This window comes from Hibiscus syriacus, unplaced genomic scaffold (genome assembly GCF_006381635.1).
Source record: "Hibiscus syriacus cultivar Baekdansim isolate YM2019G1 unplaced genomic scaffold, ASM638163v2 tig00004205_pilon, whole genome shotgun sequence".
Taxonomy (NCBI): domain Eukaryota; kingdom Viridiplantae; phylum Streptophyta; class Magnoliopsida; order Malvales; family Malvaceae; genus Hibiscus; species Hibiscus syriacus.
In genome coordinates, this window is record NW_024062006.1 from 151,904 (window position 1) to 296,082 (window position 144,179).

Sequence of the window (144,179 nt, forward strand, 5' to 3'; positions counted from 1 at the left end):
GAGACAGCACAAGCTCAACTTCACAGCAAATGGCCGACTGGCTGTCAACAAACAATTGGATATCGGAGGATATTGGACTCGGAACAATACAACTTACTTGGCTTTTAACTTCACGACGAATGATATCCAATTCCAAGGCACAACTTCACAACGAATGGGTCATCCACGGTTTCAACTTCACGACGAAGGGAATCATGCTCACCATTGTCTCTCTTGAGACAGTTTCCAAGTTTCCCTTGAAACAAAATATTTAAATTTGTTTTCATTGAAACTAATTTCGTCTCCTTTGAGACATTTTCTTTTGGAACTAAATTTTGTCTCCCTTGAGACAGTTTCTCTTAAAACATAAACATTTAAACATTTCCCTTGAAATGAATTTTGTCTCTCTTGAGATAGTTTCTCTTGAAACAAAATCTTTGAATATGTTTCCCTTGAAACAAATTTCGTCTCCCTTGAGACATTTTCTTTTGGAACTAAGTTTTGTCTCTCTTGAGATAGTTTCTCTTGAAACATAAACATTGATAGCATTTCCCTTGAAATGAATTTTGTCTCTCTTGAGATAGTTTCTCTTGAAACAAAATCTTTGAATCTGTTTCCCTTGAAACAAATTTCGTCTCCCTTGAGACATTTTCTTTTGGAACTAAGTTTTGTCTCTCTTGATATAGTTTCTCTTGAAACATAAACATTGAAAACATTTCTCTTGAGTTGAATTTTGTCTCTCTTGAGATAGGTTCCATTGAAACAAAATTTTGTCTCCATTGAGACAGTTTCTCTTGAAACATAAACATTGAAAACATTTCCATTGAAATGAATTTTGTCACTCATGAGATAGTTTCCCTTGAAACAAATTTTGTCTCCCTTGAGACAGTTTCTCTTAAAGCATAAACTTTGAAAACAGTTTTCTTTGAAACAAAATCTTTGAATATGTTTTACGTGTAACAAATATCGTCTCCCTTGAGACAGTTTCTTTTGGAAGTTTTTGTCTCTCTTGAGATAGTTTCTCTTGAAACAAATTTTGTCTCTCTTGAGACAGTTTCCCTTGAAACTTCAATCTTTGAAATTGTTTCTCTTGAAACACAAAAAACCTTTGAAAATGTTTCTCTTCAAACACCAAACCCTCGAGTTCGATTACACTCAGCTTCGAGGGCACATCATTTACAACATAACTCAAGGCTAGAAGGGTTATCTGTCACCAAAAGACCTTCGAGTTCGACTATGTTCAGCTCTAAGGCACATTATTTACAGTTTAGCTCAAGGCAAGAAGGGCTATCTATCAATAAAATTATCGAGTTCGATTCCATTCAGCTCGATGACACCTCAATCACATTATTGTTCGGCTGTAATCGAGGTTTTTCAAGCCGAGAAGAAGGTCTGGGTTAGTCGTGCCTTAGTAGCAAGAAGCCTTTTTTCTTCAGCATAACTTAAGTCGAGTAAAGCTATCTGTTAGCAAAGACTTTTCGAGTTCGGTTTCATTCAGCTCAAGGGCATATCAACCACATTGTGGAGTCAAGAGATTACTTTCCAGTCAAATTTTTAGCCAAGGTCTTTAAACCGAGAAGAAGACCAAAGTGGACTACAACGAGAAGCCACATTTTGATTCAAATCATTTCAAGATGGACTCGACTTCGCGACGGAGGAGCCATCCGCAATTCAATTCGACAAGGAGTTATTCTTCAACTCCACTGAACGAAAATTTGTGTCTTTTTATCTTTGTCCTATTTTTTGTACCACGAAAAAGGAAAAAGAGGGGCAGCTGTAGACACCCATTTTCTTAAAAGATAGAACTATCAAGAGTTTCTCTCCTATGAGGACTCTTCCACCACCATATCTTTTAGAGAAAATAACCTTAGTGACCGAAAATGCCTTATAATATACGATTTTGACCAACTTTTTTTCGATTTGCCAAAATGACCAACAAAATCGCAATACGATCTCTAAATCGCAACGCGATCTCCAGTATCGCAAATCAGTTTCTAGATTCGCAACGCGATTTTGACTATCGCAATGCGAATATGTAAATAGCAACGCGATTCTGACTATCGCAATGCGATTTTATAATATCGCAATGTGAATATGTAAATCGCAATGCGATAATATAAAATCGCAATGCGATAATACAAATCGCAATACGATTTTCCAAATTCGTTGCGATAGTCCAAGTTCACGTTGCATTTGTTTCTTAACGACTGGTGGTATTGCATTTGTTTCTTAAGAATTTTCTCTAAAAAGATAGTATCCGCGCGGACGTGTCGAAGACACGTATTACCACGACCACGACCCGACCCGAGACGGGACGGGACGGCGGCGGTGCGCGAGAGTCCCCCTTGTTCTCTTCCACTCAACAAGGAAGTGGGAAATCCAAGCCTTAAATACCCATTCCCAATAGTGTTTCCAATACTATGTGGGATTGAGCATTACAAACACTTGGGAATCTTTTACACTATCGCAACACATTCTTTATTGTTTCAAACTAAGATCTTACAAATGGCTTGGGAATCTTTTACACTATCGCAACACATTCTTTATTGTTTCAAACTCTACGTGAATTTGGAATAGTTAAAATGTAAACTTATTTTGGATTTTTCACTATCGCAACACTTTTTCACTATCGCAACAATACGTTTTTCAAACTCTTGCAACACATTTTAACTATCGCAACACATTTTTCAAAATCGCGTTGCGAATCTGGATATTCGCGTTGCGAATATGGAAACTGAGTTGAAAAATTAGAGTTCGCGTTGCGATTTTGTTGGTCATTTTGGCAAATCCAAAAAAAGTTGGTTAAAATCGTATATTTATAAGGCATTTTCGGTCACTGAGGTTATTTTCTCTATCTTTTAAAGCAACAACCACACCAACAAACGTGCAACAACTGAGCAAGGAGTCTAGTTGCATTACGATTCTATTGTTAATAGAATTCTAAAAAATAGTTAGTTTTTTTCACTATAAATACATGTAATCCTCTCCATTTGTAAGACACGATTTACATACAAAATACAGAGGAAATCACGGAAAATACAAAAACAAAGCTATTGTAAACGATTCGAAAAGGAAATAAAAGGTATCATCTTTTTTACTTTTGATTCGGTCTCTTACATTTACGTTTTAATTATTATTATTTTATTTATTTAACTTTATTTATACGCACATTTCCCTTGTTACTCATTTTATTTATTTATTTTCTTTTTTTTCATGTAATATTTTTTACATTTTATGCATTTTCTTTTTTACTTTAGTATATATTTTTATTTTTTTAGATTATATATATATATATATATATATATTATTTTTTATTATCAGTTTTATTAATTTATATATATATATTTACTATTTTTTATTTTATTTATTTATTATATATATATATTATTTTTACTTTTTTATTATTATTATTATTATTTGTTTTATTTATATATTTTCTTTCTTTCTTTTTTTATTTTTTTATATTTATTTTACTTACTATTTTATCTTTGTTTTCTTTATCTTATCTTTTATTTAATTTATTTTTTTCTTCATTTTAATTTAATTTATTTATTTATTTCTTACCTTTTTATCTAACATGATTTTTTTACTTTCTTAAGACCACACCTTTAAAACTATCTAAGGTAAGTAATTGTGATCGTATTTTTACCTTTGAATTTTAAATTACAATTTTCTTAATTTAAGACAACCAGCAAATTAATTGGTACCGAAAGGGCGGTTTAAGGGTGCTAATCCTTCCTTGACCGTAACCGACTCCCGAACCCGACACATTTCTGGTAAAAACGCAGATCATGTAAGATGGTGTCCGACCCACCTAAATTCGTTTTAAAGTGGTCGGTGGCGACTCTCAACCCAATTATTTCAAGTCGAAGCCCAATTCAGGGTCCAACCGAAAGACGGTTACGACATATATCTTGACAAATATATTAAATTGATGCAATGTTGATGGAATGGACAATAGAGTTTCTGTGACTTCCAGGGCAAGAAAAACGATAAGATAATGAAGGTGATTCATGTATGGGACCGGCAACGATATATCCCAATAGCAAAAATGGTTATTATGGTTGCTTTAACTTTGAAAGATATAGCTCACCAGAAAGTTGCTTAAACTAAGCTTTTGTATTGTTTTATTGGATTGATGCTCAAGAAAGAAAAAACAAAAACATAAACGGCCTCATTTCACCAAACCTAGAATAGATGTAATGATGGTGCTACTGCGATTAGGAATGGAAGTATCTAGTTAATGATTAATAATACCCACCAAATACAAAATCTTAGTATCCCTAAAATTATAATGATTACCACGAATCCAAAAATGTGACTCAAGGGTGATGAGATGATGATATTTATTTAGCGGACCTTTGGTGTTGGGCCGATTGCATTGAAATCATGTGGCGAATGACGTGGATCGGGACCATTTGAAGCCCATCATGCCTATAAAACCTGAGCTGAAATTATGGAATATCAAGATTGAATTCAAAGATAAGTTTGTGTAATGAGAATCCGGTAATCACTAAAATAGATTCTTTTAACAATTCTACCATTAGCTGAAATTTTGCCAATGATAAGCGTCAGTAATGGTGATTAATTTTACCGAATGAAAGGAATATACAAGACTGAGTGCTAAAAGGACAATTTATATGAAACTTCTCAATGGATAAACCTTATTTAAAAACCAAGTTTTGATTGCTGAAATCAAGGCTTCCTTGATTCTAGCAGAGAACAGCTAAAATCACTTGCTTCAACTTACACAGATTCCCAATTAATTCCCCCATAAAATCTATAATAAGTTTCTTTTCTGGCTCAATTTTTGTAAACAAAATTCAATGGATCTCCCACTCTTCAAGAGTTGGTTATCCGATGGAAGAGGATTGGGAAATGCCTCCCATTCGTTAACCAGTTCCTATACTTATGGTCAGTCATAAATCACAAGAATATAGATATATCATTGACTGCAAAATGTAAATTCTCTTGGAGGAACGATGCTGATCATATTTATCTTACCGATAACATGGCACTGTGATTATAATTGAGTTATAATCACTGAAAACAACTTGTCCATTCCAATCACGACTTTATCAAACCAGAATGGTAAAGATGAGCCCCCCAAATCAAATACTCCCGAATCTGGAATTGCCCTTTCTCTCTATGTACATAAAGATACTAACAAAAGCTAAAAACAAACCATATCTTCAACGAAACATTTGAAGAAATAGCTTGTAAAGAATCCTACCCATGTACAAAGATCCCACGACCAGATCCACTAATCAACCCCATTTCAATTTACACTGTTACTATTACAAGCTATATTTACAAACTTTCCGTGTCAATCGAATAGTGCCACTGAAATAGCAACAAGTTTCTTCCTGTTGATTGACCTGTGAGACCTCATTTGCCTTGGTGCATTTGGAGCTTCAATGTCGTCTAATTCACATGGTTCCTCCAATTCTATGGACGTTCTTGAAGCTTTCACCTTTGTTGGTGTGCTATAAGCAAAATATAACTGCTTTGCAATTACAGTCTGGGAATTGTAACAAAACAAAAAAAGGAAGGGCTTAATCAGAGTCAAAATCAGATTAATTAGTGTTAATCTATAAATGGAACAATTTACAACCCAAATTGGACTGCTTTACTAAACTCACAGCTTCTCTGATTGATTTAGAAACATTAAAAAGTTGCTTCAAATCTTCATGGTCGACACCACAAATAATCCTAATCTGCAAAAGAAAAATCTTTCTCATCGATCACAACTCCAAATCCAAAAATAGGAAGCAATAAAAAGACAAAACTTTGGACTTTTATACTAACTACTTACAAGAACATCTCGAGGAAGTGATTCGAGAGCAGATTTTTCCTGGTAATCATCAGCCGTCAGCATCACCACCATCCTCTCGCTGCATTGCCTTTTCAACAATGGAACTTTGGTTGCAGAATCAAGAGGCGTTAAATCCTCCATCTCATATGATATCCCGACTCTTTTCCTCCCCAATCCAAACGTGCATCTCACGAACCCTAACCGTGACTCTTCCTCCCCATTTGCTCCGTGTTTCAAGTTCAGTGAAGACGAACGGTATACTCTGCCCAAACCCATTTGCCCCCCCCAAAAAAAACCTATAATGTTTTGATAATTTATCAAACCCCCACTCGAAAAGAGTCTTCAAAGGCTAGATTTTTAAAAGATTTTGTTTTAGATAAAGAGATGTGATAAACCCTAAGAATTGAGAGAAGATGACTGCATGTTTTGCTGCTAAACAAAGGAAAGGAAACAAATTAACTGCCTTGTGTAAACAGGTTTGCTTTTAAGGGGGTGTTTGGTTCAAGGACATGGGAATCCCACATTCCCATGTTTGGTTGATCGGGAATCTCATTTCCGGTAATGTTTTATTACCAATAGTAGATTTTTTGGGGTATATTACCGGGAATGTCATTACCTCCCTTCCCTTAGGTATTGTAACATTACCGGCATTTTGGATTAAAATGCCCTTAAATTATTATTTTTTTTCAAAAATATCATTCTTCTGTCATTGAATAATAAAAATTCTACGAATGTTAAATTACAAATTTATCCTTAAATTATTTTAGATTTACAAAAAAAAATCTATAATTAAAATTTTATATAAAGTTTAGGGGTTAAAAAAATTTTACATTTTCATTAAAACTTTTTTATATTTTTAATTTTGTAAAAATATTATATAAATATTATGAATTTAATTTTTTAAAGAAAATATATAAATATTTTACAATTTGTAATATTATACAAATATATAATAAGGACAATTTGGTCAAATATACATTCCAATAATCTTTTATTCCTTTAACCAAACACGGTACCAACCAAACACAAAATACAACATTCCCAGTAATCCTATTCCTTGGTAATCTTTTATTCCCACTGGTAATATTACATTCCGTGAACCAAACGCACCCTAAGGATGTGAAGTTCGGATAAAAAAGCAGTTTATATTTTAAAATAGGAGAATATCTAACTTTTTTTTAAAAAAATCTGGAAACCACTCGATAACTACAAAATGTAAAATAATTTCCCTCCCGATCTTTTTCGCTCTCTCGTGCGTGTATACTACCATGGCGGTTAATCCAAAAACTAGCCGTTGGAAAGGAACACGTGTTAAAAGATTAGCTTATGGGTGACGCAACTTGAGTGCTGCTGGAGAGACATGGTCGGCCAAGTCGGTTAGCTTCTTTCCTTTTTAACACCTTCGGTGTATGTTCGAATGCGGGTGGAGGTACACGTGTAAGTTGGATATGAGCTTGATGATATTTTTCATGGATGATAGCAGCAGCTATTAGGGATGGTAGAATGACCCGAATCCGACGAGAAAACTCGAAATTCGGTCAAGTTTAGATCGGGTCGAATTTGAATGATGTCGGGTCGGATATTAGAAATTTGTTCAGGGATTTTTTTGGGTCGGGGACGGGGCAAGGTATCTCCGCCCCGATTATATATATATATATAATATTTTATATTTTTTATATTAATTATATATATATATATTTTCAGATTCGAATTTGAGTATAATATTTCGGGTCAAGTTCGAGGAAGGGATAAAAAATCTCAAACAAAACACCTCGATAAAAAATTCGATAGAGATCAAGTCGGGGTTAAAAAAGAGAATTCATTTCGATTTCAGGGACGGGATGAGCAAAACCCGCCCTGAATCTATTCGTTGCCATTCCTAGCAGCTATTGCTTTGTCTGACCTTTGAGACTCGATGCTGACGGCTTTTCCAGAATTTTATTCATTTAACACACGTCAACACCCAATTTCTTTAGTATATATTAATTAATGTTAACAGTAAGAGAAATTATTTCATAATTTCGATTCATTAAGTTAGTCATGATTCAATAAATTACATCTATAAATTTTAAAATAACTTTTAAATAATCATTTATTTTTATCTACATTTAAGAAAAAGATGAAAATTCACTTTAAAAACACATGAGATGAAAAAATGTTATTGATTAAGATCATAATTAACATTAGAAGATCAATTTTCAATTTAAATAATAAATGACACAATTGACTGGCAACTTGACCTATGTTCTTCCCCTATTGATCGCCCTTGTGCTTCGAGTACAATGGAAGATCAACCAAGTTACCATTGCACTCACTATAGCCTTTACAGTATTGTTGGAATATGGGTTCCAACCAATACTCGTGACCATTTTATAAACACCTCTCGTAGTAATCCAGTCCAATCAAAAAATAACCCTGTATGGATGTTCTGAAAGGGGACTCAAATGACCTTTGGTTGACGAACTGGCTGGAAAAAAACAATGAAATAAGAAAAAAACATGATATGAAGCAAAACAGATGAAATAAGGATTGAAATATGATCAAATTTCAAACACTCTTGATGTTACATCAAAGCAAAATAGCTCAAACATTCAGAAGCCAAACAAATTTAAAAATTAATACAAGCTTAAAAAACAATGGCAGTTCATCATATGCCTGTAGCGATTCCAAGTACTTTTGAGCCACGATCAAATCCCTCAATGACAGTACCACCAATGTACCAAGGTTCTGCTGGAAAAGTTCCCTCTATCCATGAAATCATAGCATCATATTCTTATGAATATTGTTTAGTAAGTCAAGGTTACTAACCATGGTTTAAGAAGAAGATGGAGGTGTCAAGAGCTTTACAATGTTGAAATGGAGGTAGGCTCCATTTTTCAGGTTGCAAATCAAGCAGTGAGTTTATCACTTCAATGGCAGGGTGTAAAGATGAACTTGCTCTGGAAAAGATAACACAACAACCACTTCCATTCCGACGGCCTTACCAGCAGTAACACCCTCTCTGACATTGCCAATTACCAGTATTAGAGGGGGAAAATCTATTTTATATTCTTATTAGTAATTGAGTAATGGTTTGAAAAATCTAATCAATAAAAACATAAATATATCTAAACAGTGCAAGACCACATGTCGGAATAAATAAAGCATGCAGGCAATGCTGAAGACTAGCTCAAATGTCCCATATTGCCAAATTTACTAGACTTGAGACAGCTAGAGTTCATTTTTTTCTATTCTTTTTTATTTCCTTAAGTCCTTCATATAAACGAATCACGTGTATAATTTCTCTTACGTAAAGAAAAAATAAGCAAAAATTGTGAATATTTCGATACTTGTGCACGAAATCACATGGAATATTTCAAGGAACAATTAAAACATAAAAGGTTGAGGAATTGTTGCACGGAACAAAATAATATCTTCAGAGCATATTCTAAGTAAAAAAATAAACTTAGTTATTCCGAAAGAGATAGACTTGAATAAGGTTTAAAAAAAATAAGAATTTTATATTCATATTAGATAAAATACACATCTAACAGAATAGCAGACCTTATACTGATGCAACTGACTTAGCTTCCCCGTTGTCACTTCACCACCGTCAACAAATTGACAGAGAAACAGTCTTTCTAACCTGCAAAGGAAAGGATGAGTCAACAGGTCTAATAAGAGATTTGGGAGTCAGACAAGTTCGTACGAAGAAAACATTGGTACGATATCTAGTGTATGGTATCACCATATCTAGTGTATCCTCTAAAACCCTCATACCTTAGGTGGTACATGATAGCACACATTGTGAATATTACGGTGATGTTCCGGATATTCCATCGAAAATTGTCTCACCTTTAAGAAGATCATTCAAAGGTTGCAAAATAAAAATCTCATTCAGTTCAACGATTCAAAAGACTTCAATGTGATGCAAAGTTCTAATCATGGGGAAGTAAGAGTTAACGCCATAACAAAGGATGATTGATAGGTACGGAATTCGTTTATTACCATGGAGTTATGCTGCTAGAGAATAATGTCTTGATTGAATTTTCTAATGGATTTGGCTTAAGTCAGTTGCTTGGAAATTAAGCTCTAAGGATAAAATTTCCTGACTTTCAACGACACTCAGACAATGGAAACATGTGTTGGTCTCCACACTTCCGAGACAACTAGCTGAAAAGGAGAATCATACTTAGTTGTAGGCAATGGAAACAGAAGTTTGTGTCTTCCCTTGTAAACACGATGAGCAAACGAATGACAGTTTATTATCACTGACATTTATATTACAAGAATGTAAAACAGTCTTAAGAAAATTCAATAATGGATGCCCAAGACGTTGATTCCACAAAAACAAAGAATTGTGAGACTTAGATGCATTATAAGCCCTAGCTTACAAAGTGTTTTCACATGCGATTACAACTTGTACAAACCTTCGGGCGTGAGGTTCCCCTCTAGCTGAGTACTCTTGTTCTGAGAGTCCTTAACAAAACATTTGTAAGGGTGAAATTTTAAAAAAAAACACATCGTTATCACGGGCTAACTGAGAGACAAATAATAAATTCTTTTTAATATCGGGAACATGTAACAAATTCTGCAACTTTAGAGACTTAGTAGATGTCAATAAGGATCTTTGCCCAACACGAGCAATACTAATTTTGTCACCATGACCCATTAGTAAGGAATTATTACTTGTGTATGTCTTGTCGACGTGAAGATTAGAGAACTCTTTTGTGATGTGATGAGTGGCACCAGAATTGGGATACCATGCTACTTTTTTTTGCACTAGGAGTACACAGTCTCAGAATTAGGTGGCGATGCAGCAGCTACAAAAGGATTATTTTGAGCAATGAAGGAACAATTCCATTTGGAGAATACAAACCAGACATTGGTGGCATTATAGGACCAAAATAACCAACCATAGACCCATGATGTGGAATTCCAGGATAAGAGACCACTGAAGAATTAAACACCATATTATTTGATCTAACAATATGCATGTAAGCTTGAAAATGAGCTTCCACCTTCTGAGTATGACCAGAAAAATTATTTCGATTCAAACCACCATCGCTATAAGACTCATTTGAGGTAGTTATATTCCCTTGATAGCTATGATCAAACATATAGTAGCATTTTTGAACTAGATGTCCAATCCGACCCACTAGATTGGCATGAATTTGAAGAGTCTCGGATAGAAACTTTTTTTGTCTGGTCTCACAAAAACTAATATTTCTTTAAGATTCTCAAGGGATAAGGCTTCTCGTGAGGCAACAACAATCACAAATTCGAACTCGACAGATAAATCAACAAGGACCACGCTGACTTGTTCTTGTTCAGTGACCACACTCCTTGAGGAATTGAGTGTATTACAAATTAATTTTATTTTTCGAGATACTAACAGACAAACCTTGCTTCTTTTATGAATGAAGACTACGACGTAGGGATGAAATTTTTGAAGTAAACCTTGCAGCAAACAGACGAGACAACATATTCCAAATAGCACAAGTAGTGTCAAGGCCTATGAGGTGTAGAGGGACCTCAGGATTGACAGCAGACAAAAGTCATGAAGCTAGAAGTTTATCTTGTTGTCAATGCGGCTAGAATGCAGGATTTTCAACAGATTGACCTGTATCATCTACAACAATCTGGCTTGGGACAGGAGAGGCATCCAAAATATAAATGATTAGACTAGAACCATCACTTATCAACATTACTTGATGTTTCCAAATAACGTAAGTGTTTTTGGACAACTTGACAGTATCAATTTTGGGAAGATGGTGAATAGAATATGGGCTCGAAATAATAATAGTTAAACTCCCACTAGGAATGGAAGCCATTTGTCATCCTTGAAGCAAATACACTCTTCCAAACAAAAAAGCTAACAGTTTACGGACAGAACCACAAGCCAACAAAGATCACTTACTAATTCAACCATTAGAAACCAATAATCACACTGAAATCATAACTAACAGAGAGCAATCCAGAAGAAACAGAAAAAAAACAAAGTGCAATCCAGAAGAACTGCTATAGAGTCTCAAGGACACAAAAATCAACGAGACACAGTCTTCGATCAAAGAAGGATACCTAACAATCGCTAATCCGTTCCTCAAACAATGAATCACCACGAGTCATATGGCCACATGATTCAACGGATAATGCTTGAAACAAAGCTATAGACTGAAAGACTGATGCACATACCAAAGCAGAGATGAGTATAAAGAATCTTAACGAAACTGATCGAATTCATCTATTTACTCCTTAGCTAATTCAATATAGGAGATAAAATTCTTTCGATTAAAAACAAATCAGTTCAAGACCGATTTTTGAGTCACCTACTTGATTGCACCTATAGCGTTCTTCCTCAATGATCACAGCAGCACCATAGTAAACAACCATATCACAAAAGAATTTGGACGAGCATCTTGAACTTTCGTCAACAACAAAAGAATTAAAACGTAGCAGTTACACTCCAAGATTAATGGCGATTGATACCGTTTTAAAATGGAGAAAGAGAGGTTATTGAAAAGATCTGTACTCTCTTTAAGAGAGGACCAGCTTATTTATACAAATTGCTATAGTAGAGTTTGTTGAGGAAACCAGTAATCTAACAAACTCTCTAACCGTTTCCTACCAAATTCTAACGACACCACACTTTACTAGAGACTTCACTTACAATGCGAGTTTGGTAAAAAGAAATTGACTCATCGCCCTCCGACGATTGTGATTGATGGTAACCAGAATAACAGCTAATACGGTAGTCGGATTTTAAATTGGTTTAGATAAAGAGAGAAGAGAGAATAAATGAAAAAAATATAAGTTCTCGTAAGAATTCAAAATAACGTCATTTTGAATTAAATATAATTTTATGTATGAATCCAAAACAACATCGTTTTAGTCTATATTTTCATATCATAGTGTCGTTAGAAAATTAACGGAGAGTGACTAAAAAGTTTTAATTTATAAAGGTTAATGAGTAAATTAAAATTTTTGAATGTACATTGAATGAAATGGAAAAAAATAAAATTCAATGCATAAATTTATAATTTATCCTATTTTTATTTCGTAGTGCCCATTTCAATTTTAAGTAAAATTACGATTGTAAATTAACTTTTATGAAAATTTATTATACATTTAGAATGTAGTACTATGATGAAGCATGAGCTTAATCCAAATTTATTTCATATAAACATATTCATCTTGATTAAAATTGTTGATATATTCAAAAAATATATTGAGCGGTTTTAGTGGCTAAAAGGAGTTTTATTTTGCACGAATCAAACTATCAGGTGTAGATACCCTAAATCGTCATAGGGGCAAGTGTATACCATTATTTTATAAAAAAGAATTTTTTTTTGCATACCCATTATTCTTTTTTTGAGGTCTTAGGTTCCAAAAGTTACGTCGTTATCGATGGTTAAGAAAGATCATAAATATATACTACTTATCACCCCAAATTACTATAAAAAAATTGTTAAGAAAAAGAATAACTTCTTTCTTCTTTCTTGGTATAAAGGGGATATGGTCTAACTAATTATAGGTGAAGAGATTACAGATACTGAAATTTAAATTCCAAACCTGCTAAGCGTCACCTATCAAGAGATAAACTGTGAAAAGTCCCGGATTCAAAGAAAATTATTGAGAAAACTGTAATGGGATAGTGCATTTAAGGAATGCCACTCGAGAGGATCAAAATAATCTGGTTTCTCTTATCACTTTCCAATTCCATATTCTTGTTTGATCCAGAAATTTTCCAGGATTTACGAAGAGCGCCACTCTGTTCATGGATAGCTACCTTCTTGGGCACTTTTTTCCTTGCTGAGCAGAAATTTCATAAACTTTATCAAATTCATAAGATTCGAAAAAACTCTGATCAAACTCAAAATGCAAGTAGACAAAAGTACACATCAGGTCTTAACAATTAGAGAATTTCAAGCTATACGTCTATTAATTTGTTTGGTTGTAAACCCGCTTTACGTGGGTTTTTTCTATTTCTTTTGTATCTCATAAGTTGGCCCAACTATACTAATCTTGGGGCCTATTTATTCACACTTAATACTCCTTGGAACTTGAAAAGAAATAAAGTAATATGCATGCCAAAGGAAATATGCGTGCATTTGTATATGTATATAAGCCAGAAAACAGAAACGAGAAAACTATAGAAAGACATCAGCAATAATTGTAAGGAAACAGGACAGAGAACATAGCATGATATGAGTGTGTTCTTTCTAAATTAGAAAGTTGCAAATTTAGTTTAACTGGAACGAAAGTATCTGATTTCTTTCGAAACACAAAATCTAAAGGGAAAAAAACCTACCGTCGATTCTTGGGTTTGTCTTAAATCTTGCATTGAACGTAATATATGGAATCTGCACTTGAAATGATGTAAGCCTCATTTTAGTTTTGCTAGGGTGAGTGGTGTTAATTTGCAATATTGCTCGACTTGTATGTATACTAGTTTGTCTCCTCCAGTCCCAACAGTAATCGCTAGTCAAATCTAAAAAACACCAATCTTATCACACAGAAATCACTATTCAATATCTATTGATTTCCCATAGTTCAAGCTGCATCATTTTTCGTATATTCAAAGAAAGAGGAGCAATGGTCTTACCTTAGAGTTGTCTCAGTAATACAAATTAATTACTAGTTTCTTCAGATAAGGTGAACGTCAAAGCAGACTCACGATCCCTGCAATATCCCATTCACATATCTCAGTATCCGGCACCAAACAGTGGCGTTTGGACAATGGAGAGGATATGCCCTTTATTTCCTATATTGATAAAACCTTTTACAAGAAGACTAGAAAAAACCAGTGTTGAATATTATATAGCAAGTTAAGAACAACATGAGTCTTTGTACCTCCTCTCACCCGGATGACCCGGGTTCGATCCCAGTCTTTGAAGTATAGTGGTTCTAAGTTATTCATTCGGTTGGATCATAATATATTTGGTCTATGTTACTGGATAAAGAGGCTGGTTTTGAATTGCATATTAAAGTGAATGATTTCCACCTTCTCCCACTTTTATGACCAGCTTGAACAAGTTGACATCTATGCTTTTTAAGGTATTTCCCAATGATAATGTTGACGTCCATACAGCTTGTTGACAAAAGCATGTTACTAGTGGTATACTTGGAGCTTTTCCAATGCTTGCAAGGTTAAAAGGGAAAGAGAGGACCCCTTTATTCTCTTCTACCTTCTGATTATAAGAATAATTCCCTTTCTTTCGGCTAAAGAAATAAAAAGAAAAGTAAAAGTGCAGAAGAATTTGATGCCATTGTAGGGACAGAGCGCCATGCATACGTCTGTTTCATGGAGGGTTTTTCAAATAATATTAGCCTATCATCAGCCATCAATTTATACTTAGAAATATGTTATTTTATTTCTTTACTATTTATATTTGTCGGTATTGAGATATAGGAGTTTGTATTAGAGTAATAATTATCCAACAAAATCTGCCCACCTTCTAGGTGGATCTCTAACATCACATCTATTTCATCTGTTCATGTGGGGTTTAAGTCCACTGACACCACTCCAATCGGGTGCGTCATTCTCCATCTCTTGATGAACAATTTGTATGCTTCTTTCCGTATAACAAAGACATCAATTCATACTATTGTTTTCTATGAATTACCCCTTCAACTGGTATAATCGTATCCACAATTTTCAATTGCTAAATTTGGCAGATTCTACCCGGGTTAGGGCTCGAAGTCAGAAGAAAACAAGAGAGCGACGATCGAGATGTGCAGAAAATGAAAAGACACATGAAAGGGATGAGTTGGGGACCAGATCCCCGTGCGCTACTTGTTCTGAACTGTAATTGGATTTTACACTTTTTAATGTCACCTCCAACAACGTAAAAAAGCATTTTACAACCAATCCTTTAGTAGCAGTCCATGCACTCACCCCTCGAAAAGAAATACCTCCTCGTGGAAAATGTCTTTAAGCACCAGAAAACTGAAAAGAAAGACATAATTATTGCCACTATTGAGACGATGAATCCTTCTTTCTTTTTATTTTTCCTTTTTATGAACCGTCATTGTAACGCAGGAAGAAAGGTGTAGGGTAAATATACATATAATTCAATTATGCAACACTGAGATTTTGCTCAGGCCATCTAATCACTACCGCTAATAAACATGCCCTTTTTTATTTCAGAATACAATACAGAGTATAGATGCTAGTACTATACATCTTATTGCATCTTCTACTTTGACTCACAGCAGAGACGATCCACCGTTATAACATTTCGAGCCTATGAAGTATGAACTAAAAACATACTAATTCTAAAAGCTTACCGTACAGACGAGAAATGTACAAGCAGAAAGTCTTTACGGATCATCCAACTCAACAAGGTGTGCTCTCCTTTCAGCGGCTTTTTTCCTAATGAAGATTCCCCATCTCAGAGCAGCCTTAAGCTTGAGCCACCCCACTACAGCTTTGCCTGATGAGCGAGAAGCTTCATTATCGAAACCGTAAGTCAGGGATGGAGTGGGCATATATGGTGCAGAATACGGATTACCGTCTTCAATAGCATTAAAGGGAGCAGTGGTATGGCAATGGCTTCCCATGTTAAAGATACGAAGCAAATGTTGCATATCTTCATTATCAAGCATTTCACTACTTCTCATTCTAATCTCCTCCTCCGATAAGAAATCATCTATTGCCTTATAAGTTGGAATACTTGATGTCCCACCATCATGAAAACCTGGAATGGATGACCGAGATGGACCAAGAGCTATCTCGTTATCATCTCCTGGAACCTGAACATGGTGTGTAGAACCAACCATGGGGCTATGTAGATTAAATGAAGCAGCATTGTATTGAGTCTGAGCATGAAGATGCACATTTTGTGATTGCAACGACAACCTCGCAGCCATATTATCGTCATAATCTAGAGAGACAGAGAACACCGTCAAAATAAAATATACAAATAACAGTAGGGCAAGCTGAAATGCAGACAGCATGAATATGTTGTCTTGAAAAATGAAAAATTCATATGAATTGACATTCAGGCTCAGTGAAGAATTTACTACCTCCAACATTTAGACTAGAATCCATAGGAGGATGCTCAGAAGGAACTGGAACAGTCAGGGTAGGTAAAGTCTCTTGCTGGTTGATGGAAATTGGATAGCCTTGAAGATCCATTTGAGCACTGGCTTGTGAAGGACCTGCACTGCTTCTTCCTTAGGGTCTAGCGGAGATTTATCATCATACTCTATAACGTGCATCCAATTTTTGTATGCTTTCTTCACTAAAGCATCCACGTAAACCTGCATGAACAAAACAATTAAATCATACTGAAAATTAGGGTAAATGGGTTTGAAGTAAATGCAAGTTTATTTTTACCTTCTGATTGTCTGCGAGAGAATCAGCTGCATAAAATTGCCCATTGGCAATTAAGCCACTCAGCTCGTAGATGTTGTTGAAGACTATGCCAACACTCCTCATATCATCAGGGTAATAAACATAAAGTTTCCCGCTTAGATCACAAGTTCTTGCATGTTCCACCAGAACATCCCACATCTTATTAGACATTCCACTTCCAAGAATCTACAAGAAATGGGTCAAAATTTAGTTACAGAAAAAGGAACAATAAAATATGATTCAGAGAGGAGAAGACAAAGAAGCCTTACATTTCTCAGCCTTTGCGAGTCCCTAATCACAAGTCGTAGAAAGTCTTCAACAGTAAAAATTCCAGCTTTATTCAGCCTCTTGTGAAATGATCCATCTTTGCCAATCTTCTCCAATCTCCAGACTTCATCGTTTAATGCAGGCGGATAGTGTTTCTTGTATACTATTAAGGGAAAAGAAAAAAAGGCAATGATTTACTGTCAGCTTTCAAATAATCAAAGTTTGTTTCACTTCACAAATACGGAATTACGGATGCTATCTTTTATGACCAAAGTTAAGGTACTCACACTCTCCCCGGTGATCCTTAACAGTGAAGGCATCGGTTTTCGCTTCACGAATACGGATGCCTTCACAGCAGCCAGGAGAAACCTTTAGCCCAAGCCTGAACTTCCTGCTCCTAATCCAGCTCGAGTTGTCTGTAAATGTTAACTCCCCTAGTGTTCCTACACCATCCTTCAATATATCTGCAGTTCTCCGGTTAGAAGTGGCCTTTTCCCTTCACGCTCCTTGACAATACGACTGTCAAATTCTTCTTCGGTCCAGTTGTCATCATCTTCATTGTCGAAATCACCCTCAATCACAACGACATCGAGTTTTGCCACAGATTCTGGACCGCATGTAACAACATGACCTGTGTTTGTGTCAACCAAGACAACATGGATAGCAGCACCTTGCTCTCCTTCGACCTTCCCTCCGGTAAACAGAGGAAGGGACAACCTGGATTTAAAGTGCAACTGTAAATTTCTTCCATCAGATCCTTCTATCCACTTAGGAGAAGACCTGCATTGGCAACTGGAACAATGCAGGGTAAAGTGCATCAATAACGGGTTAACAACATATCATTACAAGATTTAGAGAAAAAAAGAAAAGGGATTTCATACTTTGCAGCAAGCTTGGCTGAGCCCAGCTTTGCTAAAGCACGTTCCACTTCTTCACTAACCTGTTCATATTGCCAAGAGCGTATGAATTGTAAGATTATAGAACATAATCCTCCAAATGAGAATATAATCGAGTAAGAACATTAAAACAGGTATAAAATCCAGAATCTTACAACTCTTCGAAGAATAGGCTCCAGTGATGAGCAAAGCTTCTGCAGACTATCCACCTTCAGCGCTTCAACAATCACACTGCATCGACGTCAAAGCTTTATGTTAATAAAACAACCTTTTTAAGCATTTTCCCACCCAAAGAAAAACTAGCAGAAGTTCGACACAAAGATGAACCAAATACCAGTTAGAACTATACATCTGATATAGATTCCTTAATAGGCAATATTGGTAAAGTTGTTTCTTTTCATATATTAAAAACAAGTTAATAGTCAAGAAATCCAAGTTTCATTTCTTTTTAAGTTTTCAGTTGTGTCAGCAACGGCATCAACACCCATGCTCCATTTTTCATTTGGCGCAAACAATGCACCCCAATAAAACATAGCAACTATGGCCTCCGTGCTTCTTTTCGTATATAACCTCCTCCTCCTACTTGTCTAATGTTTTTATTCAATATTTAAACCGGAATAATAAAAAAATAAAAAAAAATCTCCACATATTTTGGCCATTCCCACAACTTCTTACGGCATTTAATGCAGAGCTTTTTTTATCAGATTCAGTTTACTCAGAATTCAATTAAACTTGTTTCCTGCCATCAAAACAAATAAGACAAAATCAACAAAACGTTTGATTTGAGAGTTGTAAGAAAGGGGAAACAGAGACCTGGCAAGACCAGGTCGTTTCCTATCAGGCCCTTCATCGGCAGAACTCGAATCTAGACTTCTTTTTTCTCTCGCCATTACGTCATTTGCATTTTTCAAATCCCGCCTGTTTGGTTCCCGAGAAACTAACACAACAAACTTCTCTTCTCTCTTCCCTGAATGTGACTCGATTTTATCCACCAAAAAAGGAATCAAATTTCTGTCTTCCTTTTTCTTTTTAATTTCAAGGTAAAAGGTGAGAAAAAGAGAGCGAATTGGATTTTAGGATGAAAAAAAGTTTGGAGGAAAGGTGGGCGAACTTTCGTTAATGTTAGTGTGTTGTCGACATAGTCCCTCACAGTGACGGCTTAGGCACTATGACTAATCTGTTTCGGTTCGGGAGTCGCATCATAATCTCGAACGGTCGCCTCTGCTCCGCTCTTCGTTTTACCAGAGCCGTTGGATTAGGGAATCTCGCTATCGTAGTACTTATCTTGTATTTATTTGCACAAATTTCAACTTCAGTAAAACGGGTAATCATTGCTGATTCCGGTACGTACGTGATGGGCTGTCGATTTCGCATGATGCCCGTGATACTGATATCATCCATAAATAATCATAATCGAAATATTTCTCTGTGGGTCTGTTTATCAAAGCAGGATCTCTTAGGTTTCAGTCAGTCTGTCTGTTTAAGCTAACTTCCATTGCTGATTTGCTGTGCTTTAACCAAATTTTCTACAAACAGAAACAGGCGAAAACTAATCATCGTTCATCAAAGAAAACGGCAAAGCAGCAACTTTCGATCCTTTCTTCTTAATCAGACAAAACAAACGGGATTACTTATCCAACCACATTATAGGACGATAGACAGAAGAGTTTTTCTTTTCAACAATGAAATTCTGTCCTCTACCGTCTTGTGGACTTTACGCTAAAATATGAAGAAAAAAAATAGTTTTCTTATTTGGATCACTGTTTGTTTAAATTCAAACATACTAAATCATTCTTATGTATAATTTTAACTATAATTTTATTATAACACTTTTTGAAGTCTGGTGATGATAAATTTAAATAATTTAGGATATATATAAAAATCACGAGTCATTAAAACCGAATATTTAAACATAGATTTGATGGAAAAGTCAAAAATCCGAACTCAAAAGGATTTTAAAACGTCTTCCATATTTGAATTCAAAAGAGAAATGGGAATAAATTATAAATTGCTGAAATAAACTTCAAACTAAGCAATAGAAGAAAAAACAAGATGCGGATAACCTAAGGGTTACTTGCAGATTGCCAATTCCTTAAGGTTGTTAAACTTGAATTACCCTTCTCCATGTGAAATAGCATCTGGTATCCATGACTAGCAACTTTTTTGTTCGAGGTAGTCATCAATGCCTGTTCCTGTTCCGTTTCTTCCCCTCTCTTTTACTCGGTGGCTTAAATCTGTGTTTTGCAACTTTCTTGAAGGGTTTACTTTTACTCACAGGCAAGGATTGTTTTCTATCAACTTTATCTCCAACTGATCTCAGTGTCTGAGTACTTTTACTGTTAAAGTCTTCTTCTTCCTTGTGCGAGATCTTGCTCGTAATCACAGTGACAGCATGTTTTCACCATCATACTTTGTTGTCCCTTCCACCAATAAACAGAAGCCAATCACATGATAAGATGAACAGGTTTATGTTTTGCATCATCAAAATGTCACAGTGCAATATGAGCAATTGAAAGAATGAAAATTATTGTTCTCAATAGTCAATAAACATTTTAGTAGCTTGTGAATCCATCAGCTAGTAGGATTAGAAAAATACCAGAAACTGATGCAGTTGGATCTCTTTCTTCATCCTCATTGTTCTCATCAACTCCATCAGGTTCTGAACCTGTGCTGGGAAGTGCTCCTCCATATAGGGCAAATTCTTTTTCTAACTTTCTCTGTTGAATTCACCAACCAAAGTTAAGATTATTTTCAAGTTAGATGAGAAAGCAAAATACCAACATAAAACTAAGTAGAAAGTGCAACAAACAAAAACACTGAAAACTAGAATCTACTAGAATTATCAGCATATATATGAACTCCCATAGATATCTCTCAATTCCTTGCATATCCTACTATGTTACTTGGACAAAAGGGAGAGCGCCAGATACCAGTATGAGTTTTACATGGAGTGCTCAATGTTTTCTATGTTTTTCTATGTATTTGGAGAATCATGCCTCACACACATGCCCAAATATTTGGGCAATAAGGGCGTCAGACATTGGTACTTTAGGGAACATAAAGAATCGGGGCAACGTAAGTATAATCTCCTTGAACTTTAAACAGGTGTAAACTGAGGTCAGAATGAATCACAAGCACAATGTTTGCGTCAATTGATTCGCATGTTAATTAAAATCTCATCGGCAGATTACTGGTGTCAATCCTTTCAGAGTGGATTCTAGAGAAATCACCAATTTAATAGTAAGTTCATCAAGTTCAAATTGTGATGCCTAAGATAATTAGTTTCTACCTGTATAGGGCAATGGATTCAATGAACCTATTTCCTTTATCTGTTAGAAGCAATGCTACAGCAACCATAATAATTCAACCATTAAGGCAAAAATAGTAAAATTAACAATATTAGCTGCAGTTTTAAGACATCTGAATCAAAATAAAACAGCTTATTCTAGAACATTTTAATTTAAAGAAATCGGAGAAGAAAGGGAAAACCTTTTTGCGCTGTTCAATACGCTTGCGTCGTTCAGCCTGCTCTTGCTTCTTCTGGGCTTCTTTTCTTCGCTTCTTCTTCCTCTTGTGAAACCCAGTTACCCTTGTCAATTCTCCGATTATCAATAAAAAGAAAAGTAAAATAATGTAGCTTTTATATCCATAGACTATGGTGGAAATAAAGAATGTGTTGTGCGTGTGGTATGGTACCTGAGATCCTTCTTGTTGAAAGAAACGGAGAGTGCTTTGTTTTTAAGAGATCTTTTCTTTTATGTGGCGACCTCGGGGATTCGACGGTGCCGCCGTCGCTTCCTCTTCGTATTCTTCTTCCATTGCAGCTGTCTGTCTCCAGAGTCGCCTTTCTACCCGGATTTCAAAGCGAGGTTTAAGGAGCCGGGGTTTTGAATTTGGGCTTCAGCTATGGGTTCAATGTGGGTTCTTTAGGCCTATACGGCAGTCGAAAAATATAATTGAGAAAATAGGATTGCTAGATTTTTTAATTTGAAATATACGTATTTGTTATATTGTTTAAAGAATTCGTCACGTCAAGGTAATGAGTTTATCTAAATAATATTGTTTTATTTAAATTCGTCACCTTGAAGTGGCGAGTTCTAATAAAATATTTTTTATTAATTTTTATCACATTAGGGTAATAATTTTTAAAAAAATATTTTTATTGAAATTCATCATCCTGATGAGTTCCAAGCACCGTAAAAAATACCTTATATCCCAAATTAAAAGTTTGCCCTATTTCTCTAATTATATTTTTTGGGCTGTCGTATTAGACAAAAAAAACTGTTCAATATGTCTTGTTTTTATTTAAATTTTCTAATTGTAAAATTATAAAGACTTAAAAGTATTTTTATTTTAAATTAGAAGCATGAAGTAACCAAACAATATCGGTAATAAAAGAATTGTTATTATCCCTTAAAATCATGGGTTCGAGCATAAAAAATAAGAATAGCTACGAGCTTATGAGTGTTCTTTGAACATATATTGTAATATACTTACCCGAATTAATAAAAAAAAAATATATATTGTAATATACTTACTCGAATTAATAAAAAATTAGAAAAAAGTAATTTGTTTAAAATTAGAAAATAATAGAGAACTAAATAACATTAAAATTATAAAAATAAAAGAACTAAGATTTAATTATCTAACTTTAAATTTAACGTGTATCTAATTAATATTTGTTACAACTATTTCAATTAATCTTAAAATTGAAAAAAATCTTAAATATAATTGAACGAACAAATTTAGGGACAATGCTTAATTTAATTAATTTTGGAACTGAAAATGACTAAATATGTAATGGAATAATTTCTTTTTTGGATAGGAGACCCTCTACACTGAACATAGTTCCATCTATATAGGGGCTAAATAACATTTTGTATAATTTAGACGTCATAAAACTGTAATCGTCAATAAATTAGCAAACGATTTAATGATTATATTATAATAAATAAATAATGTGAATAATTGAAAGTTGAAACTTAACAATTGAAAGTTCAATGATCGAAATAAAATGTAACACAAAAAAAGACCCTGGATGTAGTTTACCCAAAAGTAAAAAAAAAACAAAGACTCTTAAATAGGAAAAATAGGATGCGTGCGACATGGAAGGCAGTGCAGTAGGTACAACGTCAACACAAGAACCCAAGCGGGAACAAAATGCGATGCTATTTTCTACAAATTTAGTTCAGACTTGAGACCAGACTACCCTATGCGTCTTGTTTCATAATGTCAACAAAAAAATAGAACATGAAAAGGAGGCCCCACCCCTTACTCTCCATGTGTTTATCTTCGGTGGTTCACTTGGAACGGGCTCTCCCCATTCCTATGGTTTGGATGATGATTTGACAAGGCCGATCACGCCATTGCCACCTACTGAATCTTAATGCAGAAAGTCGAAACCAACATCATAATCTCAGCAACTTCGAGAAGTGGGATTTGTTGACGTCATCTTTGGAATGGGTTGCCATGCATGCGGTCACTTTCTAATATCTGCCGCTCTCGATTTCACCAGCTACGGTATCCTTACTTCTCACTATGAATTGGAGTTAAACACCATTTGACTTTATCAGTGCCAAAGATTCACAGACATTATAAGAAAGAGTCAATTCAATTTTATTGAATAAATCTTAAAATTAAAAATTAAGTATAGACAAAAGCCAAGAGAGAATAACCTCAGGACGAAGCATTAATTGTGATTATCAATTTTTGCTTATTAGATCATGGTCGCTGCAAAATTATATATATATATATATATATATAGTTATCTTCAACCTTAATTTAAGCATATCTGCACGCTTGCAGAAAAAGATACAAAACACAAAACTACCAAATCCCGGTCTCAATATCCTCGTTAACTACTATAAAACATGTGGGGATCAGTCCAAGCTAACAGTGTCGACTACTTAAAATTTGAAGTTTAAATAGTGAACTGCACTTAGGAATATGTGGTGTCATTCGTTCACTCCTCCATTTGTGGTTTCTCCTAGGAAAGAAACCACAAGAGAGATTAGCAACATTGTTAGATGTGGTCGAGACCCAGTGTTCTTTGTCATTTAAGCATAGTTATGTTTGGACTCAAAAATAAGTATCAAATATAAATAAACATATATTTAAAATTCAGTATATTTGATTCTTTGGATTTTTATAATCAAATTATATTCTTTTATCATATTTAAATAAATAAATAAATATTTAAATATTAATATAATCAATAATCAGATGTTAAGTAGGACGAGGCACGTTTAAGAATGAAGTAAATTGGATTAGACTAACTAGTCACGAGTCAAATTATATTAAATCAATCGTACTCCGTATCTAAAATATTAATTTTTATGAATGAACTAATCGATCTCCATGGTTAAGAGACTTGTTTTTCTTTGAGATTTTGGATTTGAACACCATGAATGTAAGGGGTACGAGCGTTTATTGTTAAATGTTTGATAGCCTTTAAACAAAGACTACAATCATTGATACTTTTATTTAAATAAATACTATAGTTTTCCTTCCCCTCCCCTTTAGTTAGAATTAAGATTAAATTTAAAATTAATCAGAATTTTTTTTATTTAAATTTAGTTATACAATCATTGACATTAATATAACAGAATTTTTTTGATATCATGTTAAATATTTTCTGAACTGGCTTATTGTCTTTGACCCTATCCCTATTTCCCATGCATCATATGGTAATGAATAACGATTGTAAATTTGCAGGTACTAAAATGTACAAATGTCAATATTTTGGACCAATTTTACAAAAAGAATAAAGTAATAAAATCGAAACATGAGTTAAAAAGGAAATGCCCGGGGAAGCGCGTGTTAGTTTAGAGAAAGTGAAGCAAGTGTTACGTGAAACATGCAAGGATGTGGCGGCGGGCCATGCATGATTTCCTCCATTGCCATATAAAGACCATTGCAGTGACAAAAAAAACCCTCCTCGCCCCATTCAAACTGGTCTTTGATTTACTTTACAATACTTTTTTTTAATACTTTTAACTGTACATGAAAAGATAATTAACTAAATTAATTAATCTTAAAAATTATTAAAAAAGTTAATCAAGTTATAAGGATACGAGAATATCTAATATATGTGATATTTTTTTAAATATCAAACTCCGCAAATTTACCAAATATTTAAATTAATTTATGATCTAAAGTCACATTCAATTTCCAAATAAAAATATAGGTTAAGATATTTATAGTCAATAATCATTTTTAACAATATAAAATATAAAATAAAGCAAATTTTAAATATTATTTCATATATATATAATATGAATTAAGTAATCTTAAATACAATTTAAATTGAAACCAAGATGAATTTAATGTGTAGTAAAAAAATAAAATAAAATAAAATAGGTTAATAATAATCTAATACTGTCCATTCCTATTGGATAGTCTGCAATTCAAAGGGGTAATTTTGTAAACAAACTACAAGTCCAGGACAAGTCAAAGGCCCCGAAAACTAAATATGAAAAAAGGGTAAATTTATCCCAAAAAAAATTGACAACAATTAAGCAAAACCATTAAAGAAAAACACGACGACGCCCAAGATATAAAAGGCCACGGTCTCGACGTGTCTTTTAAGAATAAGCCTCAATATTTATAGAATTATAGTAATTAAAAAATAAATAAAAAAGTGTACGTAAATGAAAAATATGAGTAAAAAATTGTATTGAAAACACAATTTATTCTAAGGGGATAATTTTTTAATTGAATATATATGTTTAATTTTAAAATTTTAAAGTCTTTAATCAAATTTCGATTAGATTAATGAAGAATAAATTGTTTATGTAACAAAAAAAAACTGTCTGTTTGTTTATTCATTTATTATTATTATTATATACAATATAAAAATGCATTTTATAATCTTCAGGTTCTTTAATTTTTATCTCTCACTTAAATTTCACTCTTCCTCTCTCTAAAATCGCCTTCTTCAACCCCTTTCCTTTCTCTTTTGTTCCTCGTGAATCATGATTGTGCAGATCAGCCTCTAACCATTTTTTAACCTTTTTTGGTGTTTTTTCCCATGATAAGAAGCTTTAGAATCTTAGTTTGCGGGTTTTTGAAATTTTGAAAGGAAAAATAGAAGAAAAGGTAATAGTAAGATGACATCAACTCCGGGAGCAGCTTGGTCTTCTAAGATTTGCTTCAATTCGGACTGTAAGGACTTGAAACCGGAAATACCAAGGAAAGCTTGGCGGTTGCGAACGGGAGAGTTTGCTGAGCTTTGTGATCGATGCGCGTGAGTTTCACTTTTTCTTGAGACTCTTTTGACTTAGATTTTTAGCCGTTTTCTCTTTTTCTATATTTCAAGTTATTTGCTTTATTTTTTGTGTGAAAGTAAGTTTAATTGCATATTTATTTTCCTTTTATGGCTATCACGTTGATTAATTTAGGGAATTTGTTCACTCGATTTAGATGTTCAATATGAATTAATCAAGATTTTTTTTTCTTAAACGTGAAGCCTTAAAAGTGGATTAAAATTGCTTAATTTACTTTCCATGTTATAATCTGAATTAAGTTCATTGTGGTTTTAGTTCTGCTTTCGAGGAGGGAAGATTTTGTGATACTTTTCACTTGAATGCTTCTGGTTGGAGGAGCTGTGTGTCATGTGGGAAGGTTAGTTGGACACAATTATAAACGTTATTTGCTATATTTTGGTGTACGTTTCCAAATGCGTTCTTTGGTCTTCCCTAGTTTTAGTTTTAGATTCATTTGGTGACTTAACCTTTGTTTACATTCCTTGTATCTCTGCAGCGGGTTCATTGCGGATGCATTGTTTCAGTTCATGCATTTACTTTGTTGGATGCTGGAGGAATAGAGTGCATAGCGTGTGCAAGAAAAAATGTTGTTTTGGTGAGCTTGGATAATTCTTCTGTGCTATTCTGATGTCTCTTCCAGAATATATTTTTTTATTTAAGAATGGAGTTTGTACTTTTTAAAATAGAGCCGTAATTTATCATTTCTAGTTGCTTTGTGGTCATATATGAACAAAAGACATTTTTTCCAGCAAATGTTCTCTTACTTTAAGTTGGCGGCTTTGAACTGTATCTCCTGGTCAATAGCATTTCTTGGCTGTGTAATATGCTATAAACCTTGTTATTTGACATTCTATCTCAGGGATCAAGTTCTTCCTTGTCACAATCTTTGCTTTTCCATTCATCTGTGCCTGAGAAATATAAAGAATATTCTGCAAAAGGTTGGACTCAGTTAGCTGGTTCAGGTCCTGTACCTTGGCGGCAGGCGCCCAGTTTGTTCAATTCTTCTGTTGCTCAGCCTGAGTTGCATTCTAGAGTGCCCTATGAAGTTGACTTTCCACGGGGCATTGATAGACTAAAAGTCTGCGACAGATTATCTACTCCTTCCCTGGAAAAGAAGAATGTTGAGGACTTCTCTGAAAGGTTAATGAATGGAAACTTGAAGCCTGGAACACTTGATATACAGGAGAAGGGAAATTCAGGTTTTTAAAACTTTTCCTTGTATCAACCATAGGGAACATATAACAAGAACATCAATCCTTACATTACCATTTTCATGTGAATGCTGCCTCCCAGGCTAGGACGAGCATTTTGTTCAGCAAAAATTGTTTGTAAAATCAGCTTATTGGTGGGTGCTGAACCTTGTATGAACCATTTCTTGTCCAGGAATCAATTTTGAGGAGCAGCGTAATTCATGTTTGACTAAATTTCAGCAGTCTTCTCTGAAGGAGGAGTCATCTAATCCATCATTTGGGTTAGCTGTATCTTATACATCTCAAGATGAAGCAAATGGTCAAATTGGGGTTTCTGGAACTCAATTGCGACCAAACCCTCAACCTCCACCTGCCAAGCAATTTCATAGTGCTCTTCAAAATGGGATTGACTCATCAAGTGAAACTCAGATTCGAAATGGGAGGCCTCTACCAGATGTCCGTGGAAAAACTAATTTATTTCCTCGTTATTGGCCTAGGTTTACTGACCAAGACCTGCAGCAAATAACAGGAGAGTATCCTTTAGTTCTATAAGGCATTATTGAAAATTGCTCTTATGTGAAAGACATACTTACAATTTTTGTAAAATATCTCCAGTAATGTCAAATCACAAAGTTGGATTATTGTCTAAATGTGTTTGTTGTGTACATAATGATAAATACCTATGTGCAAATCATCTCCATTCTTTAATTGCGTCGTTCTTCAGTTAGACTTAACGATATCTAAGCTCAAATTCTACAATCACTCCTTTGTTTGAGAAAATGTTGAGTGCTAGTGATGCTGGGCGAATTGGACGTCTAGTGCTGCCCAAAAAATGTGCAGAGGTGAGTGAGTCATTGCTCTTAGTCTAACCTGCTTAAAAGTTTTTAATTTGATTAGCATTTACTTTTTTAACAGCTTTCTAGTAAAAAGCTTGGCAGTAAACTCTGTTTTTATATCAATTATCTAGGTTGCTATTGTCACAAGGTAGCAGGTTTTGACTTTATGCATTTTTGCTAACTTTTATACTGGAAACACTTTCATCTAGTTTGTACTGTTATTAATTCTGCTGAAGTTAAATTTATTCGAGTCTTGTATTTGGTGTAGTAAATCTTAGATTCTCATAAACTGTTTCCTATAGTATTGTAACATACTAAAATACACTTGCTATGAGGCAGGCCCATTTCCCCCCGATATCTCAGCCAGAAGGTTTACCTCTTAAAGTACAGGATTCAAAAGGAAAGGAATGGATATTTCAGTTCCGCTTCTGGCCCAACAATAATAGCAGAATGTATGTTTTAGAGGGGGTTACTCCTTGCATACAGAACATGCAAGTGCAAGCGGGTGACATAGGTAACAAATTGATATCAGTGGAATACATTGATTTAGATATTTCAATTTTTTATGTTGAGACCCAAACTATGCTATGTTTAATTCATCGCCATATACTTTGCCTTTCCTCTGTTATTTTTATTCACCAGAACCTTCCTGTTTTCATTTAGTTGCTCCTTGGATTACCAGTTCATATACATAATGACCGGGTCTAGCCTATTGCTCTAGTGATTTTAATTGTGTGTTTCATACTCTCGTGCTTTTGCTTTATCTTTCTTACCAGCTGTGTCTATTTTCTATGATCATGCATTATCATTTGATACTTGCATCTATTTTGAAACAAATAGTTATGCTGTTTCCTCAGTAACATTTAGTCGGTTAGAGCCTGGAGGGAAGTTGGTCATGGGTTTCAGAAAGGCTTCAACTGCTTCAACATCTGATCAGGTTGTGCATCTATTCTGATTTTGCATCTATATGCTTCAGGGCTAAGATAAAATGCAATAGAACTGGTTCATGAGTGCTTTTGTTCCCCTTCAGTTATGGTAAAACTTATGGTTGGTCTTTGTGACGGCTTTTAATTGTTTTTTAACTTAACTTTTGAGTGGCCCCTTATGGATCAACATATTCAAATTGCAATTTACATTCATTCATGCGTGTTTTTATTGGCAGGACAATGAAGCCAAAAATAGCAATGGAGTTTCTATGCATGGAGATGTCAGTGCCTCAAAACATAAAACTGGCGATATCCTTAACTATATATTATTTGAAAATAGCTCAGCTTCACCTAGCATTTTATTCGTGAACCAGGCTGAAATGGCAGACCCTACCTCATGGTCAAAAGTTGATAAGTCAGGATACATAGCAAAGGAAGCATTAGGAGCCAAAGTGGCAGTTTTCAGAAAGAGGAAGAATAGCAGCATGCTGGGTTCAAAAAGCAAGCGTCTTAGATTTGATAATGAAGATCTTCTAGAGCTGAAATTAACATGGGAAGAAGCTCAAGGGCTGCTTCGCCCCCCTCCTAATCATGTGGCGAGTGTTGTAGTCATTGAAGGTTTTGAGTTTGAAGAATATGAGGTATGGTATATCCTTATTAATCTGTTTCTTTTCTGACCACATTTAACATCTGTTGTGATTCAAATCACTCTTGGTTGAAACTGGCAGCAATAGAAGCCATATTTTGTCTTTTGTAATGTTTGTTACTCATTTTTTTGGCAAATTGAACTCCTCTTACATGCATATCTTAGAATTTGTATGGTTGATGCACCCTTGATGAAAACTTAAAGGTTGCTCTGGAACAATTTGTATACTGTTATCTGTTTATGGACGCCTTCACAGAGCCAGAATAATTAGATGCGAGAATATTTCATTCTTTCTCATTCTGGCCTTTTTCAAGTTTTTTTTGTTCAAATATGTAATCCATTTCATCACCGTCTGTTCATTTTACTTTTTCTAGGATGTGATTATTAATTTATCAGTTCACTATTTTTAGGTTGCCTATTAGTAGTATTTTGATATTTATATGTTCTACAAATTCTATCCTTTCTGTGGGATTCTCTTTCCTTCTATTTTCTGTAATCGTTCTGTATTTTCTTGATTTTATTGTGTTTGTTAATAACAGGATGCACCGATTCTTGGGAAGCCAACAATATTTGCTATCGATAATATGGGGTAACTCACCTTCTTTTGGATGCTCATGTATATACTAGATAATTATTTACTTTGTATTCCCGTATAACGTTGAAACATTGGTGGGCTGATTCAAATATTCTATGCTCATTATGAAAACAAAATCCAATCATTATTTACTTCGTTACCTTATCTTATAGGAAGCAACAGCTGTCCTAAACCAAGCAAATATCAATTTTCTTTTGTGCCAGGGAAAAGATTCAGTGGGCTCAATGCGAAGATTGTTTTAAGTGGCGTAGATTGCCTTCTAATGTTCTTCTTCCTTCCAAGTGGACCTGTTCCTGCAACTCATGGGATCCAGAAAGGTAAGCACACATTTGATTTAGCTCTGCAATCAATCAAGTCAAAAGATAATTTAGGGGAAAGAACACTTGAGGGATGGGGGTGAAAAACTAAAAAAATTGTTTTGTGTGGACATTTCACCAATTCTTTCTTTATCTACCATGCTGCAGATCTTCTTGTTCAGCCACTCAAGAATTGACTGCTGAACAGCTAGAAAATCTGCTGTCACAATGTAATCCAGGTATTTGTTGACTGAAAGAAAACAACACTTTATGTTTTGTGCGACTCACTCGGAGTAAATTATACATGAATTTGATTCCTTGATGAGTTTTGAATATAAAACTGATTCTTGTAGTTTATTACCATTGTGAAATTAGAAAATTGTCTGTGATTGTGATTGACAGCTGCTTCTAAGAAAATGAAGGCCGCTAAACAGGAACCAGAAAGCGTAGATGCTTTAGAGGGGCTCGACACCCTTGCCAACCTCGCTATCTTGGGAGAGGGTGATTCTCTCCCTGCTTCCTCTCAGGCCACCACGAAGCACCCACGGCATAGACCTGGCTGCACATGTATCGTATGCATTCAACCCCCAAGTGGGAAAGGCCCCAAACACAAGCAGACGTGTACTTGTAATGTTTGCGAAACAGTGAAGAGACGATTCCGCACCCTCATGCAGCGGCGTGAGAAGAAGCAGTCACAAAAGGAAGCTGAATCTACTGGCATGAAGCAGCAAACATTATTGCCTGATAAAGTAGTGGGTGGTGACCCGCCCTCTTGCACTAATGATGCAGAAAATAGCATACCAAAGCCAAAAAAGGTTGCCACTGAGGGTTCAGAAGATGATCCTAACAGAGTAAAATCCTCAAGTTCACCTTTTAAAGGCCAAATTGACTTGAATATCCAACCAGAGCGGGAAGAAGAGCTTTCACCTGGTTCTGATTCTGGTAGCATGATGAAATTGCTTCAAGATGCCACCGACATAAACCTTAGACAGCAAAGCATGTTGACCTCTGCTGGTAATAGTAATTTAGAAGTTATTCAGACACAACCTGGTTGGAGGCCAGGAGTAGAAAAAATTAGCAGCAGTCTCAATCTAGATGTTGACGGGGAACCTTCAGCAGTTCTCTCTATTAAAACATCTGCACCCACATCAGCCACCGGTTAGATCAATGCATTATGTTATATTGACCATTAGCAAGGAATGAACTACTATGTCTATGGCGGTACAGTCCACACATCTGCATTGTTAGAGGCTTGTATATAAAAGAAGAGGGGTGTAAGAAACTAATATCCTCTCTAGAGTGAGGTCGATGTTAAGTTGTTAAATTTCAGGAGCTCGCCAGCAGATCAAGAAGAATTGAGTTTGTAAATCAAGTGCCTGCAGAATAATTGCATACACGATGATTTTATATTGTTTTGTGGTTTGTCAGGCCTACCCTGTTTCATGCTTGGGAGGGGGAATCTTTGTAACCTTAAATGATTTGGGGGCGAACGATTTCTTTTAGCTGGTGAACTGAATCATGTAAGTTCGACCTTTGAAACAATCAAGAACTCTGCAAAGGCTAATCCATGACAATATCTATCAATTACATTACCTGTAAGTACACCATCTTATATTAAAACAAGATGAACTACATCGACTTCGATTGAGGAATTTTCAGCCATCATAACAAAACAAAATCAAAACACAATTTCATTCTCATAAGATCATAAAATTTTCTCCATAATCAGCAGAAAAATAGCATCTTGAACTTGACAATCTGATCATCGCCGAGATGTATAAGCTGTTATCAGCTTAATAATCCATTAAGATATCACTGGGAATTATCAGTTAGCACAGCACTAAACCCAAAAAAAAAAAAAAAACTGTATGTCGCTTCCAAGTACCAGGAATGGGCAAAGCTAACATGGATGAATTATAAGGTTTCAACTCATGGAGCTGGCAAGCTCATCTGTTGCCTCCATGTTCGACAACCTTGAAACCCATTCGGCGTCATCATTGTCTTCCCTTTGAAATCAGGTGGCACTACTGCAGCAGAGGTAAAAGCAGGTGAAGCTGCAGAAGCTCGAGACTCAACAATGGCGAGCACCCCATAGGTGACCAGATGATTTATGGCATAAAGGCAGCCCATTTTAGATGTATATGCAAAGCAATGAGTGCCAGGCATAGTGCCTTTGAGCGTAGAAGCCGAAGTTTCAAAATGGGTGAGCTTAAGACACTCAGTTGCGTATCCAGATGATGAGAAAATAGCATCCCTCACATAAGCTTTCTCAAGCTCCACTGTTGGTTCAAGAGTGGCATACAGCTCCATGAAAAATACATACATTTCCCTCTCGCGCTTGTCACCACAGCTTAACGTCCATTTAGGTAAAGACTTGGTACATTATTGAATAAATGGTTCAACTTGGAATCAAATATAATGGGGGGTTTGAGCATGGAGGATTGGAGAAGTAAACAGGACACGCGCAAAGAGAACCTAACTTTATTCACTGCGAAACAATTGAATCAACAAAAAAAGGAAAGAGAGAGAATACTCAGATTACTATCCATTCATCATTAATTAAAAAATTGCATACTTTGCGGTATAACTCCTGCCAATTTTCAGATCAGTAAAGAAAACGAAAGATGCCCAGCAAGCAAGAAAAAAAAAGAACTTCATCTATACGAATTCTTCATCATCAAATAAGGGAAACATCAAACTTTTTACAGTGTTCTTTACTTCTAACTGATTCCGTAGGCAATCAAACCGGAAGCCAACAAAGAAAATAACGCTAAAGAACATAACAAAGTGATGATCAAAGACAAACACGAAAACTGAAAATCACCCAAGAAAACTTATTACCTTATTTCATCCCAAATGAGTAAAGCCTTCAACGCCAACAATGCAAAATTTAAGTAGAACAAAAAGTCAGCTTATTTATTTATATGATAAAGATAAGAAATATAAAAGAATACGATAATGGCGTGGGGGTGTAAGTGGAAACGACTCACAAAGAAAGAAGGCGAAACGCGGCTTTGAATGTCGTGCAACGGTGTTTGTATTGTCTGCAGTTGCAGCAGAGAGAGAGAGAGAGAGAGAGAGAGAGAGCGGAGGAGGGGTTGCGTGTGGGATGAAATATATTATTAGGTGCTTACGGTATCTACGTTTAGCAGTTGGATGACCTGAAAAGTTAAAAACGCTGCCTCGCTCCCATCCAAATCCAATCCTTTGCATTGTATTATTATTGTATAGGTCTCAACGCTCCACCCACGCTCATACCATAGCCTTTCCCCTTTCTCTTTTCTCTTCCATAACTCATTCATTAATGATTTTCTACCCGATATATCATATAGGATGGTTGCATATATCTATATATATATATACGCAGAAATAATTTTAAAATAGGGTAAAGTACAATAATGGTCACTGAACTTTTCTAAAGCTTTCATTTAGATCCTCAACTTTTAAAACTTGATACAGTTTCCAAACATTTAATCCGTTTATCATATGATCCCCGACTATTACAATGCCGTTAGTACGTTTGCAATATGATCACTGAACTTTTTAGACACTTGCATTTAGGTCTCCCAACTTTTAAAACTTACAACATATTCCTCAATTTCATTCTAAACCCCAAATTCCTTTTCAATCTCGAATTTCCTTTTTTGTTTATCTTTTCTCATTTCCAGCGTAACTTTTCAGTCGGGGATGCATGAGAAATTCTAATATAACTTTGAATTATGTGGAGGTGTTGACTTGAATAAAGGTCCATTGAGGGAAGACCCGACCAAGGGACTATCGGGACCATCAACGATTCAAGGTGTAATGTTAGATACAGATCATCTCAGGTGAAACATAGATGTTCGATGAAATGCTTGTGAGAAAAAAATGGGGTTAGAAATGCAGAGTTGACAAATACTACTAAGATGAACTAAGTATCATTGTTGAAAGTCATCAATAAAGCTAAAATTATTTTGTATAAATGGTATATAATAATTTCTTCGTTTAATCCTTGTGGTTAAAGATTTTCTAACATATGATCAAATATAATGAAATCCCAAACAACGCATTCACTTCTCAGTCTCTTTCGCTCACATGCACTCTCGTTTGGTTTTTGTTTTTCAATTTTCCGCCATGTAAAATTATAAACCCAAGCAGTTATATGTTTTCAGCTTTTTATTTACAAAAAAATGGAGGAAGAATTGCTGGAATGCAACATTGATTGCGTTTATTTCTTAGCCTCTCCCCTCACTTGCAAGAAGGTATTTATTTTCTCTTTTGGGCTATCCGGAAGTAAGCTTTTCCTCTTTCACACTTTCCTATTTTCAGCTCGCATTGTGTTTTTTGTTGAAATTTTTATGTTTCTGGAACTGCATGCCAATGATCTGGATATTCAGTGTTAGTTTTGACCCAAAACCATCTAATTTTCTTTCTTTCTTCTTAATCAAAACTTTTAGTACTCCTTATGAAAGATATTCATTCCATCAGAATAGAAGTGAAATAGGGTCTTAGGCCATTTTTTTAATCTTCTTGTTTGGGTTTTCTTTAAATCAGGGAATTGATTGTGAGTATCGACATAGTAAAATCGCCAGGCTCAATCTGAGAGACTGCTGGTACTAGTTTACTGGGAATTGTATTGATCCGACCTGTGGTTTTCAGCTTCCTGTGAGCTCGTATTCTTTTTAATAAGTTCATGTTGATTATGGGACTGATATATCGTGAACGAATTGGATTTGTTTACATGTTTTGAAAATTTCATAGATTGTATTAGATTATAGCTTTATAAGACAATTCTGCATGCACGCAACTCGAAAGACATCATGACATGGTAGTATATTTAGAGCATCTACTTGACCCTGTCATGATGCCTTTCGAGTTGCGAAAGAGATTGAGAGGTGAATGCGTTGTTTGGAATTTCATTATATTTGATCATCTATTGGAAAATATTTAACCACAATGATTAAACGAAAAAATTATTATATGTCATTTATACAAAATAATTCCAGCTTTGTTAGTGGCTTTCAACAATGATACTTAGTTAATCTTAGTAGTATTTGTCAACTCTTCATTTCTAACCCCATTTTTTTCTCACAAGCATTTCATCGAACATCTATGTAACACCTGAGATGACATGTATCTAACATTATACATTGAATCGTTGATGGTCCCGATAGTCCTTTGGTTGGGTCTTCTCTCAATGGACCCTTATTCAAGTCAACACCTCCACATAATTCAAAGTTATATTAAAATTTCTCATTTATCCCCGACTGAAAAGTTACGCTAGAAATGAGAAGAGAGAAGCAAAAAAGGAAATGAGAAGAGAGAAGCGAAAAAGGAAATGAGAAGAGAGAAGCGAAAAAGGAAATGAGAAGAGAGAAAAGGAATTTGGAGTTTAGAATAAAATTAAGGACTGTGTTGCAAGTTTTAAAAGTTGGGGGGACCTAAATGCAAGTGCCTGATAAGTTCAGTGACCATATTGCAAACGTACTAACTATAATGTAATGGTCGGGGACCATATTGCAAATGGACTAAATATTGGGTGATTGTATTGCAAGTTTTAAAAGTTGGAGGACCTAAATGAAAACTTTAGAAAAATTCAATGACCATTACTATACTTTACCCTTTAAAATATATATACATATATAAAACTATTTTGAAATTTTCAATGTGCAATTGCACATTACACGCAGTATAATAATTTTGGTTTTACACAGGTAAATTGAGGGAGAAGCAAACATGAGCCCTTATTATTCTCTAAAACTTTGAAATTATTATATAATATAAACATTTTTTATCTATTTTAATCTTTTTTTAATTTTGTAAATTTATATTATAGTATAAAATTTTACGTTTATCTCTAATTTTACGTTATTATATTGAAGAAATTGATTTTGGTTTAAAGTTTAATATTGTTTTCACTAATGTACTATATTAAATTTTTGAATTTTCCCCATCAATGTATCTTTTATTAGAAGATAACGTATGAATCCAATTCAGGTATTGCAAAGGTGAGGGTGACCCCTGACATTGTTTAGGGACCTAGTACCTCATCCCACTAGACCAGATGACCCTTACAAGAAGAAAGTGTTAAGGAAGCTCTTGTGGAAGTATCTAATTGCTAGATCGGACTACCCTTTCAAGAATAGATTTAGAATATACAAGCGAGCTTTGAAAGCTTTGCCTGGTAGTTACAAGCTTTGGCACGCTTATTTACGCGAACATCTCGAAATCGTTCTGAATTTACCTGTTACTCACCCTCAATATGAAACCTAATACTATTGAGGAAGCGATTGTTACAATGCATAAGATTCCTAGGATTTGGATAATGTACTTGTTGACGCTAACTGAACAGAAGTTGATTAGTAGGACATTCGACAGAGCGCTTTGTGTGTTGCCTGTGACTCAACATGATAGGATTTGGAACCTTATCTGGTTTTTGTGAGTCAAAAGGGGTATACCCATTGAGACATCTGTCATAAATCATTCTTTTTTTTTTGTAAAATAATTATTTATTATTTAAAAAAAACGGTTATGATTTTTATTTGAAAAAATTGAAGATTTTAGATTAATTTGAATTAAACTGAATATGAGTCGCAATCGACCTTTGAGTTAGGTAGGTCGAATATCTAAAAACGTCTTTTAAAACAATTTTTTTAAAAAAAAAATCATTTTATAAGACAAAATTTGATCTGCGTCACCAAAGATTCAATTAAAAAAGGATTCAGGAGTCGATTACGTGTAGGGAAGGGAAAGCATCCCCACAACGCCCAAAATTAGTATTGTGTCGCTTACACATCGTCATAAATAGTGAAAAGTATAAATCGAATATAAAGTTAAAATGTGATCCATTTATCGAACATTGATTAATTTGCTTCGAATTAACAATTTAAAGAAAATCCTTTAACTTGATAAAAAATCTTGAAATTTACAATCCTCCGTAAGGAAAGCTATTTCAACCATTTTTCATTGTTAAAGAATATTCAAACATCAAATATGTAAGAGATGCATATCGAATATAAATTACAAATTGACAGTTATAATAAAAATAAAATAAAATACATAACTTGTATTGTTCAGTGGAAAATAAAATGAATTAACAATTAACGAACTAAAAATTGATTTGTTTAATTCCATTTAGTTCAAACATCGTATTAGATTATACCACTTCGATCAAGTGATACTTTCTACGCCCGTTCTACAAATACGTTCTTGAAATGTTCGGATAAAAATAAATTCATAATAACTCATAAAATAACTTCAAGACGAACAAGATATATACACGAGTATAAAAGTATCAAATATATGGCATAAATGAATATATATATATACATGCATATGTTGATACATAATAAAATCATATATAAAAGTAAGCGATGATAACACGAACATGCAATATAGTAAATAAATACATTTAATATATTTAGAATCATAATGTATAATATCATTCACATGTATATACAAACATGTATTAATAAAATAAAAACCAAACTGTAAACATGGAATCATTTAAAAATATAATATAAATAAGGGAAGTTAAGCTTACTCAAAAGGACTAAGTAAAACTAATATTAAATTATAGGACTAAACAGATCAAATAGTAATTATTAGAATATTCACCGAAAAATTAAACAATGAAAACACTACAATACCACTACCATCAATATCACTTGGGATTAAAATAAAAATTAATACAACTAAATATCAAAATTCAAAGTATCCTAAAACATGAAACATATGAGCAGAATGTAATAAAGAAAAAACACATGTCCAGAACAGAAACAAATTCATTCCATGACCAAAGTGAGTGTTACACAAATTATAAGGATCAGAGTGGAGAAAACAGAAACTTAAAGGGGCTAAAACAATAACAACCGAAATTTAAAGGACTAAAATGGCAAAACAGAAATTTAAGAGACTAGACAGTAAATAAAGAAAAAAACAGAGCCAAAATCAAAATATAAACATTCACAGGCACTAAAATAAAAATAACCCATAAATAACACATAGGACTAAAACAAAATAAACCAGAATCCTAAAGGGTAAACAATAATTAAACCAACTAATAAACAGTGACCAAAATACAAGATTTACAAATATTAGTTCCAAATTCGAACATTTGTAAAATTTACAACACATGCTACCAGTGACTAAAATGAAATTAATATAAATATTGTATCCAAATTCAAACACTAATAAAAATATCATAACCAACCAGATAATGACTAAAATGCAAACAGATAAAAGTAGATGCTCAAAATAAAATTCCATAAAGTTTCATTAATAATTAAAATGTAAGGGTTACAAATGAACAGGGACCTACAATACGATTTACCCTAAAAATATGAGAAACACGGGTGAGTTTCTCAACCTGCAGGGACTAAACATGCCATTAGCCCCTTAAAACTCAGAAAACACGGGAATGGGGTGCCCAAAACGGCTGCGTTTTGACTTGGGTACTTATACCCAAATCCAAGGCTTATTTTCATCAGCCTTCTCATTTGCTTCCTATCTCCAAAACGGCGACGTACGGATGCCGGAGGGACCAAATCTACCCGAAAATAACGCTCTTGTCACCCTCAACCCAAATACAACCTCCCCGTAGCCTAAAACTCAACCCAACACCCCAGATATGATTCTTTACCTTTCGAAGGTTCTCGAAATCGGCAACCGTTGGCCTCCTGGTGAAACCCAAAACGAGATAAGCACTCTTTTCCTCTAATTTCTCTATGGTTTTTTCTTTCTATTTGGTTCTCTCTACTTTTTCTTTTTTCTTTTTTTGATTTGGGTCAAATATTTTTTTCTTTTTCAACTCGTCCCGAATGGTTTCCCCGAATCCCCCTCTCTATCTTCACTGGTTTTTTTTTTATTTCCCTCTTGCATGTGATTGATGATGATTTGAGTTGATAGAGTTGTTGCTGCCCGAGGAAATAGGGCTTGAGTGCCTTAAATGTATAGACTCGATTTTCCTTTGGATCTCTTGTCCTTGTTATATTTTTTTTATTTCTTTTGTCTTGCCATTTACACTGTTGATGTCTCATTTTGATTGATGAGAGTGATTTCTGTCACTGCAGATGAGGTGACGACATCAGAAATAGTCGGAGATGGGATCATCAACGTTCGGCGGCGACAACAGCTAGGTTTAGGGTTTTAGACCCTAAATGGCTCTTGATTTGGACTGTTGATTTGGGTCCAGATCCATGGGTTGATATGATGCGGCACTGGCAACTGAAGAAAAGAAACCCTAGCGGGTTTGGGTCGGTTGCTGGGTCTGGATCTCGGGTTGGGCTCTAATGATCTTGTACTGGGTTACTGGGTTATGCTCTGGGTATTGGGCCTCGGATTAGCTTGTTTGGGCTCCATTTGGCCTGCACAAAATGTAACTTGTAATTAATAATAATAATAATAATAATAATAAGATTAAAATTAAATAGAAAAAACCCGGATAAAAATGGGTGTCTACAACATCACTTAGGGTTTATAGGGGATATTTGAAGTACGATCCCTAGTCATATTGAGGACTTTGTTGAATTTTTGGTGAATTCAAGTCTATGGCAAGAAGCAGCAGAGAGGTTAGAGTCTGTTTTAAATGATAATCAGTTCTATTCAAACGCATGCAACAGAGCTTTCAGGGCTCAATGTGGATGCAATAATCAGAAGTGGAATTAGAAAGTTTACAGATGAAGTTGGTAGACTTTGGACTTCACTTGCTCTGATTATTACATCAGACGAGGGATATTTTTGAGAAGGGAATGACAACTGTGGTTACGGTGAGGGATTTCGGCGTCATATTTTATGCTTATTCACAATTTGAAGAGAGTATGGTGGCTCTTAAAATGGAGAACAAGGATTTGAGTGACGAGGAGGAAGAAGATGTTGAAGAGGACATCTGTTTGGACATTGCTCTATGCAAATCAAAATTGAAGTTTGAGAAGAAGACATTTAAGGGGTTTTGGTTACATGATTGATGATAATGATGTTGATTTGAGGTTGGCTCGGTTAGAGCATTTAATGAATAGAAGGCCTGAATTGGCTAGTAGTCTCCTTATACACCAGAATCCACATAATGTGGAACAATGGCATCGTAGGGTCAAGCTATTTGAGGGAAACCCCAACAAGCAAATATTGAAATACACAGAGGCAGTTAGGACGATTGACCCAATGGAAGCTGTTGGAAAGCCCCATACATTGTGGGTGGCTTTTGCGAAGCTATACGAGACTTATAAAGTTCTGGAAAATGCTCGTTTCATTTTTGATAAAGCTGTCCAAGTAAACTACAAGACTGTTGATCATCTGGCAAGTATATGGGCTGAGTGGGCAGAGATGGAACTGAGGCATAAAAATTTCAAAGTAGCTGATGGGACGAGCCACAGCTGATCCTTCTGTTGAGGTCAAACGAAGAGGATCTGTATTCAATTCATTCTTATCATTTATCAGTATACATTATCATGCATCATGACAACAAAAGAAATTAAGTGATAATTTGTTACCAAAAGCGTTTCAACAGGACATAATCGACTTATCATAAAAACAATTGACCAGACTGCAAGAAACCTCCGGCAGAAAGGCAGCATCTGACAATCAAACTCGTGATGGAATTGGCAGAACTTGTGTTGCTGGAACAGCAACTTTCTCGGCATACCCTCCTCCACTTAGAATAACACAGGCCTTTACCAAAATAACAGAAAATTAAAACAAAAACCATTGAAGACAGTTGACTTTGTGTTTCTTGCAGATCAAGTTCAGAATTTGCCTTATACTTTCCATCTAGAAACATTTTCTCCGACAGATTCGATGACGCCTGAGCATTCAAGACCTGGATAAGTACTGACACCTACAGATGGAGTGTAAAAACCTTGTTTTTGATAGATGTCACCACGGTTCAGGCCACTGCCTCAATACTCCTGGATCACCTGGATTTTTTGTCACTTCAGCTTTCATAGCTGAGTTTCGAGTCTTTCAACAGTTATCGCTTTCCTGTGTGTTGCAACTTATTGGTTGTGGATATTGGAAGTCTTAATTTTATATATTTGTGTACTTATGATTGCCTGAGATGATTCTCCTACCATGTGCTTTCAAAAGAATAGCTGAACATTACAGCTCAGTATAATATTTTATTTGTACAACTTCCGGTGGGTCTGATCTCGTAATTCATTAACTTGTTTGATTCAGTTATATAGGCCATTCAAACAAAATATCAAATGCCACTGGCAAGTACTTGTTATCTTTTCATCCAATACTGGCATTGGCAAGTATCAGAGATCTTTGACAACATATCAGTTCTGCACAATTTTCACTTGGTACAAAGATTAAATTAGGTCACAAGGTACATCACAAAGTAAATTGTTTATGAACTGTCGCGAGTGGCTCCTTTGTATAGTCAAAGGACACCTTGTTGTAATGGAAGATAAAAAACCATTAGAAGCATCATGGAACAAGCAGTATCTTCCCAATATGCTCATTACTTTCCATCAGCTTATGACCCTCCCCAGCCTCGGATAAGGGAAAAGATTTGTAGATGATAGGCTTCAATTTGACTGCCACAACTTCTGGCCAAACATTCTTCTCCACTTCATTAACAACCATTGCTTTGTTTTCTGGGGTTCTTGCTCGCATCCCAGCCCCTAAATAAATAAATAAATATATCAAATTACTACTATATACTGATTTATGATTTCCCACTAGCCCACTACAGAAGTTTAAAACGTTTTGAAGCAGATGCAAGATATGGGAATGTTCCAATTTAAGGAAATCCAAAGCTTGTTGAAAGGTGGGTGCATAGGCTTGACAGTTTTTCTAAACAATGTGGTGCTATATTCTATGTTATTTATGTTCTGTATTACCTTGCACTGTGAGGCGCCTTGGAAGTAAGGTATTGAGTTTAATTTCGGCTACCGTTCCACTCTGCAAGCCAATAATACAAAGCCTTCCATCAAAATTTAAGCTGTCCAGGTTTCGCTGAAGGTAGGCTGCTCCAATACAATCCAGAATTACATCAACACCTGCCATTAAACATTTAAGAATTTAGATTGGTCGGTGGCTTGCTGAAAAAAGGTGGGCACCCAATACGAGAGAAAATATCCCTAGCATGTGAACCAAAGATGCAACAATTAAAACTAGAGAGCATACCCTTCCCTCCGGTTTCTTCCTTAACACGTGCAACAAAGTCTTCTGTCTTGTAATTGATGCACACATCCGCTCCAAGTTTCTTGCAGACAGCTAACTTTTCTTCATTCCCTGGATATCAACACTAGTTACACTACCACATCTAATATAAGAGGAAATGAAAAAAATACAAATTCTACAATGCAATCACTGTTGCAGGTAGACTTGCTGTAACACACTTGCACCTATACTATGGTCTGCAATTGTTGTTTGCAAATTAGAACACTAAGATATCTAATGGTGATTATCTACTTTGGCACAACAATTAGCTTTAGGCTCTTCAGTTAAAGGGTGTTTGAGGCTTATGGTTTACCTGTGTATTTATAAACATGAAAACTACCGCGACGTATTACAGCTTTGTCATTGTGGTTAGTGGCTTTACTTCCTATTAATGCCTTTTCTTGTCGTTTACCAAAGATTCCATCTAATTCTATGTCCTTGGAACTGCAGAGGCTTCTGTAGCTTTCTTCCATCAATAGTATCTCTTAATACATACCAATGAAATTGGGATTAATTCATCTGCTTACGTAATCTTGGAATTATTTCTTAAATGTTCTTCTAAATGGAATGAACTTTCTTAAATTAGTGTGATTGTAAACGTCATACGATTCCTTTTCTTAAAAAAAAAAATAGACCTGCTGTAACAAACCCGTTGCTCCTTTGACCTTGGCTATCTGAATTGCAAAAGTGCCAATTCCACTTGAACCACCATGAATCTGAAATTTTAATAGCAGCCATATTCGTTTCAAGCAATGAATCAGATATTCCGAGTAATGCTCTCTGCTGACGAATATCAGGACAAATAACTCCTATAGTAACTTGAAAGATAACTGATTAAACAATGAAGAGGCCATACATATGCTATATCCACTAAGATAGACACGTAATCCCAATAATAACATGAACATATAATAAAAATTAAAGTACTTGAATATAAACATGGCACTTAAAATGTACTGCAAGTCTAGGATGGAACTTCATATATGTAAAATCAGCCAACAGAGTAGATATTAGAGGAGAAAATTGGCACAAAAAGCTCCATCGACAATGTCCAAAGATAATCAAGAAATTTCACACAAAATCTAAACCATTTAATCATTTTTGTTAAATTGAGCTTATACCCTAGAAACCCAAAGATTATGCAGAATCAAACTAGGTCAAAATTGGATTATACATGGAAAACATAGTGGAAATAGAGGTTACCAAGAACGTCTCTCCCAACAGATAATCGACTCATCATGAAACAGTGGACCAAACGGTACAAGCCACTTCAGGTAAACCAGCAGCGTCTTTAAGCGAAACCCCAAGTGGGAAGAACTTGACCGGCTGGAACTGCCACTTTCTCAGCATATCCACCTCCACTAAGAAGAGCACACACCTGCATATAACAAATAACAAGGCACAAGCTACTCATTGGAGGAGGGTGGGCACCTTTCCTTTGTAGAGTATCGGCCCGGTTAAGAGCGGTAGCTTCTACTTTGATGAGAACCTCGTCCTCTTTGAGCTCTGGGTCTTCCACCTGTTATAATCGCAACAGCTCCGGGCCTCCTGCAGTTGTTATAACTATTGCCTTCATTCTTTATGTATTTTGGCTTTAAGTCTGCAGTCTGATTGACAAAGAATAATTGGGCTATACCCCTTTGACCGGGATAGAGATATACCTTCATCAATCTTCACATTCTACCTTCTTGAAAAACCTCAAAAAAAGTGCCAAAATTTGCCACGACATAGTTCGTTTGTTGATCCTCCAACTAAAAAAAAAAGCAGTTTAATCTTTTAGAATTTTTTTCCCGTTGTCTCTAATGTCAAACTTTTATTTTATTTCCAACTAAACCAAATGACAAAATGAAGAGCTTAAAATATTGGAGTAAACTGAGCAAACCAATGGTTTTATGTTCATGTCCTTTGAGTGTCTTGAATAATTCAGTATTTTTATTCAACCGGAACTACTGACAAAGCACTCTGGTTTCATGTAATTCGGAATTTCTCGAGCCCCTCCCCCCTTCCCTCTCTTTTTAGCTGTTTTGGGTGCAATTGCCAAAGCGTGATACTTATTGTTTTGTGTTTTTCTATAGATGTTTGGTCCAACGATATCATCATGGGGAATGGTGTACATAATCAAACTGCTTGTCCTAATCTGCAAGTTTTTATTGCACTTGCTTTTCAACTCTATTTGATGTAAATTGTCAAAGCACGTTAAAAGTTAAAAGAACAGTTATTTCCATGCTTTACTTTATTGCCCATGTCTAATCACAAATTATATATTCACTTCTATAAATGTGATCCATGCGTGTCTAAGAGAGATGTCTCTCTTGTTACTTGTTAGGCAAGCTTGAGCTATAGAAGTGCGAGTGGAAATCTGTAGATATGCATGCCCCAAACATGCAAACACATTTTTCTTGTTACAAGGAACTGCCATCATTAGACTTAATAAATTGTCTCTGTATCACAGAAATCTAAGTTGACCATTTGATGAAAATACATCAGTTCCTAGTTCAAGCTTTCCAAATGGTCTGTATTCTGTTTCTGAATGTTCAACATAATTAAAATCTTAATGGAAACCTGTTTCAAGTCATGCCTGCAAAGGATTGTTAAAGAGTACTCAAAGGCAAGAAATAAGCATTCGCAAATGTTCACTGCCTAATTCCATGGGCTTATCTTCTTTGAAGCCTGAGTAAAACCAAAACAACAGGGTAAAACCACAAATCCAAGCATTAAACAGCACAATTGATTGCCCAATATGACACAATATTTTTGCTTTGCCACCGCATCAATGAGATGAATCAACATGGCGAGGCTAGTCGAAACGAAAAGAATTTGGGTGAAAATGAATTATTATTTCTGAGGGGAGTTGAACTTAAATTTGTCCATTGATCTTAATTTCTGTTTTAAACTTGAAAATAGCGTTCTTCAATCAAGAATCAAAACTAGGGGGGAAATGGTAGGTTATCAATCAGAGGATAAGAAACAGAATGAAAATCCATTCATCAACTCTGGAAGCCATTAAAACAAGCTCTGTACAAAACGGTATGAACAGAAACAAAAAGCACATCTTTCCTAGGACAGGCAACATGCCCTCCATTTGGGAGAAATTAAACAAACTAGGACAAGGAGCAGCTTCCTGACTACATGGAGAAAAAATAGAAGCAAAAGAAGGGCAATCCCCAGTAATATAACAACTTTTACTTGACCCTCCTTGGGATCGGACGTCCAGAAATCTTGGGCGAAGAGTTTCCACCGTTGATCATTTTCCTCCTTGCACCTGCCATTTTTTCTTAGCTTTCTTGCAAAGATCTTAAGGTTTAAATGAACAAGAAATAAAGAGTGTTCTTTTGTTGAAGAACTTGAATTTGAGCTTTGCTGCTTTGGTACTGGGTTTAGTTATGCGATTCACAGTCGCAAGTTGTCCCTTGGTATATATAAAGGACAAAAACAAATTGATTGCCCTTTGTTTTTGCCTTATATTACAGTCGTGACCTCAGATTTTGACTATGACTTGACGATTTTGACCTTCATCTTTATATAACATTCACGTTCTGGAGTTATTTATTCACTTCTTTGAGGAACGCCAAGTCTGCAATCTATTCAGCCAATGTGCATGGTTGAAAATTTCAATGATAAGAAGTTGAAATATTAATAAACAGTCTATTATGTCAAAATTTAAACCTGATTCTTAGTGAATTATGATAATTCAATTTTTTTTAATAATTTTATAGAATATTTTAATTTTTTTTATTAATTATAAAGTAATTTTTTTTAAATACTCAATCATTTTTATTGTAATTGTTGATGCTCGAACTCAAAATCTCTAAAAATAACAATTATTCTTATAACCATGAAGATAATTTAATTCGTGTAATATTCTAAATACTAAATATGACCGCAAGAGAGATGCTAACCCTTGAAAACAAAGATGAAAGTATGGAATATACATTTATTTATTGATGTGCATTGAAATCACGTGCTCCATTATGTATCTGTATTGATGGATTCACTTAACTTGAATTAACGAGAAAAAGAGCATAGCAGCAGTAATACATGCATCCAAGTCCAAAGTCCCAACGGCGGCTTTTGCGCCCCCCCCCCCCTTTTTGTGGCCCTGTCACTCAACCCATTTCCAAAAACTGTATATATAATATAATTAGAGACTTTAAATAGGGGCCCTCCCTTGACGTTTCATCTCCCTTGACCTTATCATCTTCATCCAAAGGAAAGGAGATCGGCAACTCAAGTTGTGTTTAGTTACACAGCACCACAATCAAACAACCTTTTAAACTATGGATTTGTTTATTAGTGTCTTCAGATCGGATCTTTTCCTAGCTGTCTACGTAGACCTTTTACCTCTAAAGATTCTTTTCCTCACTGTCTAATTATTGGCTTCTCAAACAAAGTTGCAGTTTAAAACAGGATAAAGCCCACATGGGTATGGTTTTCTTTCCACATTCCTAAATTTAGAGGGCTATTTTGGGAATAATAAGTTGGTATAGTAGGATGAGGCACTATATCCTTTAAGTAATATTAGGGGTTTGAATTATGACGTTTACGAATGGAGCAAACTAAGTTGGGAGGGTCGCCCTTGTCTCTGTAGTATCCGATCTAGATTTATTGATCAATGGATCAAATACCAATGATTAATTCAAAAAATTTAAATTTTGATAAATTACCTAAACATTATTTGACCGATCAAATTTCAATAATTAAATATTTGATCAAATCAATTCAATTTTAACCAAACAATAAATACTCTTAATTACCTTAAGGGGGTGTTTGGATGGGAGAATGTGAGATTTCTATAGGAATAAAATTTACATTCCCCCGTTTGGTTGGTCGAGAATGTCATTCTCGGTAATCTTACATTATCAATAGTAGATTTTTTAGGTATATTACCGGGAATGTCATTATCTCCATTTCCTTAGGTATTGTTGAATTACCGGCGTTTTGGACTAAAATGCCCTTAAAATTTTTTTCCTTTCAAAAATATCATTATTCTGTCATTGAATAATAAAAATTCTACGAAGGTTAAATTACAAATTATCCTTAAACTATTTTAGATTTACAAAAAAATCTATAATTAAAATTTATATGAAATTAAGTGGTAAAATAAATTTCCCTTTCATTAAACTTTTATATTTTTAATTTTATAAAAAAATTATATAAAATTATGAATTAATTTTTAAAAAAATATATAAATATTTTTCAACTGTTAAAAAATACAATATATATAATAAAGACAATTTGATCAAATACATATTATAATATTATTCTTTTAACCAAACACTTAATCTTACACTAAATCAACCAAATACAAAATATATCATTTCTAGTAATTTTATTCCCTGATAATATTTTATTTTCGCTGATAATTTTACATTTCGTAAACCAAACGCAACATAACATCCACTTAAATTCTCAGTTTAGAGGTTCTTTTTTAAAAAGTCGAAATGGTTTGATTTGAAATTTGACACACTGAACACCGGCGGCTAACCAGAATGTGACGCCTTGCTTACAGCGTAGCTGACAAAACGTGTGACGCTGATAATTTTACATTTCGTAAACCAAACGCAACATAACATCCACTTAAATTCTCAGTTTAGAGGTTCTTTTTTAAAAAGTCGAAATGGTTTGATTTGAAATTTGACACACTGAACACCGGCGGCTAACCAGAATGTGACGCCTTTGCTTACAGCGTAGCTGACAAAACGTGTGAGCAAAAGATATGAACAGACGAGGTACATTGAACCAAGACTTGTATTGCGTTGTATTACGGCGTTGAGAATTGAACCAAGACTGTGTTTACATCATGTATTAAATAACATCTCAACATTTTAGCATGTCTATAGCCCAACCATGGCAGGTTGCAATAAAAGCTGCTTGGAGAAAATGATATGAAAGTACATTGATGCCAAACAAGTGTTTACACTACACAGAAACAGAATTGGGTTTGTAAATAAATCCAAGTTAGGATCTATTTGTTTCTCGGTAATATTTTTAAAAATATTTTTCTCATTATTTAGTATTAATTGGCAAAAATCATTTACGAACTTTTAAATTTAAAGAATAAATATTCAAAATATTATTATTTATATATTTAGTATTAATATATTAATTGAATATCATTTTAATTAAAATATTAATTATAAATTATATTTATTGATAATTTTAAAAATATAATATTAAATTATTATTACTATAACTATATTATTATAATATATGATTTTTAATTTTATTTTAATAATATAAGAATTATTATTAAAATTAATTTTATTTATTAATAACATAAAATATATTATTGAATATTTCAAATATATTCTTTAAAATATAATATTTATTTTAATATTATAATTTTTTGAACATTTTTAATGTTATAATTTTAATATTATCATTTTGATAAGTAATTAATATAATTAATAATATATTATTATTATTATTTTAATAAATAAATAGTATAATTTATAATAATTTTATTTTAATAAATAATAATAATCTTAATATTTTTTATTTATAAAATTATGGTATAATATTTTTAATAATATTGAAATAAATAACATTAAAAAATTATTCTAATATTTTAAAAAATAATAATAATATTTTTTAATAAATAATATTATTTATTGTATTCATTGTTTATAATAAAGAATTTTTTTTAAAATATTGTCACTTAATAGAAAATAAATTACACAACTTCATCCAAACACCGTAAAATAATTTTGAAAAAATATTTTTCAATAAATATAATTTATTTTTCAGAATTTATTTTGTGAAACAAACTCGTCTAATGCTGGCCATCAATCCAAAGGAGCCAAGGATATACAGTGGGTCATTTGTTTACACAAACACAAACTTTGTGATGGAAAATTGGAAACACTTAAAAGAGGTAAACATATTTAATCTTGCTATTTTGTTTACACAAACACAAACTTTGTGATGGAAAATTGGAAACACTTAAAAGAGGTAAACATATTTAATCTTGCTTATAAAAATGTTCCAACTAAAAAGGCTTCTTTTATGTTGCGATTTTCGTCATTGATTCAATGTATAAATACATAAAATATCAATTTTTTTCGTTTAAAAAAACTCGAAATGGGTTGAACACTGAAATTTGACGTTGTGAACCGGCGGCTGACCAAAAAGTGACACCTTTGTTTACAACATAGCTGACAAAATGCGGTGAGGGACAGAAGAGAGAACAAACGAGATGAAAAGAGAAGGTACATTGAACCCAAGATTATGTTGTTGTTTTGTATTATATCGTCGAGGGTAGGTTTGGGTCGTTGTTGATTAAGATTATTGATGATCATCCAACTCAGTTGATAGAGCACAAGGTTTTTAATCTTGAGGTCGTGTGATCAAATCTCATTGAAGACATTTCATAATTCGGAGGTCTCATACGGAAGATGCTCACAACCTAGTGTTGGAGGCAGCCTATTATCTTACCTCCCCCTTACCCCCATTACATATGGGAACAAGGGACAACTATTTTTTTATTAATATATTTATGTCCGGTGAAGCACTTTGATGATAAAGTTTGGGAGATAAATTTAAAACATTAAAAAATTTAGAGGTTTAAATGAAAACTTTTAAAAATTTTGAACGATTTAGTTTACATTTTTTTTAAAAAGTTGGGGTCTAATTAAAACTTTTAAAAATTTAAAAGACTTAATGAGAATTTTTAAAAGTTACAGGAGAGATTTAATTAAAAAATTAAAAGGTTAACCTAAATTTTTAAAAATTGTGGGGGCTAAATTATATATTAGTTTAAACTAAAGGATAAAATTATAATTTTTAAATTTTTTGGGGGGCGTGATCCCTATCTTTTTTATTAGATTTTATTATATCAAAATAATAAAAAAATTTTTTTTATGAAGACTCATTATTTTGATTTGATGAATTTTAAATCACTATAATAAATATAATATATTTTTAAATAATTTATTTTATGTTGTATTAAATTAAATAATTAACTTGCTTATATATTCGGATGCCAACAAAAATCCATCGATAATGAGCCCAGAATATCATAGATTCATTTCATGGAAGGTTGGGTCCAGTTTGCAATCAAGCTCGGCCCTTAACCTAGCTGCCCACTTCTTTTTTTTTTTTACTAAGTATTGAACTTAAATTACAAATACAATTAAATTATGAGTAAAGTATATAAATAGTCCTCAAAGTTTTAGGACGTTTGTATTTTGGTCAGTTAGCTTTTGAAACTTACAATACAATCATCAAATGTTATCAATTTAGTTTGTTTTCTAACTTGATATCTAACTTTTTCTTCTTTTTCTTCTTCTTCTCACCTGACATTCTGACTTTAAACAATTATCAAACTTTTAGGGCACTTTCATTTTTGTTATCTAACTTTTAAAACTTGCAATACAGCCTTCAAACTTTTAGTTTGTTTTCAGTTCTATCCTTGACGTTATCTCCCGTTAGTTTTTGCTGACATGACACATAACTCCTCCACTCCTGTTAACCCACCTCCTCCTCCTCATTCTTCTTTTTCTTCTTCTTCTCACCTGACATTCTGACTTTAAACAATTATCAAACTTTTAGGGCACTTTCATTTTTTATCTAACTTTTAAAAACTTGCAATACAGCCTTCAAACTTTTAGTTTGTTTTCAGTTCTATCCTTGACGTTATCTCCCGTTAGTTTTTGCTGACATGACACATAACTCCTCCTCCTCCTCCTCCCTCTCCCTCCTCCTCCTCCTCCTTCTCCTCCTCCTCCTCCTCCTCCGAAAATCCACACACAAACATTTTTGGAGGATATTTAAACATCAGCAATAGATTAAAAAAGTACACAAGCTTGTTTAACTAGTTGTCACTCTCCATTTAACAGTAAATAAGAAAGTAAACATGAATTCGTTAAAATAACATATATTATTAAATGAAAATGTGAAATCAATTAAACCCGTTTGTAGAGCATATAAACCCTCAATATATGTATATTATGTTAGCTTGTACGGTATAATCTTAAACCTGTAAAACTCTAAGCAGTACATAATATAAAGTATAACCTGCTTGTAGTGTTCTAAAGCCCCACAGTCTTGTGTTTTAACAAAGGGGAAAATCAAGTAAAAATTTTTAACGAAATGTTCCCTAACTTGCATATTTGTTCAATTTAAATTCATCTTCATACATTCCCATTAACAAAGGGGAAAATCAAGTAAAAATTTTTAACTGAAAATGTTCCCTAACTTGGCATATTTGTTCAATTTAATTCATCTTCATACATTCCAGCTGCCAATGTATATATCCATGTACTAAAATAAACTAACACTCAAATCTCCATAAGTGCTTTCCAACCAATCAAACACTCTTAGACTACACAACTCAAAGCTTTTCACTTTTCAGTACTTCAAGAAAAAAACGAAGAAAGCAAAGAAGTTCAAATCTCAGAAAGCATCGTTGTCATCTCAAATACACTACAAACGAGCTCGTACAAACTATATTTCATGAGCGTGATGGAGATTTCAGTTAAGCTCTTGGACATTGTTCCTGCAAGTTCCGTGTTCTAGGGCAGTGGACGCCCGAGAGTGTGTGAGATTATACAAGCGGGACCAACCTTGTTCTTCCCTAGTATGACTATGCAAGGTTGTATGGGGTGTCTCTTAACTCTTTCTTGAAGTACACAACTGTTCAATCCCTGCAGTGTTGTGCATGCAGCTGGTGTAATTTTTCATTATGTTGAACTGTAAATACTGATGAACCATAAATACGTTTGCAACCTGATGAAAAACCAAAACTGATTCTTATGTGATTTTGATTTTCTTGACTGGTAAATGCTTTTTGTCCTAAGAGGTTCAAGAAGAAGAAGAAGAAGAGTTAACCGAAGTTAAGTGTCACCAGTAAAAACTAATGGGAGGTAATGATAAGGACAAAAATGAAAATGAATTAAAAGTTCGACGACTGTATTACAAGTTTTAAAAGTTAGGTGACCCAAATGCAAGTACCCTAAAAATTTGGAAATTATTTATACTTTACCCTTAAATTATTTGATAAATAATTTTGAGAAACTAATATAACGATTATATTTAGCTCATCTCAATTCGAAATAATAATATTTATTGATAATTTTTTTTCATTAACTGAAAAGTAAATATTTTATTATTTAGATTTGATAAAATCTCATTCTGAATTATCAGAAACATTTTAAAATTAAAATAACTGAAATATTTTTTTTAATTAGTTGAGTTTTTCAACAAATTTATTTTTGGAGGTTTTATATTTATATTCTCAAGACAATTTATGCGTTTGTTCATTGAGCACGGAGATAATTTATAAATCGGTGGGTAGGTGTAATAGTGGCGGCCAGGTTTATGTTGTGTGGCAAATGGCAGGGCCCGCCGTTTGGAATGATATATATACTCATTTGATGCTCTAATTATGCCAAATAATGCTGTTAACATGTACCGCTTTGCAAGGGCAAGCCTAATGATTCATTGTTTCCTATCCTAGGAGGGTTATATATAATGTTCTTCACGCTAGCTACAGTATAGTAGGTGAGAAAATTAACTATTGGATCGTATCCCACACACAATATATATTATCATTATTATATGATACTCCTTGTCGGATTTCTTTCTCTTAAAACTAGCTGTGGTAATCAATGGTTCCAGCAACTTGTCAAGTATGCGTAAAGTTTCTTTATTGCCAAATCAGATTTTAGTGCACATGTACATACAGATGGATCCGAAATTATCTGTCAATGCTCTGCAGACAATGAATTCACTTGCAACAAGCTCCAATTGCTAAATCCATTTATTCATATTCTTCTATTATCAGTACTGTGAATGGTAAGCATATCTGAGCATGCTAAACCCATGGTTACTATGCAAAAGATACAAAGCATAGGCCTTGGTTCAATGCTTCTTTTTGCAAGCAATGGGGATCCTTTAGACCTTCCTCGTTCCATCAGCATCTCTGCTTTGTTTCTTATAAGTTCAAACTAATATTGCCAACTTGTCTTATCTCATGGCTAAATCATTTCCATTGTGAAACATGTAAGAAGAAAATCAAGCAATCAACCCATCTGCCACTAAAGATAAGATAGGGGCATAATTGAGCCCCAACCGACTACAACCTACTCTTCATGTAGGACCATCCTCCTCATTTATCACCAACTCTATTTTTTATTTCCGCTTAAATGACTTATTTTAATCATTCATCCCACCACTCGCCCACTAAAAATAGTTGATAAATAATCCTTTATCTTAACATCTTTACCTCCTCTCCATGCTCTGGAAGTAAAAGAAAGAGAAAGCGATAGCTCAAAGCGAAACTCCTCCCATAAAATGAATCCCAAAAGCATCTTCATCTTGTCTGTTCTGCTAATTGCAGCTTCACTATCTGCAGCAACTAGGCCTGATTCATTCGATCCCTTATCGTCTAAACATAAAAGCACAACCAAGGCAGCAGCAAACCGAGTAACCAAGACGACAACAAACTCGGTGGTGAAAAAAGGAGGGAACGGCGGGTTCTTCGGTACAGCACCCGAGTTTGGGTTGCCGGGGTTTGAAAATGGGTGGGGAAATGGGATCATAGGCGATGGAGCTGGTTTCGGAGGTCCTAAGGAGGGTACTCAACAGGTGGTGTTATTAAACCCACGGTTGTTTGTAAAGAGAAAGGCCTTGCTATAACAAGAAGCTGACCTGCCCTGTTAAGTGCTTCACTTATTATAGCCGGTCAGGGAAAGGTTACGGAGGCGGTGGTGGCTGCACCATGGATTGTAAGAAGAAATGTAGAGCTTACTGTTAAAAAGGGTAATAATATAATACAGTACTCGCTACGTCATTAAATCTACAGTAGCTTAACCATGTATGATTAAATATGAGATGCATGGAGTTTTCTATTAAAGTAACGTAATATGCATATTTAAGGAGTATACGCGGAGTTCGGCTCTGATTATACCCAATTATGTTGTTAATCTAATGATTCGCAAGGGAAGGTTAATGACAATGTTTCCTATATGGCTGTACTATGAAATTTCATATCCTTGGTACAAAGGGAGCAAAGTTCTTGACACCGGCTTACAGTTGAGCAGGTGAGTAAAATAATATCGGATCATGTCTCACACAATAAATATGCTGTAATATAAATTTTCACATGATAGATACTGAACTGTAGTATTCTTTTATTGTTGGTATCTAATTTTTTATTAATTTATGATAATTATAATGATAATATTTATTTTAAATACTTTTGAATAAAATTTTTAGCAGTTCAAGACTATTTTTTTTTATATTTTATATGTCAAGACATTCTCTATATTTAGAAAGAAAATAAAATTGATAAAAAAATTTACTCTATAAAACAATAAAACTTTAGTTCTTACATATTATTTGTTGAAATATCAATGAATTGATTGAAAATTATTTCTCATACAATTGAAAAACTCATTATAGCAAAATGCATATTATGTGTTGAAATTCAAAGCAAGTAGCCACCAATTCAAAAGCAGCCGGCGGCTAAATTTGGTCCATAGTGGGCTGCCTAATTTTGTTGAAAAATGGGCATCAATTGTTGAAATGTAATTGGGTTAATTATATTTTAGTCACTGTACACTTTAGAGTATTTATAAGATTAGTCCTTAAGCTTCAACTATAAATATCCTATCTCATTTAGCTTCAAAATCATCCCAAATCATTTATTTCTCCCAATACTAGAGATCTTTCTTGTGAGTAGTGAGTGTTTTGTAAACATCTGTAAATTTTCTCTCTTAGTAAAAGATCTGCAACAGTCCGGAGACGTAGGCATAATTGGCTGAACTCCGTTATCAATTTCGGGTATTATTTTTTCGCTTTTATTTCGCATTCTCACTAATCTGGTTATAGGGAAATTACTCGTACTCTCGTTTTATTTCTCAACAACTGTTATCAGAACTTTTGGTTGTGAATTTTGTCAAATTTTTGCGAGATTACCATTCATTACTATTCACATGAATAGTGAATTTCGTGAATAGTAAAAAAAAATTATCGGCGATACGAATTTGTCGACGGAGGTGTTCTAATACACTGTGGTTTGCAAGAATTGTCAAAAACTATCCAAACGAAACCAGATTCGAGTGGGAGTGATGGCTGCAGACGAATGGAATGTGAAAATTGAGAAGTTCGATGGTGTAGACTTTGGCTTTTGGAAGATGCAGATTGAAGATTTTTTTGTACCAGAAAAATCTATATCAACCTCTCTCAGGAAAGCAACCAGAGGGCATTAAGAATGAAGACTGTGCTCTTCTCGACAGACAAGCCCTCGGAGTTATCCGATTGACGTTATCCCGAAATGTTGCTTTCAATATAGCAAAGGAAAAGACCACGACTGGTCTTATGACGGCTCTCTCCAGTATGTATGAGAAGCCATCGGCCTCAAACAAAGTTCATTTGATGATGCCATTATTCAATTTGCGGATGGCGGAAGGGGCATCAGTGGCTCAACACCTAAATGAACTTAACACAATCACAACCCAGTTGAGTTTCGTGGAAATTGAATTCGATGATGAAGTTCGAGCTTTAATTCTCTTATCATCTCTACCAGATAGTTGGAATGCTACTGTTACAGTAGTCAACAGCTCGTCAGAAAACAACAAATTAAAATTTGACGATGTTCGGGATCTGGTATTGAGTGAAGAAATTCGACGGAGAGAATCGGGTGAAGCATCAAGCTCCTCAGCCTTGCACACGGAGTCTAGAGGGAGAACTTCAGAAAGAAATTCAAATCATGGCAGATCAAAATCCAAAAGGGGAAAATCAAGAACATGAAAGAAAGATTTTACCCGTTATAATTGTGGCAAGAATGATCACTTTAAAAGAGATTGCCGAGCATTGAAGAAAGATACCGGCATACAAGAGACTGCCAACATGACATAGGAGACAGGTGATGTCATGATTCTAAGCGTCAACAATCTGATTGAATCATGGATCTTGGATTCAGGGGCATCTTTCCACTCCACCCCATGCCAAGAAATCATGGAGAACTATGTCAGTGGTGATTTTGGGAAGGTTCATCTAGCTGATGATGAAACTTTGAAGATCATCGGAAAAGGAGACATCCGATTAAAGTTGTAAAACCAGACCACCTGGACGCTAAAAGGAGTGAGACATATTTCTGACCTCAAAAGAAATTTAATTTCTGTAGGACAGCTTGATGAAGAAAAATATAGTACAATTTTTTCAGATTGTGAATGGAAGATTACCAAAGGAGCACTCGTCATTGCTCGTGGTAAGAAGATTGATACTCTCTATGTAACCTCAAATTTACAGAATATCATTACAGTAGCAGATGCTGATGGAAAATCAAACCTATGACACCAAAGGCTTGGCCATATGAGCGAGAAAGGGATGAAGATACTTTTATCAAAAGGGAAGCTGTCGGATCTAAAGAATGTAGATGTCGGACTATACGATGATTGCATCTTTGGAAAATAAAAGAAAGTCAGTTTTGCAAAGATTTATAAGATACCCAAGGCAGAAAAATTAGAGTTGATTCATACTGATGTATGGAGACCATCTCCAGTTCCATCTCTTGCAGGCTCATTATATTATGTCACATTCATCAATGATTCTACGGGGAAGGTGTGGGTTTATTTTCTGAAGAAGAAATTAGAAGTCTTTGACACCTTCAGAAAATGGAAGGCCATGGTGGAAAATGAGACTGGTTTGAAAGTTAAGCGGTTGAGGTCTGATAATGGAGGAGAGTACAAAAATAGTAGATTCAGAGATTTCTGCGCAAACAATGTGATCAAGATAGAGACAACAGTTCCCATGACACCGCAACAGAATGGCGTAGCAGAGCGTATGAACATAACTCTGAATGAACGTGCTAGAAGCATGAAGATACATTATGGATTACCCAAATTGCTATGGGATGAAGCTATCAACACTGCAACTTACCTGATCAATCGTGGGCCCTCAGTTCCCTTGAATGGCAGAATACCAGAGGATGTTTGGAGCAAAAAAGAAATAAACCTTTCACACTTAAGAGTGTTTGGTTGTATTTCTTATGTACACATAAACTCTGCTGAAAGAAGTAAACTTGATGCCAAATCCAACAAATGTGTCTTTTTTGGTTATGGTGGTGATGAGTTCGGTTATCGATTTTGGGACTACGAAAATCAGAAGATCATCAAAAGCAGAGATGTCATTTTCAATGAGAATGTGATGTACAAAGACAAGTCAACCATAGAATCAAGTAGCTCCAATACCGAAGCTGAAACAAAGGAATTTGCTGAGTTCGAGGAGATTTCTAGAAATGATGTTCATATCAGTCCTGAAGAAGTTCAAGAAAAACCAGTCACACCAGAACTGAGACGCTCATCCAGAATTCATAAACGAACCCAACGTTATTCGCCTTCTTTGCACTATTTGTTGCTGACTGACAATGGTGAACTAGAGTGCTATGATGAAGCAATGCAGGTGGAGGATTCAGTCAAGTGAGAGTCTTCCATGAAAGATGAGATTGACTCGCTTATGTCAAATCAAACGTGAGAATTAGCTGAATTACCACCAAGCAAGAAAGTGCTTCATAACAAGTGGATTTACAGGATCAAAGAAGAGCACGATGAGAGCAAACGCTACAAATCAAGATTGGTTGTCAAAGGCTTTCAGCAAAAAGAAGATATTGACTATAATGAAATTTTCTCTCCTGTCCTAAAACTGTCTACAATCAAACTGGTGTTGAAAATTGTAGCTGCAGAGAATCTACATCTTGAGCAGTTAGATGTGAAGACAACTTTCCTTCATGGTGATTTGGAGGAAGAAATCTATATGAGACAGCCAGAAAGCTTCATAGAGGCAGACAAGAAAAACCTGGTATGCAGGTTGAAGAAGAGCTTGTGTGGTTTAAAACAAGCTCCTAGACGGTGATACAAAAAGTTTGATAGTTTCATGAGTAGCAGCGGTTTTACCAGATGCCAAGCAGATCATTGTTGCTACATCAAGAAGTTCGACAACAACTTCATTATTTTATTGCTGTATGTTGATGACATGCTCGTTGCAGGCTCATACATGCAAGAGATTATAAACTTGAAGCAAAAATTGTCTAAGCAGTTTGCAATGAAAGATCTGGGCGCTGCAAAGCAGATTCTTGGAATGAGAATCAAGTGAGACACAAACTCGGGGATTTTGATGTTATCACAGGCTGAGTACATCAAGAAAGTACTCTACAGGTTCAACATACAAGATGCTAAACCAGTAAGTACACCTTTAGGTGTTCATTTCAGAATCTCCAAAGAACAATCACCAAAGACGGAGGAAGAACGTGCACACATGGTGAAGGTGCCGTATGCCTCAGCAATTGGAAGTCTGATGTATGCCATGGTTTGTACCAGACTAGATATTGCTCAAGCAGTGGGAGCTGTTAGCAGGTACATGAATAATCCGGACAAGGTACACTGGGAAGCAGTCAAATAGATCCTCAAATATCTGCGGGGTACCATAAACAAAGCACTTTGTTTCAAAGGTGGAGATACGATACTGACAGGCTATATAGACGCTGACTTAGCCGGAAATGTTGACATCAGAAGGAGCACTACAGGGTATGTCTATACTCTAGGAGGAACCGCAGTGAGTTGGGTTTCTCAACTACAGAAGATAGTTGCTCTCTCCACAACTGAAGCAGAATATGTCATTGTTACAGAAGCCAGCAAGGAGATGGTTTGGCTCTAAAGTTTCTTGGAAGAGTTAGGCAAGAAACAAGAAAACAATGTCTTGTATTGCGACAGTCAAAGTGCTATCCATCTAGCGAAGAATCCGTCTTTTCATTCCAGAATGAAGCACTACAATTGAGATATCATTTATCTATTCTCTTCTGGAAGATGGATTTGAAACTTAAAAGATCAGTGGAGCTCAAAATCCGACAGACATGTTGACAAAGACGGTGAATACAGACAAACTAAAGTTGTGTTCAACTTCAGTTGACATGCTAGAGTAACAAGACTAGAAAAGTTGTTGCATTGATCGAGGTGTGAAGACAGATTAAAATCAGTCTTCAAGTGGGAAATTGTTGAAATTCAAAGCAAGTAGCCACCAATTCAAAAGCAGTCGGCGGCTAAATTTGGTCCATGGTGTGCTGCTTAATTTTGTTGAAAAATGGGCAACAATTGTTGAAATATAATAGGATTAATTACATTTTAGTCCTTACATATTTTAAGGTATTTATAAGATTAGTCCTTAAGCTTCAACTATAAATACCCTAACTCATTTAGCTTCAAAATTATCCCAAATCATTTCTTTCTCCCAATACTAGAGAGCTTTCTTGTGAGTGTTTTGTAAACACCTGTAAATTTTCTCTTAGTAAAAGATCTGCAGCAGTCCGGAGACGTAGACATAATTGGCTGAACTCCGTTATCAATTTCGGGTATTATTTTTTCGCTTTTATTTCGCATTCTCACTAATCTGGTTATAGGGAAATTACTCGTATTCTCGTTTTATTTCTCAACAATATGTCTCTAATATCACTAATAAAATTTATAAAAAAAATCAATAAATTACTTTAAAATTAAATAATTCAAACTATAATCCACGTTAAAAAATTTAAACAAAAAAGGATTTTACAAATAAAATCAATCTGACATTAAATATATGAAAAGAAATGATTGATTTTTTTTTATCAATATTAATTTAATCTATTTTTTTTAAAAAAAAAATCAAGCAGTCATTACACACTCCAGAAGCATATGCTTTGGAATCCGCAGTTAATGCAGAAAAAGAAGTGAAAGAGAGAGAGAGAGAGTGAGAGAAAAGTGTAAGGAGCAAATCCATACAAGATACCTCTGCCATGATACAACGTATAGAATGTCACACTTTTGCTTCTCATTAAGGCAGCATAAACTCTGTTCTAGGAAGTAAGCAAGCTTATCAAGGAATGTCCTTTTCTTCATGCCTATAGAGTGATTAAAGTTGTTTCTTTTTATCTATTCATCCTGGCATCCCCTCTTTTATCTGCTCTTTTTTATATCCATATGTAGGTTTGAGAAATGGCAACATTTGCCTTTGTTTTTATCTTCTTGTTGTTTAAGGCAACAGACAGAAACCATGGCATGTGACTCGTGACAAATCAAGCTGCCATTTCTAGTTTTGTCAGAATCGTTCCATGGACTGTTTATAAAATTATATCGAATTTAATTATTTGTGTGTATAAGCGCTTTGAAAAAGGGTATATTGATTTTGTCTTTTTTAATCAACTCTTTCACGTATGAAATATTGTGATACACAGTATGTAGCATAGCAGCAGACCAAAATGCTAAGTGGAACTTGTTGCAGAGAAAACCTGCAACGGCACATGAAGAGATCGTCAAGAAAGGAAAGGAGTGCACAGATTTCAAGGAAATACAGACAATTTTGAGAGAGATTGCCGGTGGGAATGATTGAATTGAACAGTGCTGGGCCTTTGCATATTGTTAAATTCAGTTAGTTTCTATCCGGCAAAATCGGTAGAATAATGTGTTGAATTTTTTTTTCTCAGATGATGTAGTTGAAGGATTATTTGCCTATTTGAGGCGAATTCTACAGTTTTTCATAGGTCGCCATGTCTTTCAAACGACCTATGTTGGTCGTCATATGCTTCGAACAACGATTGCTTAAATTTCCCTAAGTAACAAATATTACCTATATCGGTAATTAGGCTTTCATGCGATTACCTAAATTTTCCTAAGTAACAATGATTGTCTACATCGGTAATTAGGTTTTTTAACTACGCTGAAATGAAGGTCGCCATGTATGCCGGACGACTTTATAAGTCGCCATGTGATCCCGGCGACCAAACTGGCGAGATGCCTAATTACCGATATAGGTAATGAAACAGCTCGCAGGGACAGCATGACAACCTCCTTAGTATTTCACCCTATCTTAACAAATAATGTCAGTTAAACCTTATTTCAACAAATATTTTTTTTCAAAACTCTACGGGTACAAATCAGCCGTTTTTATCCATTGATCCAAAAAGAAAGGGGGTCTAACGAAAGCACAAATTCCCAGTTGGCAACTAACATGAACCAAACTTGAAGGTCAATCCCTTGAAAACTCAAACCAGAAATGGAATTGTTTGTTTGTAGAGGGGATTGGTGCCATGTTAAAAGTTTCAAAGTTTGGCAACCAACTTTGGAAAATGTTTTTTTCAAAGTTTGGTAAATGTTTCTTTGAAAAATGTTTTTCAAAGTTTGGTAAAATTTTGGTAGATGTTTGTTGAAAATAGGAATGGGTAAATTCACTTTAGTCATTGCACTTTAGGGTATTTTCAAAGATTAGTCCCTAAGTTTCTACTATAAATACCCTTACCCATTTAGCTTCAAAATCATCCCAAAACATTTCTTTCTTCCTATACTAGAGAGCTTTCTTGTGAGTAGTGAGTGTTTTGTAAACACCTGTAAATTTTCTCTCTTAGTAAAAGATCTGCAGCAGCCTGGAGATGTAAGCACAATTGGCTGAACTCCGTTATCAATTTTCGGGTATTATTTTTCCGCTTTTATTTCGCATTCTCACTAATCTGGTTATAGGGAAATTACTTGTACTCGGTTTATTTTTCCCTAACAACTGGTATCATAGCTTTTGGTTGTGAATTTTGTCAATTTTTCTGTGAGGTTACTATTCATTACTATTCACGTAAATAGTGAATTTCGTGAATAGTGAAATTCGGTCGACGATACGAGTTTGTCGACGGTGGTGTTCTAATACACGGTGGTTCGCAAGAATGTCAGAACGATCCAAAAGAAGCCAGATTCGAGTGGAAGCGATGGCTGCAGACGAAGGGAAGGTGAAAATTGAAAAGTTCGATGGTGCGGACTTTGGCTTCTGGAAGATGCAGATTGAAGATTTTCTGTACCAGAAAAATCTTTATCAACCTCTCTCAGGAAAGCAACCAGAAGGCATGAAGAATGAAGACTGGGCTCTTCTCGACCGACAAGCCCTCGGAGTTATCCGATTGACGTTATCCCGCAATGTTGCTTTCAACATAGCAAAGGAAAAGACCACGGCGGGTCTTATGGCGGCTCTCTCCAGTATGTATGAGAAGCCATCGGCCTCAAACAAAGTTCATTTGATGAGGCGATTATTCAATTTGCGGATGACGGAAGGAGCATCGGTGGCACAACACCTAAATGAACTCAACACAATCACAACCCAGTTGAGTTCAGTGGAAATTGAATTCGATGATGAAGTTCGAGCTTTAATTCTCTTATCATCTCTACCAGACAGTTGGAATGCTACTGTTACAGCAGTCAGCAGTTCGTCGGGAAACAGTAAATTAAAATTCGACGATGTTCGGGATCTGGTACTGAGCGAAGAAATTCGACGGAGAGAATCGGGTGAAGCATCAACCTCCTCAGCCTTGCACACGGAGTCTAGAGGGAGAACTTCAGAAAGAAATTCAAATCGTGGCAGATCGAAATCCAGAAGGGGAAAATCAAGAACAGGAAATAAAGATTTTACCTGTTATAATTGCGGCAAGAAGGGTCACTTCAAAAGAGATTGCCGAGCACTGAAGAAAGATACCGGTGCACAGGAATCTGCCAACGTGACAGAGGAGACAGGTGATGCCATGATTCTAAGCGTCAACAGTCCGATTGAATCATGGATCTTGGATTTAGGGGCATCTTTCCACTCCACCCCATACCAAGAAATCATGGAGAACTATGTCAGTGGTGATTTTGGGAAGGTTCATCTTGCTGATGATGAAACCTTAAAGATCGTCGAAAAAGGAGACATCCGACTAAAGTTGCCAAACCAGACCACCTGGAAGCTGACAGGAGTGAGACATATTCCTGGCCTCAAAAGAAATCTGATTTCTGTTAGACATCTTGATGGAGAAGGATATAGCACAACCTTTTCAGGCTGTGAATAGAAGATTACCAAAGGAGCACTCGTCATTGCTCGTGGTAAGAAGACTGGTACTCTCTATGTAACCTCAAATTTAGAGAATATCATTGCAGTAGCAGATGCTGATGGAAAATCAAACCTATGGCACCAAAGGCTTGGCCATATGAGCGAGAAAGGAATGAAGATACTTCTGTCAAAAGGGAAGCTGCCGGATCTAAAGAATGTAGATGTCGGACTATGCGAGGATTGCATCTTTGGCAAACAAAAGAAAGTCAGTTTGCAAAGATTGGCAAGACACCCAAGGCAGAAAGGTTAGAGTTGGTTCATACTGATGTATGGGGACCATCCCCAGTTCCATCTCTTGCGGGCTCACTATATTATGTCACCTTCATCGATGATTCAACAAGGAAGGTGTGGGTTTATTTTCTGAAGAAGAAATCAGAAGTCTTTGATACCTTCAAAAAATGGAAGGCCATGGTGGAAAATGAGACTGGTTTGAAAGTCAAGCGGTTGAGGTCTGACAATGGAGGAGAATACAGAGACAGTAGATTCAGAGATTTCTGCGCAAACAATGGGATCAAGATGGAGACAACAGTTTCATAACACCGCAGCAGAATGGCGTAGCAGAGCTCGTGAACAGAACTCTGAATGAACGTGCCAGAAGCATGAGGATACATGCCGGATTGCCCAAATTTCTATGGGCTGAAGCTATCAACACTGCAGCTTACTTGATCAACCGTGGGCCCTCAGTTCCTTTGGATGGCGGAATACCAGAGGAAGCTTGGAGCAAGAAAGAAATAAACCTTTCATACTTAAGAGTGTTTGGTTGTATTTCTTATGTACACATAAACTCTGCTGAAAGAAGTAAACTTGATGCCAAGTCCAACAAATGCGTCTTTGTTGGTTACGGTGGTGATGAGTTCGGTTACCGGTTTTGGGACTACGAAAATCGAAAGATCATCAGAAGCAGAGACGTCATTTTCAATGAAATGTGATGTACAAAGATAGGTCAACCGCAGAATCAAGTAATACCGAAGCTGAAACAAAGGAATTTGCTGAGTTCGAGGAGATTTCTGGAAATGATGTTCAGATCAATCCTGAAGCAGTTCAAGAAGAACCAGGCACACCAGAACTGAGATGCTCCTCCAGAATTCCTAAACCAACCCAACGGTATTCGCCTTCTTTACACTACTTGTTGCTGACTGACAATGGTGAACCAGAGTGCTATGATGAAGCAATGCAAGCGGAGGATTCAGTCAAGTGGGAGTTTTCCATGAAAGATGAGATGGACTCGCTTATGTCAAATCAGACATGGGAATTAGCTGAATTACCACAGGCAAGAAAGCGCTCCACAACAAGTGGATTTACAGGATCAAAGAGCACGATGGGAGCAAACGCTACAAAGCAAGATTGGTTGTCAAAGGCTTTCAGCAAAAAGAAGGTATTGACTACAATGAAATTTCCTCCAGTCGTAAAATTGTCTACAATCAGACTGGTGTTGAAAATTGTAGCTGCAGAGAATTTACATCTTGAGCAGTTAGATGTAAAGACAGCTTTCCTTCATGGTGATTTGGAGGAAGAAATCTATATGAGGCAGCCAGAAGGCTTCATAGAGGCAAACAAGAAAAACCTGATATGCAGGTTGAAGAAGAGCTTGTATGGTTTAAAACAAGCTCCTAGACAGTGGTACAAGAAGTTCGATAACTTCATGAGTAGCAGTGGTTTTATCAGATGCCAAGCAGATCATTGTTACATCAAGAGGTTCGACAACAGCTTCATTATTTTATTATTGTACGTTGAGACATGCTCGTTGCAGGCTCAGACATACAAGAGATTATACACTTGAAGCAAAAATTGTCGAAGCAGTTTGCTATGAAGGATCTGGGCACTGCAAAGAAGATTCTTGGGATGAGGATCAAGAGAGACACAAAGTCGGGAACTTTGATGTTATCACAGGCTGAGTACATCAACAAAGTACTCTCCAAGTTCAACATGCAAGATGCTAAACCAGTATGTACACCTTTAGGTGTTCATTTCAGACTCTCCAAAGACCAATCACCAAAGACGGAGGAAGAACGTGCACACATGGTGAAGGTGCCGTATGCCTCAGCAATTGGAAGTCTGATGTATGCCATGGTTTGTACCAGACCAGATATTGCTCATGCAGTGGGAGCTGTTAGCAGGTACATGAATAATCCGGGCAAGGTACATAGGAAGCAGTCAAAGGATCCTCAGATATCTTCGGGTACCACAACAAAGCACTTTGTTTCAAAGGTGAAGATATGATACTGACAGGCTATGTAGATGCTGACTTAGCCGGAAATGTCGACATCAGAAGGAGCACTACAGGGTATGTCTATACTCTAGGAGGAACTGCAGTGAGTTGGATTTCTTAACTACAGAAGATAGTTGCTCTCTCCACAACTGAAGCAGAATATGTCGCTGTTACGGAAGCCAATCCGTCTTTTCATTCCAGGACAAAGCACATACAATTGAGATATCATTTTATCCGGTCTCTTCTGGAAGATGGGATTTTGAAACTTGAAAAGATTAGTGGAGCTCAAATCCGGCAGACATGTTGACAAGACGGTGACTACGGACAAACTGAAGTTGTGTTCAACTTCAGTTGGCATGCTAGAATAACAAGACCAGACATGCTGCTGCATTGATCGAGGTGTGAGACATATTAAATCAGTCTTCAAGTGGGAGATTGTTAAAGTTTCAAAGTTTGGCAACCAACTTTGGAAAATGTTTTTTCAAAGTTTGGTAAATGTTTCTTTGAAAAATGTTTTTCAAAGTTTGGTAAAATTTGGTAGATGTTTGTTGAAAATAGGAATGGGTAAATTCACTTTAGTCATTGCACTTTAGGGTATTTTCAAAGATTAGTCCTAAGTTCTACTATAAATTACCCTTCATTCAAAATCATCCCAAAACATTTCTTTCTTCCTATACTAGAGAGCTGTTGTGAGTAGTGAGTGTTTGTAAAACACCTGTAAATTTTCTCTCTTAGTAAAATCTGCAGCAGCCTGGAGATGTAAGCACAATTGGCTGAACTCCGTTATCAATTTTCGGGTATTATTTTCCGCTTTTATTTCGCATTCTCACTAATCTGGTTATAGGAAAATTACTGTACTCGATTTATTTTCCTAACATGCCAAAACTCGGGACAAAAAATCTGCAGCAGCCTGGAGATGTAAGCACAATTGGCTGAACTCCGTTATCAATTTTCGGGTATTATTTTTCCGCTTTTATTTCGCATTCTCACTAATCTGGTTATAGGAAAATTACTTGTACTCGATTTATTTTTCCCTAACATGCCAAAACTCGGGACAAAGATTGCCTTACTGGCTTAAGAATGACTTATCATCTGACACGGGACCAGCCATTTCCACAACGGTCAAAGAGTAGAAACCAACGGGATAAAGCACTGAATTGAGGGGTGAAGTTGTTAAATGAGACGAAAGGGAATTTTTAGAATTAATAAAAGCAAAATGGCTTTCAAGGTGAAGACAACAAGAGATAAGGATATGTGGGGAAGATTATGCAAAACAGCCACATTGCCCCAGGAATTCTAATTTCTCATAAACTTAGAAGGATGCTTTGATTTTGACTGATCAATGTTTTGATTCTTAAATTTCTACATTGCCCCTTTTTTGTGGCTTCCTTTTCAATTTGTTTTCTCACATTTGGATGGAATTTTATCATCCCAATGTAATTCCCAAAGAAAAAAATCAGTCTTTATATCGAGACTGAAAGTGTAGCTGCGCAGCTTCTTTGAAAAACGAAAAACAGACCTCCCACTTCCGTTTCTTTTATCTCGATTCCCTTGTATAAAACCCTCCTTTCATTTGTCTAAAAAGTCATTGAGCTTTGCTTGTAAAAAGAGAAAAAAAAGGGAGGCTATATGGATTTGATGGGAAGGTTAGAAGGGTGAATAGTTATGGTAAGAAGCAATGCAGAGGTCTGTTTCGGAGAGCGAAAGCAGCTATGAGGAAAGCTGTGAAGAGTAGAAGCAAAAGGCAGTTCAAGTTCCAGTATGACCCTTCAAGTTATGCTCTTAATTTTGACGATGGTTATTGCCATTCGGGCGTTGGTTCCAGTGCAGTCCAACTTGCTAGATATCAGGAGAGTTGGGAGTACCAGAGTGATATTATATGTGTTTATGTTCTTCGGGTCAAATCGTAAGGAGTTGAGCTAGTTTGGGAAACATTTTCAATGTCAATAATTTGCATTTTCGTCCTCCTTGTTCTTTTTGCACTTCCTGTGACAGGATTTAAATCGTTAATTTTCCAATTGCATCCTCATGGCGCAGTCATCCACAATAAGGAAGACGAAACCATATACATTCGGAAAACCAATAACAGAGCAGAAGATGAACAATTCTGGTGCGGTCGGCCAGAACTTTTCCGCAGCTTCAACACAACCCTCCATACAGGAAAACTCATCATCAATTTATTCATATCTTCTTCCTGATTTAACATCATTCAATATCAAATAAATACACTCCGTCCTCTAATACAAATAAAGTTGTAACAATTTATAACAAAAACAGTAAAAGCTTAAGTTAAACTTATCAGATTATTCCACAATATCAAAATGCATAGCATATTAAGAAAGGCATAATTTTTTGTATTCAGATAGCTATTACCTGTATCTCATCTAGTTTCCACCCTTGTGTTTCTGCTTTCAATTTTAAGAGTTAAGCATAACTTTAATGAGTCTGATTTTTAGAAATTATTGGCATTCTAACTCACATGGTTGAAAAGTAAGCTTTTTAATTATACATTATTGGCATAACCTTGGGAAGTTGTATTGTATAATGTCTAACGACATCTATTGGATGCCCCACCACAAACATTCATTTAATACTATTATTTGAATTCAACGAGACCAGTAGGAATCTACCTCCACACAAAGTACAATACATTTATTTCACTTCTATTATACATTATTATTCCCAAAGGCATGCACAGTCATGACTGATTTGATTAGGCGAAAGACAATCTAAAGCTTGGCATGGTGAAGATATTAGCATATCCACGCCTTGTAATGGGCAAAGAAGCTTGGTATCCTACGATTCTTTTGTTCTGATATTTGAAAGGTCGTTGAACAAGCTGAGGAGAACCTTTTGCTTCAAATTCCTTCTTCGTCCCAGACTGCGAAGGAAGAGATTTCAATGGCTTCCATGTTCCAGCATCTAGAGGAACGTATATTGCCTTTTGGATATCTTGAATCATCTCTGTATTCGAATCGTATCGGTTTCTGGAGTTGAAGAACATGTGAAACACTTTAATGGTTGATAAGTGGAGTTGCCTTGATTCCATGGGCAGATCACTTAATCCATCCATCAAAGCATGTTTCATTAACTCTTTCCTCTTGTTGTCCAGCAAGTCCCTGATAAAGGCGATCGAATCATCGATGTCTGCATCTGGGTTTTCTTTCATGTATAGCAATACGTAGTTCATTTTCCCATCTTCCATCTCTTTCTGTCACCATTTACTTCCATATCAATACAAAGAGATTTTTATAAAAGACAAAGGAAACCTCATGATAGAAAGAGTTTTACAATCACCTGGTAGCTTTGAATGTCATTCAACAGACGAGGTATAAGCATGGTCAGTTTGGTAACCGTTCCGTATTCGGTGAACGGGCTGATATCGGCATTCCTTAAGCTTGTTTTCAAGAAGCACGAAGCTGGAAGAACCACCGTATGTGCAGCAATCGATGTCATGCCATTCCGAAGGTACTCATCAGTTGATGGTAATGATCCACTTTTGCTCCATTTGGCTTCCACAAGCCATGAATCAAATGTTTCGCACCACTGCATCAAATGTTTATAATTTACATTAGTATTGGCCCTAAGGACTATTCTCAACATTGTCTAAATTCTTGTTGGACAAGTCCAATACTAGTTGGTTAACCCACTTACTATTTGCTTTAGAAAATAGGTTATATCAGTTCCTTGCTGTTGCAGACGCTTTGTTGCAGTTTCTTTCACGAGATTATCAAGGGCATCAATATGACCTTGCTGTGGCCACTTAATCCTCTAGCATCCCATCTGTTGTTTCCATTCAAAACCAACGATAATAAGTTTCTAATAACCATTAAACAGAATCACTAATCAGCATTAATTTGCTTTTGTTGTTGGCGAGTACCTTCTAACTGCATCAGTGAGGATGTTGAGCTCTTCTAGAGAACCTTCCATGTCAAAAAAGTCATCAGCAACTGTGATCAATATGGCACTTTTGCTCCCACCATTCGAATATCGGAGTCATAAGGCAGGAAAGGCAGGCAGATATGGCAAAGTAGCAATACATAGTTTTCTCTCGACCAAATCCCATATCACTAAGACCGTTTTTAAGGCACCAACTGTTGTAATGAAACGAACAAGTGTGCCATTTAGAAACAGACCCATTCTTAGCATAATGTTGAAGAAGGCTTCAGTCTCCTTACCTTTTCAATTCAGCCATTTCTTTCTTGTAAATTGACTGCCTAAACTCATAATCGGCCACAGCAAGTTGCACTAACTTTTCATTTTTAGCGCTTGATAACCTGCTTCCAAAGAATTAATTTGTTTTACGGATAATTGAATATTATAGCACACGAGAAGAAGTCAGAAACCCCTTTGAAAATATAATAAAATTATAAAAATTTTGACAGGTAAAAATATAATCTTATTATTATAATATTTTAGAGATATAACCTATAATTTCAACTTTTACTTGAAAGTTAGTCCTCGTACCTGTGAAAAGAGGTCTTTCAGGCCACAAAGCATTCATTTCATTCTCTTCAATCCACGCTCTATGTTCCAAGGATCCAGTCGCGCCACCCATGGAAGGCTCAGCTCGTGCTCGATCTAATTAAGCCAAAGATTACAAATATTATGTTATTAATTACCTCTGTGCCACATAGTTCAATTATAATTACATTATAGAAGGTAATAAAATTGAATACCATTCTCTTAAAGTTGGATGATTTTGTAAAAGGGTCATTATCTGATCCTGCTCCCTTAGTTCCGACTTTTTCCAGCACTTTCCTAGAAAATGATCTTGCTTCTTCAAGTTCATATTCTCCAGGAAATATGAGATCCGTGGCTCTATAAACATTAAGCATTACGCTCGAGAAAAATTCGTGATTTTTTTCAATATGATCTAGAATTTCATGATCATTCAAGAACCAACACTCTCCTGCATATGAAAGAAAAAATCGATTTAGAGTTTGAAAACCGCAAGTGCATGCCGATATATCGCCTAAAAACTGTTTAAAATTTAATCCTTAAGGGGACGTTATACCATGCATGCGAAGCAGTCGAAATGCCAAAGTGTCTTTGTATAGCTGGGTTGCAACTGAAGTACACTATAGCTTTTTTCTGACGGTGAATGCTCCTTTTCATAATTCCTGTCAATTATAATCATATGTAAAAAAAATTAAATATGTGTGTCGGAATGAAATAAATCAAGTCGTGCATTGAATTTTAAGATATTACTGTAAACTTGGGTCAATATATCTCAATCTGCGGGTAAAATGTTCAGCCAACCCCAACCTTTGCAGTTGATTGGCCAAACCAAGTTTTACTAGCTCTTCATCCATGGATACGTCGGTGGAACTAAAAAAAAAAAGAATAAATGGTTAGTATCTAAGCGTAGCATGAACAGTAAATTAGTATTGGATTGTAAGTAAGCTAAGCAATCTTTATTGCCGGTAGCCAGAATGCATGTGCTGTAGCAGAAGGGGATTGGAACAGCGAGCCATCACTTTTTAAGTTTACGCTTATCTCTTCTTCATTGATGGCATAAAATGAAGGCAACGCTTCGAGGTATGATAATAATGGAGGATATGGACCACCGTCCGTTTCACTATATACCAAAATGAAAAACAACCGGAAATATATAATTGATGAATTGGCAGTTAATTTATGATGCTCTCATCAGTCGATTTAGGTCTTTGAAATTACTTTTGGAGGATTCGTTGACGTTCAAAGAATACATCCATCACCAACTGTCGCGAATGGTGGGGGAAGTCAAGGTCTAGGCCGGTTTTACGTGCAAGTTCAATCATTCCGGGGAAAACAATGGCAAACCAACGAGGAAACTGACGTCGGTATCCTCCTAGCAGCTTCTCTGCGTTTGCTCGTATAAATGCCAACCCTGGGACACACACACACATTATAGTAAATGGTAATTCAGAGCAAGTACGTGCATCACTTTCCAACGTAATAAGATTTGATACCTTTCTCTGCATGTTGTCTCCCGAGATTCCACTTGTTGAGAACAAAACACAGGCGAGAGTAGCAGGCAAAGACTCGAGGGTAGAGTTACCTTGAGCGTCACTTTCCCAAAACCCTTCTTTGGTCTGGTTATTGACCACCCAATCCAGGCAATCCTTGAACATGGGTTCCATCTGCTTCGAATCTGCAGGAACCATGGCTAACCAGGCAGTGTCATAAGCAGACGGCGCAACGAAAGAGATAGGATCGATGTCCAATAACATCATCTCTTCGTTTATCATTTAACTAAAGCTTCAATCGAAACTTTTGAAAGCTCCATGTAAAGAAAATATAATCAATAAAGCTTAAATTATAATTTGTTAGGTAAATATAGTAGCATGGTGCGAATATCTTAACCGCTGGAGGCATCCATTTATAGTAGTTCCACCGCTGCTTAATTTGCCGAGGACCGCCCGTAAACCACTCCCAACGTGTTTCAGGTGGACGACTGCGTTTTACGTTGACATTATCAAATTGTACCTTATCACTATTTTCCTTATGAAAAACTCGATCAAGAAAATACGCGCTAGTGGGGAGGAGCCCATTTCCTTGTAGGCCATCTTGGATTCTTCACAACGTGGTTTGTTGGTTGATCTTTGGGTTATATATTTTAGTAACCCTGATTTTTTAAAGAAAAGTTATTATATAACATTTTATGATTAATTATAGTACAATTCATCAAGTATTCACTTAATCTACTTCTAATGTTTTTATAGGAAATCTGTGAAAATTAATTAAAATATTTTATAAAATGTTTGGAGTAGAATTGGTCATAGGCTAAATATTAAACACTATAAATTAAGTTAAATAATATTTTTTATATTAAATTGAACCTTCTAATTTATGCTTTGGGGAATCAAGCTATTGATTGAAGTTCACTAACTTTTGTTTAATTTCTAGTCAAAATCTCAATTTAAGTGTATGAATTGAGCCATTTCAATGGATAAAAACCCCAAATGTCAATTATTTTTTTAAAAAAAATTCTAATTTAATTCTAATTTTACCTGTAGAAGATAAAAGAGGACTCTACAAAAAAGGAAGGGGGTGCTCCTAATAGGTTCTAACCTAAAAGAATATGATAAAATAAAGACGAAGATCTTCACCAACCAACCAAATAATTAAATAAAAAAATTAAATTGAATGAGAATAAATGTCTATGAACTTTAGTTTTTGTTTTTTCTTTAAAATAAAATACGTAAATTATGTTTTCTTTAAATATATAATTTTTTTAAAATAAATATTTAAGTTATTATTCATAAATATTTTAATTATTCTTATCAAAATAAATATTTACTTTTTATATAAGTTATTTCATTTTTTTATTAAAAATAAAATTTAAATTTATGTCCGTGTGTATATTTCATTAAAAAACTAAATAATGATATAACATAAAATAATGGTTTTTAAAATAAATATTTAAATTTATGTGACGTGTGTATATTTCATTAAAAAAACTAATTTTAGTTTATTCTAAAAAAATGCAATTCAGCAGTTAGTTGACTTGACAAAAATAGCAACCCAGCCTCACATGTCCAATCCGTGCCTTGTTCCACGTGTTTTTGTCTCTTTTATTTTTGCCCCTTAATACGTAATATCTTAATCGCAAAAGGTTTTAAGTATACGCAAGCTGTATCCGATGTAGGGGTGTAAATCAGTCTAGTCGAGTTCGAATATTATTGAGTTAAACTCGATTTAAAAATTTTGAAATAAAGCTCGACTCGACTTGAAAATTCTGAAATAGAGCTCGAATTGATTCGAAAACTCGCGAGGTTAAAATTTTTAAGCTCGACTCGAATTCGAAATCTTAAACTGAAGCCTGTGAGCAGCTCGAAAAGATTCAAAATGAAAAAAAATCGTAAACTTAACTCGATTGAAACCTCAAACTCGAACCTTAAATACATGAAATCATACTATATTTTAAAAAAATCAATACATAAATATTAATGTTATTAATAATTTATTTATTAAAAAATAAAATCTTAATATATTATATTTTCGAGTTGCTCACGAGCTTTTCGAGTCTAATATCAAGTAGTTCATTTTGGCTCGTTAAAAACTCGAGTCGAACTCGAGCTTGAGTCGAGTCCATTTGATCTGAGTATTTATCGAGCCTTAATCAAGTCGATCTCAAATAACTCGTGATCTGTCTCGTCTCATTTACAGCCGACAAAAAAAAAATGTAATTTGATAAAACATAAGTATTGTTTAAATAAATTAAATTCAATCATATATTATATAATAAAAATTGTAAACAATTATGAAATATCTTTCTAGGTAGATGGTTTAAAATTTTGACACGTGTGTAAATTTAAAAGTCTTCACTTATTATATGATTATTATTTTACTTTTTAGGTTGCCTATACAATTAATTACTTAATTATTTGTTTATTTTATTTTATTAGTGATCTTTCAATTTTTAATCAGATTATTTAATAATTTCATTATTGTCAATTAAATCATTAGTCGTTAACATTTATTAAAAATATTTTGTATTTATTTGTTTTGTATTACCTTTATATTCCATTTGTATTAATTATATAATTTCTATATTAATTCATCATGTTATGTATGATTTATATTTTTTATATAGTACCCGTGACCTTGTTTCTTTATTTTTGCAGACTAGATTCAATTTTATTTTTTTACCTTTTTTATACCATTCTTGTTTTATTTTACTGCGATATAATCTCGTAAGTAAAAGGATCGATATTTTTGAATTTTGGCATAGACTTCCATTTTCATTATTTAAGACAACATGTGTGTAACACCTCAATTTTTCGGCTAGTAGTTTCGAGTTATCCGAGAGGCTTGTAGATCCCGTAGATTTCATAATTTAAGTTGTTAGGCTTAATTGAGTTAGAATTGGACTCAATTAGCCATAAAAGGAGATTTTTGAGTAGTAGAAAGATGATAAAGGATTATATGTGCAATTTCACCTTTTCAAAAAGATGAAGGCTTTTTATCTATTTCATATCATTATTCTCTTCATTTCTTCCTTCATTCTCATTTTCCTTCTCCCATTTTCCTCTTCAAGTTCCATAGCTCAAAGATAAGCTTTTGGACATCTTTCATGCTTCAATTTCGTTCATAATCCCACCAGCAACATCGTTTTAATGATTCAAAGCTATGGGTTCTTTGTTTGTAAGAAAAGTGGGGGGTTTTATCATCCAAGTCTTGGTGGAGGGTGATTGCTAGCTAAAGGAGCTTCATTTTGAGATTTTTAACCAATGTAGTGTATTTTTTATTCTTTGGAATGTTAAGGGTTTCATAAGCACGATGATTTGTTAATATTTTGGTATTTCAGCATTTTAAGGTTTCATACTTGATTCATGCCATATATGACAAATTCATTGTAAATCATGTGCTTTTATGACACTTTAAAACCCTAAGTAACTTTATAAATCTTTAGCGCATGATTAGGAACTAAACTAAGCATTGGAATGATTTTTTGATGTTTCTCGAGCTTAAATAAGATATTTTTGGATTCGAGTATCGATATTGGAGAAACAATATCAATATTGGATGAATTGAGATGAAAATTAGATATTTTTAGCTGGGAGTATTGATATTATTGGGGAGAGTATCGACATTTCCCCTACAATATCGATACTTAGGGTATAGAGTATCGATATTGAGCCACATTTTCAGAAATAAAAGCCATTTTTGGTATCGATGCTCATACGGGTATCGATACTGCATGTAGGGTATCGATACTGCAAGTAGGGTATCGATACTGCAAGTAGGGTATCAATACTACTCACTTTTGATGGTTAGATTTGATCTATTTAAGGCCTGTAAGAGCTAAGGATGGTCTGTAAGAGCTAGCACATGTAATTAGTTCTATATGTCAAAGTAAATATTTAACTTATACCAAACTATCATTATAAAATGAAAGCAATTTGTTAGATCTATGATTCCAACTTAGAACATCTAACAAAATATTCAAGCATTTTATTGCTAAATAAGATCAAGAATTAATTTAAAACGTACCAAAATTATCATTTAACTTATAAAAGAATTTAATAAAAAAATTAATTAAATAGATATATTTTAAATTACTTATGATACAATACATGTACTTTTTAAAATAAAATAATATTGATCTTATAGAATATATAAATAATTATTTGATTATTTTTATTTTAAATTAAAATGAGAAATTATTTAATTTTAATTTAATATTTTTATATGTTAAATAATAATTTTGGTATGTATTAAATTAATTCTTAATCTTATTTAGTGATTAAATGCTTGAATATTTTATGAGATATTCTAGGTTGGAATCATAGATCTAGCAAATTTATTTAATTTTATAATGATAGTTTAATTTAAGTTAAATATATACTTTGGTATATCTAGTTACCTATGCTAGCTTAGTTGGTTGAGCACTTCCCTTCCACCCAGGAGACCTAGGTCATAGTGAGCACTCTCTTTAAGAGTTTTAATTTTATTTTGTTTCTCGCAAGGTGGTGACACGTGGCATCAACTTATTAGTTGAATAAAATTTATTAAATATTAATATAAATAATAATTTAAAACTTAAAAATAATTAAAATGTCACGTCAGTTCTATCATTAAATTTTTAAAGACGGATATTAAAATGAACCAAAAACTAAATTTTAAGTATAATTTTATAAAAAATAATACTTCATATACTAAAATGTATCAAAAGTAGGCTATTTCATATTTGGAAGGAGATGGACCAGTGGGGGAGTTTGATTGTTGATTGCTATCTCAATAAAGCTCATCACATTGAGTTGGATCCAATATGTAGAGGGATATATATTGCCTTTTGGATGTCTTGAAGCATATCCGTATTGGAATCATATCTGTTGCTCGAATGGAAGAACATCTGGAACACCTTAACGCATGATAAGTGGAGAAGCTTGGATGCTTTTGGCAATTCTCCCAACCCATCATCCATCAGAACATTTTGGAGAAACTCTCCCCACTTGTTCTCAAGTATTTCTCGAACATAGGTTGTCGAATTTTCAATGTCTGCTCCGGGGTTCTCTCTCATGTACAGTAAAACATAGTTCATTTTCCCCTCTTCTTGTTCTTTCTTTCATTACCCGGTTAATTATTAGCAATGATCTTGATTAAATATATAAAGGAAGAACGTATGGTAGATTCAATAATGTTCATCTGATAGCTCTGTATATCGTTGAGTAAACGAGGTATAAGCATTGACAATTTGGTAACAGTCTGGTATTCCCCTGCCCTAACTTTGCTGGCTGTTGGGCTTGGATCCAACAGATATGAAGCTGGAAGAACAATGGTGTGCAGAGCAATGGATACCATTCCGGTTCCAAGGTATTCTTCCGTTGATGGAACAAATCCACCCATGCTCCACTTTGCCTCCGCCTCCACAAGCCATGAATTGAACGTTTCATACCACTTCATATCAAATAAAACAAAAAGTTATATAGTTTTTTTCAAGGGGAAAAAAATTAGTGAACCGCCGAGTTGTTGTTTAAACTTACAATCTGCTGAAGAAAAAATGTGATATCTATTCCTTTCTGATGCAGAACTTTAGCTACAATTTCAGTGACGAGATCATCAAGGGCATTAAAGATGGTCTTACTGTGACCACTCAATCCCTTAGCATCCCATCTGCAATGCGTTTCAATTGTATATCAGTGGATTGAAAATTAGCCTGTTAGTTCTGTGATTGAAACTTACCCTGCAATTGCATCAGTGAGGCTGTTCAATTCATAGAAAGAAGCTTCCGTATCGTAAAAATCATCGGCAACGGTTATCACAACAGCACTTTTTGTTATTATCATCCTAACTTCAGAGTCATACTGCAACGGGATGCTGGAAGCAATGGCAAAGTAACAGTACGTAGTTCTTTCTCGGCCAAATCCCATGTCGCTCATACCCCTGCTCTTGGACCACCTATATATAGAGTTATTTAGCTGGTTAGTTTTTTTCTCTCTATAAAATTAAGATTAAATACTAAATCTCGTATTCTGATGATGATGATATAAAAGAACATGCACCGTGTCACTTCCTCCAACTCATTCCTGTATATCAACTGTCGAAACCCGTACTCCGCCACAGCAAGTTGCAGTAGCTTCTTATTTAACAGGGTTGACAACCTGCTTCCAAAAGGATTGATGTTTAATTATTTGACCTTGAAGATGCATTTCGTTAAGATTTTTAATCATTTTATTAATGTCAAGCTAAGCTGATATTATATATATACCTGTGGGAGGAGGCCTTGCCTACCCACAAAAGGTTGGTATTATTGCTGTCTTCGATCCATGCTCTATTGTCCAGACGATCCAGTCGAGCGATCCATGGAAATCTCAGTTCATGCTCCATCTATTACACATTTCACAAACAAGGAAATCAATTTTAGGTACATTAATATACCACTAATTGTCTCTTTATATATAGCTTTTTCAATATGATGCGAGACAGATTCGATTACCATTTTCTTCAGCCCGGTACATCCAAAGCTAGTATCTTTCAAGGCAATTTTCTCCAACACTTTCCTAGAAAATGATCTCGCCTCCTCGAGCTCACCTTCTCCTGGAAACTTAAGATCTGTAGCTCTATAAACATTGAACATGGTGATTGAGAAGTATTCTTGATTTTCTTCGATTTGAGCTCGAACTTTGTCATTATTCAAGAACCAACATAATTGACCTGCTATGCAAAACATAAACATATAATCATATTTATATTATGCAAAACATAAACATATAATCATATTTATATTATATGGTATGAAAGAAACCAAGACGAAGGTTTTTTTTTTATTGAATCGTACCAGGAGATATGGTAAAACCATGCATGCGGAGTAGTCGAAATGCTAAAGAATCTTTGTGCAACTGGATTGCCACATCTGCACTATTGCCTGACTTTCTTGTTGACTCTTGAGTTTTGTAATTCCTGAAAGTTATAATCATAGATCGACATCAAAGGCTAGGATGTTAATTAATCGTGGGAGACCATTAGGGTTTTATTAGAAGAATATTAATGTTACACCTATGTATTTTCTCACGAACCAGTAAATCTTGGCCAAATTGTCTTCAATTTCACGTGTAAAATGGTCAGCTAACCCCAATCTTTGTAGTTGATTGACCAAACAAAGCCTTATTAGCTCTTCATCCATGGGAAAAGTTGGTGGAACTGCATAAAAAATATATTTTTTCTTTTTAAAATAATAATTTATTTGCAATCGTGATCCATGTGATGTCATAGGAGTGGAAGTAAATTAAAATGAATTGAATTTTAATTTTAATTATTTTAATAGGTTAGAATAAACCAAATATAAATCCTTAAAAAATAAAATGCAAAGTAAGGAGTGTATTGACAGACTTGAGGAGATTTATTCTGATTCGTCTCTTCATGCTTATAGAGAGGTCATTTCCCTTGTTGATGCTCTTTCTAAATCAGGGATTGATAGAAAATACGTTTAAAGCGTGGTTTAGAGTTCGTAGTGGTGGTTGTTTATCTGGGTTGATGTTTCCTGTTGTCTTTCTACTAATGCTCCTTTTGCTGAGGAGTGTTTTTAGAGTTAATTAGTGTCCAAGATCGCTGTTTTGTAAAATAATCATAACTTTTGGGGGTAACTAGGCACATGCAGGACAAAAGTTGAAAGATTAATTTGGCTGACCTCCGTTAGCACATCTTCCAACAACCATTTGCAGATAGGATAGAGTCATTTCATTTCCGGTAGCCATGAAAGCACGACCAGTGGCAGCAGGAGATTTGAACAATGAACCATCACCACTCAAGTTCATGGTTATGTCTTGTTCACAAATATCGTAAGTTGAAGGCAGTGCTTCAAGATATGATAGCAATGGAGGATAATATTGATTGCCAACAAGTTCCTCGCTGCAACAAGTATCACGTATAATTATATAGCTACTGGTTAGATCTCAAGACATGAAAAAATTTAATTAAACATGGAGAGCAATTACGCATCAAGTAGGCTTTGCCGTTTGTGGAAAATGTCGAACAACAAGCCGTTTAGTTGGGAAGGGAAGGCAAGCTCGATCCCAGCTTCACGTGCAAGTTCAATCATCCCCGGGAAAACAATGGCAAACCAGCGAGGAAGGTCGTCGTAGGTTTTTCCAAGGATTTTCTCAGAGTTTTCTTGAACAAAGTCCAGTCCTGACAGTTGCTAAAAATTATGACTAAAATCAATCAAAGAATGTAATTTAGAAATTTACGTAGTAGAGAAAGAATAATACCGCGCTTGATATTATTAGCTCCAACATTCCACCTGTGGAGTGCAATTAAGCAAGCCAGAGTAGCTGGAAGAGAGTCGATGGAGGGATCGCCATGGGCGTCCACGCAGTCTCCCCAGTACCCTTCTTCAGTCTGATTATTGGCCACCCATTCCAGGCATTCCTTAAACATGGAACATGTCGGGTCGGAATGGATTGGAATCATGGCTAACCAGGCGGTGTCATAACCAGATGCTGAAACAAAAGAGTATGGATCCTTTGTTGCGAAAGACGACTATCGGATAGAGCAAAATCGCAACTGATAATTTGAAAAAATAAAAAATGAAGATAAAAGAGACACAAAATTTACGTGAAAAACCCCTAAAATTATTATGGTAAAAACCATGGGCAACAGTAGAAGAATTTCACTATGAGAAAATAGGAATTACAACATCTCTCGATCTACCAAGGAGAAAACAATGATAATTCTCTCTTGATAAAAATGAGAAAATAACTCTCAAGAAACTCTCTAAATTCTATCTAGTATTGGAAGAAAGCTAGAATGCTTTGGGATGATTTTTGAAGCTAAATGAGCTAGGGTATTTATAGTTGAAACTTAAGGACAAATTTGTAAATACCTTAAATTACAATGACTAAATTTGAGGTTTTACCCATACCTAAAAATCAACAAAAACTGCACCACTTTCGGTGCCTAATAATCCAATGCACTTTCGGTGCATTTGTTTTTTCAACAATCTCCCATTTGAATATTTGATTGGAACAATCATATCTTCACACCATTCTTTCTACCTTGTACCTTCACGTTGCTTACGTTTCTGACAGGCCACAAGAGGATCGACACCAGGTAAATTTATCAGCATTGATCACCTTCGTCATGAAATCTGCTATATTGTCTTTGGTATGGATCTTCTGCACATCTACCATCCCTTATTCCACCTTTTCACGAATGAAATGGTATTGAACTCGTATGTGATTTGTCCTTGAATGAAATGCTGGATTCCTTGCTAGATGCAAGACGCTTTGACTGTCACAAAACATAGATACATACTCTTGATTATGCCCAAGTTCCTCCAATAGCATCTTCAACCAAATTGCTTCTTTACTGGCTTGTGTAGCTGCTACATATTCTGCCTCTGTTGTGGATGTAGCCACAACTGACTGTAACTTAGAAACCCAGCTTACAGCTCCATCAGCAACTTTGAACACATATCCTGTTGTAGATTTGCTTTTATCCAAATCCCCTACATAGTCAGAATCTACATACCCATTGATTAGTAAGTTTGATCTTCCGTAACATAATGCAACATTTGAGGTCCCTTTGATGTATCTCAGGATCCTCTTTACTGTATTCCAATGCTCTTTGCCTGGATTCGCCATGTACCGACTAACCACTCCCACTGCTCGTGCAATGTCTGGTCTTGTGCATATCATAGCGAACATTAAACTTCCCACTGCTGATGCATACGATACTCGAGACATCTCCATCCTCTCTTCTTCACTGCTAGGACTCATACTGGAGGATAATTTGAAGTTAATAGGAAGAGTGGTAGAAATTGGCTTATAATCTTGCATGTTGAATCGTGACAAGATCTTCTTCAAGTAATTCTTTTGTGAAAGCCAAATCTTCCTATTACTTCTGTCTCGGTGAATTTGCATCCCTAGAATCTTGTTTGCTGATCCCAAGTCCTTCATTTCAAATTCCCTAGCCAGTTGTGCCTTCAATTCTTCAATATGATCTTTGTTGGGTCCTGCAACCAACATGTCATCCACATACAACAGCAATATAACAAAATCGTTATCACCAGACCTCTTGAAATAAGCACAAGGGTCAACATTAAGTCTGTTGTATCCAAGGCACATAATGAAGGAATCAAATCTCTTATACCAACACCTCGGCGCCTGCTTTAGACCGTACAGAGATTTGTTCAACCTGCAAACAAAGTTCTTCTTTTCGTCTTCTTCAAAACCTTCAGGCTGGAGCATATAAATCTCTTCTTCAAGATTTCCATGAAGAAAAGTTGTTTTAACATCTAGCTGTTCCAAATGTAAATTCAATGTAGCACACATTGCCAAGACTACTCGAACTGTTGTTAGTCGAACCACAGGAGAAAAGATTTCATTGAAATCAATACTTTCTTTCTGAGCATATCCTTTGACCACCAGTCTTGCACGATACCTCTCCACTTGATCGTCACCATTTCGCTTGATTTTGAAAACCCATTTGTTACCAATTGGCCTCCTTCCTTGTGGTAGTGGCACAAGGTCCCATGTATTATTTTTATGAAGGGCTTCGATTTCTTCTTGCATCGCCATCATCCACAGTGAAGCATCTGAGTTGTTTATTTCCTCCTGGTATGTTGATGGCTCACCGTCCTCTGTTAAAAGGCATTATGCAATATTACCTTCTATAACATAATCTGAGTGCCAATTGGGACGTATTCTCACACGATCTGATTGACGAGTTGTTGGAGCTTCAGAACTCTCTGGTTCTTGTTCATCATGTGCTGGTTCTGCTTCAGAAGAATCTCCTTCTTCAAACTCTTTTTCCACATGTATCTGAGTAGTCTCTGACTTTTCAGCGCTATCATCGTCTTCTTTTCTTTGTAGTTTATCTTCTACAAAGATAACATCCCTGCTAATAATCACTTTGCGGGCAGTGGAATCCCACAAGCGATACCCCTTTACTCCATCAGCATACCCCAAGAATTTGTATTTCCTGGATTTTGGATCCAGCTTTGAAATTTCTTGGGCGTTGTACATCACGTACACAATACTTCCAAATACATGGAGGTTTAAATAATCAACTGGTTTACCAGTCCACATCTCCATTGGTGTCTTCAGCTCTATTGCAATTGATGGAGCTCGATTCAACAAATAACAGGCGGTATTGACTGCTTCTGCCCAGAATGATTTTTCTAGGTCTACGTCCCTCAACATTGCTCTTGTTCTTTCTAACAAGGTTCTGTTCATCCGCTCTGCCACTCCATTTTGTTGAGGAGTGTTCGCCACTATGAACTGTCTTTTGATGCATTCTTTCTTGCAAAAGTCATCAAATTCTTCACTTGTGTATTCTCCTCCATTATCTGTTCTGAAACACTTGATCTTATTTCCAGAATCAAGTTCCACCCGCGCTTTGAAGTTTTTGAAAGTGGAAAACACATCTGACTTCTTCTTAATAGGGTACACCCAACATCTCATGGAGTAGTCATCAATAAATGAGACAAAGTATTTTGCTCCGCCTAGGGATGTAACTGGTGCTTGCCATACATCAGAGTGAACCAATTCTAGAACACTTTTGGCTCTAGAATTTGATGTGTTGAATTTCAACCGGTGCTGCTTACTTGTTACGCAATGCTCACACAAAGGAAGTGTTACCTTTGTTAAGCCTAGAAGTAGTTTTTGCTCCACAAGAACTTTCATTCCTTGTTCTGACATGTGTCCAAGTTTCTGATGCCATAACATTGCAGAATCTGAACTACATGAGGCAACAGAGGCTTCTGCTTCTAGCAAAGTCTCTCCCTTCAGCATGTACAAGTTTGCTGCTATCTTTTCGCCTTTCAGCACCACAAGCGCTCCACGGAACACCTTCATGATTCCTTTATGTGTTTCAATCTTACTTGCATTATTATCCAACAATCCGTAGGATAATAAATTTTTCTTCAGGCCTTTCACGTGCCGCACATCTCGAACAACTTTAATTGTTCCATCATACATCTTCAATTTGATGGTTCCCACACCAATGATCTCTAAGGCATGATCATTGCAACTATACACAGATCCTCCTGAGACAGGTTCATAATGATGGAACCATTCTCTTCTTGAGGTCATGTGATATGTTGCTCCCGAATCAATGAGCCATATATCTGCAAATCGTTTTCTACCTTCCACGGTGGTTGACGCTTCACAGCATAGAGCATCTCCATCATCTGAAGTGTTTGCGGTATTGCCTTGTGGATTGGAGTTTTTATTTAGACTCCAACAATCCTTCTTCAAGTGACCCTTCTTTCCACAATGGTAGCACTTTAAATTCTTTTTGCTTCTTGACTTCGATCTACCATGTTTATGACTGCTGCTTTGGCCACATTCTGTTGATCTCCCTCTCACCGTTGTCAAAGCTTCTGCTTGTTGCAGATTTACTTGTCTGTCTTCCTTGTTCTTGTGCCGATTTTCTTCTTGTAGAACAGTAGCTGCAACGTCATCGAAGACTAGACTAGTGACATTATTGTTTGTCAAGTTGATGATGAGTTGATCATACGAATCCGGTAGACTTTGAAGTAGAAGTTCAGCACGTTCTTGTTCTCCTATTTTACAGCTTAAGGATGTAAGCTGAGAAAATAAGGTGTTCAGTGTATTTAAGTGCTCCGTCACTGAAGTAGATTCTGGCATACGGAGAGTGTACAATTTCCTCTTAAGGAAAATTTTATTGTGCAACGATATGGCCTCGTACAGTTTTGTGAGATGATCCCATATCTCCTTAGTTGTCTTCTTCTCTTCGATGCTTGACAATACTTCATCTGCTAATGCTAGATGAAAGTCTGCCATAGCATTCCCGCCCATCTCGTTCCATTTGTTATCATCTGCGAAATCCACCGGCCTTTCACTGATAGCCGCTAGACACCCGTCTTTCCTCAGGATAGCCTTCATCTTTAATTTCCACAATGAGAAATTTCTCCCATTGAACTTTTCAATATCAAATTTCGTTGTCATAACTTCTATTTCGGATAGCTCCCACTATTTCACTATCGTGAATAGTTCTCTAGAACCTAAAAGAATGGGTAATACCTTCTTATTTTCTTATGTTAGAGGATCCACCTTTTGGTGGCAACCACAAAGACAATAAGCAGATATTACACACTCAAATCTGGCTCGGATACCAATTGTTGCGAAAGACGGCTATCGGATAGAGCAAAATCGCAACTGATAATTTGAGAAAATAAAAAATAAAGATAAAAGAGACACAAAATTTACGTGGAAAACCCCTAAAATTATTAGGGTAAAAACCACGGGCAACAGTAGAAGAATTTCACTATGAGAAAATAGGAATTACAACCTCTCTCGATCTACCAAGGAGAAAACAATGATAATTCTCTCTTGATAAAAATGAGAAAATAACTCTCAAGAAACTCTCTAAATTCTCTCTAGTATTGGAAGAAAGCTAGAATGCTTTGGGATGATTTTTGAAGCTAAATGAGCTAGGGTATTTATAGTTGAAACTTAAGGACTAATTTATAAATACCTTAAATTACAATGACTAAATTTGAGGGTTTACCCATACCTAAAAATCAACAAAAACTGCACCACTTTCGGTGCCTAATAATCCAATGCACTTTCGGTGCATTTGTTTTTTCAACAATCTCCCACTTGAAGATTTGATTGGAACAATCATATCTTCACACCATTCTTTCTACCTTGTACCTTCATGTTGCTTACGTTTCTGACAGGCCACAAGAGGATCGACACCAGGTAAATTTATCAGCATTGATCGCCTTCGACATGAAATCTGCTATATTGTCTTTGGTATGGATCTTCTGCACATCTACCATCCATTCTTCCACCTTTTCACGAATGAAATGGTATTGAACTCGTATGTAATTTGTCCTTGAATGAAATGCTGGATTCCTTGCTAGATGCAAGGCGCTTTGACTGTCACAAAACAGAGAGACATACTCTTGATTGTGCCCAAGTTCCTCCAATAGCATCTTCAACCAAATTGCTTCTTTACTGGCTTGTGTAGCTGCTACATATTCTGCCTCTGTTGTGGATGTAGCCACAACTGACTGCAACTTAGAAACCCAGCTTACAGCTCCATCAGCAACTTTGAACACATATCCTGTTGTAGATTTGCTTTTATCCAAATCCTCTGCATAGTCAGAATCTACATACCCATTGATTAGTAAGTTCGATCTTCCGTAACATAATGCAACATTTGAGGTCCCTTTGATGTATCTCAGGATCCTCTTTACTGTATTCCAATGCTCTTTGCCTGGATTCGCCATGTACCGACTAACCACTCCCACTGCTCGTGCAATGTCTGGTCTTGTGCATATCATAGCGAACATTAAACTTCCCACTGCTGATGTATACGATACTCGAGACATCTCCATCCTCTCTTCTTCACTGCTAGGACTCATACTGGAGGATAATTTGAAGTTAATAGGAAGAGTGGTAGAAATTGGCTTACAATCTTGCATGTTGAATCGTGACAAGATCTTCTTCAAGTAATTCTTTTGTGAAAGCCAAATCTTCCTATTACTTCTGTCTCGGTGAATTTGCATCCCTAGAATCTTGTTTGCTGATCCCAAGTCCTTCATTTCAAATTCCCTAGCCAGTTGTGCCTTCAATTCTTCAATATGATCTTTGTTGGGTCCTGCAACCAACATGTCATCCACATACAATAGCAATATAACAAAATCGTTATCACCAGACCTCTTGAAATAAGCACAAGGGTCAACATTAAGTCTGTTGTATCCAAGGCACATAATGAAGGAATCAAATCTCTTATACCAACACCTCGGCGCCTGCTTTAGACCGTACAGAGATTTGTTCAACCTGCAAACCAAGTTCTTCTTTTCGTCTTCTTCAAAACCTTCAGGCTGGAGCATATAAATCTCTTCTTCAAGATTTCCATGAAGAAAAGTTGTTTTAACATCTAGCTGTTCCAAATGTAAATTTAATGTAGCACACATTGCCAAGACTACTCGAACTGTTGTTAGTCGAACCACAGGAGAAAAAATTTCATTGAAATCAATACCTTCTTTCTGAGCATATCCTTTGACCACCAGTCTTGCACGATACCTCTCCACTTGATCGTCACAATTTCGCTTGATTTTGAAAACCCATTTGTTACCAATTGGCTTCCTTCCTTGTGGTAGTGGCACAAGGTCCCATGTATTATTTTTATGAAGGGCTTCGATTTCTTCTTGCATCGCCATCATCCACAGTGAAGCATCTGAGTTGTTTATTTCCTCCTGGTATGTTGATGGCTCACCGTCCTCTGTTAAAAGGCATTATGCAATATTACCTTCTATAACATAATCTGAGTGCCAATTGGGACGTATTCTCACACGATCTGATTGACGAGTTGTTGGAGCTTCAGAACTCTCTGGTTCTTGTTCATCATGTGCTGGTTCTGCTTCAGAAGAATCTCCTTCTTCAAACTCTTTTTCCACATGTATCTGAGTAGTCTCTGACTTTTCAGCGCTATCATCGTCTTCTTTTCTTTGTAGTTTATCTTCTACAAAGATAACATCCCTGCTAATGATCACTTTGCGGGCAGTGGAATCCCACAAGCGATACCCCTTTACTCCATCAGCATACCCCAAGAATTTGTATTTCTTGGATTTTGGATCCAGCTTTGAAATTTCTTGGGCGTTGTACATCACGTACACAATACTTCCAAATACATGGAGGTTTAAATAATCAACTGGTTTACCAGTCCACATCTCCATTGGTGTCTTCAGCTCTATTGCAGTTGATGGAGCTCGATTCAACAAATAACAGGCGGTATTGACTGCTTCTGCCCAGAATGATTTTTCTAGGTCTACGTCCCTCAACATTGCTCTTGTTCTTTCTAACAAGGTTCTGTTCATCCGCTCTGCCACTTCATTTTGTTGAGGAGTGTTCGCCACTATGAACTGTCTTTTGATGCATTCTTTCTTGCAAAAGTCATCAAATTCTTCACTTGTGTATTCTCCTCCATTATCTGTTCTGAAACACTTGATCTTATTTCCAGAATCAAGTTCCACCCGCGCTTTGAAGTTTTTGAAAGTGGAAAACACATCTGACTTCTTCTTAATAGGGTACACCCAACATCTCATGGAGTAGTCATCAATAAATGAGACAAAGTATTTTGCTCCGCCTAGGGATGTAACTGGTGCTTGCCATACATCAGAGTGAACCAATTCTAGAACACTTTTGGCTCTAGAATTTGATGTGTTGAATTTCAACCGGTGCTGCTTACTTGTTACGCAATGCTCACACAAAGGAAGTGTTACCTTTGTTAAGCCTAAAAGTAGTTTTTGCTCCACAAGAACTTTTATTCCTTGTTCTGACATGTGTCCAAGTTTCTGATGCCATAACATTGCAGAATCTGAACTACATGAGGCAACAGAGGCTTCTGCTTCTAGCAAAGTCTCTCCCTTCAGCATGTACAAGTTTGCTGCTATCTTTTCGCCTTTCAGCACCACAAGCGCTCCACGGAACACCTTCATGATTCCTTTATGTGTTTCAATCTTACTTGCATTATTATCCAACAATCCGTAGGATAATAAATTTTTCTTCAGGCCTTTCACGTGCCGCACATCTCGAACAACTTTAATTGTTCCATCATACATCTTCAATTTGATGGTTCCCACACCAATGATCTCTAAGGCATGATCATTGCAACTATACACAGATCCTCCTGAGACAGGTTCATAATGATGGAACCATTCTCTTCTTGAGGTCATGTGATATGTTGCTCCCGAATCAATGAGCCATATATCTGCAAATCGTTTTCTACCTTCCACGGTGGTTGACGCTTCACAGCATAGAGCATCTCCATCATCTGAAGTGTTTGCGGTATTGCCTTGTGGATTGGAGTTTTTATTTAGACTCCAACAATCCTTCTTCAAGTGACCCTTCTTTCCACAATGGTAGCACTTTAAATTCTTTTTGCTTCTTGACTTCGATCTACCATGTTTATGACTGCTGCTTTGGCCACATTCTGTTGATCTCCCTCTCACCGTTGTCAAAGCTTCTGCTTGTTGCAGATTTATTTGTCTGTCTTCCTTGTTCTTGTGACGATTTTCTTCTTGTAGAACAGTAGCTGCAACGTCATCGAAGACTAGACTAGTGACATTATTGTTTGTCAAGTTGATGATGAGTTGATCATACGAATCCGGTATACTTTGAAGTAGAAGTTCAGCACGTTCTTGTTCTCCTATTTTACAGCTTAAGGATGTAAGCTGAGAAAATAAGGTGTTCAGTGTATTTAAGTGCTCCGTCACTGAAGTAGATTCTGGCATACAGAGAGTGTACAATTTCCTCTTAAGGAAAATTTTATTGTGCAACGATGTGGCCTCGTACAGTTTTGTGAGATGATCCCATATCTCCTTAGCTGTCTTCTTCTCTTCGATGCTTGACAATACTTCATCTGCTAATGCTAGATGAAAGTTTGCCATAGCATTCCCGTCCATCTCGTTCCATTTGTTATCATCTGCGAAATCCACCGGCCTTTCACTGATAGCCGCTAGACACCCGTCTTTCCTCAGGATAGCTTTCATCTTTAATTTCCACAATGAGAAATTTCTCCCATTGAACTTTTCAATATCAAATTTCGTTGTCATAACTTCTATTTCGGATAGCTCCCACTATTTCACTATCGTGAATAGTTCTCTAGAACCTCAAAGAATGGGTAATACCTTCTTATTTTCTTATGTTAGAGGATCCACCTTTTGGTGGCAACCACAAAGACAATAAGCAGATATTACACACTCAAATCTGGCTCGGATACCAATTGTTGTGAAAGACGGCTATCGGATAGAGCAAAATCGCAATTGATAATTTGAGAAAATAAAAAATGAAGATAAAAGAGACACAAAATTTACGTGGAAAACCCCTAAAATTATTAGGGTAAAAACCACGGGCAACAGTAGAAGAATTTCACTATGAGAAAATAGGAATTACAACCTCTCTCGATCTACCAAAGAGAAAACAATGATAATTCTCTCTTGATAAAAATGAGAAAATAACTCTCAAGAAACTCTCTAAATTCTCTCTAGTATTGGAAGAAAGCTAGAATGCTTTGGGATGATTTTTGAAGCTAAATGAGCTAGGGTATTTATAGTTGAAACTTATGGACTAATTTATAAATACCCTAAATTACAATGACTAAATTTGAGGTTTTACCCATACCTAAAAATCAACAAAAACTGCACCTAATAATCCAATGCACTTTCGGTACATTTGTTTTTTCAACATCCTTGTCCGATAACATCTCTTCCTTTATCTCTTTCACTTTAGCTTCAATGTTTGAAACCTTTGAACGCCCCATATCAGGTATAGTTAAAATCCAATTTAGTAATATTCTTACACAAAAGAAATGTTAGGAGTAAGTAGTTGTGCGTAATTGTTTGGAAATCTATTTATATAGCAAAGCTCCCGCACATGAATGTTGCTGTTGCAACTTGCAACGTTTTTCACGTAGGAAGCAATTATTGTGCATTAATTATTTACGCTGGAAGTAGACAAGACACAACAATTCAACGCTCAATGATAAAATTATGCGTTTCCATGGGGAAGAGACCAACACACCTTCACTACCTCTTCTATTAGCCCCAACGTGTTTTACGTTGGCCGTTATATTTTACTTGTAAAATAATTTCTCCATTTATAGTATGAACCCGAGCCTTTAAAATTTGACAGCTGACCCTATGTTTTTTTTTGGGGTAAATTACTAATTTGGTAAGTGAACTTTAGTCTTTCTCCTATTTAACTCATTATACTTTCAATATTTTCAATTTATTCACTGAATTTTATATATTGAATTGTTTTACCATTTTATTATTTTTTCTTAGATGATGTGACATCTTTATTATATTTAACCAATTAATATTTTATTAATATTATTTATATATTTTTTTATTATCTCCTACCCAGTTTACCCCTCGTCTTCCATGCTTATTGTCATCATCTTCGCCACTCAATATGTCTCTCCACCATCTTTTCCCTTTTCTTTTAATACTTACGTCCTCCATCGCTTTCCTCCTGCCACCACGAAGGATCAAACAAGCCCAACTCACTACACCACCAGCTTTTTTAGTTGGATGATGATGCTAAGTAGAAGAATATGAACAAAGTTAGAACTTATAATTAAATAATAATAATAACTTAACTCACTGATTCACTCAACTCACCTGCATCACTATACCATCAGCTGTCTTAATTGGATGATGATGCTCAGTAGAAGAATATGAACAAAGTTAGAATTAAATAATAATAATAACTTAACTCACTGATTCACTCAACTCACCCTCATCACTATACCACCAGCTGAATCTTAGCTGGATGATGATGATCTTCCTTTCACAAAAATAAAAGAAAGGAAATAATCCCCACACCAAATCTCATATTTCCTTCCTGGTAAAAACAAACTCACAATGTTCCCCTCACTCCTCCTTCTTATTCTTCTCCTCCTCCTCCTCTGTTTTTTCTACCTATGTCGATCATTTTACTTTCACAGTCGTAGGATCCTTTACCAACCCTTCTTGCCATACGAATCAACCCATCCATCTCCATCTCCTTCCAAATACCCATTCTCTTCTTCTCCCCCTCTCGATTCCCTTTTTTTCTCCATCGTCGACGTTTCTACTTCTATCGTCGCTATTTTCCTCACCCTCTTCTATTGTCGATGCAAGTAGAAAGGTAGGTCTGTTGACAATAATAAAACTTTTATGTCCAACAATAGCAGCAGGTTGTACCCCAACAATGTTCTTGCTAGTAGACTGAGGACAACTTCCAACACCAATTATGTATTGCTTTATTTAGGTACATTGGTAATCGCGCGATGCGGAGTCGACAGTGCAGGTTCTATTAATTCGCCGACCAATGTTCAATTCAATCCCAATAAAGAGGACTCCACAGAACTCCAATCATTACCCCGTTGTCTGGGCAGAGCACTAGTCGAAACTTTTGAGCTGATGAAGTTCAGGCATTTACTGAAGAAGACGAAAAAGAACATTTGCAGCAATTGCTGTGAAAAGTATCAAAATTATTATTTATCCTGTTTTTAATTTTTTTTCTAATATGAAATTAAAAAAATATTTAATTTTGTCACATCATAACAGTTAAAAAATTAACGATTCAGTAAAAAAAAATGGATGTCTAAAATTCAGTGGGTAAATTAAAAAAATTGAATGTACAATGATTGAAATAGTAGAAAAAAAATAAAATTTAAGTACCAAACGTGTAATTTACTATAACCCACTAGACCCGACATGAACGTAATGACCGAATCTTTTAGACTACATCAATGTTTTAGATTCATAGAAACCATGAAACTTCCGAATTAAAACATGAATCGCCAAAAATTCAATATAAATCCAAGTACAAAAGTATTAGTCCGTAATATAAACAAGTATATGAGTTTGAATGTCGAAAACATATAAATATAAAATCCCAAAATATAATATAAGTATATATAAAATCAACAAAAAATAACATAAAGTCTGAAAAACGTCCATACAATGACTGAAAGGAAAATGTGCTATTAAATGATCCTCTATGTACCAGCTGAAATCCTAAAACTTGAAAGGATATGAAAAGACGGAAACTAAAAGAGTGAGCCAAAAAATCCATTGTTTCCTCTACAGCAAACAAATATCAGTTTGTGTGTGTATACAACATAACAAATAAAGAGTAAATAGTAACATTAAAATTTATTCATCAGAGTGTAGCATCATTAACATGCAACTATACCTTTCGCCGCGGATAAATAGGATGGGAACGTTACCCTCAAGAAAGGTACCCAAGTCAAAATACATGAATCAAGATGGAGATCTAGCCCTACAAAGAGGATCCCAAACAGAAACAAGACGGAGATATAATCCCATGTAGAAATAAGATGGGATCAAGTCTCATGTAGAATCAGGACGGGGATCAAATCCAATGCAGAATCATAAATGCATCAATATACATATTAAATGTGATGCAACATTATTCATGAATCAAACATGTCACAGATATATATATATATATATATTATATATATATAATATATATATTCAGTTTGCGAGCATGCTTATAGATAACAATACGAAACATAATAGGATAACATATAAAATGTATCAATTAAGTAAAAGGAACACACTTATAATAGCTATTCAAAACTGGCTAAGTCTTACGCTTCCCACAGTCAATAGTAGTAGGTCTTGCAGAATGAGAACCTAAAAACAATACCACTCTCTGAATACATAAACTATATATCTAAACAAAAATAGACTATAAAATCACTAAATAATACTTATGCGTATTTCAAGACAAGTGGGCAGAATCGAACTAAGCGGAATGAGAGTGATCAAGATTTACTGGAGAACTGTCCAGAGACACCAGAGTACCTTCAGAAAACAACACCAAAAAAGGAGTCCTAATTGAATTTTATTTATTTAGGTTAACTATAACAAATATCATTAAAAAAAATTAAAAAAAAAATTGTACTATACTATTAAGTTTTAATTTTGGATTCAATATAAGCATTGACTATTAAATTACTAATGATGTATAATGTAATCATTTTACTATAGAATTTGAGTATGTGTATCAATTTTATCATTACACTTTAATTTATGTATCAATTTGATTTTTATTGATCAAATCACAATTGTTATCGGTCAATCATCGTTCATCATCAATCGTCATTTGGGTTAACATCAATATAAAAATGTTCGGAATCCCTCGTCCAATACCTGAATGACAATTGCGACAGTTAGATTAAAAACCTCGCGTTGTGTTTTGTACATGTGCTGCTTGAATGCCGCTGCTTTTGGTTCGGTATCTGTCATCCCATACCCGAATGACAATTGCGACAGTTAGATTAAAAACCTCGCCTTGTGTTTTGTACATGCGCTGCTTGAATGCCGCTGCTTTTGGTTCGGTATCTGTCATCCAATCCAAGTGCGGTTAAATTTCTCAGTCATCCGCCTACTTACTATTTTTTCTCATGTCATGACTTGTTGGTATTTTAGATAGTTGAACTCCAAATTAATATAAAACATTATTGTTCTATTTCAACTTTAATTTCATTAAAGAGTATGGTGCACTATGAACCAGATGTAACAATTGGGTTAAGTCAAAAATTGAACTGGAAAAGGAATGCTAAGATGTAGCAGACACAACAACAACAAAACCCTATTCCCATATGCAATGGGGTAAGGGGGAGGTGGGGTGGTAGGCTGCCCCCAACGTCAGGTTGAGAGCAGCTTCCGTAGAAGACCTCTGGCAGTAAAAAAATTAAAAATAAAGATAAAATATTTTCCGACAAAATTTGAGGACAGAAACACATTTGGGTCTCGTCTCTCGTTTCACCTTGTACTAAATATCTAATGTCTGAAATAAACATGGCTGCTAATATTCGTCTCGGTCGAGTCACAAAAAACATAAAGGAAAATATTTATTGGCTAACATTATGTGCTAATATTTCACACATGGTAATTGCTCTATTGTCAAACCAAAACCCGCCCTTATTGTCAAACCAACTTTCCAAGTCATAACAACGTTAGATAGACATCTTAGATTAAAAGCGTAATTGAAATTGATTTTTAAATCCGTTGAAATAAAAGCCGTGGAAATATATTTTTATTCCCTGGTAGTTGAGGTAGGGTTCAGTGGACCAAATATTGATTGGGATAGTTTTGATCATAACATTTAAAAATTATTTAATTGACATATTTTATTCGAACAATGATATAATTAACATAAATAAATTTTTATTATTATGGTTTATTTTAAATATCTCATAGTAAGTTTTGACTCAAAACTCATAATTAACCTTGTAGACATCCATTTTCGTCCGAAATTTAAAATTTTATATCTTTTATTTGCATTTTTATTATTACACGTTACTTATTACTTACTACTTATACTAAGTATTTATTATCACATATAGTATTATATACTATTATTATTATTATTCATGTTTAATTATTATCCATGTTATGTATTATTATTATTATTATCACTTATTATTTGTTTAGTATTATATTTATTATTATATATTATAATAATTAGTTATTATTATTAAGAACATTGATACAATTTGTTTGTTTTACAGGCCTAATCTTGTAGTCTGATTACAATTTTTGTTCACCCAAATACAAGTGACTCATTGTAAGGGAGCCCAAAAGGCTCACAAAGAGAAAGAGCTCTAGTGTCCCCAACAGTCGTTGTCTTCGTGGAGTGGTATCAACCAGAGGGGCGCGCGTAACTTACGCACCAGCGATTCGTAATCTCCACGCGCCGACAGCAGCTCAATATTCATTTCGAACCTTCGATGGCAAGAAAATCTCCTCATATAAAGAAAAAAGAAAAAGCACATCAACAACAAATCTCAAAACAGAATTTTTGGGATTGAATATTTCTTTAATTGATTGTAAAAATGAAAGACTTTCATGTATACAATCGGACAAAAAACAATATGGGGGTGGAAGCAAAAACTGAAGAACGAATAGTCATTGTAATTCAAGTACTCAAATACAAAAAAAGACGTTTTTATGTAGATGCTTCCTTTTATGTTTTTTTATTATTTATTTGCATGTTCGAGCAAAACCTGGTAAGGCTTCCGGCGAGTGACCTACAAAAAGAAAAACGTGAGGGAGAATAAAAGCTAATCAAAAAGAAGAAGAGAAAGGAGCCTTACCTTCTCGGTCGGAGCTCCTCGCCGACGATAGGGATCTCCTCTCTTGAATCTGAATAGTGAGGCAAGATTTAAGAATAACGGTAACAACATATTTTAAACTAGATGCGATCTAACGTAATTTATGAAAAATCGAAGACGAGGAGGCCGAGACGAGTCTCCTAGTGAAATTTGGTCACCATCGGGGACTAATGACAGTGGGGAACGGGGGTCGACGGTCGGCTGACGGCAGGCGATGTTTCTCATCTCCTTTTTAGAGAGAAGGAAGATCCTCTCTCTCTAGAGGAAGAACCAAAGATATATAAATGGTAGAAAATGAAAAAAAAGCTAAAAGGGGTATTTAAATTCTTTCAAAAAACGATGTAGGTTTGGGAGGGGAAAAAGCACTAGACCCACCATATCCTCATAATACTCGATCCAAGACTAAGGAAATGGAATCAAAATAAACTCACATTGAAGAAAACATGTTAAAATTGCTATTGTTCAATCATAGCCAAAAGAGCCCCGTATCTTGAAGGTTATGATGTCAATGTTATATGCAGTTACCACATAGGGAGTTCAAGACATACTTCTAAGAATTGTGGGACACTAAATCGCAAGGTCCAAAATTTAGTTGATTCAGGAGCATGAACATTTGAGGAGTAATAAGACCTTCTAATGCATTCATGATGATGCACTTGCATTCTATCTTGTTCGAACTTTTTCTTCTCTTTCTTTTGCCTTAAAATTTGTAAGTTACTTGACATTTAAACACATCGAATAAAATGCTACCTATTGAGGTTACGAGCAATGAGCAAAATTATAATCTTTAATTTCTTTAAATATCAACTAAATTAAAGGCTCTTTTAAGAATTTAGGTTATAGACCTTTGACAAGTAACATGATTACACTCCTCCAAAAAGTAGATCATTTTGATCTTTAACCCAAGATATGATCCCTTGATTTTATATCGAAAACAAAATCACTTGATTGTATTCTCAAGATCACTCTTCCTCAAAAGACTCTAAATTCACACCCTAACCTTCTCAAGCACGAAGGAGGTCTTCTTCCAATACAAGTCATAAGTGAAATATGAATCTTCCCGTAAACAAGTAAGATGAGGCATTCGACGTACACGATATTGTTAGATCATTTAGCCTACAGTTCTATTTAGAATGTTCAATAATGATTCATAATCTACACAGTTGGACTGGAGGAATATATAAATTTAGCTTAGGCCAGTTGCTTGCTCTAAAGATGAAATTTTATGACTTTAAACGACACTCACTCTATAATAGATTCTTCTTAATGAGATTAAGAAACATTGAAATCGAAAACTCAGGGAAATAATGTGATATTAAAGCAAGTTAATTGTAATATTGTTGGGGGGTACTCCACTGAAAGTAGTAAGCTGATCATCTTCGGAGGTAATGTTTGAAGCAGTTGTGGGGGTAATGTCAAAGCATTTTATTACTCATATTTTCTTCATCTCTTTAGTTTTTGTTTTATGAAACCTACTCCAAATCGATGAAAATTCATATAAACTTCAATATTTTAACGTTTCGATCTCCTCCGACGATTGTCTAATGAGACCATTTCAATGTATGTTGTTAATCTTCTTGAAAGAATGATTCTGTTCATTTATATTTTTTTTAACAAACACCACAAACCTCTCAAATATGAGAAAACCCTCAAATTAGAGCATTAGAATGCCGAATCTTTAGATGGATCATCATCGATTTTTAGTGGATTTCTTAAAAAGATTGATTCAAGGAGAAGACAAAAGAGTGAAATGAAAACGTTTAGGTACTGATCATGTCTCGAATGATGACCAATGACAAGTTTTGATTGACCTACAATGTTGACAATTAATTGATAATAAATAAGTTGATACACAAACTAAAATTCAATGTTTAAAATTAAAGTATTTTAAAATTTTGTGATACAATCTATACACAAACTAAAATTTTATGCAAATATATATCAACATCAAACTATCACATCACCATATTAATAATAATTTAACAATTTAGTGCTTATATTAAGGTCTTGTTTGGCATGACTTTTTAGAAGATTTTTAGGTAAAAAGTTCATTTCGACCGCAAGTTCAATATCAAATGAGTAAAAATGAGAAAAAACACGATAGAAATGGTGGTTTTAAACCAACTCCAAGAACTAGGATTTCTAGTTTTTCAGTTTCAACTTTGTGTCTAGAAGTAAATTATAATTTTACTCTTAGTAATGCATGAGCTCCACTAAATTATGTATTTACATTTTATTTTAATAATTTAATACTAATATTCTTAAAAAATAATTTATTTTATTTATTAATGTTTTTTGTAATATTCTTTTTGTCAAAACAAATATTTAAAATATTATTTCATAATAATTTTATGTCCACATGTTAAAAAGTATTAATAATATATTTTTCTTAATAAAATATTTCATATATAAAAATGTTATTTAATGAATTATCTTAATTTTTTATATTTTTATTATTGTTTAAGTTGGTATATTTTATATATCATAGTATCAATAAGTGTAAATATAATTTAAATGCTATATTTTTAATTTAATTACAACATAATGTCTATCATTGACATTTTATTTTTTCTAACTCACTTTTTAATAACAATCTCAAACAAATAAATTTTAAACTATACTTTTGTGTCATACTTTTAAAAGTTACTTTTTAAAATTTACGATATAGATAATATATCATCTAAAATTAGATGATATAGATAGTACACTTAATCATGAAAAGAAAATATTAAACTATGCTAGATTACATAAAGTGATAGCAGATGTTCAGAACATACATCTTGCAAGCATGAGGAGCAACGGATGGCGTTAATCTGATTGATTAAAAATCCTGGGATTGGAGAGGAGAGGGCATTAAGGCTGACAATAGCACAAGTATTGAGAGAGTATCAAATATCCCTTCATACAGCAGTGATAAGAGCTGTGGATTCGCTTCGGCTCCACAACCCTATTGCCCCACTCCATATTTGTACCCTTCTTTGGATCGTATTTTGCTCCTCTTTTACAGGTCGAAAGTCGCATCCAATGAGAAGAGGAGCAAAACATTCACATGTAAAATCAAAACAAAGAGACTGACCTTCCTAAGCCACCAAATGCTAAAATGAAATCGATATTCGTCTGGAGTCACACTTCGATCATATCAGTTTCTAATAACCGAAATAAATAGGAAAAGGTAATGGTTCAAGTCTTGCAGTTACAATTCCACCTGCGAGGTCTAACTGCAATCCAAAATAAAATGCTCACACCCTAGCATTCCCAATATAGAGTCTAATTCCAAGAATTCCAGGGTTGTGAGCATTTAATGTCAAATAATTAAAAAGTTATATTTAAACAGATAATGCTTCCTATTTATTTCAGAATAATTAAAAAAAATAATCACTAACATCTTCAACCCTCAAAGTTAATGAATTTTTAATATTCTAAAATGATTTTATTTAGTCATTGATAGTGTACAATTCTATAAATAAATTATTCAAACTCAAGATCTAAAAGAAAAATAATTCACTATTAATCACTTAGATCATTCAATAAATTTTTTCAGACTCAATGCTAATAGATATTGTCCGACTAACATTGATATATTTTTAAATAAATCGTTAAACTAAACCATGTATAAAATATTAATTAGTCCCTCCTAAAACACCAAGTACATTAGAAGATGAAAACCTCTCATAAACATTAAAATAAACCAAGAATCGATCAATTAGCGATAAGAACTCGAGATTAGCAATTGCATGTCGCTAGGAGACAGCCTCCACTCTGAAGATCAAATCATTAAAAAAGAGCTAACCCTAAGAATAAGAAAGAAACTACTTGTAATGATGTTTATCAAAAGAAAAGGTATTTGTAATGAAATTTAAAAGACAATTATTTTATTAAATTTAAAGCGTGATACAATAGGGGGAAAATCACTTTTAAAGAAAAACAACAGAAAAAAAAATCAATTTAATATATTGTATGTTCTTACATATACAAAACAATATATATATTATTTAAATAGTTCAATACAATGGACTGAATAGTTTACTAGTTAAGTTAACGTACACTTATCTAGCAACCAATTATTTATATCATATGCTTACGTCTATCCAACGTGGCAATTTTATATCTCAAAGTTCATACAAATCAGATTGGGATAGTTTCCATCGTATGAAATATTTTCAAGCTAAAATCATGCTTCTACTTCTATTTTGGCTGTTTTTTTTATAGAAGATTTTAGCTGAATTTATGAAAATATAAATATATGTTATATATTACTTGACCATATAGTTAATTTAAGAAATTTCGTTTCTCCTTTCCGTAAAATCTATCTTCTTTTAATATATCATCAAGTTTTGAAGAAAGATAAAGCATACCTCCAACGGCGAACATATATATCAGATACACAAAAGAAAGCGAATTTACTGAATCTTCAACTTATTACAAAAGAATATTTATCCTGTCGACCTAATAATGTGTAATATGTTACAACATGTTCTGCACTTATTGTGATCAATGTAGGGGATCTAAAGAAAAAAGAGGAATAATTTTACAAAATCTTGCAACTTATTTGGAGATCTCCCTGCCAGTGTTTAGGAAGTAAATTTCCGGTTTCAGTTTTTCCTATATATACCAAAAAAATGATTGAATTGATGAATATACTAATAAAAAAACTTGGGGTTAAAGGCAAAAACATAGAATGCCTTAGTGAATAAAGAATGTTCATTTTCATTCACGACGCTCTGCACAATATATGTACTTGTCTAGCTTGATTTTCCAGCTTCCAGCTCCTCCAAATTCTTAATGACAGCATCGGTTGCAGTATTCAAGAAATGCGACCAGTCCCTACATACCAAAAATGGAAGAAAAAAAAGAGGGAAAAAAACAAAATGTGAATCTTTAGTCGATCATTATATCAATTATAGCAAAAAGACAAAGAAATGGAAGTTCATACATACCCTGTTAAAGTGTCAAATGTTAGTCCAACTGTGTACTTTGCCTCCTCGAGAGCCAAGCTAAACCTTTGCAGCTGCTCGGCCGAACTCGTCCCATAATCCATAACTCGAAGCTGTGATGGTTTAACATCACAAAATATGGGTATAACCCTCTTCTTAGTCTCCATGAGAAGAGCAAGCTCATGGAGGCAAAAGTATGAATCGCAATAATTGGGCGAAAAGACGGCGAAACCGATTTTACAATTGCGAATGGCGGGATTGATTTCGTCGAATAGTCTGTCACCGGGCTTCATGTTTCGGCTATCCAGGAAGGGCCTTAACCCCATCCTGAATAAATGGTCATGGAGCAACCCCGCTATGTTTTTCTTCGTATCAATTCCTCGGTGGTTAATAAAGATATCACAGGGGGTTGCATGGATTGGGATTTTGGGTAGAAGGATTTTACGGTACAAGTTCTTGGCAGATGAAGCTCCACGTAGCTGCATGGCTCCTTGGAGACGCTAAAATGAAAGCACAAAGAGAAATGTACAATAAATATTTATTCAAAGCTATACAAATTGAATACAATTGTTTGTTTGGAAGTTGTATGGGAGAGAACTTGAGCGGGACAAAGACGCTGAGAGGTCATGTATTTATAGGGTGTTGGGATTGGATTTGTTTAATGACTGGAATTTGATTATTCTTCGGTTTATGTTTGACATCATGCACAAAGAGGGAAAACTAAAGCCTTGCATCGCTTGACCCCTCAACGCTTTTCTTCTGCTTTGAATAACCCTTCAACCACTTTTATATAATAATATTCAACTCTTGTCTAGGGATTTTTCCCCCTTTTCGTGTTATTTCTTATGTATTATATAATTAGGCCAAAAATATTAAGAGTGACCTTTTTCGCATCTTGATGTGGTCCATTAAATAAAATTAGACATATACAAAATATGATTAACAATGCATCTCGCTACATGTCACACGAGAATGTTATCTAAAACTCTCGTTCATAAGTTGTACAAGATTGACATGTAAGCTCTCGAACGTTGTCTAGCAGATTATGCAATGAAGGGATCTAGAAATCGACAAGATCAAGAGATTATACACTGAAATCAGCTCAAGAAAATCAAAGGGCAGGTGTGTGAAAACAATAAGGTTTCTATTATTCTTTGAATTTGCATGTATTAAAGCAATTTATTGGGATTTCTGAGTAATTTCACATTTTTATTAAAAAAAAAACTAAAATGGGGGGCGGGGGTGTTTGAGTTTCTAGTGCATCTATTTCAACCAGCCGGCGGCCACCATTGCCATTTTGCAAAGATATTATTAATCTGTAAGTTTAAAATAAGAATGATTTACATAATTTTCACGTGAAACAATAATAACTCCTATATCTATAAATGAATTGATAAATGCATTATTACATTAGAGAGATTTACTTAAGATTTTACATGGGGAAGATGAATTTATAAATTTTGAATAAATTTATAAAATTTTAAGAGTAAAAATACATCATCAAAAAAATTTACAAAATATAAATTATATCCAAATCTTATTTTTTAAAAAAAAACAACTATCTCTACTAACCCTTTATCCATTCCCATATATATATATATATATATATATATCCTTTATTCATTATGTGTCATCGCATATATATATACACTACACATGATCTTGTAATCTTTAAATTACAGTTAACTAATAATTTCGTTATTTGCAATTTCGAACAAATATGTCGCAATCGACCCTTACGGGGAAAAGCCGACTTGTTACGATGATAATTTTTCTTTTTTAAAGATTTTGATAAAAAGAAGGGAGTTGCTCCCAATTATTTTTAAGGTGCAATTAAAACATCTAAAATCAAATAATTTTAATAAAACATTTAATTTTATAAAAAAATATCAGGCTCTAGTCTACGAAATCAAAAATCAGGTACGGTAATTAATTACGTGTGGGGAATGATTAGCACCCTCACATCACCCAAAATTTGGTACTTAATCGATTACCCTATATGTTAAAATTACAAATTTTGAGTTCAAGGTTTGTTTAATTGAAAAGGTAAAGTATATAAACAGTCCCCAAACTTTTAAAATGTTTGTATTTTAGTCACCTAACTTTTAAAACTTGCAATACAGTCATTAAACTTTTAATCTGTTTTCAGCTAGGTCTTTCATGGATTACCATGTCCCTAAAGCATGTAGTTGGTTTGGAATAAGTTGTGCTCGTTGCGAGATGTGGTTGCTCAATTTGTGGGCCACAGCACGAATTGTTGGAGGTAATCGGGGAAGTATCAGGTTAAGGGAATATGGAAAACTGTTAGGAGAAGGCGCAAGAAGGTGAAATAGGTGAGTTATTTTTTGTTTCCATCTTCAAATTCCGAGAAATGCTATCATTACATGGCTTGAGTTGATGTATACATGGGCGGAGTCACTATACATAGAGGAGTGTCATTTGACACCTCAAAAATTTATAAAAAAAATATTTTATATAATATATATAATATAAAACAACAAAATTTACACCACTATTAAAAAGTATTGACCCCTTAAAATGAAAGTAATCTTAATTTTATTTGAAAATATTTTTAATAATAATAAATTTAAATTTTCATTTCAACGATATCCTCCTAAAAATTTAGCCGGGTCTTACGTTTCTGTCTATATACAGAGAATTTTTTCGCAGGAATTTATTTGCAGGGATTACTTCCCATTACAGACACGCATATGATATAATGACTACATATGAATACTGTTCAACTATGTATTTTTGTATTTATTTATACATGCATTGCATTTTATCTATATTTTAATTTTCTGACTATCGGAGGTCTTCCACGGAAGCTACTCTCAACCTGGCGTTGGGGGCAACATACTACCCTACCTCCCCCTTATCCCATTGCATATGAGAATTGGGTTTTGTTGTATTAATAATAATATATTCACTAATATTGTATAAAGTTATTTATTAAAGAAAATAAAATTATAGAAGTATCACTACTTAAAATGTAAAATTATTTTACAAAACTAATTATATGATAAAAATTCAGTAAAAATATAATTTAAAAATTGAATAATTGATGACCAAAATAAGTTCAAAAAATAAATAATGGAAGATGTGCAAATTTATATTGATGTAAGTATGTTTATTTCTACATGGCATGATAATGGTAGATGTACATACTGATACAGTGTAAATTTGGTACCTAGAAATAAATACACACTTACACTGATATAAGTGTGTGTTCTCTCACTATTTTGATGCTTAAAAATAAACATATATTTATATTGGTATAAGTATGTACATATAGATTAATGAATTGTAATACAAATAAAAACATAAGAGAATATTAAAATAATATTTTTATAGGAAAATATCATTAATAAATAAAGTATATTATAAACGAGATAATAAAAGAATTTATTCATGAACAAAAATGAACCAAACACACATCTGTTCATGTCCGTTCATTTATTAAATAAACATATTATTTTTACTTATACTTGTTTGTTTAGCTTAATAAACAAACACAAACAAATGTTATACGAACGCTTCATGAACAATTCATCAAATGTTATGCTCATATGCAATCTTATTTTAGCCATATTATGTATTAATTTATTAAGTATTAATATTATGCATACATTTATATAATTTTATTTAGATATTTTAATTTTAAAATTATGACACTGTAATTTAAAATTCTTGGCTTCGCCAATGGATGGATAGGCTGTCAACTAGGGATAGATTGTTGTGGTAGGGATGAAAGTTGGGAGAAGCTGTTGCTTCTGTGTTGATGGTATGTAATTGAGAGATTACATGGTTTTTGGGTGTGATTACTCGAAGGAAGTATGGAGGGTGTTATGACTTTGTGTCAAGTTTCGAGGGAGTTGGTACCTGGAGAATGTCCACAAAATCCATTAAGATAGGATTAAACTTACGCATCCAATCGATCCCAAGAACCATACCATTGCCACCTAATTGTAGGATACTAAAATCATGACAAAAAGTATTTCCCTGCATTGTCCAAGTAACCTAATTTGATTTTGCTGAGCTAAATACTTTTCCACCATTTGCAACAGTAATTGTTAGGGGATGTGTGGAGACAAGTTTTATCCCTTCTTTAGCCCACCTTGGAGTAAGGAAACTATGTGTGCTGCCATTGTCGATTAGAACATTCAGTGGTTTGCCATTAATGAAACTTTGAATTTGAATTGTTGTATAGCCGACATTCCCAGTAATAGCATTAACTAAGATTTTTTAAAGGCTCCTCCTCTGCACTCGGTTGTTCAATTGAATTCTCATGGAATGTGTCCCCGGAATCCACATTATCCTCATCCTCCATTGAATTAAGCTGACGAGCTTTGCATTGATGCCATGGAGAATATTTATCTCCGCATTTAAAACATAGGTTGTTGAGTCTTCGGTGCTCCAAAAGTGTGTTTTTGTTTTGAATTGGAACTGAAATTTCCTGTAGAATAGCATTCTGGAGTGATCTGGAAAAACTGTTTGGGTTGGGAAGTGTGGGTTTCGAAAGGGTGTTCGTTGCCTTTTTGCTTCAAATTCGATCGATATCTCATAGAGTTTGACTTGACTACAAGCTTCAGCTAAAGACCTTGGGTTTAATGCTTTAACCCGATGTTCAAGCTCATCTTTCAATCTACTTATAAAAATGAAAACAAAAAACTTTTTCCCCCAAAGTAGGGTTTTGCAACAACATGTGGGGTTTTATGTCTTCAAATTTTCCCTGGTATTCCTCCACCATAACAGTTTGCATTAGCTTACTAAATTCTTCGATAATGTCTGACTATGTTCGATCAGTAAATCGATGGCATAGGTCAGCTTCAAATTCATGCCATTGGACTCAATGTTTCTGCATAATGTATCCATCGAATTATGTCTCGGCCTTTACCCACTAGATGCATTGCAGCAAATTCCACCCGCTGGTTATTAGGTACCCCAAAAAAATGAAAAAAATTGTAGCATTTTTGTATCCATCCCTTTGGGTTTGTCCCATCAAAAACTTGTAACTCAACTCTAGGTCTAGGAAATATAGACCCATAACTCCCAAAAGACCAACTTTGCTCCATTTTCTCTTCTGCCAACTCTTCTTGATTGGTTCTAATTCTACTACTACCACCTTTTTTGTTGATTTACTTGAAAATTAGATGGTTTAATTTTGAGAATACCTGTTTCTTCGAGGTTATAAGAAATCATGGATTTGTCATTGATAATTGTCACTGCCATTGGTCTTTTTCCATTTGTTTTTGTAGGAGTCTCACTATCTGATGGTTTCTGCTCATCTGTTCGCCCCATTAAAATTCGTAAAATCTACTCAACATATTCTTGGTTAGTCGTCATTCTTTTCTCCAGGCTAACCAGGCGGTCGTTCTCCTTTTCCCACCATTTTATAGGTTAGGATTCATCAGCTGCCTCCAACTGTAACAGAAGTATAGAGGGTGTTATGAACCTGTGTCAAGTTTCGAGGGAGTTAGTATCTGGAAGCATGAGGTCTCTTGGGCTATTGCAAATCTCAAAGACAAAACGTTCGTTTCTATTCTTTTGAGAAAAAATATAAGGGTTTAGGGGGGAGCTCATAGGAGTGTTGTTGAACTGATTGGGGTGATTAAGGAGGAGGTCCAAATACGATTGACGAGCATTGCTATTCGCCAGGGAGGGATAAATGACAGTTTGTGTATAGCTTGAGACATTGCTAGATAGTTTTTTGTCCTGCTTTGTTATTTGTTGTATATTTTGATTGTGTTCTACAAAGTCTTTGCTGATTGTTTGAAGCAGACTCTGCTTTCTTTTTTTGGTAATGAAATTTTAGCAATTATAAAAAAAAATCGATTATGTTAATAATAAATTTTATAAAATGTTTGGTTTTGGTTTTGGTTTCATTTAAGTCGATCACGGTTAAAAAATTAATAGAATTATTAAAGTGTCACCATAAAATAATATTACATCATCATTAAAAATATAAAAAAATGTCACATTAGCAATTCTATTAGTTTTTTAACAGTAAGTAATCAAAATGTAACGTTAAATATAATATTAAAAAAATAGTTGAATAACCAAAACAGAACAAATATGATAGTTGATGTACTAAACATGTAATTTACCCATTAAATTTTTATGCGATATACTTAATATATTATATAAAAATAAGATAATAGAATATATTATAGAAAAGAAAGAAATAGGTACAAGGCCTTGCCAACACTGATTTTCATGGCGGGACAAACATTTTAAAAAAACTTTGATGGTGAAATTGTAAGATATTTTGTGTAGAAGAAGATCATTAAAGGTTGGAAGATGGCAAGGGGAAATTAGATAAGGTTTGATTGGGGGGTCTGAACCCCATAAGAGAATGATACCATAGAGGGAGTGGGTCATAAATCTTAATTAATAGGAAAATGTTGCATGTTCCAGCTCAGATTTGATACGGAGCTGTCTCCAACAAATTCTACCTACTCATGGTAGATCTAAGATAAAAAAATTATCAAATTACTTTATTAAAGTTAAAGATAAAAAATATTATAATTTTAACATTCAAATTTTAATTATTCATACTTTTAAAATTTAATTTTGATTCCTAAGATTTTGACCTGACTAATCTAGACCAACTGTGTCGCACACTATATATAATGGGTGAGTTTCTCAGCGGGAATTTTTACGTATATAAATTCAAACACAAGGTTTGCTTAAGCGATATCAAATGCTTATCATTTGAACCAACCCATTAATCTGAACCATTGATTTGAGTTAACTCAAACTCAAATATTTTAAACAATTTAACTCTAATGATTCAAAAATAAAAATATTCAAGTTGAAGCAAATTCAAACATCCTTGCAAGTGAGGGTTCTTTATGGGTTGCCTGTGTAAAGGCTTATGTTCTTAAGGGTAAAGAGTTATGGCAAATGGAAGCTGGTCCTAGTCTGAGTTGGAGTTTTAGAAAAATCCTTAAGCTTCGAACAGAAGCTCATCCTATTCTCCAGAATGGAGCTCTCTTGGAAAGGCAAATGGAAAGAAATTAGAATGAAGGAGGATAAAGTCTCTTGGCACTCTTTAATTTGGTTCCCTCAAAACATCCCCAAGCTTAGTTTGATTGCATGGATGGATGTGATTGATAGGCTGCCTACATGTGATCGCCTTCAACGGATGGGAATTGTTTCTATTGGAAGCTGTGTTTTATGTAATGATACTTTAGAAAATCGAAACCATCTGTTCTTTGAATGCCCGATTACCACTCACCTACGAGTACAAACTCTTCTTCTGAATGGGATTAACAAGACTATTTCTTCTTGGGAAGACATGATCTCTTGGGCGAGCAACACTTGGAAAGGAAAATCTTTATTAATCACTATCCTCAAACTTGCTTGGAGCGCAACCATCTACGTTTGTGGGAGGAGCGGAACCGAAGGATTTTCAAAGGTTGCTCTCGAAACACTGATGAATTACTTAGCAGTATTAAAGACTATGTAGGAATTAAACTTAGGGGAAAAAATATTAATAGGCTTGACTATGTTAACTCCAATCTTTGCATTGCTTGGGATATTGATTAATACCGATCTTTATTTTGCATTTGTTTGTATATTCTTCATGTTTTCTGGGATCGGTGATTCTTGTAACTAACGTTGTTTCTTGGGTAATAAAAAATTGAATTATCCAAAAAAAATATGAGAAATGACAGAAATAAAAATGTATAGTAATTATCAAATTCTAGCATTAAGGATTTTTTGATACCATTTATAGTGTTGTAGTAATAGTGGATATGTGTGATAATTTAACCCTCGAGTGATTTTCGTGTACTTGAAACAAAATTTCGTCGTGGATATTTAGGTTATCTGATATTGTTGATTGTGCAATAATAGAACTAAAAAAGTTTGTAGTAATTTTTAGGGACTAGAAAAAAATATAGATGAATTATTTGTGGGCCTTTCACGTTCCAATCAATATTTGCATGTGCAAAGCCTCATAATTTTCGGTTGGCTTTCGATCCACCTGTCTCTCTCTCTCTGCTTGCTCTTTCGTTCACGTTCATGTACAGTTGGTCATCTTTTTCAAACAAAATCTACATCTTCGAGATTGTGACCAGCACTTCCATTAACTCTTCACTTTAAGCTTTAAGCTTTGCCCAACACTTTCCCAATAAACACCAAAACCAAACCCAAAGCTTGGACTTTACTTCAAGAATATCATTACTATGCTTTTTGTTTGAGTTCTCATTCAATGGACTCAACTACTGTTCTTGATCGTGCTTTATTTCAACTCACTCCAACTCGAACTAGGTAAGCTACGATTTTATACTTGCACTTTCTTATAATGAAATGACTGAACTGAACTTTTTTTTTTTTGAAGATTTGATCTGGTACTCTTCTACAAAGGGAAAAATGAGAAATTGGCTTCTGGGCTTTTTGAGCCCTTCATTTGTCATCTCAAATTTGCAAGAGATCAGATTTCAAAAGGTGGGTATTCCATTACTTTGCAGCCACCTGCTCCTGGCACTCCCTGGTTCACCAAAGCTACTTTTGAGAGGTAATTTGATACCGATTCATTTGAATTGGAATTTAATTTGAAATGAGTTTCATAGTTTATTAATCTGATTTCTCTGTATGTCCCATATTTCTTATCTGTGCATTTATTCTTGGATCTCTTTCTATGAACAAAATCAATTTTGATGCTAAGTTTTCTACAAAACTCAAGTGTTGGTTAATCATATGGGAATTCAAGCATTTAGTCCTTGCATTTCTTGGATTCTGATAATTCTTCCCAGCAGAGCAATCTGATGGTGGATTCTAAACTAAGGGTGTGCAAGCTTTAAAAGGGAGCAGTGAAAAGCAGTTTTACTAAATTTATTTTTTGTTTATTTTGCAGATTTGTGCGCTTTGTTAGCACACCAGCAGTTCTTGAAAGGTTTGTCACCATAGAAACAGAAATCTTGCAAATTGAGAGATCTATTCAAGCTAATGAATTAGCTAATGCCAATGGAAAGCAGGAGGAAGGTATGCTCAATGACTTCCTTTTTTGCTACCAAAAGTTTTTATTTTGCTCAAATCTCTTTGTTGGTTCAAAATAAAAAATGCATTACAAACTAACAGTTTAGTTTCAAAGATCTGTAATGTATCTCCTAATTGATTTTTTCTCTCTCATATGGCTCAGATGCAAATGGTCATACAAAGAAATCAACCGATTTAACAAAGGTATTCCTTTACTTTTTTTTTTTGAATAATTTATAGACTAAATGCCATCTTTTTTTCCTTAGAAATTCACATCTTCTGTTTTTTCAAGTGTTTTATAGTGTTCTTTTATGTTCGTTTGTCACCAGGTGAAGGGTGAACTCAAGATAAAAGATGAGATTAAACAGGAAGAGAACTCCAAGTAACTTATTTTATCCATAAATGGCCTCACTTTGGTCATACTAATTCATACTCCTAGTTCATTGGATGCCCTTCATTTGATTCATTCGGTCATTTTTGTGAGTAGGGTTCAACTTCAACGGCTACTGGAAACTCGAAAAGCCTTGCTATGGAAAGAACAAGCAATGACTTATGCTCGTGGGATGGTTGTTGGGTTTGCAATGGAAAATATGGAACATCTCATCTCGTTTGCAGATGCATTTGGAGCATCCAGGTTAAGGTATGAAACATTAACTACAAGTATTATGGGATAGTTTTTTTATTTTTGAAGCATAAACAAAATACAACAACGGGTAAACAAGAAAGTGTTTGAAATTCATTAAATCTAATGATAGTATTTGAATAGAACCCTACTTTAATAGTTCACTTCATATTCTTCTACTTTTACCACTGACTATGAATTGAAGTTACATCTTTATCTGTTCATGATGACTACTTTTTGTGTACCTGAAGGCAGAAAGTTTCTTTGAAGTAGCTTCAGATGCACTAAAATTGTTTTAGCTATCATAAATTAGTTCCGCATAAGCCCATAAGTTTGTCCCTTTTCCCTGACATTCAGCCTACTTAGGGTCTTATAATTAAGCATTGATTATTTTTAGGGAAGCATGCATTAATTTCAAGGAATTATGCAAGAAAAAGCATGCGGACCTTCTTTGGATGGAAGAATTAGCTGCAGTTGAGGCATGCTCACCATCCGAACTGCCACTGTTGGGAACATCTGGCATTGTGCTTGCAAATGGAATTAGCAGCTCTAATGATCTCACTTCAAATGAATCTTCAGCAGGATCAACATCAGACACATGTGCAGGAGCTGTGGATTCCAAGAAAGGTATCTCAGAGGCTTATAGCTTTTCCTTGCCTTTTCATTACAGCTTCTCAACAATCATACTTAAAGAATACATCTCATTATCGTTATCATTACCGTTCCTGTTGAATCACCTGCTCATGTCTGTGTAAATGCAAAACATTTACTTGATTGCCACTTTGGATATAGTCTTACTTCTTGCTTGACATATTGGATAGGCATCCATAAGTCCTCTCAAACTTTACAGAATGTAAAATATACTTTTGGATTAGAATCCATGCTTCTTGGAACATGCTAGGATGGCAAGCGTATCCTTTTTTTGGCACTAAATATGAAATTTGTTTATATTCAAATAGATAATATTTGGTTCCTCTGGTGTACATTCAGATGAGAATTTGCCTGCATCAGTTCGGACACCATCATCAACTACCTCAAAAACTCAAGTTCCAATGCAATGGCTAAATCAGATGCCTCAGCATATGTATAATTTTCAAGGCCAGCTACCTCAGTATCAAGGATATCCCTTCCATCCTATGCAGCCTGTGCCACTTCCATATTCAATGAATATGCAGTGGCCTCCTAATTTGAATCAGAAATCAACTTCTAAGCTAAAGAAGAGATTGTCGAATGGGAAAAAACTTGATTATTCAGGAGAGGAAAGGGAAACCGAGTCCAGTGGCTCCGACTCTGGAAGTGAGCCTGATTCAGATGTGCAACAGGAAGATAGAAAGCATTCATCGCCAGATCCTCCATTTAGGAAGAAAAACCGTAAGAAGTCGTCTGGAACAGTTGTCATTCGTAATATTAACTACATCACTCCGAAGAGGAGGAGCGGAGAGAAAAATCAAGCTTCAGATGGATCTTATTCTGCTGAGGATGATCTGATTGATGCAGATTCCTTAAAACAGAAAGTGGATGATGCAGTCAAGTCACTGAAGGAATCAGGCAAGTCAAATTCAAGTAACAGAAAAAGAAAAGGTGCAGACAAGAACCACCATATTACGGAAAAATCATCCGATGCTTCTTATGAGAGAGATTCTGATGACCTCGACGCAAACACATCAGAGGTAGGAAAAAGAAATGGAAACTGGGATGCTCTCCAAAACCTTCTAATGAGGGGTGAAGAAAATCCAAGTGTGAATGAAGTAGAATGGAAGCAAGCTGAGGACGTTCAGGAACATTTCATGGCTAGAAACTTTGATGGTGAAATTTCTGCAACTACTCTGAACTTAGAATCACATAAAGTTCCAATTAAGCGGGCAGGTTTGGTTGATTCTTTTGTCGTGACTCAGAGGGATGAGACTAATGAAACTACGGTGAAGTTGGATGATTTTGTTAATGGAGAGAATTACCGTCCTCTCATGAAAAAAGGGGACAGTGTTGATGTACATTTGTTACCTCCAGAGAGATCGGTTGAATTGGGAAAGAAGCTTGGTGATCCCATATCTGCCTCTGCAAATGAGTCAGCAATAATCAGGTGTGGAAAGGAAGAAGATTGGTTTGTTGGAAATCACCCCATAAAGTCCGAAAACCAGCATTCATCCAATAATCAGATGTTTTTTAATGGTGATCGTGTTTTATCAGTTGAGAGTGATCCTTTATATTCTCAGAAGAGTAGGAAAGATGTTCTTGTTGATGATTCTTTCATGGTGGCAGCTCGGCCTGCAGGTGATGACCAGGATGATTCCCAATGGAAAACAGATATAAGTATGGTTGCAGATCTAACTTCACCTAGCAAACCAGATGGAACAAAAGATGTTTCACAAGATGAGCATAAGATACGTAATGCCGAGCCAATTGATCTTTGCATGGTGCTTGAACGACACCCTGGATATGAATCCTCCAGAGACTCCTGGACAATGGATTATCAAATTGATTTATCATTTACTGAAACAAATAGAAGTGCAGCTAGCAAATGTGATGATGACGAGAAAGTTTCTTCAGATCATAAGATCACCATTGCCAAGCATAATGAAGTCCAAGGAATGAAAAATCCGGCCAAGGAAGCCAGGTCTAGAGTTTTAAATGGACCCACAGGGAGAAGCAAAGCTGAAATTGTGTCCAAGAGTAAGAAACCATCTCTTGTTAGTAGGCCCATTACTCAAAAGAGCAAGTTGGAGAAGGTAATGGTTAATGTCTTCCAAGTAGCAACCGATCGATATGTTTTAATATAAACCCTTTCCCTTTAATTCTTTATAGCTTCTAATGTTGATATGCTTATCACCAGGAAGAAGAGATGCGGAAGAAGATGGAAGAACTACGGATTGAACGGCAGAAAAGAATTGCGGAGAGAACTGCCGCTGCTGGGTATGCTTCATCTGTATCCAAGAAATCACCATTAGAAAGTAAGGGAGCAAAAGGTTCCATAAAGAGTGACAAGAACAAAAATGTATCTACTGCTCAAGCAACCAACAGGGTGGATTCTGTCAAACTCAGAGCAACTTAGAAAGAAGCCTGAAAAGATTTTATGAATGGTTGGGATATGATTTCCGACCCTTCACATTTTGAGGAGGATCGGATTAAAGCCTGAAATCTCTCGAGCCTCCTACCTGTTGAATTTGCTTGGAACATGCACCGCTGATCATATAATCCAGAAGTTGAATCCTCATGCACGTTACTCTATACATTGTCAATATTCACTTGCAATTCATTCCATCATTGTTTGTTTCAATAAGTTATAAAATACTAAATAAACTCAGTGACATGTATTTATTTGCACTCCCATATGTTTTTCTACTGTGAATGTCGGTCACTAAAACAAAGTTTCTTTTGTTTGTAATTTGTATTTTTTAAATAGGTAATTGTATATTTTTAGAGTTCTATTGTGCTACATGGATTTATTATAATAATAATATTTTTTTTATAAATGACTAACATTATAGTTGACTTAACATCATTTTAGTTTGCTTAATAAAATTTGATAAAAAAAATTGAATTATGATCATTTTTATAACCATGTGGGTAAAAATAAATCATTTTAATTTGAAATTATTAGTAAAGCGAAATGTGTGAGCTGTAGTCCGCACTCCGCATTTAATGCAAATGTTATGCGTAAATAATGACATTTTGCCTCCAATAGTGTAATCGATTTTGGTTCCTTGAAGAATACTAAAATTTTAAATTAAATATGATGATAAAAATACATTATCTCCCAAAAATTTATATAATTTAGTTTTGATCTCTTCTTAAAGAAATTTGTAGATTAATTTTAAAAAAAATATTTTATTTTAATTTTTTTTCTTTCCTACCACATACACTAATAAAATGAAACATGGATTTTTCATTTTCTTTTTACTATATTAAACAAAATCTCAACGCCTACTTATTGTATTTGTATTATATAAATAATTATATTTATTTGATATAAAAATAAATGTATATTATATAATATATATTCCATTCAATTAATTTAACTTGAAATATTTTAATCCTCCTCCTGATAAACGAAAAGGTTCGGTGCCTGTAAGTTTGAAAATTTTAAAGTATACAAAATGGTTAAAAAGTCATTGCCTTAAAATTCAAAAATATTGTATTTTAAATCAGATCTGAATCTGGGAAAAGTCATCGAAACGATTTACACGCGTTATAAAGGTTAGATCGACTCATTCTTATATTTAAACGTAGGAAAGGAGAGAATCTAGGTGCCTTTGCTTAATGCTATTGCTCAGCGGCACCCTAAACCCTTCCGAGCGTCCTTCAAATTATTAACTAATTCGTCAGACTTACCGCTTTCTTCTCTATCAGTATCAACGCTTTTCGTTACTCTGCATCTTTTGTTATCGGCCTTTTGCTTCCCTGTCTCGCGATTTCTGCTCTTGCTTTCTGGGGTTTACTTGTTTCTTTCAACTATGGCTTCAACGCTGTTGCTGGCTCTGGTTTTTGTGATTGATCTGATTGCTTTCGCACTTGCTGTTGCAGCTGAGCAAAGGAGAAGCACCGTGAGTTTTTTTCTTCTTCTAATTTTAACCTTTATATTTACTCAAGTGTCCTTTGTAGTAACTCGTTGCTGTTTCAGTTTGGTTTCCTTCTCCTAGGATATCCCTGTTTTAAACCCGCTAATTTCCAGAAATTCGGCTACTTCTTTTTGTTTAAGATTTGCGAACTCGGGTTTTGATTTCATATATAAAAGAAAAGTTAGAACTTTTTTGCTCTTGTTGTATGCAAAAAGTTCTCTCTCTCTCTCTGGTTCCTTGCCTTTTAAAAGACAGATAATTTTTATATTTCTGCGTCAGATCTATAATGAACCTGCTTTAACCTGTTGGTTGAAGTTCTATTTCTCATCAAGTGCACATTGAAAAAGAAAACCTAGAAATATTTTTGGCTGCAAAGTGCAAACCATTTTATTACAACAATGTGTTAACAGATTCAAATGTAAGTTTAAGGAGGCCTACAGCTACCAAAGAGGGAACTTTTTTTTTTGCTGCGGTTGTTATATGAACAGGCTTGTTGGGTTAGTGGTAAATGAATCTCCTTGAAATATCAAGGAAAAGACTGATGTTGAGAACTTTGTCCTATCTTCAATATCACTTTAGATTTTAGATGCTATGTTACTGCTGCAATGGATTAATTACGACTTCAATCTAATGACAGAAGGGACTCATTATATATTGAACCCAAATTTAGTAATTCAGTGGCCTGAATTCCATAATTGTCATGGAAATCGGTAATTGCATTGAAATGTTTGATCATATGCTATGTGTTTCTTCCAAGGGTAGCAGAAATGTTTGACGAAGCGACAAAGATATTATTGTTTACATGTTGTATTTATCTGGATAAATTAGTGCTTCTTTTAGTGGGTGATCTTTGACGGTTAAATTTGCACACGTTGATTAACTATGTTGGTGTCATGGTGTTAAGCGAAATATGAGTTTGTAAAAGTAGAAGGTATTAATATTTCAAAGTTTTTTGTTTCAAATAATAGATTCTGGGATCAGTTTGACATTTTTTATCTCCATGAATTTCCCAATATCGGATGACAAAACTGGTTGATAATAACAGGGCATTCCATCATTTTCATTTTGCAGGCAACTGTTGGTAATGATGGAAAAGAAAGTTATTGTGTTTATGATGAGGACATTGCAACTGGTTTGGGTGTGGGTTCATTCCTATTCCTCCTCCTTAGTCAGCTACTAATAATGGTGGCTAGCCGATGCTTGTGCTGTGGGAAGGCAATGAGACCAAGTGGATCTAGGGCATGGGCAGTTGTCCTCTTTATCACTTGTTGGTATGTTTTTAGTTTAAACAATCTTGTCTTCAGGGTCAAGAAGAGTCTTTCAGCAACCTTGTCGATGACTGCATTTCAATGCACTCTGTTTGGTTTCCTATCGTTCGTCTAAATGACGTTTTGGATCGGGTATTTCAGGGTGTTCTTTTTCATTGCGGAGGCATGCTTGCTGGCGGGGTCAGTACGGAATGCATATCACACCAAGTACAAGAACCTCTTAAATGATCCCCCATCATGCGCAACACTGAGAAAGGGTGTCTTTGGCGCTGGGGCTGCATTTGTTTTCTTAACAGCCATAGTCTCTCAACTTTACTATGTGAGTTATTCCAAGGCTGATGAAGCAACAGTTAACTACGGCAAAGACACCGGACTGAGGATGGGAAACCGATAGATGAATTTGCACGGAGAACATCACAAGAATTCTAAATTCTTTATTCATCGTCGGTTGACCTTAATGTTTTTGTTGTAGACAACTGATCATCTATATGTATCTTAACCATAGACATTGGCATGTGTTTTTTCCACTTTACATTACAGGTTCCTGTTTAAGCATTTTGCTGGTTTATTAAGGGTTTCGTTCTTTTCCTTTTTTCCTAATATGTTATCATTAGAGTAAGAGGTGGTTGAATTTGCTAACAACAACAATAACAAAACCGTATTTCCAAATGTAATTAGGGTAAGGGAGAGGTAGGGTAGTTGGCTGCTCCCAATGTCAGGTTGAGAGCAGTTTCCGTGGAAGATCTCCGGCAGTTATAAAATATAAAAATAAAGATAAAATGTAGTGCATGTATAAATAAATATATAAATACATAGATTAACAGTCTTCATATGTAGTCTTCATATGCGCATCTGTAATGAGAAGTAATCCCTGCAAATGAATCTCTGCGTAAAAATCTCTGTATATAGACAATGTTTTTAAGTTGGATAATCATCATTGTTTGGGTTTCATCTGATTTTAATCATCGAACTTTTAAAATTTATATTTCAAACCCTTTAATTATTGATTTTATTAAAATTTAACTATTAAGATGTTAACTCCCGTAATATTAATCACGCGATACGTTAATAATAATTTTAAATAACTTATCATTTTAGTACTTTTTATAACATATTAATTGTAATTTAACTTTTTCCTTCTCTAACAAAACCTTCTCCGTCCCATCGCACCTTCTCTGCCATCAAACACCAATATAATTAGGAAAGGGCATAGGTCGGGTTTCGGCCAACCCAACCCAAAAATTTTACATCCTTCACCCGATTTGAAAAATATATACCCTCTACCTGACTCAATTTTTTAGATAAAATCTGATTTCGATTTGATCCGAAATAATAATAAAATATTAATTTTATTCAATAAAAATAGTGATTTAGTTGAAAAATAATAATATAGAGGGGTATTATTATAATTATTCCTAAATATATAAGGAAAAATTATATTTTCCTCGGGTCGAATCGGGTTGAATATTTTTCACTATAAACACGAATCCGACCCGACCCAATCCAAACCTGAATTTAAAAAAAAAAACCAATTAGATCAAATCAGATCAAGTCGAAACCCATCAAATTCGGATTCTATTCTCATCCCTAAGTACGATCCTACCAACTACAACAGTGGACAAGATGGAGAAAGACGATAGAATTCCGTTAAAGTAAAAAAATCTAACTATAATTAAAATATTAAAAAAATACTAATTTGATAAAAGTTAACCGTTTTTATTAATCTATTATTTTATTAATATAGTAAGAATTAATGATTTAATTATCAAATCATAAATATAAATGTTCGGATGTAACTTTTAAAATTAAATGATTAAAATTTTAAAAAAAACATTCAGTGTGTTCGCTTTGTACGTTACCCTTTCAAGGTCTAAGCATTAGTAATTTAAAACTCAACAAAAATTCATTTATTGAAATAATACTCCAAACAGAAGTAGTTAGAAAATATACCTTAAACTTTCACTTAGGATTATCTCGCGTCTTACAAAACGCATTTATAGACATCACGTTTTATTGGACATCACATGGTTCAAACTTGTTAGAAAATCTTTTATTCTCATCAAATCCCAAGTAAATTCTAATTGAAACTAGAAGATAAAACTTTATGATATGCCATAATGCACTTTCAAATCAGTTTGAAATCAAATAATGTTAATCTTTTGCTCAAACATATCATTTTCATCGTTAAGATTGATCAACAACCACTCTATTCATCAAATTTGACCTTGGTGATGGTTGTAAATTTGGAACCTTAGGTTTGTTGTTGAGAAGAAGATTTTGATGTGCCACGTCAACATTCCCTAATGACAACGATCATGTTGAAAGTGAAATAAAAGTTTGGTGATTATAATGGCAGTTTTAAAAGTTTAGTGACTAAAGTGGATGCTCCTTAAAATTTTAGTGACCTCTTTAAAAATATGACAAACTGTTTGCTATACTACGCCCGTCGATGGAATACTAAAAACCAATGGATAAATTACAGTGGTGACAATTTAACTATTGTCAAGTTTCATTTTGACCACTTATGTTTTAATTTAATCAATCGAATCACTCAACTATTTAAATGTTTCAATCAAGCAACTGCCCATTAACTTTTAATGGAGGAGGTGACATGACAGTTAAAAATCAAATATAATTGTATATTTAGTCCTAAATAGTTATATATCCTATCAATTTGATCATAATTTAATTTAATTAAAATAAATTTAATCTCCAATTAAATGATGACATGTGTTACCACCTTATAGATTGAATTTAGACAAATGGATGATATATGGGCACCTGAACCACTCGACGAATTCCCAAACCTTATAAGATTTTACAACATATGCAATATTTAATTTTTTGTAGTTGTTGTGGTCCCCACATGTTATGTGCATTATGTTTATTTTACTAAAAAAATAATAATGATACTTTTTTATGAACGGATTTGAACTCTGAAAAATTTACAACTGTAGTATATCATGAGGTTTTTTGTTAGGAGACGGGGGCTAGAATACCCTGACATAAGTGGATTACTTTGATAATTGTGATGCTGATGAAATGTCCCTATTTGCAGTTACAGATATGATAAGTAAATTAAAAATTAGCTATATTCTTATGGTATATTGGCAAGTGTCAAATAATCCATCAGAAGTGAAATCACTTCTAATTGACATTGATATCTTTGAAATGCTTAGAGACTTACGTAGTGACCATTATGTTCACATTTATTTGAAAGAAAATATAGGAGATAATGAATATAATCAACATTGGGTTGAACATAATGAATGTGAAATTAATGTTGAATCATCTAAACATAATTGTTTGTGATTGAATTTGGTTTTTATTGCAGTTTTGAAGAACAAATCAAGATGAAAAATAAATCAAACAACCAATTCACGGATCCATACTGTCATATGGATGCCCATTGTCCACATGAGTCAGGATAGTTGTGTCATTCAGTCATCTCTCCGTCAAACCGAGATGCAAAATCAAAGAATCATTCCAAAGCCACAATCACCTCCACAAGGTATATTGTTAGTTGGATTTCCACCCCCATTGTACAGATGAGTCATGATTCTTCTACCAGTCAGTTATCTCTAAAGAGGCATAAGAGTGATACTTGATTTTGTTGATAGCATAGGTCTTTTGTTTGATCTTTTTAACTAATGCGTTTGACTATATACATTTGACCATTGTGTTTTGATCAATTGATATTGTTAGGTCTTTTGTTTGATCTTTTGTCATATGGTCTTTTGTTTTGTTCATGTATATTGGTCAAATAATGATGTATGTCATATATTGGTCTGGCAATTAATGCAATGTTAATTTTTTTGAATGTTTTCTTTTTTAAGACAAATTTAAATTCAACTTACAAAGCATAACATTGATAAAATAAATTACATAAATCACTCCCACAAGGAAGAAAAGAAAAATAAGACATCAAATTATTACCTTAAATCATTCTCACAAATATTAGTAATAACAAAAGAAGATAAAAAAAGAAGATACCATAGTTAACTGATAATAATACCAACTATCACTCCCACAAAGAAGATAAAAAAAAGAAGTAAAAATTCACTGAAGTTTATGTTTTCATTATTCTTGCTTCATTGCTCCAATTTTTCTTAGAAGACCAACAATAACAATTTTAAGCCGAAATTTTATGTTATAAAATTATATAAAATTGAGTTATTGGTTGAGTGGTATAGGGCTTCAAGTGAATTAACGATATTCTCTTGTCCCAGGTTTAATCCCCTTAAGCATCACTTCTCCTCAATAATTTATTTTTCATTTATAAGGTGGTGACATGTGTCACAATCTTATTGAAGGATAAATATTGATTAAATTGATAGAATATATAAACATTAACGATGGAAAAAATTAGGTTTTAAATTAGTACTTAAATTACAATTTACATTTTTGTTTTTAGCCGTGTTCCATTTATCGTTATTGCGGATATAACGGATTACATAGTTGTCATTGTGTTGAACTATGTTTCGATATAACAATTTAAGGCAAAATGGTTTTTGGACTTGAATTGAATTTACAAAATGTATTTGGACTTAATTGAATTTATTCCAAATTTACAAAAATAATTCAAAGTTCCTTCAATTTAAATTTGAGCACAAAAATGTTTTTATGAACAATAATTTACTATTTGAACAGTAAATTACTATTTGAACAGTAAATCACTGTTTAAACAGTACCCCGAGGCTAAAAAATTCCAGTATGTAAAAGGGGAACCGATTCCCCCCAAGGGGGTACCGATTCCCTCACTGTTCATCAGCCCAACGGTCATAATATTTGAATATTATGAAGGGGTATCGATTCCCTATGAAGGGGTACCGATTCCCCCCATTATGGGCAGCCTATTTTTGCAGAAAAATCATTCCCAAACGGCTCCAAAACATCCCCAACGGCTAGATATGACTTCAAACACATTCCAAGCTATAAATACAAGCTAAGGACACTTGAAGAAGTAATATAACAACTATCCAAGCAATCAAACACAAGAGAAGAATTTTTCATTCTTATTTCATCTTTCTCTTGTATATTATTTTGTTCTTGTGAGCTCAATCTTGTAAACACCTACCTTAGAGAGGTTTTCTTGTTTACATTTCTTATCCTTTTGTAAAGGGGAAAGGTTCTAGCTAATCCCGTGTAAAAGCTAGGGAAAGGTTCTAGTTTATCCCGAAAAAACTAGGGAGTTTGTAAGGTTACTCTTTATCCTCAAAAGAAAGAACAAATTAGTGAATTTGTTGGAAAATCCTTGGTGAGGAGCTAAGATAGTGGACGTAGACTTTGATTGAGAAAGTCGAACCACTATAAATCGCTGTGCAATTCTCTATCTTTCAATCTTCTTATTCCCTAAACACAAAACCGGTCCGACCCCTCTTTACAAATCGTTCCGGTTGTCGATTCGAGCTTCCGAAAATCCTAACACATTGCAAGTACCATGATTGTGGATTTTTAATATCATGTGTTATTGTGGACATAATGATTATGGATATTGTGGTTTTGGACGATGTTGTTACGGCTACATCACGATCATTATTGTGGTTACAGACCATTATTTCAGTAATTGTTTTTAATAACAAGTGTTGAAAAAAATAGATTTCAAGGACAACTTTATAATAACAAGTATTAGAAAAGTAAGTTCATAGTAACAAATATTAAAAAAAAATTAAAATTTAAGACTATGCTCATAATAACAAATAATGAAAAAACTTAGATTTCTAATAAAAAATACTGAAAAAATTAGACTCATAATAACAAATAAATATTAGAAAAGAAATTAAATTTTAAAAGTATGCCCCTAATAACAAATATCGAAAAATTGGGCCCCTAATAATAAGTATTGAATAAAACCTTTAATAATAAATGTTAGAAAAAATATTGACAAAAAATTGAATACTTATACAAATATTAAAGAAAATAAAGTATAAGAGTAGGTCCCTAATAATAAATATTTAAAAAAAATTGAGCCCATAATAATAAATATTAAGGAAAATTTAAACCTTTAATAACAAATATTAAAAATAATTGAGTTCTATAACTACTATAAAATCATTTTTCTATAGATATAATACATAATAGAAATTGTGGGCCCTGGGCAGGTGCCCCTCATGCTCAGGCTCATATATGACCCTACTACCACATCACCTACTTTGTTAAAAAGTTAACGGACAATGAATTAATTGAAGCATTTAAATAGTTAAGTTGTCTAATTGATATCGAAATATTGGTGGTCAAAATGAAATCTGATAATAGTCAAGTGATTACCACTGTAGTTTACCAAAACAAATTAGGGAGAAAAAATAGTAATTTTAGAATTCGATTCAAATAACTTTATTTACCCAAAACAGTGAATATTTACATTTTAAGATCGACTTCAAAACAACGGATCAGTGAAGCCATGCTGCCTCTCTAGGACCGTAACACTATGTATCTAAGTGGATGAGAGAGCCAGATCATACTGGAACAAAGATTTTGGTGCCTAATTAAATACTAATAAACATCAATAAAATCTACAAGCACATGGTTTTAGACGGGCCTGAAGCGAAAGAAGAAGAAAACTAATACATGAAACAACTTTACAACCAGTATGGTGTCGGGACAAAGAAAAGAGAATGATTCAGAACAAGTGGTCATAAATTATGAAGAAACGAATCCATGTAAGTCTTAGTTGTATTCAGATATCCCGAAATATGCATATCCAATAGAATCTTCAATCACGTCCATTTTGCCAACCATAGCTGGAAGAGACCCCATCACATCTCCCACTTATTCCCATCATAATATAATCAATAACCTAAAATACAGATTCATACATACATATTCTCGCATTATATTATAAGAGGTAAGAGTACAAAATGTACACCATCAACCTGAAGCTGAATTTGAAAAAAAAATGGCAGCTTCCTCATTTTTTATCAGTTACAAGTTGAAAGGTGAGATTATACATGGTAATGATCAATCTAAGAAAGGAAATATAAACACCCAAAGAAAATAATAAAAAAGAACGTCCTTCATCAAATAAGAAAACCCAAATCAAGAAGAAAAAAAAACTATAGAGAATGGATATATGGTTAAAACACCTTCTTCATGGTTTGACATCGGAATCATCCCATGGCATGTTGAGATCAGTAGAGACAAGTGCATCAATATCGTCCCAATTCCAGTAGTTTGCTATGTCCATGTCACTGCTCGTGATAGGTATTTGCCATGTGTGTGAAATAGTGGCACTTGGGGTTGGCATGATGAAGCTGGTGATGGTTGGATCCTCCATTGTTTCACCAGTGTAGTTATAGATACTTGAAGAATGAAATAATGTTGACACCGTTTCAAAAGAACTTGAGTTTGAACTTGAAAATGGGAATTGTAAGCCTTGAGTTTGAGGCAGCGACGGGGCTGTTGAAGCCGAACCCAGAATCACACCATTGCTTGTACTGAAACTTTTGCTGTCCAAGTTGCTGCAATTGAGAGGATTCTGCAGCAACGATGAAGATGGTGGAACTAGACGACCCATCACCGGAAATTGCATACTGGATATGTTGTTTTGGTCATCAAGTGGAAGCTGAAGACCCTGCCTTTGTTGCCGTGATGGTTGAATTGCCATGAAGTTATTGTCAACACCAGAAGCAGTTGAGGTTTTGAAGGCAATACTTGTTTTGGTAGTTGTGGCAGCTGAAGATGTGTTGGAATCGGATGTCTTGAGCCGCTTGTTTTTGCGGCCACCACCAACAGGAACATTGCGGAGAGTGCCACCTTTAGTCCAGTGTCTTTTACAAGCCTTGCATAAATGCCTAGGCTGAGACTTGTTATAGTTGTTGTAATAACAAAACTTGGTGTTGGTTGAATCACATCTGGGACACTTGAGCTGCTCAGATTGCTGCTGGTTTTGTTGATGCTTCATTGCTTTGGGCAACTCCAGAGTTTGAGCCTGCAACAAAGATTGGCTCTACCCACTGGAAACCTCTCTAGAACTCAGCCCCATATTGATCTGCAATTGGAAGGAATGAGGTAAAAAGGCGATGGAATTCTAGCCTTTGGATCGAATAGGGGTGAGGATGATGAAATTGTTTCTTGTAAGCCAATTAACAGGGTGATGTTGTGAAGAAATTGGATATGGAAGTGTGTTATTGTGAAGAGCTAGGAAATTCCCCGGAAGGTGATGAGAAGTGAGCATGCTTTGAGCCTCGGTCTTTAATCTAAGCTCTCTTCAATATATGCCACCCTATTTAACTATTAAATCTAATCTAAAGAGGAAATAATGATTAAATATAAGAAAAACAAATCAAAAACCAAATATTTAGTTGGGAATTTTGGTTTGGTTGGTTAACTATGGGGGCGGAGTGGGGTTTCTTCAATGTAAATCTAATTGATAAATGTAGAAGCATTCGTCCTCTTGGCCTCTCCAAATAAATTTTTTAGTGCAAAATGAGAATTCCTTAGTCCTGAAGGTGAAGGTGGATTTATGACACGTGGGATTCTCTGGACCCTTAATAGTGGACTGATAGTATCTATGGGCTGTAAAGAGAAGATAGAGCCTCATGCTTCTTGTACGTGTATACCTTCTAAGAAACTGTGAACTACCTGAGCTATGAAAGAGAAATTAAGGTTGCATGCACCATATGAATTTAAAAGAATATAATCTAATATTTTTTTAACTTAATTTAATGTAATATAATACATAAAAGAGTATTTGATGCATAATAAATAATTTTATATCATAAGTGAATCACATGATGATGATGCGTCATGATTGAATTTTTAAATTTTTAAAAATTATAAAAATTAAATTTAATCAAATTAAATTAAAGTATGTAGATTAATTTTACAATTTATCTACAAAAAAAATACTGATCAAATAATTTGATTTTCATTTAGTGATTATATAGAAAGAGTAAAGAAAAATAACTATTATAATAATATTTCTATTAATATTTTAAAAATTATTTTTCAATTTTTTCTAGTTAAATTTATACTCAATTAACTAATAAGCTGAGTCTGGTCTAATTGGGGACCAAGGCCCTGTTCCTGCAGATCAGATAATTGGAAAGACATTTCCTGTGACGGTTGTGTTGAAGGTGGAGTGACAATGGGTAATAGATCTCCCTTCGGAGCATTGTAAGGAATCCATGGTGTAGTTTCCCAGTCTGTTTTGGGTAATTTGCAGCTATGATTTCCGATTTGTGCTGTAAAGAAAATGCTGGTGAGAGTGGGGACTTGTTGCGTGTTGGAGCTGCAGTGTGTTGTGTTGTGTTGTGTATTTGATACTGTCACATAGAGATGTTATATTCGATCGTGTACATTCTTTTCCCCAATTAGATACAGGATTTTTTTAACAAGGTCCATATCTATGTTGCGTTTTATGCATTCTTTAACTAATAATACAAATGCATTTAAAAAAACCCTAAAAACATCAATTAAATCGGCCTCTTAAATAATAATATAAATAAACTATATGGTAAAATATATAGATGGTCGTCCTCCGAATATAGAGTATTGCTTTATTAAGTCAATCAACTATTAAAAGTTATAAAACGGTCATCCAATTATAGAGTTTGCTTTGTTAAGTCATTCTACTGTTAAAAGTTACAAAATGGTCACCCGACTATTCTTTATATTATAAACTTGTCTTTTTTCGTAAAAACAATTGCTGGTATTGTGAGTTAAACGTTAACATACTGACTGTGATGTGATAAAAGCTGATCACAGAATCTCAAACGACTATCATATCTCAGTAATCATTTTAACGTCCAACTTAGACAACCGTCAATTTTTTTAACAAAAAATAATGAGTTTGGAACAAAATGAATCGTCGGGTGATCATTCTGTAACTTTTAATAGTCGATGTACTTAATAAAGTAACATTTTATAATCATTTTGTAACTTTTAATAGTCGATGTACTTAATAAAGTAACATTTTATAATCGAAAGACTATTTTATAATTTTTAATAGTCGAAGGACTTAATAAAATAATATTTTATATTCGATGGACCATTTATATACTTTACCCTAAAATATATTAAAAATCCATACTAATATACAAATAATGTTTACATATATGCACTTGAGTCGTGTTCAATGTTTATATACGTGAAATGTTAAAATATTAAAATATTTAATATAAAAAATAGTTCAATTCTACAATAATATACATAAATTTCTTCCCAATATATATGTATATAAACATCCAATCCAGAAGATACGTAATTAAAAATAAAAGAGCGGTCATGCTGCAATAGCATGCTTTTCCACGGAATATATAAATATCACAATAGCTCATGCTTCACATCCTTTGTTAATTAATTAAGTAGTGCCACTTAATTTAATAACTTTAATTTCAATTATCTTATTTATAGATGACATAAAAAATTCAAAGATAATTATTAAAATTAAGGTTTTGTAAAATAATTATTTTACTGATATTTTAGTTACATCCTTGTTCTGGAGATTAGCGACATGATTAAAACTCAAATATTGTATGAAACATTTAGGTGTATATATCTGTAAGAAAAAAGATTAAATAGAGTTCAATGGCAATAGGCCTTGTGGGACCTCTAAGTATGGAGCTAAAAGGAGTTGGCAGCACGTGATGACTGGTAGGTGATGCAGCCCTAGAGGTTTGTGATGATCCTTGCATGTGGTTTTGCACTTGTGGGATCACCCCTCCATATGTGCCAATGATCAGCTCCAAGTTGTGTCTGCAAATTCCCTAAATTATGGCTATCTACAGCTCAACAATAGAGTATGATTAAATTTTATAACCACCGATTAATTTAATAGAATGGAATGATATGATTTCTACTACTATAATTATATCGAAATTTGATTTAACTATAAATAAAATTTAAATTGATATATAAAAATATTAAATAGGTATATATCTGCAGCTGGTGTCATACTAGCAGTCACCGACCATGAAATATTGGGTGGTGTTGGTTTCTCGAAAACTATGGCGTATATCTAAAATCAATCACTGCTTCCATTTATGTTCCTCATATACTGAACACACCTAGTGCTAAATAAATCATCTTATTATATATGCCGAGAGAAAATCAAACAGCTTTATTACATCCAGTGATTGATTAAATAATTTTAAAGCCTCAAGTGCCGAATGTTAGGAATACCCAAACTCTGACTTAAACCAGTAAACATAAATATATAAGATTTGATTCTGCCTAAAGCTCGCGGCTAGCCTCCATCAAAGACTCTAGAGAATATTAAACTATTGTTATTATTCCTGCAAGTTGGCCGTCGCATAAATTTGGACCATGGAAAGCCACGTGCAAATAATTAAACCACGAGTGAGGCATAAGTATCTTTCTTAACATGTTGAACTTCAAGTGAGAATGTGAATGGGAAATAGGTTAGGTTAGGTAAAGATGATGTGTATGCACATTTTCAACACTTTTCCAAAACGACAAAACACGGAATGTCTCGAGCTTAGCTTCATGATTAAGCTTTAAAATTATTAATTACTATAAATCACACGGATTCTAAGCTGTACACCTACGATGTTAATAGTTCATAATAAAATAGTTTCAAAATAAATAAGCCCCTTTGTTTTTCAATATAAAAGATTATTAAAGTTTAAGTGTGAGATATGAGGGAGTGGGGACGTTGACGGCACGTATCTGAAATGAACAGAACCGAACAGAACATAATGGGTGATGGGGCCCACTTGGTGGACCACTTGAGCAATTGATGATGATAGTTGGAAACATGAATGTTCAAAGGTTGGTGCAAATTTGCTTGAGAAGTGAATTTATTCAGAATATTCACAGGGAACAGTGACCCATCAGCAGCAGCCAGCCATGTTAATCATGAGAACAAGAAGTTAAGGGCCAAATCCCCATGAATTTTTGGTTATCGGGAAATAGTTGGAAAGTGACGCAGGATCGCGAGAATCATCAAGTTGATGGTGCGTATGGATTTATTATTACCATGTTGATGGCTAAATTCGCCAAAAGGGATAAGACTTGTTGGGAACAACAATGTTAGTCGAAAGGATATCTGGCAAAAACTGTTGAGATTAAGCAAAACTTAAGCCAGTTTTCACTATGAGAAACGTAGCCGAAAGTGAAATTTGCAGAGAAACCTTCTCCGGAACGTTTTGGCTTGAGATCAAAAGCTGAGCCGTTTGACATCATAATTAACAAACAATTTGATTTGTTAATTGATGGGATCCAAAAGGCCAATTTTTTCAGCTTTGGCTGGCAGAAAGGGCCAAAATCAAAACCCAGGCTGTCTAATTAGTGATGTTTGACAACTTATTAACTCGGTAATTTAGCATACGTAACAAGATTATTTTGCGACTCGAAAGATAAGATTTCGAGTAAGGATGAATTCAGAGAAAAAACATAAATTGTCATATAAATAAAAATTAAATTTTAAATAAATAAAACACTCATATATTTTTAGTATAAAAATTTGAAGAGGCAACGGCTCTCCAACTATAACAAAATTATGTCCCTGTTCTTGAAAATCAGACATTGGATATGACATATGAGGATCATTATTGTAGGGTTGCTTGTATGAATAAAAGGTTTCATATTTGGACTCCATAACAGGTAGGACAGAGTTTATCTTGATTGAACCCCTTGTTTCTCTTTTCATGAAAAGTTTAAAAATGAAAAATCAGACAAGTGATGAAAGCAAAAAAAGAAAAGAAATGTAAGTCAACACTGGGGTCAACACTGGGGTTTCATGTAAGAAAAGAAAAACGAGCACCACTCACTGTTTTGGAGATGATAGTGAGGGAGATGTTGCGGAAGACGGCTATCGGATAGAGTAAAATCGTAATTGATAATTTAAAAAATAAAAATGAAGATAAAAGAGATATAAAATTTACGTGAAAACCCCTAAAATAATATACGGTAAAAAACACGGGTAACAGTAGAAGAATTTCACTATGAGAAAATAGGAATTACAACTTATCTCGATCTAACAAGGAAAAAACAATAACAATTCTCTCTTGATAAAAAGGAGAAAACAACTCTCGAGAAAACTCTTTAAATTCTCTAGTGTTGGGAGAAAACTATAATGATTTGCGATTGTTTTGAAGCTAAATGGGTTAGGGTATTTATAGTTAAAGCTTAATGACTAATTTTGTAAATACCCTAAAGTACAATGGCTAAATTGAGTAATTTATCCTTGCACATTTTCAACAATTACAACCCCTTTTTGACTTATTATTTTCGGTGGATTTAATTCCACCTTTCGGTGGATTTGTTTAATGATACATTTCAGTGGATTTTAATTTTCAACAATCTCCCACTTGAAGATTTAATTGGAACAATCATATCTTCACACCATTCTTTCTACCTTGTACCTTTATGTTGCTTACGTCTCTGACAGGCCACAAGAGACTCGACACCAAGTAAATTTATCGGTATTGATCGCCTTTGTCATGAAATCTGCTATGTTGTCTTTGGTATGGATTTTCTGCATATTTATCCTTTTTTCTTCCACGTTTTCACGAATGAAGTGGTACTGAATTCGTATGTGCTTTGTCCTTGAATGAAATGCTGGTTTCCTTGCTAGATGGAAGGCGCTTTGACTGTCACAAAATAGAGAGACATACTCTTGATTGTGCCCAAGCTCCTCCAATAGCATCTTCAACCAAATTGCTTCTTTACTGGCTTATGTAGCTGCTACATATTCTGCTTCTGTTGTGGATATAGCCACAACTGACTGCATTTTTGAAACCCAGCTTACAACTCACCAGCAACTTTGAACACATAGCATGTAGTAGATTTGTTTTTATCCAAATCACCTGCATAGTCAGAATTGACATACCCATTGATAAGTAAGTTTGATCCTCCGTAACATAATGCAATATTTGAGGTCCCGTTGATGTATCTCAGGATCCTCTTTACTGTATTCCAATGCTCTTTACCTGGATTCGCCATGTACCGACTAACCACTCTCACTGCTTGTGCAATGTCTGGTCTTGTGCATATCATAGCGAACATTAAACTTCCCACTGCCGATGTATACGGTACTCGAGACATCTCCATCCTCTCTTCTTTACTGCTAGGACTCATACTGAAAGATAATTTTAAGTTAATAGGAAGAGGGGTAGAATTTAGCTTACAATCTTGCATGTTGAATCGTGACAAGATTTTCTTCAAGTAATTCTTTTGTGAAAGCCAAATCTTCCTATTACTTCAGTCTCGGTGAATTTGCATCCCTAGAATCTTGTTTGTTGATCCCAAATCCTTCATATCAAATTCCCTAGCAAGTTGTGCCTTCAATTCTTCAATATGATCTTTGTTGGGTCTTAACCCAACATGTCATCCACATACAACAACAATATAACAAAATCATTATCACCAAACCTCTTGAAATAAGCACAAGGGTCTACGTTAAGTCTGTTATATCCAATGCACATAATGAAGGAATCAAATCTCTTATACCAACACCTCGTCACATGCTTTAAACCGTACAGAGATTTGTTCAACCTGCAAACCAAGTTCTTCTTTTTTTTTCTTCAAAACCTTCTGGCTGGAGCATGTAAATATCGTCTTCAAGATTTCCATGAAGAAAAGCTATTTTAACATCTAGATGGTCTAGATGTAAGTTCAATGTAGCACACATTGCCAAGATTACTCGAACTGTTGTTAGTCGAACCACATGAGAAGATTTCATTAAAATCAATACCTTCTTTTTTAGTATATCATTTGACCACCAGTCTTGCACGATACCTCTCACCTTGATCGTCACTATTTCGCTTGATTTTGAAGACCCATTTGTTATCAATTGGTTTCCTTTCTTGTGGTAGTGACACAAGGTCCCATGTATTATTTTTATGAATGGCTTCAATTTCTTCTTGCATCTCCATCATCCACAGTGAAACATCTGAGTTGTTTATTGTCTTCTGGTATGTCGATGGCTCACTGTCCTCTGTTAAAAGGCAGTATGCAATATTTCATTCTATAACATAATCTGAGTACCAATTGGGACGTCTTCTCACACGATCTGATTGACGAGTTGTTGGAGCTTAAGAACTCTCTGGTTCTTGTTCATCATGTGTTGGTTCTACTTCAAAATAATCTCCTTATTCAACCTCATTTTCCACATGTATCTGTGTAGTCTCTGACTTTTCAGCGCTATCATCGTCTTCTTTTCTTTGTAGTTTATCTTCTATAAAGATAAAATCTCTGCTAATGATCACTTTGCGGGCAGTGGGATCCCACAAGCGATACCCCTTTACACCATTAGCATACCCCAAGAATTTGCATTTCTTGGATTTTGGATCCAACTTTGAAATTTCTTGGGAGTTGTACATCACGTATACAATATTTCCAAATACATTGAGGTTTTAATAATCAGCTGGTTTACCAGTCCATGTCTCCATTGGTTTCTTTAGCTCTATTGCAGTTGATGGAGCTCGTTTCACCAAATAACAGGTGGTATTGACTGCTTCTGCCCAGAATGATTTTTCTAGAACTGTATCCCTCAACATTGCTATTGTTCTTTTTAACAAGGTTTTATTCATCTGCTCTGCCACTCCATTTTGTTGAGGAGTGTTCGCCACTGTGAACTGTTTTTGATACATTCTTTCCTGCATAAGTCATCAAATTCTTCACTTGTGTATTCTCCTCCATTATCTGTTCTGAAACACTTGATCTTATTTCCAAAATCAAGTTCCACACGCGCTTTGAAGTTTTTGAAAATGGAAAACACGTCTGACTTCTTTTTAATAGGGTACACCCAACATCTTCTAGAGTAGTCATCAATAAATGAGACAAAGTATTTTGCTCCGCCTAGGGATGTAACTGGTGCTTGCCATACGTCAGAGTGAACCAATTCTAGAACACTTTTGCCTCTAGAATTTAACGTGTTGAATTTCAACCGGTGCTGCTTACTTGTTATGCAATGCTCACATAAAGTATGTGATACCTTTGTTAAGTATGAAAGTAGCTTTTGCTCCACAAGGACTTTTATTCCTTGTTCTGACATGTGTCCAAGTTTCTAATGCCATAGCATTGCAGAATCTGAACTACATGAGGCAACAGAGGCTTCTGCTTCTAGCAAAGTCTCTCCCTTCAGTATGTACAAGTTTGTTGCTATCTTTTCGCCTTTCATCACCACAAGCGCTCCACGGAACACCTTCATAATTCCTTTCCGTATTTCAATCTTGCTTGCATTATTATCCAACAATCTGTAGGATAATAAATTTTTCTTCAGGCCTTTCACATGCCGCACATCTCGAACAATTTTGATTATTTCATCATACATCTTCAATTTGATGGTTCTCACGCCAACGATCTCTAAGGCATGATCATTGCAGCTATACACTGATCCTCCTAAGACAGGTTCATAATGATGGAACCATTCTCTTCTTGAGGTCATGTGATATGTTGCTCCCGAATCAATGAGCCATATATTTGCAAATCTTTTTCTGCCTTTCACGGTGGTTGATGTTTCACAGCATAGAGCATCTTCATCATCTGAAGTGTTTGCGGTATTGCCTTGTGGATTGGAGTTTTTATTTAGACTCCAACAATTCTTCTTCAAGTGACCCTTCTTTCCACAGTTGTAACACTTTAAATTCTTCTTGCTCATCGACTTTGATCCACCATATTTGTAACTGCTACTTTAGCCATGTTCTGTTGATCTCCCTCTTATCGTTGTCATCGTTGTTAATGCTTCTGCTTGTTGCAGATTTACTTGTCTGTCTTCCTTGTTCTTGCACCGATTTTCTTCTTTTAGAACAACAGCTGTAACATTATCGAAGACTAAACTGGTGACATTATTGTTTGTCAAGTTGATGATGAGTTGATCATACGAATCCGGTAGACTTTGAAGTAGAAGTTCAACACGTTCTTGTTCTCATATTTTACAGCTTAAGGAAGTAAGGTGAGAAAATAAAGTGTTCATTGTATTTAAGTGCTCCATTACTGAAGTAGATTCTGGCATACGGAGAGTGTACAATTTTCTCTTAAGGAAAATTTTATTGTGCAGCGATGTGTCCTCGTACAGTTATGTGAGATGATCCCATATCTCCTTAGTTGTCTTCTTCTCCTCGATGCTTGACAATACTTCATCTGCTAATGCTAGATAAAAGTTTGTCATAACATTCTCATCCATTTCGATCCATTTTTTTGTCATCTGTGAAATCTACTGGCCTTTCACTGATAGCTGCTAGACAACCGTTTTTCCTCAGGATGTCCTTCATCTTCAATTTCCACAATGAGAAATTCCTCTCATTGAATTTTTCAATATCAAATTTCGTTGCCATAACTTCTAATACAGACAGCTCCCACTATTTCACTATCATGAATAGTTCTCTGGAACCTTCAAAGAATGAGTAATATCTTCTTACTTTCTTATGTTGGAGGATCCACCTTTTGGTGGCAACCACAAAGATAATAAGTAGATATTATACACTCTAATCTGGCTCTGATACCAATTGTTGCGAAAGATAATTATCGGATAGAGCAAAATCGCAACTGATAATTTGAGAAAATAAAAATGAAGATAAAAGATACACAAAATTTAAATATAAAACCCCTAAATAATATAGGGTAAAAACCACGGGCAACGGTAGAAGAATTTAACTATGAGAAAATAGGAATTACAACTTCTCTCGATCTAACAAGGAGAAAAAATAACAATTATCTCTTGATAAAAAGGAGAAAACAACTCTCAAGAAAACTCTCTAAATTCTCTAGTGTTGGGAGAAAGCTAGAATGATTTGGGATGGTTTTGAAGCTAAATGTGTTAGGGTATTTATAGTTGAAGCTTGAGGATTAATTTTGTAAATACCCTAAAGTATAATGACTAAATTGAATAATTTACCCTTGCACATTTTCAACAATTACAACCCCTTTTTGACTTATTATTTTTGATGGATTTAATTCCACCTTTCGGTGGATTTGTTTAATGCCACCTTTCGGTGGATTTTAATTTTCAACAGGAGCGGTGGTTGGTCAATGAAGAATCAACGGTGGGTGTTGTGAAAAATAATACTAGTACTATAAAAAATAAACCTGTGGAATCACCAAATCATTTATGATACATAAAATAGTATACACCCTTATGGCCTTATCCCATTACACTATAAAAAATAAACCTTCTGTTGCAAATAATTTGCACAAAGGACGGTTGGAAACATTTGGCTAATTTTAATAACAAGTAATCACAACCCCATTATGAAGCAAATGAGTAAGTGTTTACAAACTACAAGACCCAACTATCCAACAGGGGAGTCGAACAATAAGACATATCAAGCAATAAAAAATCAAGAGAAGGTTGCAACATCGCAAAAAGTTTTGTGCATTTAACATTCATTTTATTGTTAATAAGAAAAATACAAAAGACCTAATTTACCATCTTTTCACGATTATGTGTCAATAACTTAAACATGAAACAAAATCTTCAAGTTTTCTTACAATTTTCTACTTCATTTAGCGATGAGATACATCTACAGGAAACAACACATTTACTAGCCTCTATAATATAAACACAACATCATCATCAATTTCTATAATTTAGCCATTTGAATGGGCAACCATGAAAATTTTTGTTAACCATTGCTTGAGAAAAGTTTTTGGTGGTTCAATGAAGTTGTAGAAAGTAGGAATTTTGTGAAGATTCACATAACATAAGCAAATTTGAAAGAAAAATGAGTTATCATCAATGAGCATTCAATTCGGTGCAGAAACTTTTTAGTGATATATTATTTTATTTTAAAAACTTTTCAGTGATATATAACTTCATTTTAGAAATTTTTCAGTGATATATCACTTCATTTTAGAAAAAACATTTTTTTCTCATAGACCATTTAATGTACAATGACAACAACTTTTCGATGCTTAATTAATTCACTTTAGAAACTTTTCAGTGATATATAACTTCATTTTAGAAATTTTTCAGTTATATATCGCTTTATTTAAGAAAAATATCATTTTCTCATACATCATTTAATGCAAAATGACAAAAAAATTTCAATGACCAATTACTTCACTTCAGAAACTTTCTAATGATACATAACTTCATTTCAGAAACTTTTCATTGATATTTCACTTCATTTCAGAAAAAAAATTCTTTTCTCATACACCGTTTAATGCACAATGACAAAAAAAAAATCAGTGCTCAATTACTTCACTGCAGAAACTTTTCAATGATGTATAACTTCATTTCATAAAATTTTTAGTGACGTATCACTTCATTCTAGAAAAATGTCATTTTCTCATACATCATTTAATACACAATGACAAAAAACTTTCAATTAGATGAGTTGAAGTTAAAAGTATAAAGAAGGGTTCAACTCGGAAGCAATAGAATAATATATTCATTATATTATAAATTGTCACTATCATGCATGAGGTTCATCTAAGTGATGATGTCGACCTTACTGTTATGATTGAGACATATTGTTATAATTATATATCTAATATCGATTTGTTTGTAGAGTTTGTTGATGTTGATCTTGCTCGTACAGTTGAGAATGTTGCTTCTAGCTCGAATATCCTACCAACTAAGAAAAATGATAAAGAAACAGTGATAGATGATGGAGACCCGGAAGTTGTTCCTATTTGTACGTGAACGACAATAAGAAAAAGCATGGAGAATTGAAGAACTGAATATTACTTATGACGAGTCACTGATTACGAGGATTAAAACATCATGAAGAATAGTGAAATATTTATGATTTTATTTACAGAATAAGGTGTATGTAAGGTTTATTATATTTATGTCCTTAACGTAATGTGTTAGGTTTGTTATTTTTATCTTCTTAATATATTGTTTATGGTTTGTTATTTTTATCTCCTTAATGTAATGGTTTAGGGTTTAGGATTTAATGTAATATTTTATAAATAAAATATAATAAAACCTCTTTAACTTTTCAGTGATATATCACTTTATTTCAGTCTCCAATCACACAATTTGATACTTTATATTTAATAAAACCTATCAATATGGCTGTTGAAACTCGTCACCTCAGCATGCAAGTTCCATTTTTTAATATTAAAAAAACACTTCAAATTTGGAAAAAAATATTATTTTAATAGAAATTGTCACCTCGACCATGACGAGTTCCAAGAAAAATAATAAATAAACCAGATGAATCAATCGAATAAAATATATTTTCCATTAAACTCGTCATCTCGATATGACTAGAAACAGGAACACTGCAGTAAATCCGGTAGATCCCAAAATAAACTTTTACAAGCCCTATTGGCTAATTATTTTCTCAGTTTGCCGTATTGGGCCAATTTTGCCACATGACTGAGCTTAGTCACAATGTCTTGGCTTTAATTTAGACACACGCAATACAAACAAGAGGCCTTTAATTAAATAATCTTTTTTTTTAAATATAGTTTTGTATGATAGTATTGAAAACACATACAAAACAATATATACAATGATGAGACTCGTTAAAAAACCTTCCTAAACCTAATTGAAGGAAAAAAAAGTGCACCATGACTAGGATACAATTCTTTAACCCAATATAAACAATAGGAGAGGATAAAGCTCAGTCTCTGATGACTTGCAGAACAATTTCTATACAAAAATCGGGTCTGCTACATGAAACGGACTTCACACTGCTATCTATAGGAAACTCCCAGATCCTGAGCAACAAAACATCAGGTTAAGAAATTTCTCTCTTCGAGTGGCAAAAACCGGATGCAACATAAATCTCCACAATTCCTATATAAAAGAACTCCAATACAATGTTTGCGAAAGGGGCCAAATTTGAACACATCATCAACCCTTGTCACGAAAAAACATCAGACATGGATTGCTTTAACTCAAAAATTGACACCCACCGTCATCTCAATTTCACATAGAAAGCACGTCCTATACTGAACATGAGTCAATTTCAAGACAAACCAAATCGAACAAATCAAAACACTATAGCAGCCCTTAGACAAACCAAAGCAGGCGAGCTAGGCAATAAACACAAACCTTCAGAGCATCACTGTTCATTCGTTAGAAAAAATTGAATTGAAAAAATTGATCCATGCAGCTTTCAAAAAGAATTTATAACAAACAAGTGAGGATATCGGATGAAGTCTATCACTGACGAGATAGATGAAGGCCACTTGTTCTTAGCCCATGTAGCAATTCTTAATATAGCTGAATCATAAATGCGATCCACATTAAAACTAACCTTCTTAAATATGACCTCATTTCTATAAAGCTATATTGACCATATTAAACTAAAAAAAACCCAAAGATCATACTGGTTTAGCCCCTGATCGAAATATTTGATTGTTCCATACCTGCATTAAGGATTTGACATTTTCAGGGATAGTAAGATAAACCTGCTAATGATTACACCACCTTTTCCATACACACCAAACGATCTTGCAGTGACAGAATAGGTGGTTTGTAGTTTCTGGCTCCTTCCCACAGAAGACACAAAGTAAACTATACACTCCCACTACACCTCTTTTATTTAATTCAGTAAGAGAAGGGACTCTTTCTTGCACCGCCCTCCAAACAAAAAAATCAACTTTGGGAGGGACTAGATTCGCCCAAATTAAGTTCCACAACCGTTCCTTGACTTCATCACCACAAACCACATTAACACAAACTTTTCGGAGAGTAGATACCATTTGAGGTGCCAACCCACTGAAGTTGTCCACTAAGGTGAGGTTCGGAACCACTCTGGACACTTTAAACATAAAGTCATTTCACATTCTAACTTCCCAATCAAACAAGGTCCTCCTTAGGTCTATTTTCCACACCCAAACGTCATGGTGATCCCACTAATTCTTTAAAAAGAAAAATGTGTGTCATGGTGAGATGAGAATATAGGATAAATTATGTGTAAATTGAAAAGGATTAAATATGTCGCGCGTCTGTTTTAATAAAATTAAAAGGAAAGAAAACTAATAATGAGCTTAACAATGACGTGCTTATGGTGACAACTTCAGCACGTCTATATATTATTTATAACAAATTACTCTATTAATCATTCAACTATGAGATTAGTTTTATTTTGATTACTAAAATAAAAATCTTTCAAATTTAATTATAAAAGTATATCAAAATGATCATTGTCTGTTGAATTATCAATATACTTATTTATGTGATCAATTTAAAATTTATAGAACTTTTAAATACTAATAATAAAATAATTGAGAAATAAATTTTGCCTTTTGAGTTTTATGTTAATAAGCTTCACTTTTTGAGTTGGAGGGTAACTTTATTATTATTTTTATTATTTTGAACAATTCCTTTAGCTTTGTTATTAATGAATATTGAATTCAGTAACAACTAAAAACTTTTTGACACCTACTCTAGAAATTACAACCTAAGGGAAAAGTGAAAACTAAAAACTTTTAAAACCTACTCTAGAAATTACTGATGAGGCTATCTTTATCAAATTTTTAAAATTAAAATCAAATTGATATATGTGTATATATATATTGATAACTTAATATGTTACTGATTTCTTTTTAAATATAATCTCAATTATTCATGGAGAGGTGGAGAAGTGTTTGGAAGACTAGAAGGGAGCCAAATCTCTTTTCGATCTTTGTTAGTAATGTTAGCAAAAGGATACATGTTCCAACTCTTAAGGAAGCGTTTCAGGTTTATGGTGATGTCCAAGATGTTTTTATTGCATATAAGAGTAGAAAAAGATTAGCTGCGAGATCCACTTTTGCGTTTGTTAGATACATTAAGAAATCGGAAGCAAACTCTGCGGTGCTTAGAGCGGATGGTAGTATATTGGATGGCTTTAAGATTAGGGTTTTTCACGACAAAGCGGTTGATAGTTATTATCAGAGGGGGGGTCCAGTTAACAATGTTAAGAAAGTTTGAAAACCAGCCATTAGAGACTACAGATCATTTAAGGAAGTGTTGGGAGGGATGAAGACGACTGATGGAAAAAGCTATGGAATAGAAGGGTGGAAATAGTATGTGAAAGATGGTTCTTCTGATGGGGTGATCCATGTTAGGGTAGCTGATGGAAAAAGCTATGGAATATATATTATATATATTGATAACTAAATATGTTACTATATCCGTTTAGGGGAAAAACATCAGCAACTTGATTTATAATTCAAAGAACGGTAGCCACAACAACATAATTTTGTAACATTTATGACCAAGTTTTTAATTAGTGATCAGAATATAACTAATCCCATAGTTGGATGACTAATAAGGGAGTTTACCCAATTATTTATCAGTTATCCTATAACTTATCGCTTAGAAAAGTGCTGTTAAGATTATTAGATATGAACAATAAGAGAGAGAGAACATGGGGCTCAAACAATTCAATCCCTTTCATCCGCAAACAACCATAAAAAAACGAGTTTCCAGTCTCTAGTGGTTCATGATCACTTTAAGCAAATGTAACTTCTTCCATTTGGTACAATAAGCAGCTGTAGAGATAACTAGACAGACAGTTTCCGAGCAACCGAGCCTAGAGCTTCTGGATTACCACGGAATTGGCAAGGCCTGTTTGCTCTATGGTTTGGGATGGATCATTAAGAAGTTTAGGAGGGAAACCCATCATCTGCAGTTGATAGTTTGTTGTGCTCCCAGGTCTAGATGCATTGATGAAGGAACGGATGTCCTACACTGTGTGCTAGAGATTGAAGCGGGTTATCATGCGAGTCCCATCACCCAACTCAGCTGAATAGAGGTTGATGGCAAACTTTCGTCCACAAGTAAGCCAGATGAAGGGTTTGGAGCTGAGTTGAGAGGATTGGAACTGACAGTTGGCTCAGGAGATGCCGAACTACTGATGCTACCAAGAGTTCTTCCAACACACGCTACCTGGCATTTTCTCTGGTTCCTGCAAGGAGAAAAATACGAGTTATAGCCTCGAATGGACTTCAACCTTTTGGGCTAAGGTAATGCCAACAAGAGCAAGAGACCCACAGGGAATTTGTCCTCCCTCTTTATCAGATTGACATGAACAGAAAACCTTCTATCAGCAGGCTCAAGCTCTTTAGGACACTCGGACTTTCTGATGCTCTGCATTGACATGCAACCAAGTAATGAATAAACAAGAAACAGCATTCTGAGACATAAAAATGAATTCACTTACAAAAGAATTGAAAACATATAGAACGGAACGCCTGTTTGCAAGGTACACAAAATGGAAAAGAAAAGAATATGGAAGTCCAAACACAGCAACTATATTCACTCCAATATGGAAGTCCAAACTCTAACTATATTCACTCCAAAAGGTGAACAGATATCATCCACCTTCAGTAACATCAATCATATCTGTCATTACCTCTAAAAGCGGTGCATTTTCAGGATCATCTAACCTTCTCAGAGGGCCATCATCGACAGTGAAACCATCTCCTGAGAGTAATCTACCGGTTCCAGTAAAAATTGTTGAGATTGATGAAGGACGAGGATGCTCGAGAGGACCTTCCACGGCTCCCAGTTTCCTAGCTTGATTGAAAATCTACACCATTTTTCTTAGAAGGATGTTGAACAAGCATGCCACTGCAAAAAACAGAGTTGTTGATCATCCTTTTGCATGTCATCATAATAAATTGAATTGCAGGATTGGTAATGAACTCTCAGAGAAAACTTGGCATAAAAAATGAAAACGGCTTCATCAATGATAAAAAGAAAGGTTGTTGTGTGTTGATTAATAAAGTTGCTCCTGGACCGCTCACCAGACTTGCAGGTCAAAACCTAGCAGCTTGGAACTAAACAGAAACCACATCCAAAAATACCCAGCACTATAGAATAAGGCTTTCAAATTCTATCATATGAGAAAATAATTATACATCACCTAATGTGAAGCAAGCAAGAAGGTTAAAATTTGCTTGCAGTAAGTTTTCATCACATGAGAAGGGGATACACATAGTATGCTTCTATGTGCCATTAGAAAAGAAACAAGATAGCATGTTTTTGTTCGAACAAAACAAGAATTATGCTGAAAACACTAAAGTATCTAAAACAAAACATATATGAATGCTTATCCCAGAAATGATTCAACTTACACTACATGCAAGTAAGATCAAAACTAACGTCATCAAAGAGAGGACATTTCCTGGTTAGTAAGATCCCTTGAAATTCAAAAATGGTTATATATCCCATCTGACACTAAAATAAATCCGTCAAACTTAAATTCAACATGATCTGCTATTTTGAGAAATGGCAGTTTTAGTTTGCCATACCATCAAAACGAGAAAGGCTTACCAAGCACATAACTTCAATGTGAGCAGCAGCGTCAATACTTTGCAAGAATTAACTTTCAAATCCCAAGCAAATCTTAAAGTCTACCTGTTGGTCAAAGCAGCACATGGGCTGCAAAATTATTAGCAGCAGGCGGCTGCTTGAAAATAATAATAATAGGGGGCTAAATTTTTTATTATTTTGTAATAGGGATAATTACAAAATTGAATCATTGAACTTTAGGGTATTTACAAAGATTAGTCCCTAAGTTTCAACTATAAATACCCTAGCTCATTTAGCTTCAAAATCATCCCAAAATCATTTCTTTCTTCCAATACTAGAGAGTTTTTTTGTGAGTAGTGAGTGTTTTGTAAACACCTGTAAATTTTCTCTCTTAGTAAACGATCTGCAGCAGTCCGGAGACGTAAGCAAAATTGGCTGAACTCCGTTATCAATTTCGGGTATTATTTTTTCGCTTTTATTTCGTATTCGCACTAATCTGGTTATAAGGAAAATTACTTGTACTCGGTTTATTTTTTCTTAACAACTGGTATCATGAGCTTTTGGTTGTGAATTTTGTCAATTTTTCTGCGAGATTACTATCCACGTGAATAGTGAATTTCGTGAATAGTGAAATTCGGTCGGCGATACGAGTTTGTCGACGGAGGTGTTCTAATACATGGCGGTTCGCAGAAATTGTCAAAAACGATCCAAAGAAACCAGATTCGAGTGGGAGCGATGACTGCAGACGAAGGGAAGGTGAAAATTGAAAAGTTCGATGGTGCGGACTTTGGCTTTTGGAAGATGCAGATTGAAGATTTTTTGTACCAGAAAAATCTATATCAACCTCTATCGGGAAACCAACCAGAGGGCATGAAGAATGAAGACTGGGCCCTTCTCGACAGACAAGCCCTCGGAGTTATCCGACTGACGTTATCCCGCAATGTTGCTTTCAACATAGCAAAGGAAAAGACCACGGCGGGTCTTATGGCGGCTCTCTCCAGTATGTATGAGAAGCCATCGGCCTCAAACAAAGTTCATTTGATGAGGCAATTATTCAATTTGCGGATGGCGGAAGGGGCATCAGTGGCTCAACACCTAAATGAACTCAACACAATCACAACCCAGTTGAGTTCAGTGGAAATTGAATTCGATGATGAAGTTCGAGCTTTAATTCTCTTATCATCTCTACCAGACAGTTGGAATGCTACTGTTACAGCAGTCAGCAGCTCGTCGGGAAATAACAAATTAAAATTCGACGATGTTCGGGACCTGGTATTGAGTGAAGAAATTCGACGGAGAGAAGCGGGTGAAGCATCAACCTCCTCAGCCTTGCACACGGAGTCTAGAGGGAGAACTTCAGAAAGAAATTCAAATCATGGTAGATCAAAATCCAGAAGGGGCAAATCAAGAACAGGAAATAAAGATTTTACCTGTTATAATTGCGGCAAGAAGGGTCACTTCAAAAGAGATTGTCGAGCACCGAAGAAAAATACCGGCACACAGGAATCTACCAACGTGACACATGAGACAGGTGATGCCATGATTCTAATCGTCAACAGTCCGATTGAATCATGGATCTTGGATTCAGGAGCATCTTTCCACTCCACCCCGTGCCAAGAAATCATGGAGAACTATGTCAGTGGTGATTTTGGGAAGGTTCATCTAGCTGATGATGAAACCTTGAAGATCGTCGGAAAAGGAGACATCAGACTAAAGTTGCCAAACCAGACCACCTGGAAGCTAACAGGAGTGAGACATATTCCCGGCCTCAAAAGAAATCTGATTTCTGTTGGACAGCTTGATGGAGAAGGATATAGTACAACCTTTTCAGGTTGTGAATGGAAGATTACCAAAGGAGCACTCGTCATTGCTCGTGGTAAGAAAACTGGTACTCTCTATATAACCTCAAATTTAGAGAATATCATTACAGTAGCAGATGCTGATGGAAAATCAAACCTATGGAACCAAAGGCTTGGCCATATAAGCGAGAAAGGAATGAAGATACTTCTGTCAAAAGGGAAGCTGCCGGATCTAAAGAATGTAGATGTCGGACTATGCGAGGATTGCATCTTTTGAAAACAAAAGAAAGTCAATTTTGCAAAGATTGGCAAGACACCCAAGGCAGAAAGGTTAGAGTTAGTTCATACTGATGTATGGGGACTATCCCCAGTTCTATCTCTTGCAGGCTCACTATATTATGTCACCTTCATCGATGATTCAACAAGGAAGGTGTGGGTTTATTTTCTGAAGAAGAAATCAGAAGTCTTTGATACTTTCAGAAAATGGAAGGCCATGGTGGAAAATGAGACTGATTTGAAAGTCAAGCGGTTGAGGTCTGACAATGGAGGAGAATACAAAGACAGTTGATTCAGAGATTTCTGCGCAAACAATGGGATCAAGATGGAGACAACAGTTCCCATAACACCGCAGCAGAATGGCGTAGCAGAGCGCATGAACAGAACTCTGAATGAATGTGCCAGAAGCATGAGGATATATGTCGGATTGCCCAAATTTCTATGGGCTGAAGCTATCAACACTGCAACTTACCTGATCAACCATGGACCCTCAGTTCCTTTGGATGGTGGAATACCAGAGGAAGCTTGGAGCAAGAAAGAAATAAACCTTTCACACTTAAGAGTGTTTGGTTGTATTTCTTATGTACACATAAACTCTGCTAAAAGAAGTAAACTTGATGTCAAGTCCAACAAATGCGTCTTTATTGGTTACGGTGATGATGAATTCGGTTACCGGTTTTGGGACTACGAAAATCGAAAGATCATCAGAAGCAGAGACATCATTTTCAATGAAAATGTGATGTACAAAGACATGTCAACCG

The 144,179-nt window shown here is 34.7% G+C and overlaps 8 protein-coding genes, 2 long non-coding RNA genes and 7 pseudogenes across 13 annotated transcripts; 5 read left to right on the top strand and 12 right to left on the bottom strand.

Annotated features, from left to right (window-relative positions):
• Positions 1 to 5,169: 5,169 nt before the first annotated feature.
• On the bottom strand, positions 5,170 to 6,138 carry LOC120192549 (F-box protein SKIP27-like). Its single transcript, XM_039195310.1, has 3 exons — positions 5,795 to 6,138; positions 5,622 to 5,696; positions 5,170 to 5,500 (listed from the first exon to the last, which is right to left on the bottom strand). Exons 1-3 carry the CDS (start codon positions 6,068 to 6,070, stop codon positions 5,306 to 5,308), a joined length of 546 nt encoding a protein of 181 aa, XP_039051241.1. The 5' UTR covers positions 6,071 to 6,138; the 3' UTR covers positions 5,170 to 5,305.
• Positions 6,139 to 13,483: 7,345 nt separating this feature from the next.
• LOC120192559 lies at positions 13,484 to 14,273 on the bottom strand. Its single transcript, XR_005522784.1, has 2 exons — positions 14,085 to 14,273; positions 13,484 to 13,585 (listed from the first exon to the last, which is right to left on the bottom strand). It is a non-coding gene; the product is annotated as an uncharacterized LOC120192559 (long non-coding RNA).
• Positions 14,274 to 15,795: 1,522 nt separating this feature from the next.
• LOC120192538 lies at positions 15,796 to 19,228 on the bottom strand (annotated as a pseudogene).
• Positions 19,229 to 20,505: 1,277 nt separating this feature from the next.
• On the bottom strand, positions 20,506 to 22,114 carry LOC120192346 (ribosomal RNA-processing protein 17-like). The gene is made up of 4 exons (XM_039195137.1): positions 22,063 to 22,114; positions 21,785 to 21,894; positions 20,892 to 21,012; positions 20,506 to 20,724 (listed from the first exon to the last, which is right to left on the bottom strand). The coding sequence occupies exons 1-4, from the start codon at positions 22,112 to 22,114 to the stop codon at positions 20,675 to 20,677; spliced, it is 333 nt and encodes a 110-aa protein (XP_039051068.1). The 3' UTR covers positions 20,506 to 20,674.
• Positions 22,115 to 26,219: 4,105 nt separating this feature from the next.
• On the top strand, positions 26,220 to 32,572 carry LOC120192517 (B3 domain-containing protein Os07g0563300-like). Of its 3 annotated transcripts, none has more exons than XM_039195291.1 (14): positions 26,222 to 26,540; positions 26,836 to 26,917; positions 27,056 to 27,154; positions 27,419 to 27,758; positions 27,943 to 28,282; positions 28,495 to 28,591; positions 28,925 to 29,099; positions 29,443 to 29,522; positions 29,748 to 29,792; positions 29,886 to 30,152; positions 30,697 to 30,746; positions 30,956 to 31,069; positions 31,214 to 31,287; positions 31,451 to 32,569. In XM_039195291.1, exons 1-14 carry the CDS (start codon positions 26,404 to 26,406, stop codon positions 32,209 to 32,211), a joined length of 2,661 nt encoding a protein of 886 aa, XP_039051222.1. In that variant the 5' UTR covers positions 26,222 to 26,403; the 3' UTR covers positions 32,212 to 32,569. The 3 variants fall into 3 exon arrangements, with proteins under 3 accessions (XP_039051230.1, XP_039051222.1, XP_039051224.1); XM_039195293.1 differs by having other exon boundaries at positions 26,223 to 26,540; positions 31,217 to 31,287; XM_039195299.1 differs by lacking the exon at positions 27,056 to 27,154 and having other exon boundaries at positions 26,220 to 26,540; positions 31,451 to 32,572.
• A 405-nt stretch (positions 32,573 to 32,977) lies between these two features.
• LOC120192355 (vacuolar protein sorting-associated protein 28 homolog 1-like) lies at positions 32,978 to 33,373 on the bottom strand. Its single transcript, XM_039195147.1, has one exon. It carries the CDS (start codon positions 33,371 to 33,373, stop codon positions 32,978 to 32,980), a length of 396 nt encoding a protein of 131 aa, XP_039051078.1.
• A 68-nt stretch (positions 33,374 to 33,441) lies between these two features.
• On the top strand, positions 33,442 to 41,829 carry LOC120192363 (annotated as a pseudogene).
• A 379-nt stretch (positions 41,830 to 42,208) lies between these two features.
• On the bottom strand, positions 42,209 to 44,780 carry LOC120192566 (annotated as a pseudogene).
• A 9,610-nt stretch (positions 44,781 to 54,390) lies between these two features.
• Positions 54,391 to 55,090, top strand: LOC120192249 (annotated as a pseudogene).
• A 13,828-nt stretch (positions 55,091 to 68,918) lies between these two features.
• LOC120192575 lies at positions 68,919 to 72,537 on the bottom strand (annotated as a pseudogene).
• A 4,467-nt stretch (positions 72,538 to 77,004) lies between these two features.
• LOC120192372 (S-linalool synthase-like) lies at positions 77,005 to 91,362 on the bottom strand. Its single transcript, XM_039195164.1, has 14 exons — positions 91,357 to 91,362; positions 91,096 to 91,275; positions 80,465 to 80,735; positions 80,192 to 80,384; positions 79,885 to 80,105; positions 79,274 to 79,397; positions 79,036 to 79,157; positions 78,694 to 78,911; positions 78,466 to 78,584; positions 78,260 to 78,358; positions 77,940 to 78,155; positions 77,741 to 77,870; positions 77,403 to 77,654; positions 77,005 to 77,319 (listed from the first exon to the last, which is right to left on the bottom strand). The coding sequence occupies exons 1-14, from the start codon at positions 91,360 to 91,362 to the stop codon at positions 77,005 to 77,007; spliced, it is 2,466 nt and encodes an 821-aa protein (XP_039051095.1).
• Positions 91,363 to 95,209: 3,847 nt separating this feature from the next.
• On the bottom strand, positions 95,210 to 96,213 carry LOC120192584. Its single transcript, XR_005522785.1, has 2 exons — positions 95,853 to 96,213; positions 95,210 to 95,786 (listed from the first exon to the last, which is right to left on the bottom strand). It is a non-coding gene; the product is annotated as an uncharacterized LOC120192584 (long non-coding RNA).
• Positions 96,214 to 100,354: 4,141 nt separating this feature from the next.
• LOC120192391 (TIR-only protein-like) lies at positions 100,355 to 101,289 on the bottom strand. The gene is made up of 2 exons (XM_039195182.1): positions 100,844 to 101,289; positions 100,355 to 100,694 (listed from the first exon to the last, which is right to left on the bottom strand). Exons 1-2 carry the CDS (start codon positions 101,287 to 101,289, stop codon positions 100,613 to 100,615), a joined length of 528 nt encoding a protein of 175 aa, XP_039051113.1. The 3' UTR covers positions 100,355 to 100,612.
• Positions 101,290 to 108,869: 7,580 nt separating this feature from the next.
• Positions 108,870 to 113,834, top strand: LOC120192593 (COP1-interacting protein 7-like). Of its 2 annotated transcripts, none has more exons than XM_039195344.1 (9): positions 108,870 to 109,081; positions 109,152 to 109,328; positions 109,668 to 109,795; positions 109,953 to 109,993; positions 110,119 to 110,171; positions 110,277 to 110,429; positions 110,809 to 111,038; positions 111,402 to 113,137; positions 113,242 to 113,834. In XM_039195344.1, exons 1-9 carry the CDS (start codon positions 109,023 to 109,025, stop codon positions 113,458 to 113,460), a joined length of 2,796 nt encoding a protein of 931 aa, XP_039051275.1. In that variant the 5' UTR covers positions 108,870 to 109,022; the 3' UTR covers positions 113,461 to 113,834. The 2 variants fall into 2 exon arrangements, with proteins under 2 accessions (XP_039051275.1, XP_039051284.1); XM_039195353.1 differs by having other exon boundaries at positions 108,871 to 109,081; positions 109,944 to 109,993; positions 110,143 to 110,171.
• An 806-nt stretch (positions 113,835 to 114,640) lies between these two features.
• LOC120192608 lies at positions 114,641 to 116,823 on the top strand. The gene is made up of 3 exons (XM_039195364.1): positions 114,641 to 114,952; positions 116,039 to 116,238; positions 116,377 to 116,823. The coding sequence occupies exons 1-3, from the start codon at positions 114,863 to 114,865 to the stop codon at positions 116,627 to 116,629; spliced, it is 543 nt and encodes a 180-aa protein (XP_039051295.1). The 5' UTR covers positions 114,641 to 114,862; the 3' UTR covers positions 116,630 to 116,823.
• A 6,263-nt stretch (positions 116,824 to 123,086) lies between these two features.
• LOC120192617 lies at positions 123,087 to 124,508 on the bottom strand (annotated as a pseudogene).
• Positions 124,509 to 139,467: 14,959 nt separating this feature from the next.
• Positions 139,468 to 140,749, bottom strand: LOC120192217 (annotated as a pseudogene).
• Between the last annotated feature and the right edge of the window lie 3,430 nt (positions 140,750 to 144,179).

Bases quoted from the DNA above. Each gene is read 5' to 3' on its own strand.
- LOC120192391 (XM_039195182.1), bottom strand. From the start codon at position 101,289: ATGCAGCTACGTGGAGCTTCATCTGCCAAGAACTTGTACCGTAAAATC. The intron at 100,695-100,843 runs GTACACAGTTGG...TTTGGTATGTAG, and splicing joins TTGGCTCTCGAGGAGGCAAA to GGACTGGTCGCATTTCTTGA.
- LOC120192608 (XM_039195364.1), top strand. From the start codon at position 114,863: ATGGCTTCAACGCTGTTGCTGGCTCTGGTTTTTGTGATTGATCTGATT. The intron at 114,953-116,038 runs GTGAGTTTTTTT...TTCATTTTGCAG, and splicing joins CTGAGCAAAGGAGAAGCACC to GCAACTGTTGGTAATGATGG. The intron at 116,239-116,376 runs GTATGTTTTTAG...CGGGTATTTCAG, and splicing joins GTCCTCTTTATCACTTGTTG to GGTGTTCTTTTTCATTGCGG.
- LOC120192372 (XM_039195164.1), bottom strand. The intron at 79,398-79,884 runs GTCAGCCAAATT...TTTTTTATGCAG, and splicing joins TGGAAGATGTGCTAACGGAG to TTCCACCAACTTTTCCCATG. The intron at 77,871-77,939 runs GTAAGTTTCAAT...AACGCATTGCAG, and splicing joins CTCACTGATGCAATTGCAGG to ATGGGATGCTAAGGGATTGA.
- LOC120192517 (XM_039195291.1), top strand. From the start codon at position 26,404: ATGACATCAACTCCGGGAGCAGCTTGGTCTTCTAAGATTTGCTTCAAT. The intron at 27,155-27,418 runs GTGAGCTTGGAT...ATTCTATCTCAG, and splicing joins CAAGAAAAAATGTTGTTTTG to GGATCAAGTTCTTCCTTGTC. The intron at 28,283-28,494 runs GTATCCTTTAGT...ACGATATCTAAG, and splicing joins CTGCAGCAAATAACAGGAGA to CTCAAATTCTACAATCACTC.
- LOC120192593 (XM_039195344.1), top strand. From the start codon at position 109,023: ATGGACTCAACTACTGTTCTTGATCGTGCTTTATTTCAACTCACTCCA. The intron at 109,994-110,118 runs GTATTCCTTTAC...GTTTGTCACCAG, and splicing joins AATCAACCGATTTAACAAAG to GTGAAGGGTGAACTCAAGAT. The intron at 113,138-113,241 runs GTAATGGTTAAT...GCTTATCACCAG, and splicing joins AAAAGAGCAAGTTGGAGAAG to GAAGAAGAGATGCGGAAGAA.
- LOC120192355 (XM_039195147.1), bottom strand. From the start codon at position 33,373: ATGTATGTATTTTTCATGGAGCTGTATGCCACTCTTGAACCAACAGTG.
- LOC120192346 (XM_039195137.1), bottom strand. From the start codon at position 22,114: ATGGAAGAAGAATACGAAGAGGAAGCGACGGCGGCACCGTCGAATCCC. The intron at 21,895-22,062 runs GTCGCCACATAA...TGATAATCGGAG, and splicing joins GGCACCGTCGAATCCCCGAG to AATTGACAAGGGTAACTGGG. The intron at 20,725-20,891 runs GTATTTTTCTAA...GCTTCTGTTTAT, and splicing joins TCCAACTGCATCAGTTTCTG to TGGTGGAAGGGACAACAAAG.
- LOC120192549 (XM_039195310.1), bottom strand. From the start codon at position 6,070: ATGGGTTTGGGCAGAGTATACCGTTCGTCTTCACTGAACTTGAAACAC. The intron at 5,697-5,794 runs GTAAGTAGTTAG...TTTCTTTTGCAG, and splicing joins CACTTCCTCGAGATGTTCTT to ATTAGGATTATTTGTGGTGT. The intron at 5,501-5,621 runs GTGAGTTTAGTA...TACAATTCCCAG, and splicing joins CTAAATCAATCAGAGAAGCT to ACTGTAATTGCAAAGCAGTT.